The following is a 122,704-nucleotide window of genomic DNA, read 5'->3' as shown; positions in this document are numbered from 1 at the left end:
AGGGGAGAAGCAGGGGAGAGGCCTCAGACTGGGGAAGAAGCAAAACCCGAGAGTGGCAGGACCCAGTGGCCCTTGGACAACTCTGGGAGCCAGCTCCCGGGAAGGTTGATGTCGACTTTCCAGCCAGCCAGCAGGACGAGGGCTGGAAGTGAGACATAACTGATTTAAAGAAGTAGCCGTGACACATTTGGCACTCTCAAGCTTGGAGAGTGAGAATTGCATTCTCAGCACTGGTAAGAACCTAATACACATGTTAGTTCTCAGGCTGTTTTACGTGCCGCTAGCTCCTGACCGCAGCCACCCAGGGACTCAGAAGTGCAGGCACCCCTTCACCATGTCACCCTTCACTCACGCTTGAGCTTGCCAAAGACCTATCACGTCTGCGCCTTTCTCTGTGGCCTCAGCTCAGGTGGGCATCCCCAAGGCTGTGCTGCGCTGCTGACCCACCCACCACACAGGGTTTGACAGCCACCCACGTCGGCCTCACGTGAGGGTCCCGTTACAAGTGCCACTCCTGGGCCCCCTGAGACCCCTATAAATAGATTCTGAGGATGAGTGGAGGGGGTTGGGAATCTACATTTCCATGACGTCCTCTATGAGACCCTGACAGTCAAGGAAGTTTGTCAAGCTTTGCTTACACGTGAAATGAAGGTGACATGATTGGACTCCCCCTGGCAGCTGGGAGGAAAGCTCTGTTGCGGGAGTGGTGGGGGTGGCTGTGACCAAGTGATTGATGATGGCTGTGATATTGTTTCATATTCAGGACTTAGCTGTTCTCGACGAACCTACCCCCGCTTCTGGATATAAACTCAAGGGCTGGGATCAGGCCTCCTGAGAGCCCAGCACTGCGGGCCTTTGACAGGTGCCCGCAGAGCTCCCTGAAGGAACAAGAAGCGGCTACTGCCTGCTCTGTACCAGGCCAGTGGGCTGGGGGTTGCATTATTTCTGATCCCTATGACCAGGGCCTCTGCGGGTTGTGGCACAGATGCCTCCTCGGGCCAGAAGGTGCAGGGTCAGCCTGCTCTCTGACAGATACACATGGCAGCACAAATTCACGACCCACTTACATCCATAGCAAAATTATAATATATTCATAGCAATATCATAGCAGAATCAAGGCTTGGGAGGGCAACCAATCTTCCAGGATCTGAAGGTTGGCATTCACTGGCAGTGCCTTCAGAATTTGCTTAAACTGCAGCAGGAAAGAAAGACCAGGGTTAGTTGCAGGGAGTCATTTTCCAGGCAGGACTGTTTGCAACGCTGAAACTGGCCCCTGAGGTTGCATGGAGCCTTCCTGCCTGAGTGAGGTCTGGAAATAAGGCTGCTGTAACAGCGGCTTCCACAGAGTTCACTTTCTTGGCAGTTTGGCCATTGCCGTACATTTTTGGCTTTTCTGGAGGTGGCTTCTGATACGTCTCTGGAGGAGTCTTCCAGGAGCAGTGGCACTCAAGGGATCCACATGTGGCGACGACCCGTACCCAGCTGCCCCGGAGGACACAGTGCGGCCAGGCCTCTGTCTGGCAAAGGGCAGTCTGAGGGGAGGCATGGGTGGTCAAGGTCCTGCTGACAATCTCTGGGAAGGCAAAGCAGAAGCCCCATTCCCCCACTGCCTGTGGAGCACGCTCTGTCTGGGAGGGGCCCCTAGCGTAGGTGGGGAGAGGTGGGAGCTCCGTGAAGCTCAGTGGAGAACCGTGTACTAGCACTGCTCTGCACAAAGTGCAGTAAATATATTTATTCATAACAGGCCTCCTTTGTTGGCTTCTAACTCTGGACCTCTACCACCCAGCTGCAATGTCTTTCCACTCAGGCCCATAGAGGGCGCCACCTGTGGGGACTGAGAAAACATCCATGAATACCAGTGTGCTTGAAACCTTGAAAGTCAGCCAGCCTCTATTTTGTGGGCTGCAGCTCACCATCCAGCTTGGTAGCATGTGGCCTTCCCTTGGCTTTGTCACTGGCTTTGCTGGCATCCCTGGCTGCTTCTCTTTATTCAGTGGCACCTGAAGTCCAGACAGGGAAGCTGTGTGAAGCTGCCTCCTCAGCTCCCAGGGAGACTTGGAGAGGGTCTTCCCATCCCTTTGAGATGAGGAGTCTGGTCCCCACACTGTGGGGGAGAGGGGTCAGGCACCACGGCAATGTCACAGACTTCTTCAGGTTTCCGTCGTGGTGTGGCTTTCTTAGTTTGAAATGCACCCCAGAAAGACAGAGATAAGCATGCACAGACCCACGTACAGAAGGGTCTAGAATTAATGTGAACAGTGTTTAGATGACTGCCCTTGGGGTGTCTTGGCCCCTGCTCCAGTGCCTGAGTGTGGGTAACTGTAGGGGACTGTAGTTCCCAACATGGCAGCTTCCAAAATAGTCTCTTGGGGCAGGAGGCAAGGATGGGAGAAGAGGGAAGCTGGACCCTGTTGGGTTCTGTGCTGATGCTGAACCCAGATACAAAAAGGGGCTACAGCTAGGCTCCCCCACCCCCTAGCCCACCAAGTCCACTCCCTTCTTTCTCTGGACAGATACCCCTTTTTTCTCTCTGCTCAGGAAACCTCCCCCCCCAGAACCCATCAGGGCAGGGGCTGCCTGAGGGGGTGTCCTCACTGGAGGACCCAGCACTGAGAAGAGAACAGGTGTGTGGGGCTCCCTCCCAAGGAGCCAGGGAAGACCCAGCCCCACAGCTGTGCTCACCTAGCCCAGGAGCACAGCAGCCCTAAGGAACCCTGAGTGGGGGCCTTTGGGAGGAGGCAGGGAAGGCAAATGGTGACTGGGGTTGTTTTCTTATTTAAAAAAACAAAAAGGAAATGACATATTAACATTAGTAAATACAGACAGGTGTGGAAGGGTAGGTCCACACTCTGAAGCCGGAGGGTGCCGGGTCAAGGGTCAAGGGTCAGATGAGGCCTGCAGCCTTCTCTTGCACATTGTACTCCTTGTTCTTCTTCACCCGCCAGCTGATGAAGAGGAGCAGCAGGAAGCCCAGCACCTTGTAGCCCACCTGCAGGCCCAGGTACCTGTGGGGCAGGAGGACACAGAGCTGGTGAGGGACTGTGGAGGCTCTGTAGCCTGTGTCCCAAGGCCTGCAGGAAGAGTAGCATCATTCTCATAGTGGCCCAGGGATTGTGTTGTCACCAGTCAGGGAAGGACCTGTCACCACCCAGGTGGGGACCATTTTCCTCAATCCTTGCCACAGGGATACAAGCCTACCAGTGAGTAGGCAGAACCTAATCCATCTCATCCTTGCATTGCCTCCCCCTACAGGGCCAAAGGCAATACTGCAGCCCCACCAGCCTTAAGGGTCCTGTTGTCCCAGCTAGCCTGCAGAAGAGGGGCACCTTCTCTTTGCCCTCTTGGTCCACCCCTCTCCCAGTCTTCTGTGCCACTTCGACACTGTTCCCAGGCACAACCGGGCCCCTCAACGCACTCTCCCCACTGTTTCTGGTCTGTGTGATGACGGCAGCAGGGGAGGTGGCTAGAAGGGGCGGAGAACTCAGTGGCACTGTAGCTGGGCTCAGGCCCACAGAGGCCTGTCCTTGACCTCTTTTAGGAGCCATGACAGGGCCACCTCTTTCCGAGCAGTGGGAGGTGGGCTTCGCATCATCATTCCACAGCCATGGCCTCTCCCTTGGACTCTAACTGTCCCCTTTCCCTTTGAAACACTTCTTTCTGTTGCTGTCCCTCCCAAGGGCCTGTGGGGATTGAAGATTGGGGGACACCTCAGAGCGGCCTCTGGGTCTTGTTACTTGGAGGACTCTCTGTGAGCCCTGAGATGCCCGTCACCAGAGTGGCTCTTGCTTCCCGTCTATGGCATCACCCCTCTGGTCTTCTGCCTTGGATGCCTGACACCCCCCACAGCAGCCACCACAACAGCTGACTGTCCTTTGCTCAGGTGTGGGGCCTGGCCTATGGGACACGTGGTGTGCTGGGTGCTCACCTGTTTCGGAAAGTGTCATTGTTGTAGTAGGCACAGGCCCCTCGCCGGCCGGAGCACTGCGAGTTCCACCGGATGCAGGAGTAGTCGATGCTGAGGCCATAGAGGGCTGGAGAGGGCAGCCAGGCTGGCACCGGTGGAAAGAGAGTTCAGAGAGCTCAGGTCACACGGAGCTGCAGGCAGAGGCTCCTGGCAGGATGGGGAGCCAGCCCCCCAATGCCTGTGCAGGTCACAGGTGTGAGAACAGCTCTGCCCTACCCCTGGGAATCACGGCGACTTTGGAAAGCAGAATAACTTTCTGTGAAGCCTGAATTCCTCCTTCGCTAGAGCTTAGAAGAGAAGAGGGACCCGAGTGATCCTTTCAGGGCACAGTAAGGCCACCTTGATCCTGCTCACAGACAATGCAGCTCCCATACTTGGGACTGGTCCCACGGGGACATGGCTGACTCTGCTGTGTGGCAGGGGGCTCTTCAGGGTAACAGCTCCTCAGGTTCTTACAACAGTTGGAAGTGGGTGGGTGCCCTCATGTTAAGGAAGAGGAAGGTGGCTTGGTGAGCTCACTATCGCATAGGTCAGAGGATGCAGGGCTGGACTCTGAGCCCTAGTTTATGGGGGGTTGGAATCCCAAGCTTACACAACATCCCCAGAAGAATCCCACACCCTGGCTGGTCAGAGGCTCTGCCCCAGGGACCCCTCAACTTCCTCAAAGCTGAGCAGTGATGTGGTCCAGCAGGGGCTTTGCCTTATCGCTGTTAAATGTTCTGGAATGGCCCCTCTATTACTGGCAGTCCAGGCAGTCCCCAGACTGGGGAGGGGCCGACTGGGGTCCCCACCCAGGCTGGCCGTCCCACTCTCAGAACCACTGTGCCAGGAACAGGCTCCCAGACTCTGTTTAGGGCCCTGTCAGAAGCTGCAGTCTTCTGCTTGGGGCTCCACCCACACATGGGAACCTTCTGAAACCAGCCTCTCTACCCAGGTGAAAAAAGACTGAAACTGGCCACAAGGACTGACTGACCTCCAATGGTGTTCCCTAAATAGAGACAAAGTCCAGAAAATGTCCAACCAAATCCCAGTGGGTGATTTTAAACTTGCTGTGGTTTATGAACACAAAGTCCTTTTCTCATTTTTAAAACCCCGATGTGGAATTGCATTCTTGGGTGATGAATGGAATCCCCCCAGCCCTGGGCGGTCACACGTGGAGCTATCTGAGCTCGAATAAAGAAACAAAGGCAGGGCGGCTGGAAGAGGCAGGGCGGCTGGAAGAGGCAGGGCGGCTGGAGGAGGCAGGGCAGGGCTGCTGCAGCCCATCCCGCTGCTGGCGGGCAGAATGCAAGGTTTCCTTCCCAGTGGAGGTTTATGGGCAAGTCAGGAATGAGTTATAAATGAAAACAGGCATGACCACGGCGCCTTCAGAACAGGGTGGATCCCACTGCCCTGCGTCTTCTGTGCTTGTAATACAGGGTCTGAAGGGGGATGAGAGGAGCAAGTGGCCTGAAGCCAAGAAATGTCACTGAAGTTGATTCATTCTTCATCATCTCAGTGGGTGAGGACCCTGCAAAGGCTCCCATTTAGCAGGCCCAGGAGGTCACATCCCCAACACATCCCAGAATGATAATGGAAGACGCTGCAGGGCCAAGTGCAGACCGGGCTCCTGGAGAGCAATGCACGAGGGGGTCTGTAGAAGTTCGGCGTTCTAGGTCAGAAAGCACACTTGGTAGCAACTGAAGTCCCGCCACTGCAATCATCATCCTCCCCATTGCAGTGCGCTCCCACTAGGTCCTTAATAAACACATCTTCAGTTGGATCCAGTCCCCTTCCTCGGTGTCCCTGTCCCTGCAAGGGTCTCTGTAGTAGTGCCTTGTGTTTCTCTAGTGCCAGGATGTGTTAGGAAGGGACATGTCAGTGAACGCGATCTGGGAATGAGCCTGCAATGTACTAGTGAGACTCACACACGGGTGCCTAGCTCCAGTCCACGCACCGGCAGGGCTGGTGTGCCCTGCTCCCCAAAGGCAGCTCGCCCTGGCGTGGGCACTACTGATCATGTGAGCGCAGCTCTGGGCTGCCTGACGGCAGGCAGGGCTCCCTCGCAAAGGGCCCCATATGCACAGAGGACCATTTGCTGAAGGGCAGTAGGAGTGAATTTTGTAAAACGGGCGGGAAGTCAGGGCTGGGCTCAGCTGCCATTCTGGTTGGGACAGAAATGTAAGGTTTAATTCTGATGGCAAGTTCTTAGAGATTAGAAGATACCTGCCTTCAATTCTCTACCAGGCATTCTCAGCTGTGTCTGCTTTTCTTACATAATTTAGTTTGGAATTAACACCATAGATGAAATCTTTTTAACCACAAGTAACAAGGAAACTGCCCACAGAGGGTCTTGGCATTTGGGGTGGTGTCGATCATGCACACTTTCTCAGTGACAGAGAGGAGAGAGGACCTTCCCCAACCACATGCTGCACCACATCCCCCTCCGATGTCCCAGGGCCACTCCTCAAAAAGGGGGTGTCTCAGACACTTACCCAGCACGCGCATCAGCAAGAACTGTACCCCAATGGCAAATGACTTTTCTTCCTGGTTCACCACACTGAAAAGGAAAACAGGAAATGAGTAGCAGGAGGACTCGGGGCTGTGCCTTCCCTCAGAAGGAGTGGGGGCAGCCAGCCTCAGCAGATTGGCAGATGGGGTTCACCCCAGCCAAGTGCTTCTGTAGTTTGTATCAGTGGTTCTCAATCCTTGATCACTGGACCAGCAGTATCAGCATCCCCGGGGAACCTGTTAGAAATGCAGGTTCTCAGGCTCCACCCTGGACCTAAGAATCAGATACCCTGGAGGCAGGGCCTAGCGATCTGTGTTGTGTGAAGCCCTCCAGGGGATTCCGATGCACCTCAAGTTTGAGAACCACTGGTGTTTCTGATTTTCAGGGCTGCCCTGAGCCCCCTTCGAGGGATAATGGGCAGAAGGGGCTGGAAGAGAGAAGATGCTGAAGTGCATTTTCATAGCAGCCGGTCTGAATGACCTGTTTTGTAGCAATAAAAGGCAGCCCGATGCAAAGTGTAATTAGGGCCCCGGGCTGTTGGCTTCTGTGTGTGACTAAAAGAATCCTCTATCAGGGGGCAGCTCTCTGGGTGTGCAAGCTGTGCAGCCTCAAATGGACACCCCTCAGCAAGGCCCTGTGTTTGGTTTAATGCTCTGCTGTGGCTGTCTCGAATTTCTTAGTAGTTTTGGAACTGGGAGCCTGGCATTTTCATTTTGCACTGGGTCCTGCAAATGAGGCCGCCAGTCCTGCCCCTCCCCCTTCTTCTTACAAGAGGGGAAAAGTGTTTGGCTGAGGAAGGAGATTCAGAGAAAGGAGGCGTATCTGGAGGTGGTCCTGCCAGGCCCTGCCCTCCCAGAGGGTGTGGAACACTTCCAAGTGCACTAGGGATATGTGGCAGGTGGGGCCTCCAGCTGGCCGCCCGCCCCACACACAAGGTGAGGGACCAGGAGCTGGCCAGCAGAGGCACCTGGCTTCTCCGTGCTGGGAGCACATACACTCCTCTGTGGGTGCTTGTTGGGAAAGAGCATGTAGGGCTCGGGGGACAGCAAGGAAGTGGACTAGAAGTAAATGGGAAAGGGACCTTCTTTCAGCATCTGTGAGGGGTGGCCTGGTGAGGGCAGGGCTCACTGGGGTGTAGCAGGGGACCCTCCCCCCAGTGGGAAGGGCCTCACATCTCAATCTCATGTCTGCTCCCCTCGAGCCTGCAGATCCTTCTGATGCCTCGGTCCCCATCCCGGGGCAGACTCCCCGGATGCTCCACTGACCAGGACTCGGCCCCTCACTTGGCTTCTGATGGAGATCTTGAGCCCTTTTTGGTCTCTGCCCCCTTAAGCCCTGATGTAATGCTGGCCTTCTGGCTCCTCCCACGTTTTCAGTGAAACTTCACTCCTGTCAGGTAGCCCCATACCCCCTGGGGACCAGGACTGATACAATGCTGCCCAGGCCGCCTACAAAGTCATCTTTAAACTTCACCTTCTTCACATTCAGTACCACCCATTCTTTTAACCGTCCCAGTGGGATTTAGCTTTAGTCCATTTTGGGGTCCTGGGCCTTCTTCTCCAGTTTCACTCCAGCCCAACTAGACTTGGAAGGGGGAGATTTTTCTGGAAAAGCCTACCCTGTGGTTGAAATGATGCTTTCCCCCATGACTTCCCTGTGCCTAGGGTTTGACAGACGTCCTCTGGGATGTGATCTGACAGGGACTGCCTCCCATCCCCGTGAAATGTCCTTATCCCGTCCCCTCTCCTCATCATGGACACCCACAGATTTTTCTCAGGGTGTCTGCCATGGTCCATCTCACTTGGGGGGCAAGAAGGGATTCCCCTCAAGAGGCTTAGGTGAAAGCACCGGTCCTTGGGATGCATGGGATGCGGAGCGGTGGAGGAGAGGGTGATGGTGCTGTTGGGAGAGGCACTGTGCCGTGGGCTCTGGGCACCCTGCAGGTGCTTGAGGAGCGTGCTGCGAAGGCAGGGTCCCGACTGCCCCTTTCCTGGACCACTTCTCAGGGTTGTGGTTGCAGCGAGCTGCCTGGAAGCAGGAGGTCAAATCTTCCCCTAGACCAAGAGCAGGCTTGGTCTCCAGAAGCGGTGGCTCTGCCAAGCTCAGTGTTCCTCAGCTGCGACACACACCTGCTGCCTAGGAAACACACACCTGGGCACCTCTATGTCAGCCCCTAGGTAGGACTTGAGGGGCAAGGGCAGATGACGCAACATGAGGTCCATGCTGCTTGCTGTGCTCCGAGGAACAAAGTCCTTGGCCTTTGACCCAGGAGTCTCCTGTCTTCTGCTAGCATCCTTGAGACAGTAGCAGAATAGGAGCTTGGGAGTTTGTGAGTCAACTTGTACAGAGGGTAAAATCCCAGACCCTAACAAGTGACTGCTTCTGCTTCTTCCTTATCACCTAGGCTTCTGGGGAAAATAGGTCATTGGCACCTTGCTAGCTCTTAATAATAACAACTATTATTTGGTTAATAGTGATAATTAACCAATAGGTAGAACACCTTGTATTTACAAAGTTATTTACCATACAGTCCTGTCCACCAACCCTTTGAGGTCCACATTATTAACCTACTTTCACAAATGAGGTAACTGAGACTCAGCACGATGGGCAACACCCAAGGACATTCGACCAGTGTGTGGCAGCGCGGGGCCTTTGACCCTGGAACCCAGCACGAAATTCTGTGCTTTTCCCTCTCTGCTTGTGAGGCAGGTGAGGACAGGTGGGAAGCAGGCAGAGGCGGGTTAGGCGAACTTGGCTGAAATGTTGTTTTCTCCTTTGCAGAGAGTGAGGTGAAGGAAGGGTCATTCCCTGTCAAAAGCTCAAGACCTTCAGGTGTCACAGTAATGGGACACCTCTGCACCGCACCCCCTCCACCCCCCTACTGCTCCCCTGCCTTGGCCAGTCTCTCCCTTCTGACCTGAGAACTGAGTCCTGACTCCCAGTCACTTCAGTTTGCTCATTTTCATCCTTTCCCAGAGCTTTCATTCTGTCTCTGGAGCTGTCCCAGTTTTCCACCCCAATTTCATGCGTCCGACTGAACTCTCCTCCCTCCTCTCAATTCTTTTAGGATTTAAAAATAAGTGAATCAACAGGCATTTCCGCATTGTGGAGCCAGGCAGCCTGGCTTTGGCACGTGGCTCAGCTGTTTGCAGCCCTGCCGTCCTGGGCTAGTGGCCTCCCGCCTGCAGAATGGGGATACCACAGGGCTGTGGGAGCAGGAGACACAGTGAGGAGCCTGCACAGAGCCTGGCACGGGTGGGGCCCTGGTGCTGTTGTGTCTCCCCATCTGTCACCCACAGAACATTGTACATCGTGTTCAAAGGGCTCTGCGGACCAGGAAAAGGGGTGGAGATGACAAATGGGCAGCTGGACACAAAGCAAAGGTAAAGGCAGGGAAGGAGGCACACTCACCGCAGAACCATCATGTAGAGGGGGTTGTGGGAGATGCTGGTGATGAAGGCCACGAAGGAGATGAGGAAGATGGCTGGGAGCAGCAAGTGGGCACAGGGGATGGGGCATGATCCTGTCTTCGCTGAAGCAGATCCCCCTGTCACACAGCTGCAGTTCAAGTAGATCTTGAAAAGGGGAGAGAAGAAACGTGTTGTTGTTCCTTTGCCTGCACACACATCCAATGTCTGCACCAGCTCTTGCCAGACAGTCCCTCAGGCTTCAACCTCTGCCCTCTAGGTCCCCTGGGGAACTGGGCAAAGCTGGATTCAGAGGTGGGAGAGGGGGTCAGCTCAGAGTTTCAAGGTATTCCGTGGACCCCACTTCTGGCCACTGTTTGGGCCATATGAACCATCTTCACGGAAACCAGCCGCCTGGCGTGGGCTGGGCTCCTCCAGCAGTTGCACCCACTTCAGTACATGCAGGGTCCTACTGCCAGGCGAGCGACACACACCCAGCTTGGGACCAGGGGCTGGGAGGGCCCTTCTCTCAGCCAGCCACACCCCCATGCCCCCCTCCCCGCACCCCTCCCCACTGCCATGGTTTTGTGAGTTGTTGTTTTTGCTGTTTGTGTGTTTATGCAGGGAAGGTGAGGAAGGTACAAATAGGAGGAGACAACAGAGGAAACAATGGAATCCACTAAGCTCTTCATCTGTCAGGACCTTTGCCTGAGAGGAATCCTCCTATCTGTAAAGGCCTCTAGAGAAGGAGGTGCCCGTCTCAAGTCTGCAAGTCCATAGGATTTAATGCTATTGTACAGCTCAGCCACTCCCTCACAGTATCTGATGGACTAGCCTAAACCCATTTAAGTGTCAAAGCAGATATAAAGCCAGGATTGGGACTAGTGAGCTAGTGCGCTTTCTTCTACCAGACAATAAGAACTATGTACCTTCTTTACTTCGGCTGCTAGGAAGCTCAGAAATAAGTTATATACAATATGGCTGCTACTTCCATAGATTTTTTTTTCTTATAATTTACTATTTTTTCCTTGATAGTATGCTAATGGTGATGACTTGTGCTGCTGTTGGAAACTTGTCAAGATTATTTCTGGAAGTAGATGAGTCAGAGGTAAGTAATAAAGATAAGAAAACCACAGAAGCCACCACAGCCTCCTCTGGCTAGAAGGCAACTAAAAGAACACCTTGTCCAAGCTCCCTGTACTCCCTCTGCCCAAGACTCATGCTCCTCTGCACACAGAGGTGGCTGTGGAAGCAGCCTTCCCTTATCCTCCGAGAGGAAGATGGTAAGTGGGGGCTAGCCTTGCCTATGACCTTCATACAGGCTCAAGGGGATGAGGTGCATTCCACTCCTTAGGGGGACTGCACAGACTTCCCACTGCTCTTAGGAAAAAGAACACTTGACTGACTCCTAAACCTGGCCTGCCTGACTCCAGCTCCTGCCCTCTCCCTGGCCCAGCTGGCTGTGATACTCCTTTCTCAGCACCGGCCTGGGCCTTCTCTCTTTTCTCTTATGCCTGGCTCATCCATACCTGGGGGCTTTGTGCTTGCTGTTCCTTTAGTGGGAATGCTTCACCCCCAGGTCTTTCTAGGGTTTTCTTCTGGCGGTTCAGTTCTAATGTCACCTCCTCAGGGAGGCCCCCCAGGCACACTTTGTCCATTAAGTCTCTTGATGGCATGAGTTACTTCCTAAAACTAAACTGCATTTATTTGATAGAAAGTGAACTCAATGAGAGCAGGAACCTTGTCCGATGGGTTCACCACTAAATCCTCAGCATGTGTGGCTGTGTCAGGTGTTGGTTATTTGTTGAACTGACTCATGTTGGTTTGCTGCTGGCTGATCCTCGAAGGCCAGGAGTCATAGCGCTCAGAGGGCTGATAGGACCTCTCCAAGTGAACTAGTGAATGTGGGCTGCACGTGTGGAAGGCTGGTAGCCAGGAGACACATGACCTTGAACAGATGCGCCCCCAGATGGAGGCAGAGTCCTGGGTTCTAGACTCAGACCTGCCCCTCAATAACTGCATGACGTTGGGCCAGCTGTGTGGCCACACCTGGGAGCTGAGGGGGTGAACACACTGCCCTTGATCACTGCTTCCAGCTCAAACCTTCCAGGTCCACATCCCAGGGGATCCTCTGCCCTTGATTTTTCTGCGCCTGTCCATGTGGCTTTAGCACATGACCAGGAGGCAGGACCCAAAGATGCCCATTAGGACCCATCAGGATGAGACTGGGAGGCCTCGGCTGAAGGAGTGCTTTGGCTGGTTTCTGCCCTGAGCCTCAGGAATGAGCATTTGCTGAATGTTGGCCAATCTTTAATTGACTTTTGGTTGTAGGCATCTGGTCATGACCTCAGGGAAGGGAAGGTAGAGAGAGGGAGCGCATGGCCTGGAGGCCAGGATGGGGGCAATGAGGACAGTGGGTTGGCACCCTGCCCATCCTGGAGCTGAGGAGTCATCTTCAAGGGCACATACTGAGCGCGAGGACCCCTTAGGGCTCCTCCTGTCCTCACCTGCTGCTTGGAGGCTATGGTGCTGAGGTTGACGAGGCTGCAGCCCGCGTGGCATGGGGAGAGGTACTCTACCCCATTGTCTCCGCAGACTGGGTAGAAGATGGAGTCCGGGCACGAACAGTCCCTGCGGCAGGCAGGTGGCTGTGGATATATAGAACTTGATGTGCTGCCAGAAACACAGGAAACAGGGACTCAAACAAAGCAAGACCAAAGGAAAACCTCTCCATGCCGGCCCAGTGTGAGTTCCCGCCTAGTCAGCGTGCCCGTGAGGCTCTGTCTTGGGCTAGCACCACCCTGGGGTCTGAATTATGCCTCCTGGGGCCAATGGTGAACTGGCTGCTGGTCGGTGCTCATGGCACCTCTCCCTTCCTTCTGCCACTGGGAGCCCACACCCACCCACTGCTAGTCACAAGGGTTTGGTTGGCAAATGCCCTACTGCAGAAGTGGTCGAGACAAATAACCATCCAGGACTCTGATGAGAGAGACAGCAGATGCTACACAAAAGTCCCAGGCAATATTTCCCTTCCTTTCTCCACCTGGGCTCGGGCTGGGGGACGGGCTGGGCCCTTGAAGCAATCCTCGGTATAGACGGCTATTGTCTCTAGGGCTATGCAGACATTGCCCAGGGCCCTCTGTTCCTCTCAGCTTCCACCAAGGAGATTTCACTGGCTGATCTCACTATTCCCACCATTCTTCACATCTGATATCCATGATCTTGGAGACACTCGGGATAGGGCTGACAAACAACAGTCCAGAGCTTTGCTAAAAATAGTTACACTGATGATAGTTAGCATTAACGGGGCATCTCTTCTGTGCCAGGCATGGTGCCCAGGGGCCTTTCATGCACGTCATTACAATAATTCTATAATTATAATGCTCTTCTTTGTGGATAAGAACACTAAAGATCAGATAAGTTAAGCAACTTTCCCCAACGAGTAAGGGCAGGGCCAGCACTAGAACCCAGCCTAGGGACAAAGCCCTGTGCTAACTCCTGTAACTCCGAGTGAAAGCCACCAGAGGCCCAGGGCCTGCCCAGCTTCTCTCGACCCACAGTCAACCTGCAGAAGACCAATACAAACAGGGGGTCCCCATCCCCAGCCACCCTCCCCTCCCGCTCACCCCTTCTCTCCTTCCCCACCAAAGACAGAAGAGGTTATTTCAAAGAGAGAGACGGAGAAAACACCAAGGCTGAAAGGTGTGGCATCTCCAAATTTTGTAACCTCATTAGGCGAAGTTTAACAGAAGAGTGGGTTGAAAGGTGGCACCCAGAAAAAATCTAAATGCTCCCTGCTCAGTGTCCTCCCTCCACAAGCCTCTAAAGCTCTTCCTAAACACAAGGCCAGACTTAAAACTTAGGACCTTGGTACTGTATGCTAACCAACAAGTCTCATTTCACTGCCCTCTTTCTTGCCTGCCCATATTTTTAAGCCTGCCATCACTTTCATTGTTCTTTTCCAGATCTTTTCGAGTCTCTTTCTCTCATCTTTCTTCAGCAGCTCAATGAGACTCTAGTTTCTACCTGGCATGGAGCTGATGCTAAACATAGCCTATTTCCTGGTTTCTGAGGCTCACAGCCCTACAGATTCATCCTGAAACCAAGCTAATTAGTTTTGGGTATTTAAAACAAAAACCAAAAAACAAATCAAAACAAAACAGAACCCTAACCCTGACTGCCAGTGGCCCAATAGGACCTTCTGATTTCTTATAACTCATCATTTTATTCAAGACCTAGTTTTCTATGTATTCACATAAGAGACTAGATCGAAAGGTGAGAAGGAGAGAAGAGAGTTGAGGAAGCAGAAAGGAGGAGGTATGGCAGCCAGATCCAGGCTCTGGCCTCAGCAAAGGGTATCTTCTCACCCCTCATTCCCATTACCTGGGTGGGTAGACCTCCGCCACAACCTGGGTGGGGCACCCCATGAAGAAGAGAGGGACACAAAGTGTGATGGAGGTGGCCATGATGATCGCAGCCACGCGGGGAATGGTTTGCAGAGAGAAAACAAAACGCTTCATGAGGATTCCTCCTAACAGTATCCCCAAGGCTGCAGCGGGGAGGTTCACAGCACCTGGGGGTGGGGCGGGGAGAGGCGAGAGAGGAGAGAGAGAGAGACAGAGGCTGGTCTGTGTGCGCAGGCCCGGGAGTGTGGGTGGGCATAGACACTGCGCTGGACCCTTAAGATGGGGCACAGCTTCCTGAAGGGACATTTGATAGGTTCCACTACAAAGTACTACCTGACATTAGTGGAGCATTTACTGTCTGCCAGGCACATCTACAGAGTGATCTTGACCTAGATTACCCTGCCTGTGTAAAGAATAAAGAAGGAAGTGGGGCCCTTGCAGCCAGACGGAGGTGGGTTGAATGCGCATTTATTTAGTGCCCAGTGACATAGTGCCTTTCCTTGCCTGACCCTTCACTGCATCCTTACTGTAACCACATGGGATAAGCAAGGCTCTGGTGGTGCCCTCTGCCTGCTAGTCAGAGGCCTAAGGTAGAGGAGTAAGGTCGCAGTCAAGGGCCACACAGGAGTCAGGGTTCACACTTCACACATATGGTCAAGCTCACCTGTGGATTGGGCCCAGTAATTCACTTGGATACTTGATGGGACCACATCAGTGCTTCTCAACCTCACTGGCAAAACACCCCAAAGCTGGGCCCCACCCAGAACTCTGATTTCATTAATGGGGGGTGGGGCCTGAGCATCTGCATTATTTAAAGCTCTGCAGGGGAGCCTAAAGTGTAGCCAGAGCTGAGAATACCTGGGTCACATACTCCCTCCCCAAGCAAAGGTCTTCAAGTCCTTGAGAAGGAACAAGACCGGGAGCACTTTACCTAACGCCAAGCTGATGCCCTCTTTCCTCTGCTGCCCTGGATGATGGGGGCTGTCAGCCTCCCAGCCCCTCTGACAGGGAAGAAGGCAGCCCCCAGCCTGGAATGACAGGGATCCCAGATATCTGCTAAGGGCACTCTACATTGCCAACCAAGAAACTTGTCCTTAAAATTCTTTCTCCTGGGCAAGTCCTCCTCTGGCTCCTGTGTGTCTGGTCTGGCTGGGACTCACCGATAAGGAAGTTGGCATAGGCTGCGGAGGCACCATATTGCTTCTCCAGGAACTTGTTGAGGAATGTGGAGAGGCCGGCGATGACAGAGGAGAAGGTGCACTGAGTGAGGACCACCAGCATGAAGAGTGGGTTCGTTAGGAGCTTCAGGAAGATGCGGGGAAAGCCTGTGAACAGACTGCCGTCAGGGGCCAGGCCTTCACGGGCCACAGTCGTCACGGAGTACTGGGAGACTGGCCACTGCCTGCCCCCTCCCTCCACACAGTGCTCCTCCTCCTCAGGGCAGAGTCTGGGGCACCAAGGAGTTCAGTGGCCTGTCCAGGGGCACGGAGCCTCTCAGACCCTCACTCAACATGCTCATGGGTTAAATAAAATGAGAATGTGTCTGGAAGAAATCAGGCAGTGGGTGGATAGATAGACTAACAGTGGGGACACTCGCCTCACATATCAGCCACCTCCGTGTGAAGGGAGGAGAGAGATGAACATGGGGTGGGGGTAGCTCTGCTGGAATCTGTCTGCTGACAGAGCCCCTCTGGTGACATGGGCCAGTTACAGACCACCTGCTCTTAACGCCCTTATCACACACAATACTGTGGGGGCTCTGGGACTCCCTGATGCCCTGCCCCCCGCCCCGCCCAAGTCAGCCCACCCAAGGCTTTGCCAGGTCAGTCAGTTACGTTTAATGAAATCCACCAGGGAGCCTCCTGGCTGGACCTTCATCTTGCTCGCCTCGTCCGCTACGGCAGGAGACCTCTGAAGGCAGCAAAGGAAATGGGTGTTAATGGCCCAGGCTCCCTGCAGCCACACTTCCTAGGCCCTTGACACTTCCGGTCTCAGTGGCTCAGGGCTGGGCAGCAATGAGCTGCCCCAGGTGTGAGTTGGGGGGGTGTCCAGAGAACAGTCTCTTAAAGTAAATGCCACCTGCCTGTCAGTGAGCCCAGTGCTTTGGCTGCTGACCAGAATGCTTCCATGCCAATGCCTCTCAACATACCTCTGGGCATATTATTTCATATCTATCTTCCCCACGGCTGATGCCAAAAAGGGTCTGACCGGATCTCACCCCTTGCCTGTCTGTTGTGGCTACATTCCTTCCCTGTCCGCAAAGTTCAGGGGCCGTGGCCTTCTGAGACACTCTAGTCTGCTTCCAGCTCTCTTTTTCTCTCTCCTGTATGGGGGCCCTTCTTCCTTCTGGGCCCAAAGTTGGGTCCTGCTCAGAGCTCCGTCCTGGCCCTGGGCCAGAACCTTCTGTGCGTGTCACCTCACCTCGGTGAGCTCGCCTACCTCTTTGGAACTCGTGGGACACGGCTCTGAACCACCACACAAACGCGAGGCCCCTGAGCTCTGATGCTGTTAGGCTCCTCCCGGGGAACTCAGCAACAGGCACAGGAGCTGTCATTCATCAGCATTTACTCCATGTTGGGTACTGTGCCTAGCATTCCACATGCATGGTCCCACCCCTTACAACCCCCTTCTGAGATACCTACTCCATCTCCAGGACTTTGAAGGAGGGGAACCTTAGGAATGAGGAAGCTTGCCTAAAAGCACTCATCTAGTTCATAAGTAGCAGGGCTGGATTCACACTCAGGTTTGCTTGACCCCAAAACCACCACGATGTGCTGCCAACCTCTGAAGTTTTCCCCCAAGACAGGCCTAGATCCTCCTACCCCTGCCCGTCCTTCCCAAGGCTAGGCCAAGATCTCATACACCTCAGTGCCGAATGCCAAGTTCTGCGTCTGGTTCAAAACCATGTCACTAATTGTAGCCCCTCGCTCCTCCATGTTGCTGCCGAGTCCTTTTCAGCAGCGCCTCCAAGAACATCTATCCCCACTCTGGCCTCAGCTGCCACAGCCACTCCCCTGGCCCTCTGCTGCTTCCCCTATCTCTACACCTGCCTCTTCAGATTTCCAGTCTTCCTTCCTTCCTGACCCCCAACCTCAACCCAACTGCCATGTTGCCACCTGACTGGTAACCCCATCACTGCAGCACCCCAGAACTTCATGGGATCAGAACAGGTTCTAGACCCGTCAGCCTAACATCCAAGTCCCCGCCCACACTTCCCATCCCTGTTTTCCATTCTCATCCTTCCCTGATTTCCTTCTCCAGCAGACAAGACTGAAAGGTGTGTGGAAGGTCAGTCTGCTCAAACTATGCTTCCCTCTCAGCCTACCCTCACACTCCTCAGCATGAGGACTCCCTGCTTACTCAGTCCCTCAGGCTCAGGCACAATGGGCCCTGTACAATACAAATGTATTGTATTGTATTTGTATTGTATTTAGGACTTTATTCCTAAAGTCAGCTGCGCCAGGTCACATACTCAGTTTTTATTGGCTCTTCCCTCTTTATCCCAGTATAGATGAGCTCAGTGTTTCCTGAACCACATCCCTGGATGCTACCATGGGAAAGGCACACTGATGAGATACCATATTTCGTAGATTCGCCCGCACTCTCACTTCCCAAAGCCCCTGAGATGTCCTGCATCATGAGATCCATTTAGATTTCACCCAGAATTTGCTTAACTTGCTGCTGCTTCTCAGACGCTCTCACCTCCCTTTCTTAAACTCCTATAGGTAGAGTTATGGGCTCTCCGAACCTTACCTCTGCTCCTCTGGGCATTGCACGAGGAAAGAAGAAAAAGGGGATGGAGGTGAGAACCAAGAAGCCTGAGGAAATGAGCAGGCCCAGCCACCAGGCTCCAATCCATCGGGGGTCTCCAGGGCTCAAGTTAACTGAGGCTGAAGAGAAAACAAAGGACACAAATGTTCGTTGGATGAATGCATGATCTCACCTTACTGGGAGATCTGATTAGAGGGACTTCTTCTCTCCCTCTGATTAGAGTGACTTTTGCCTCACAATGGAGAAAAGGTAAAGCCATGAACTACAACCTGGGTCAAGTCGACATTCCCTGTCCTGGCCATTCTGGTCTTCCCAGGAAACGGAGGCCGCCCCACTGAGCAAGAAGCACAGCACCAGGGAGTCCCCAGGCTGAAGGGATCAGAGCCTTGGGCTCACCTTAGTTTATTCCCAGTCCTTGGCCATGACTCTCTCTGGGTTCACGGGCCAGGCATGAGACCACATGTCTACGTTTCTTGTCCTGTTGGGTTCTCCCAAGTTTATGAGGCAGAAGCTATGTCCACCCACTTCCAGCCACTCAGGAAACTGAGGCTCAGAGACATTGACCTTGCCCTTATTTAAGGTTAAAGTTATTGATCAGTTTCAAACCTATGTCTTCCGGGTGTCCACACCTGAGCTCTTAACCACCGAAGGTACCACTGACCAGCTGTACTGGATCCCTAAGGAGGCCTCATAGTCTTTGGGAGCCCGAGGAAACAGCCCTCCACAGAGTCAGATGCCTGGCCTCCAAGGAGATGCTTTCTCCTAGCAAGTCTCCTGCCCACATCTAAGAGTGTGCATTGCATTTATCTTTGTAAGACACTCCCTAGGCATGGAGGGAGCAGAAGGAGCAGAATGGCCCTCAGCCGAACAATGGCCGGCATCCCTAGGCACTGTTCCTGGTGGACCAGGAGCTTAGTTCAGAGTCCTTTGGTTAACCAAGAGTCAGGAACCAACGCAGGAAGTGCCAGTGAAAGGTCAAAGATGGCTTGATGCTGAGGCACAAAGCTCCCCCTGGCTTTCCCCTTTTGTTTGAAGTACAAGCAGAGGATACCATGCAGGTGGCATCATGGTCTGGTGGTCCCGGAGACAGGAGTCTGTGGAGAACGGTCGGGTTTAACACCTGCCTGGATTCTTTGTTAGACGGGCAGGTTCAGATCTGTGTGCTGAGCATGGGTAGGGGTATCATGCTGAGGGTCTGGCTCACAGCTACATCTCCTGGCTGGTGGGAGTGATTTTTAACACCACCTCCAAGACAGCCACCTGTGGTGGCAATACCTGAGGCCCTTCCTGTATCTCAAGGTTTCTCTGCAAATAACCTGAGCTGAAAACTTACTGAGGTCAGAAAGTTTTTTTTTTTTTCTCAGCAGTGTGCCCCCCTCGTTCCTAGCAACTGACATGTGCCGTGGTGAGGGGAGTCACACGCCATCTGCTCCTGGCTCTCTGAAGGACAGCAGTAGTGTGACCCTGGAGGTGAGCATTTGCAGTTGAAGCTTCATTCTCTGCCCTGATTGGCTGGGGGGTGGTTTGGGGGGAGGCAGGGAGGTGGTTTCATTAAGCTGGCAATGGGGTGGGCATCATCACACACACTCACCTGGGTCCACCCGGCCGTAGTCCACAAAGATCTGCAGCATGACGGAGCCCAGCAGGTACCCAAAAGCCGGTCCAAATACAGAGATGGCAAATAAGATGGCTGGAAAGGAGAGCAGGGGAAAGGAGGCCGAGGGGGACTGAGCAGGTGTGGCAGCCTCAGGCTCTTTCCCTAGCTGAAGGATGCCTGAGATGTCACCCCACCTGTCCCCCGATGCTAACAAGTCCACGCCTATGGCATTTCCCACAGACAATGCCAGAACCACTCAATACCCGAAGATGGGCGGAACCAAAGCTGTTTCTCCTCCAGGCAGCTTCCTGAGAGATCCAGTTGCCAGGAGGGAAATGCCTCCCTGGCATTTACAGATGCTGCCCCGAGCAGTGCTGGTGAGCAAAGCTCTCTGCAGGGACAACTTTGGAGGCTGTGGCAGGAGCTCATGAGGCCACAGAGCCAGTGGGTGGGGTCTGTCTTGTCTGGGGTATAGGCCCTGAGGACTCGCAGTGTGGCGTGAGCTAGGAGAAGGATTCGAGCACTCTGACAGTCATCTATCTTCTTTGCGTGTGCTTCTTTGAGGCCCACCTGTCCATGAGTGCATGGCTCGGAAAGTCACATGGGCCCTGGCCGAGGCCTGGAGGACTGAACAGCACCAGGAGCTGCTGCTAGACAGAGTGCTCCTGTGCCTGGCATGGGACTAAATGGTTACATACATGACCGCATGTGATTCCACAGCTGCCCAGTGTGCAGATACTGTCAGCCCCACTCTGTAGAGGAGGAACCTGGGGCCCTGTGGTTCAGCCAGCTGCCCCGATCCCATAGCGGGCAGGTGCCAGAACTGCCATTCAAACCTGGTCTCTCGGATCCCCAAGCCTCTGCACTCATTTGCAGCATTGTGGGGCAAATAGGGGCCTAGGTATGGGTCACCGCAGTCCCCGCCCCTCCCGCAGCGCCCCCCATTCCCGCAGCCCTCTTCAAGCCTGTGACTCACAGATGTACAGTGGCGAGTTGTTGGGCTCCGAGAAGTCGTCCACATAGGAGATCCCAAACGGCTGAATGGGCACCGTCCCAATGCCCACCAGCAGCTGGGCGACCACCATGAGGCCCCACATGCTATTGGTCTCCTTCTGGGTGTCCTGGGCGCTGCTGTGGCACTTACTGGGGGACAGGTCCTGCCAGTGCTGTGGGCAGAGCTCGGTTTGGAAGTGGCTGCTGTTCCCTGCAACAAAAGTGCACGCCCATCACTGCCACCCTGGTCTCCTGGTTCCACCGCTTACCTCTGAACCAGGCCTTTTGGGAGTGACCTTGGAGACAAAGGTGAGGGAAAGGTGAGCGTGGGGGCTCCCTGCTCCAGGCACAGCCCTTTCTGGGGATGGGGCAGACTCTTCCTCTCTTGGGTCCGTTCCTCTATGGGTCTGGACAGGAAGCTGAGCATGGAGGGACCAATACCTTCATTGCCAGAGGAGGGGACCCCCAGCTGGAAAAAGGGGAGCCAAGATAAAAACCCAGGCTTGTCAGTGCCTTATGCTCAGCCGCAGGCTCGGGACCACAGGCTGTGCCTCTCTTTAGCAGATCAGAAGTCAGTCTGTCCCACAGAAGGCAGTGCCACCCTGGCTGGGATGTGTCCCTGTGGGGTCATCCAAAGGCCGTGCTCCTGGATGAACACTGCATCACACTGGAGAGCCTACTGCCAAAGGCCCTTAATTCCTTAGGAAACCTGGGCGGCTCCCAAGAATCATGGGGGACTCCTGTGATTCCACATGGGAAGCACATGGGAAGCTGGCAGGGACTTTGAGACCCTTTAGTTCAACCCCTCCTATTACAGATGGACGGCTGAGGCTGCATCCACAGGAGCAGGCTGCACCCTGAGATCCTTCTGTGAGGGTCCCAGAGATCCCCAGCATGGTCTGTGGGCACCGTGATGCCTGCAGCAGTGGGGACATGGCCAGGCTGTTTTTAATTTGGCCCACACCAAACAGTCAGCACTGTCAGCCCTCCAAGATCTTGAAGGTTCCTGAGGGCTCCTTTCCACGAGATGCCTTTTCATCCAGGCCAATGGAAACCACTGGCATTACTGAACTTATTCTGTGGGTTTTCCCATTTAGCACTCGTGGGATTCAGTTTCGTTCTCATGTGTGATGCTCCCAGAGAGGATATAGCCTAGAACTACGTGGGCCTCAAAATCCCACAAAGAGGAACACGGTGGGCTGCGGACCAGATCTACCCCACTCACTGGACTCTGCCCAGTGCTCTTGTGCTCAGGCTGCCCTGGACTGTGGGGCTGGGGAGTGGTCAGTGCTCCCCCTGAAGCATGTGCTGCACCAGGCCTGGCCCCACCATCACCTGTCCTCTCTACTGCTGTTTGTACAGGACCCACTGGAAAACTGCTGGCCTAGGGGGCTCCCCATGGGCCAGAAAGGCCTGTCCCAGGAAGGGCCGAAGGGGACCAAAACACCTGTCTGGTTAAGGTCATCCAAACCTGACCCAGCTGTGGCAGAGAATGGAGCAACCAGGAGAGTGACCAGCCCCTGGACTTGGGTTAGGGTCCCTCCGTACCTTTCTCCTCTCCTGCCATGCCCATTATCCCACCTTTCAACGCAGAATTCAAATAGGGGGTGGTCCAGCCTCATGGGGAAATAGGAGGCAGCCTCTTAGAGTCAGGGTGGAGATATAGCCTTATTAACATGGGAAGACAGCTGTAACATCTTAGAGGTTCAGAAAAATAACTCGTTGTTTGGAGAAGAGTATAATCCCTAATTTAGAAAATTTATGGGGACTAATTGAATATGCGGAGAAAAACTTGGGAAGACTATGGCTCCCTGAGTGATGGGGCTGTGGTGATGTATGTGTGTGCGTGCGCCTCTGTATTTCCTTATATTCCTATAATGAACACGATATTTTAAAAATAAAGCAATAGTAAAAGCTTTTAAATTTAAAATGTTTCATGGATACATACAGCCAAAATTTAACAACGTCTCTCCCAGTTCCTGTGTCTTCCTGCCATAACCATTGCCCTTATTTCTGGCCTTGGCCTTCGACCAGAGCTGTGTTTCTCTGTGCCCCACCCCTCCTCCTCTCCCCAGTGGGGCGTCGAGCATTTCCCCAACTTACAGGCTGTACTGTAGAGACCCAGGTCTGGTGCCAGGAGTGCTAAGCATCTATTTATCGCACAGGCAGACTCTGCCAAGGCAGTGACGTACATGGTCTCCTGCTCACAGCCGCTGCTGGACTCCCTAAGTGGCTGGTTGAAGGCAGAGCTGGCATTCGAACCTGCATGTGTCTGACCCCAAGCCCACAGTAAAGTCAAACCTGAAAGGGTGGCTTTGAAAAGACACAGCCCACACTGTGCAGGGATGGAGGAGCTGGGCCTGGGGGAGCCCCCTTTGCCTGGCTACATGCAAACACATGGACTGTCCAAACTCCGCAGGTGGCTGGGACCCGACGCTTACTTCCTCCCCAGGAGAGGTCTCCTAGAAAGGGGCTGGCTGCTGGGAGTTTGATGAAATCTGAGACAATGAGATGAATCAAACGCACAGTATAAGGAATCAAGAAACTGGTTTTAGTGAAATAAGCCAGACACAGAAAGACAGACTCTGTATAATCTCGCTTAGATGTGGATTCTAAAAAAGTCAAACTCGTAAAAAAGCAGAGTGGTGGTTGCCAGGGGCTGAGGGGAGAGGAATGCGGAGGTGAAGGTCAAAGGGTATAACGTTTCAAGTATGCAAGGTAAGTTCTGGATTTCTACGATACTATAGCTTCGTACTGAGTTATGTACTTAAAATTTGCTAAGAGGGCAGATTTTATGTTAAGCCTTCTTTACTGCTCACCCTGCCACCACACATACACGGTAAAAGAGGAAGTGGGAGGAAATTTTGGGAGGTGATAGATATGTCTACGGCCTTGATGGTGGTGATGGTGTCAGGGGTATGTACATATTCTCAAACTCACTGAGTCATATGCATTCAATACATACAGTTTTTTGCATGCCAACCATACCTCAAAACAGTAGTTTGAAAAGAAGAAATTGGTTTTAACCCCAGTGGCTGTGCGAACTTGAGTGAGTTTCTCAACCCTCCTGAGCTTCAGTTTCCCTCAAGGCAGAGACCATACAGTGGTGGATACAGAAACTCCATATGAGTCACTAAAGAGCTAGAAGGCGGCTGTGGCTCAGTGGATTGAGTGCTGGACTGAGAAGCAAAGGGTCGCTGGTTCGATTCTCAGTCAGGGCACATGCCTGGGTTGTGGGCTGGATCCTCAGTGGAGGGCACTCGAGAGACAACCACACACTGATGTTTCTCTCCCTCTTTCTCCTTCCTTTCCCTCTCTCTAAAAATAAATAATCTTAAAAAATAAAAAAGAGCCAGAAGGCTATGGCTCCAGAAAGGAGTACAGGTAGGTGTGAAGAAAGGAGTACAGGTGTGAAGAGTTGGACCCTGCTGGTCCGCCCACAGGTGTGCTTGCCCTCTTGAAGGAAGGCTGGTGTGGCTCGTCCCGCTGCAAGGATCTGAGTCTTATGGTAGTCACTGGGTCTGGCAGCATGCAGAGACCATGGGGGCTAGGCAGCCCACTCTCCACACCACTAGGGAATCCTACCACCAACACTGACCCACGTCCAACACCTAGAAATGGGGGTGTGGCGCTGCAGACTCATGCTGCTCCCCACAGGAAGGTCCAGGTGGCCATGGACAGGCAAGGCCAACAGATGTTGGAAGGACTGGACTGGGAGCTTGGGACTTGGGTTCTAGTCCTGCATCCAGGATGCCCTATACCAGTGACCTTGACTCTGAGAGACCTCAGAGGATTCTATGGAGGGCCAGGCACTGCAGAGAGTGGGAGGCTCCTGGAGGGCCCAGCAGGCAGTGTGCCAGGCTCACTGCCCACTACTGGCCCCCAGTGCGGCAGCCACGGCACACCCCAGGTGCACAGGCGTTTGCATACTGTGGGCTGTGCTGGCCTTCAGGAAAAGTGACGGCCAAGTCCTGAGACCCCTATGCCCTTCTCAAAACTAAATGGGCATGTTCAGAAATGAGAGCAGAGCAGTCTGCCCAGCCTAGGAAACCACGCTGACCTATACCGCTAACTGACCAAATGTGGTGCAGTCACTCAAACAAATTGGCATACACACTTGCCTACTCATTTCCCTAGGTCGACTCTGTCTGAGTTGATGCATTTCTAAAGGGTCCATAAGCACAAGGGATGCTGCCAAGTTTTCAAATGGCATTTCCTTCCAGAAGGTCCAAACAACTTTGAGTACATATTGTATAAAGAAATGAGAAAAGTTTGAAGTTCCCTAAAACCATGGTCCGCTGTCGCTTGCCAATGTGCGTGATTGAGCCACCTGTCTGCTGTCTAGGTGTGTTACAGCGACAGTCGTTTTGTTGTTTTATATGTTATGAGGTGGCAGGGCCAGGTCTATGTTAGGTACAAGAGTGGTTTAAAGATCACCTGAAGGCAAAGAACTGGCCCTTGCTCCCAGTTCAGCCACCGATGGAGCAGGCTCAGGCCTGCCAGCAGCCATGTGGCTGAGGCCTGCTTCACAGGGGGCGGCTTGGATGCTGAATTCTGAAAAGATGCCTGGATCAAATTCCACTCATGCTCAGTTGTTCAGCTACTTGGCCATATTTCACTGTGGGTAGGCCCTCTGCGGGCGTAAAAGATGTGGAGGTGAACGAGACAGGCGCAGGTGCTGAGATTACAAAGCTTCAGTCTACTGTGGTACACAGATCATCGAAGAAGCAACTGCCTGGTCCACTCAAAACCACAGTGAGATATCACTTCACCCCCATCCGGATGGTTATTACCAATAAACAGAAAACAAGAGTCGGATCAGATGTGCAGAAATTAGAGCCTTTGTACATTGTTGGTAGGAATGAAATATGGTGCAGCCACCATGAAAAACAGCATGGCAGTCCCTCAAATAATTAGAATGACAATCTGATCCAGCATTTACACTCCTGGGCATACAGCCAAGAGAACGGAGAGCAGGGACTTGAACAGGCATTTGTACACCAGTGTTCATGGAGGATTGTTCACAATAGCCAAAAGGAGGAAACGACCCACATGTCCAACAGCGGATGGATGGCTAAACAAAATGTGATATATACATGCAACGAAATATTACAATTCCCTTAAAAACAAGGGAATTCTGATGCGTGCTACGTAAAAAGTAGATGAGCTTTGAAGACATCATGCGAACTGAAATAAGCCAGATACAAAAGTACAAACATGGCATTCTTCCACTCACGGGGAACTTAGAATAGACAATTCATAGAGACTACGTAGAATGGTGGTTGCCAGGAGCTGGGGGGAGGAGGCATGGGGGGTTCGGGTTCAGTGGGTACCGTTTCAGCTGTAAAAGATGAAAAAATCCCAGAGATGGGTAGTAATGATGGTTGTACAACAGGGAGTGTACTTAATGCCATTGAACTGTACACCTACACAGTTAAAATGGTAAATTTTATGTCGTGCATATTTTATCATAAATAACAACCCAGCACGGTACGTACTCACTGAGCTGGGAGAGGACGGGGAGTCAGCAAGGAGTCTGTGGGGGAGGCAGCAAGCCTGGTGTTGTTGGGGAGAGATTCCTGCAGACAGTGACCTTTGAGCTGGGAAGGATCAATGGGAGCAGACAGATTGGTGGTGAGGAGGAGAGAAGAGTGGACTATGAAGGGGCTCGGGGTGCGGGAGGCCCCTCAATAACACAAAATGAAGCTCACTGTGGTCAGCAAGAAATTCAATCACAGTGAGGCATGGCCACTTCTGGAGAGCATGTGTGTCCCCGGGAGGGGGTCTGGACTGTATCCTAAGGAAAACCCCAGAAGGGTGACGACCACGGGGGAAGGGGCAGTGCAGTGAATGCACTGGAAAGATTAAGGCCAGTACTTAATGCCATTGAACTGTACACCTACACAGTTAAAATGGTAAATTTTATGTTGTGCATATTTTATCATAAATAACAACCCAGCACAGTACGTACTCACTGAGCTGGGAGAGGACGGGGAGTCAGCAAGGAGTCAGTGGGAGAGGCAGCAAGCCCGGTGCTGTTGGGGAGAGGGTCTGGGGAGAGATTTTCAAGGTTCGTGAAGTCGAGCGGGAAAATGGCCCAGTCGAGAGACATTTCCATGTAAAACAGGTGATGCTGTGCACTGCATGAGGGGCGGGGAGTGCTGGCCGGCTCCATGGCGGTGTGGATGGCGATGCATAGCCCAGAGCAGGCGTGTGTAAGATGCGCAAGGCCAGGCTGGTCCTAGGAGAGCACGAGGATCAAAGGACCGGAGAATAAGTGTTGCTTTTAAGAATTCTGGTTCTTGCTTTTGCTGATTCTTATTATTTCACTAAATTCTTATTTATTAGAACATCGCTGCTGGCTTAGCAGGCTAAATTATGTTTTTTTGTGGGACATTTAGTGGTCATCAAAGATCATGAAAATGTTGACTGCCTTATTAAGTCTTTCTTTTTTTTTTTTTAAGAGGATTTTTATGAGTTTATTTGAGCCAAATTGATGACACATGCCAGCCAGTAAGCAAGATCTCAAATGCTCCCTCACTAAGTCTTTACACGCACGTCACGTGGTTTGCCAAAGCCACAACCCTCATGTAATTCCACCTAGTGAAGTGTCAGGAGGCCAAACTCTCTGGAGACTGTTTAACTGTTATTAACTTTTTAGAAATTGATTTTAGAGAAAGAGGAAGGGAGAGAGACAAAGAAACATTGATGTGAGACAGAAATATCGATTGGCTGACTCCTGGACCGGGCACAAACCCACAACCTAGGTATGTGCCCTGACTGGGGATCGAACCCATGACCTTTTGGTGCATGGGACGATGCTCCAACCAATGGAGCCACACCAGCCAGGGCTATTATTAACGTTTAAAATGTCAGATTCTATGTCAGAAACTGCCTTTATTAAAAATACATATATTAAAACATGATTGTCCCAATTAAATCCAAGTGTACCGAGTTCCTCTGACTATTCTGTATTTAACATCAGCGTGAGATCTTCTAACAAACTCTCTTTTCATTAGCCAGCCTTGAATGGGGCCAAATCCATCCCAGATCAGGATCTGACACATGTGGTGGGAAATGGCTTTAATCACCTGCAGAGGACAATGCTTCCTTCACCTGGGAGCACTGTCCTCAGGGAACCAGGGAGGCCAGGGGCCCAGGAGCCAGGAAGAGCAGGGCTCGGCAGTGGGTAGGACCTGCTGATCCCCGGCTTGATGTGGTGACAGGAATAGGCATACCTTGGAGATGTTGTGGGTTTGGTGCCAGATCACCGCAATAAAGTGAGTATGGCAACAAACCTAGTTGTAATCTTTTTGCTGGTGGAGGGTCTTGCCTTCAATTTGTAAAAAATGCAACATCTGTGAAGCTCAATAAAGTGAAATGCAATAAAATGAGGTATGCCTGTGTTTATGTCAGAGACAGACAAAGCGTAGGCTTCCCAAGAACGAATGCCTGGGACTCCCCGCAGTGGGTGGCTGCGGCCAGCTCATTCTGGTAAGAGCAAAGTTTTCTAGAATTTAGACCATTAACTAGGCTCTTCTCAAAAAAATAAGGGGACAGGGAGAGGTGAGCCCAACGGCCAGAAATAGGGGGAGAAAAAGACCTGTGTCAAGAGCCTTTCTCAGAACTGGGGGGCTGGGCTTTCTTTGCCTCACTCTACCTGTTTCCTCCCTGGAGTGGAACTAACCTCTTCCCCCTACTTCTCAAGCATTCTAGCAAAAACCTAGTGGCCAGTTATTCTCCGTGGACTTATGGAAGCACATTGCCCTCCTCCCCAGAGGTTGCTAGCTCTGACCTCCCTACCATGCAAACTGAGAGAAATGCCTGACTGTTCCAGCCACCAGATTCTGAAGACTGCTTGCCCACCCAAGGCCACCTGCCCACCCACGGCTGCCTGCCACCATCTTGGAGGGCCCAGGTAAAGGCAGGGAGTGGAATCTACTCATTAGCTGGATATCAGTCTGTTTCTCATGTTCCCTGAGAGGCAGACTTCTGGAAGGATTAAGTTCATCAAAGCACATTCTTTTACCCACAAGACACTAGAGGTCTGGCTGTGCCAGTTTTCACAGGGCTAACTAGAAACAGCCTGGGACCTCTTCCCTCCCACTACCCCAGCTGCACAAAGTCAACCCTGTGACTCATCCCCCCACAACATAAATGTGCAGAATCTCGGTTCTAATTCCTGCACCCTTCCTCGGGCTTGGAATGCTCAGGGACCATTTCCCCACCATGGTCTGCTTCCCTAGAACGGAATCCATGGAGCTGGGGCAGATTCAGGCCAGCCATGGGCTGGCCACACCATTGTTCAAGGGCACACGGTCCCGGTGTGGCCAGGCTGCAGCAGGCTGGACGGCTGTCAGAGTATCATAAGAGGCCTCTGCACAAAGTTCCAGAGGTGGGGCCGAGAGAGAACCCTGGAAGGATCAAGCAACACAGCCAGGCCATGGCAATGGGCTTCCTTTGATCAGGCATTGCCATATCCTGGTAGAGGAGAGAAAGGACTCTGCCAGGAAATAGGAGGGCAGCAGTGACTTCTCCTTCAAGTCGCGCTTCTTGAACACCCCTGTAACCTCTCCCTCAATGAGAAGGGGGCACAGCTCATGCGTGAGCTGGCTCAGATGAGGTGGAGATCAGTAAAACCCACATCTCAGAAGCAATCCATGAGAGAACAATAGGGAAAGGCAGGGGTGCTTCCGGAGAATTTTCTGGAAGCATGACCAAGGTGCCAAGCCTTCGGGCTATCAGCAAACTCATGGAACATCATTCAGAATGTTCCACTCTGAAGGACCTATTTCCTCATCCTTCTAAGTCCAGCCACTGAACAGTTTTACCAGAAACTCTGGCAACCCCCACCAGCAGGCCTGGAACAGGCTGTCCCAGTCTCACTCATGACTTGAGATCGCTAAGTTGTTTGTAAGGAGGGCTGTTTGCACATCAGAAGTGACTGCGTTCCCAGGGGAGTTCACCCAGACTTACTAATCCATAACGTTCCTGTAATGATAATATGTGTTCTATTCCGGCTAGACTAAGCCTCCCCTTATAATTTCTATGGGCATATGCATTCTGAGTTTCATTTTGGGGAAGTAGTATCTCGGTTCTATTGCTCACTGGTTAAGGGCCTCTCAGAACCTCAGTGTCTTCATGTCCAAAACAGATACAATAGCCCTGCCTGGTGTAGCTCAGTGGGTTGGGTGTTGTCCCGCAGACCAAAAGGTGGCTGGTTTGTATCCCTGGTCAGGGCACATGCCTGGGTTGCAGGGCAGGTCCCTGGTTGGGGCCCGTGAGAGGCAACAATGTTTCTCTCCCTTTCTCCTTCCTTCCCTTCCCCTCTCTCTGAAAATAAATAAGTAAAAAATAAATAAATCTTTTTTAAGAAACCAGCTACCTTGCTATATTCTTATTAGGATTAAAAATAATGAGTATATTATAACTTGGAACATAGTGATCATACAATAGGACCAATTTTCATCCACAGAGGCCAGAAATTTTTGAGAAATTTAAATGGATAAGGGAGGTGACAGAACCCTGGAGACAAGCAATATCGCCCAGGTTTTTAAGAACCTGGGGACTGGGTCCAGAAAGTAGAAAAAGGGAGACCGGTGCTGGTCGCCAGCAATGGGTGGACTGTAGTGGAGGAGTGGTGAGGCCCATGGGTTGCTTGGAAGGGGTCATTCACATCTGTGCAGAAAAGAGCAGGTGCAGGGGCGGTGGTGGGAGGACAGAGCTCCCCTGCTCTGCTCTCAAGGCAGAGTTTCCAAGGCTAGTTCTGAGGCTGAGGCTGGACACTCCTTCCCATACTTCCTCCCTGGCACTAGATGGGGCCAGAGGGGAAAATGCTTGTTTGGACTGAGGTGTCCATGTGACCCGTGAGCTGGGTGTCAGAGGGCAGTTCACTGCATAGCCCAACGAGGCTGGGCGTGACTTCTGGCAAGGGGCTTCCCCACCCACACCCTTGTCCCCGCACACACGCCTGCACCCTGAGGAATCACCCCTAGGCCAAAGAAGGAGGCATTCATTGCCTGGCTGAGCGCATCATCAAAACTGTTTAGTGCTTTATTCACATCCCCCAGTTGAGAGTGAGGCAGAACTTACTGTTCACCCATTTATTCACTAGGCTGATGTGGAGCTCTTTGAAGAAGAAAAAAAGCAATTAGCTGAGCCAACATGAGTTCATCAGGAGCCATTCATGCCAAACAGAGCTCATTTCCTTTGTTAATAGGGCGCCCAGACCAGCAGGAAGCCGTAACACGGTGTTACTTGACTGAAGGAAGCCTTTTGACAAAGCTTGTTATGATATCCTGGTAGACAAGTTGCAGACACGTGCCTGGAGAGTCCACTGGGAGAACCCGCTCCAGGTGTGCCCCGTGCTGGGGCTGATGGGCCAGTGTGACCTAGAAGACAGCGGCCAAGCTGTGTGCCTCTCATTGTTGTCATGGGCTTGGGTGAAAGTGGAGAATAGCTGACGAACTTATGAATGACACAAAGCTGGGAGGAATGGCTAATAAGACAGTCCAGAGGCTGAAAAGTCAACATTAGACCCAAGACGGTAAGAAGGGGCTCCAACCAAGGAGGAGGAAGCTAATGGAGTCAGTTTGGGGTGCTGCACCCAAGTATAATAGACTGTGTGGCTGATAAACAACAGGAATCTGTTTCTTTCAGCTCTGGAGGCAAGAAGTCTGAGATCGGGGTGCTTTGTGCCGGGGTTCTGGAGAGAGCCCCTCGAGGGCGGCAGACGGCAGAGGTCTTTTTGTAACCTCACACAGCCAAAGAAGGGTGACCTGGTTTTCTGGTGTCTTCTTACAAGGGCACTAACCCCATTCCTCAGGGCTCTCCCTCATGACCTAATCACCTCCCAAAGGCCCCACCTCCAAATACTGTCACTTTGGTCCTGATTTTTCTTTGCTCTTTTCCCCACGTTTAGATCTCTGGCCTCACAGCTCTCTGATGGTGGCCAGTCCAAACTCTGATTCCTAAAGTCCTTTTGTTCCTGAGAGAGAGAACATGTTCGCACTGGTCTCCTGTCTCCTGGTGGATAGAGAACTGCCCAAATGTGTCTGGTGCTTCCCATTTCAAGCCATCGGCCCACTGGCGGTGTATGGGCACAGCCAACAGCCTCAGCTCCACCGAGTGTGGCAAGAAGAGCAGACAGTTCCTCCCTGTGTCCTCTGGGGAGCCCCAGGCCTCCTGCAGGAGGGAGGGACCAATGGCTTCTTCAAAACCACATTTCTGCCCTGGCAGGTGTGGCTCAGTGGATCGAGTACCGGCCTGTGAACCAAAAGGTCACTGGTTTGATACCTGGTCAGGGCACATGCCTGGGTTACAGGCCAGGTTCCCAGGTCCCCAGCTGGGTGCGTGAGGAGAGGCAACAGATCGATGTTTCTCTCACACAGGTTGTTTTTCTCCCTGTCTTTCTCCCTCCCTTCCCTTCTCTCTAAAAAAAAAAAAAAAAAAACTTTAAAAAAAGACCAAACCAACCACATTCCCCAGAAGGACAGAGATATGCACCCTGTTACTAGGGGCTATTCCCCACTGTCTAACAGTTTTTCTGGGGTGCCCAAAGCCACTGGAATAGGAACCAGCCTTCCTTTTCCACCCTGGGTCCTGACTCCTCCAAGGAGACCCTCCCCACGGCCATAGGTGGGCCCAAGACACACAGTCTGCCAGGGGTCCCAGAGAAGTGACTGTCCGCAGGGGAGCAGGGCACGGATGCAGCTTGCTGCCAAGGCCTGCCTCCCCCCACTACCCCCCAAGCAGGCCTGCTACCTGACCGACCCGCAGCATTCCTGGGCATAAGAAAATGACTAAACAAACTCGGGTGGGGGGGCGTGATGGAGATGGGGAGCCACACTCACATTTCGGCCCAGACCTGAGTGGGAGAGCCAGAACAAGGAGGCATGTTTCTAGGCTGGCCAAGGCGGGGATTGCGACGTGCTCACAAAACAGATGTTTAGAGAGCCTAACAGAGCATCTGCTACTCTCCATCATGACTGCTGGGGCCTTCTGAGAGGCTGAGAGCCATTGCCATAGAGATAACCAGCTGGGCTGCGGAGCCCCAGCCCCTTCCCTGGCTTTCCCCGACGTCCAGCACAGCAGCCTAGTGGTTTCTATCATTTCCCCATGTTGGTTTCTTTTCTTTCCTGCATTATGCATTAAAACACGTTCTACATCAACTCTCATTCATTAGGCTTTGTTGTGCTCATCTGTTTGAGGCTATTTTTCTCAGTTGACTTAATAATACCCATGTGTTCTATAATTTTTTTTTTTATCCCTCTTGTTGTTTTCTTTTTCAGGTTGAATAGATCCAAGGGGCCAGGCGGTGCCGCTCTCACCCTGGCCATCCCCTACCCACTCACCTCCTAACACACGCACACTCCCCTTGACCCCTACATATACCCCTACCTCCACACACGAACCCCAAGTCCCGCCACACACACTTGCCCTCACATACATCCCCGGCTCCGCCTTCCACAGCTCCCCACAGATCCCCACCCACACTACACACCCATTTGCTCTAATTCCTGCCCACTCACCCCTCCCCATCTCTGCATACCCCCAACTCCTCTCCACACCTGTGCACCTCCTCAGGACTCCACTTCATACACATAGAAACGCCTCCCCCTTTCTCTCTCTCTCTCTCTCTCACACGCACACGATTACCCATAAACACACTCACACTTCCCTGCCCACGACCTCTGAGCACATTCACCTTACACCTCGGCTGAGTGTCCACCACTGAGCTCACTGTCCGGGAGCAGTTCCCTCAGTGGACAGACCCTGCGGGGCTCCTGTGGATCGGTGGAGTGGGTTCTGCTCTGGGGCTTGGGGACTGATTCCGGGTCCTGCATGTCCTCCACTGAGGAAGGGACACAGGCACTCAGGAGCCCAGTGCTCCCCCTTTTCACACCCTGCACCACCCTCCTCTCCAGGGACACCTGGGGGATGAATGAGCATGGGGGCGAGGGCCTGGCAGCTTTGTGAATAAAGGACTGGAAAGTGACTCTTCCCTCCCTTTCTTTTCTTGGCTGTTCCAAAAATACAAGCGACGCCCTCTCCTGCTTATTCTGCGGGAAGCTCCCTGCCTGTGCACGTCCACTGTCTGCGTGGGGGCAGACCCCCTGGACTTGGCAGAGGAGCCTTCTTCACAGGTTATACCTAGTCTTCCCAGACACTGGTTTCCGAAGGCTCTTCTCTCATCCCCTGGGAGAGCTGGTCTCGTGTCGGCCTGTTGCCCATGCACCAAAACCTCTCCAAGCCTTTCAGAAGTGGTCTTAGAAGCTTTGGCCGGGCAGCTCGCCTTTTCTCTAAAGATGCCAGCAGGACACATTTCTGGACCCCACTGACATTTGGAAAATCTAAACATTCATAAATGTCTGTGTGGCCTTTTTAAAATTGGCAATCCGCTGTTAAAGGTCTCCACAATTCCCACACTGTCCAGCCCCTCTGTAATTTGTTTTCCTAAAACACATAGTTACTCTTCACTTCCCATGTTCATTTCTGGAGCGTGTCTGCTCCAAGGGGAAGAAATCCTCAATCAACACATGAGAATAGTCTGGGGGTCATTCCTTATGAGTAACAGACTCCAAATACCACAACAAGGGCAGTGGAGGGAAGTGCGCTGGACCGCTGACGTAGGCCAGGCACTTGACCTAAAGTATTTTGTTTTGATTTTCCCCCAGAGCACCCTGAAAGAGAAGGGATATTGTTCCCACTTCACAATGAGGAAACTGAGGTTCAGAAAGGCGAAGCAGTGGCTTGCCCAAGGAGACTTTTGGCAAAGAAATGGTTTGAGCTGGGAACTGAATGAAGTCCATGTTGTTACCCATCATACCAGGCTCATCCAACCTGAGGATCTGGGAATCGAGTGGTCTCAGCTTCCACAGAGCGGAATCCCACGGACTCCCCTGTGAGGACATGGCAGGGCACTTCCTCCTCTGCAACCCTAGTTTACCCAGCGCAATACAGGTTGTCCCTACCACTGCCAGTGACAAGAACCGCCCCTTAAACGGTTGCTGCACGTGCCAGCCACTGGGCTAAATTCCGAATGTGCATCTCCTCAGCCCTCGAAGCCTTGCAAGAGGGGGTCCATCTCACACAGGGAGAAACTGCTACTCAGAGATGCAAAAAAGGACTGAAGGCCGTGCCGTTGGGGAACCTCAGTGTCCAGATTCAGACCCGGACCACCTGGCTCCAGAAGACCGTTCAGATTCATGACACCCTCGGGGGGTGCGTTTAATGAAGTGCGTCTGTTCTTGGTGACCTTGCATACTTCAAAACTCAAGTTCCCAGAGGAATATGTTTGAAGTAGGAGTTGCATTTCAAACTTTTCGCCTGAGGTGAGACTGCGTGAATATTTTTGTTTGTACATATAAGCAGGTCACATACCCATCGCCCCAGCATCCAGCCGGTGCACAGCCCCAGCTAGACCCACAGACAGGGCTCCTGGGCCACAGTCCTCCCCACCCCATCCGCTGGCACCAGGATGTCCTGAAGGTCGCGCAACCCTGAGCACTTCCAGCTGCTGCTCTGAGCCCAGCCAAAGTGAGAAGGACAGTCGTGTCCTGTTGTTGTGAAGAGAATTTACATAAACAAAATGAGCAACACCATGACCAAACTGTCCCCTTTCCCGGCTGGTTCACCTCCCTGCAGGCCTGAGGGGCAAGCTGCGGCCCCCCTCAAAGTCCCTTCAGGTTTCTCTCTTAGTGGAGTTTGGTTCAGAGCACTGAAGGTCAAGGTGAGAACGGCAAAGAGCGGGAGGATCACGGTGGGCTGAACCAAGCTGTGGAGCCGTCCCTAATAAGGAGCAGAATGATGGCTTTCAGAGCCCCCCACCCCTGTCTCTAACCGCCCTCTGTGGTGGCCGCTCCGTGTGGAGCAAATGCCACTGGGATGCGGCCCAGGCTGTGGGCAGCCAACTCATCAGGCTAAGCAGGCCACCATGTGTGGCACTGGGCAGGATGCCCTCCCCTCGGCCCGGCCAAAGCGCCCGAGGCTCCTTGCTGATTTCATTATGCTGGCCTTCATGCTGCCGGAGAGAGGCAGGGCCCTCAGGTCTGGGAAGACAGCAGGGCAGTGGGCCTGACCGCCCCCTCTGAGAGCATGGCCAGCAGTTCCTGACTCTCCTTCAGAGCCGGCCTCACACCCCAACCCGTGTAGACCGAAGGAAAGAAGGAGCATGGCAGAACCTCTAGGTTCAGGTCTGTCTTCCTCCTCTGCCTACGTGAAGCAGGACTCAGCCCTTCGACAGTCGAGAAGGATGCAAGGCCATGGTGCACTTGAGAAATGACTAGTTCACAGGTGGCTTACAGAGAGGTGGGAGCGGATTCCCATGACCACAACCCAGCTGACATTTCATCACTCGGCATCCTGGTTCCTGCTCCATGTTTTTCTAGTCCTGCCGCCAATCTGTCTCCACTGAGGTCTCACAAACCGTAAAGGAATCTCTTCTGTCATTCTAAGTGCTTCATCTCTTGAGCCTGACTTGTGCACATGACTTTAAAAAAAAAAGTCTGGAACTTACACACACAGGAATCAATTATTGCCTCAGCACATCCCTGGGTGGCTCATTTATCCTCAGACATCTTCGACCCCAAGACAGTGGCCTAAGGAAGAGCATTTATGGACCGGGCTTGCAGGGGCTGGAGGCCACTTACCGACGCTGGCCAAGGTGTACCGGTAGGGCTCCGACAGGAAGTGTGGGAGGGTGAGGACGAAGGAGCCCAAAGCTAGCAGGAGACCTCCAATGCCAATCAGCCGTGGACGGTGCACCCGACTGCCAAAGTAGCTGACAAAGATGATGAGGATGGCGTTGCTGATCTGCGGAGAGAACAGAGGGGCCGAGTGGGACCAGAGACTCCTGGAGATGGCACATGTTCCCTCACTGAACTCGCTAAAAACTCAGGCTTGGTAGTCAGAATAACCACCAAACAACATGTGTTATCTCTCTTCATCACGCAACAACGCTCACTTTACAGACAGCAGAATTGTGGCTCCAGGTATTAAGTAACTTGTCCAGGTCCTAAGGTTAGGTGGTGGCTTGAACAGATACTAAGTTTTAAGTAAGCTAGGCTACAGCTGCTTGGAGGAGTGGGTTTTTGTCCCAGCAGCTCTGCTACTAACACACCCTGCCCTCCCTGGGCCTGCGTGCACGTCTGTCAATGAGGGACCAGGACTGGAGCACCCTTAAGTCCCTTCCCAGTTGGACACACCACCAACTCCACATTCCTGGTGCTGGTTGGAAGGTGTGCTCTCCAGGCCCCACCCAGAGCCAGGGAAGGGAACCAAAGGCCCAGCTTGGGGAGCAGGGTCAAAAATGGTAAAAGGGGTACTGGCAGATCTTCCGAGTACAACAGCATCCAAAGACATGACCTTCTGCCCCAGGACATATGTTCACCTGGATTTGAGGAGCCCTGGGTGCCAGCATCCACAGCCCCTGCCCTGCCCACACCACAGTCTCCTCTGGCTGAAAAAGCGGGGCCCCTGTCTCAGGAAATAGGGGCTGTGGCTCTTGCCAAGATCACCAACGACCCCCTCCCTCCCTGAGCTCTCAGCTCTCTGAGCTCTGTCCCTGTGCCTCTGCTCTCATCCTGGTGAACCCGTCCTGTCCCGGGACTTTACCTGTTCTGCGTGTGCTTCTAATTCACATCTTACTCCTCATCTTTGCCCAGAATCCTGGTCCCCCCTGCCCAGACCTCCCCATTTCAGTAAATGGCACCTCCATTCTCAAGCAGAACATCTGAGTATCACCCTTGCCTGCCCTTTCACACCCACCTCCAACCATCAGCAAATCCCACTGACTGGACCTTCAACAGCCACTCCGCAGCCAACCACTTCTCCCCACCTCCCCATCGCTACCACCTCAGCCCCATCATATCCTGTCTGAATTATTGCAGTTGCCTCCCCACTGGCCTCGCTGCAGCCTATTCTCCGCCCAGCAGCAGAGAGGTGCTGTCGAAGAGTCAGACCACGTTCCCTCTGCTCCAACCTGCAAGAGTAACAGGCGAAGTCTGTCCCAGAGCCTGCAAAGCCCTGCGGAGCCTGGCCCCTTTCCCTGCTCTCGCTCTCATCTTCACTCCTAACTCTCCCCCTGCTCCTCCCTTCACTCTGGCCACCCTGTCTCCAGCTGTTCTTTGAACACAGCACAGCCATGCCCTCCTCAGGCCTTTGTACTTGCTGCTCCCTTCTCATTCACTTGCTTTAGGCCTCTGCTCAGATGGAACCTTTTGAAAAGTGGGCGTGGGTGAAATGGGTGAAGGGAGTCAAAGGATACAAACTTCCAGTTGCAATACAAGGAGGTCCTGGTGACGATAACCAATAACACTGTACTGAATATTTGCAAGTTTCTAAGAGAGATCTTAAAAGTTCTCATCATGAGAAAAAACCCTGTAACTATGTGAGTGCTGGATGCAAACTAGACTTGTTGAGGCTATCATTTGGCAAGGTATACAAATACAGACTCATTACGTTGTACATCTGAAACTAATATAATGTAAATGTCAAGTATATTTCAATAAAAAGGAATGGTCGAAATATAACTTGTATTTATAAGAATTAACAATAATTCATTGTTATGTTAATTAATTAGGAGGAGCCGCTGCCTCACAGGGCAAGATGCCCATGTCTTCTCCTTTCAGCCAAGCTCCTCCTCCTGCCACTGGCCTGGAGTACCCAGCCCTCATCTCCCCTTTGCCCGTCGCCCCCACCCCCGCTGGGCCCCACAAGGCTTTGAGATGGGCTGCGGCCTGAGGGCTCACGTGCCCTGGAGGCTGGTCCTACACTCCAGGTGCCCAGATGGCCTCACCTTCCCCTCCACCAGGCCTGGATCTCATCTCACACCCCTCAGACTTCTGACAGGTGTGGTCTGTAATACTTTCAATCTTGCACTCAGGCAGCTGCCAAATCCTGCCCTTTCTCCTTTTGGGGTATCATTGGGGCCCTCTTCTCCCCCAAACTCTCAAGCCTGGCTTAGTGGCACAGCCTCCCAGCCAGCCAACTTCTGGATGCACTGTCCTTCACTGCTAGTGTCTCCCAGTGTCTTCTTCCAGAGGGCTCATGTTCACGAGGCTGCTCTTCCTGCCCCGCTCTGCTCAGGAAGCCATAGCAGCTACTGCCTACCACAAAAGCTGGGAGCTTGGAGCTAGGCTAGGAGGTCCCCCTGATGTAGCTGCCCTCTCTTCTCCTGGCAAGACCCCTACTTTACTACTTGGTCTGTTTCTAAATGCCTGGGGCAGAATCAACAGGAAAATCGGAAGCTCTATGGCTAAATTGCTGCCTTACCTCCTCTACATGCCCCCATAACAGACACACTCAGATGCACACACACAGAGATGCACACACACAGAGAACACAGACACACACACAGTCATGCACAGATACTCAGACAGACAGGCACAGACACGGGACTGTCCGTCTGAGGAAGGAACTTTCTCATGGTATTGGACTCAGAACACACCCACAGGCATGGCTTAACACCACACTGTGGAAAAGCTAATATGAGTTTGGGAAAGAGAAGAGGTAATGAGTGAATTATTTTCAGTTTTTGTTCAACCATAGCCTGGGGAAATATTCTGTCCCTAATCAACATCCTGCTGTAGACTCTGCCACATGCCCCAGCTAGCTATTCCCTGCCCCCCCGGAAAATCCAGTTGTTCCTGGGCCACATGTTTGTTCCAAGCCTAGCAAAATATAAATGAAAAAAATTGAAGCTGGGAAGATCATCGATTTGTCCATGACCTAAGTGACCCTGCAGCTCTGACGCTGACCAGGAGAGGTGCCTGGGCCGCTGTGTTGAGAAGGATTCAGAGTTCTGGGCTCGGCAGGAAAAAGGCTGTGGTGGGCTAGGGGTGCCTTCCAGGGTCATGGATAGGACTGCAGTGACACGAATGTCAGAGACTTGTTTTCCTTGTGTCCTTCACGAGTGAGGACAGCATGTACCAGGGGCATCACTACAGTCACAGGCCAACATTCAGGATTCTGCATCAGGGTGCCAGGCCGGCCCCTGTTCTGTAGGAGAGCACAACCTACATGGAGGGGCAGACCCAGTCACTGGGCCCCCGGAGCTCCAGACCACACTCTGAGAGACAGAGACACATGTGTGCGCACGCACACACACACGCACACACACACACAGAGAATACAGTGAGGGCATGCATGTGGGCCTGGGAGTTCAGAGGAGGGGCCTGAGGCCCATTAGGCCAGGTTTGTTTGGAAGATGAGGTCTGTGGGCCCAGGTTAGGAGTGGTAGCAGGAGAGGCAGGTTAAGGGTCCAGAGGGAGGCCTCAGCACACGGCCGCCAGACAGTCCGTGCTCAGATCCTGGCTGCGCCGTGCACACACATGCGGCCGACCTGGGAGGGGCACTCGGGCTTTCTGAGGCATGCTTCCTCGTCTGGAAAACATGACTGTGAAGAAACCCCTCATCCCAGGACTGCAGGGGATCTGGCACACGGGAGGGATTCCCAAGGGGTGAAGGGCCAAGGAGCGACACCAGCTGGGAGCAGGCGGGGGGTGGGGGTGGGGGTGGGGAATGGGGGCACTGAAAGGTGGTGGTTGGAGGGGGCGTGAGGAGACAGCCCACCTTCTTCATAGCTCCATATCAGAGCCCCAGTCTCTAAATTACTACATCTAAATTACTACCCGAATTCACTAAGTCGAGAGAAGATCTAACTATATTCCAAAGGAACAACTGGGCTCCCGGGGTGAGTAGGCTGCTGCCTCCACCCCAGAACAGCAGGCCTCAAGAAGAGAAGCTGGGCCTTGGAACTCCATCTCCTTACCTGGAGCCACCAGTGTTGCTGCCACGATGGGGAGGGGGCGGGGGGGGGGTGCTCTGCTGCCTCCCAAGTCTCTTTCTCACCAGCTTCCAGTGACTCCTAGAGACCCTGCCCTCTGACCTCCCACCCCCGACCTCTCAACCCACCCTATCTTCTCTAACTTCGATGTGCAGTCACTGAAGGACAGTGTGAAATCCACATTGCTGGGAGGTCAGAGAGATCTGACCTTTCTGGGGTCAAGGCCATTGAACAGCTCTGGCTCTTGCAACACTCATAGGATAGGAGCTGCTGGACTTGGTGCTGCTTCTCCAGCTGCAGGACTGGGGCTCATCTCCTCTTGGACTGGGGACGGGCAGAGGTCACATGCACTCATGGGTGGTCACACAACTCAATTAGGAGCCCAGAGTTTGGAGGCAACAGCCCCACACACTGCCACAGCCCCAGTGCCCTCGTGTGTCAGGAGGGGGACCAAGCAGGGCACCTGCCACAGGGCTGTGGGAAGGAGGCCCAGGTCACAGGTGGGGAGGCCCTGCCTCCAGCCCAGAACAATGGATCTCGTGGGAAAGGAAGAGAGGAGCTGGGCCTGGGAACCCCATCTCCTTACCTGGAGCCACCAGAGGCTCTCAGCTCAGTGCCCAGTGCCAGAAAGCCTCAGGAAATGCAGCTTCTTTCACCATGGCCATTGCATCTGGCTGTCTCCTTTCCCTATGTGTCTATCCCAGACCCTCACTCCTCTGTTCTTCTTGGACACCCCTCCCAGACCCTGTAACTGGGGTGCATGAGTGGGTCAGATGGACTGGAACATCCTGCTTACCTCATTCAAGCTGGAAATGAGACCCGAGGAAGAACTGGAGAGGCCGAAGCGCTTCTCGATGGTGGTGAGGCTGCTCTTGAAGTAGGAGCTGTACAGGAGCTGGCACAGCTGCAGGAGCCCCTGGCAGAGCACGAACACCTGGGGGAGACACCTGGACAGTGAGCCCTGGCTGGCCACCTGGGCCTTCCATTCTGTTTTCTCATCTGTTACTTGGGAACACTGATTTTACCAGGTGGTTCCGAGGGTGAAATGCCATTGTGGTTTCACCGGGAGTCACTCAGTGGGTCATCAGCCATCCATTTCCACCGTTCCCATTGTTCTCAACACACTCTTGCCATAAATGACCCAGGTATCCCACAGGGTTGGAGAAGCACCTCCTGGGAAAGGCCTGACTTATCAGCCACATTCTTGACTTATTTTCTGACAACACCACAGTGCCCTGCGGGCTGCTGCTGTGTCCTCCTTCCTGTCCGAGTCACTCCCAGGGCACTAACATGCCCTGGGCCAGATTGTTCCACTCCTTTTGACCTGCTCTCCATTCCCCAGCCTCCAGAAACACCTACCCACCAAGGCCCACCCATAATACTCACCAGTATTGGGTTCTCAAATCACCTGGTTTTAATGAATGTCCCCAAGTCACCTCTTGTCAGGGATATGTGTGATTGTGCTGGTTCCTGCCCTGGACGAGTGAAAAGGCCTGGGGAAGGCCCAGGCCATTGTCTCTGCATCCCATCCTGCCCCAGATACCCTGTCATATGGTGTGAGTAAATGTGAGTTCTGAGGGCAATGGGGACAGATACACAGCAGGGCGGGAGGAAAGAAGTTTGTGGCATCTGGAATCAGCTCCTCGCTGAGCTCTGGACCCACTGGGTTCTCAGCTGTTGGACTGGGACACAGCAGGTTCAGAGCCAGGAGCTGTACATCCCTGAGCCTCTTGGAAGGTACCCCTTGTAGAGATTGCACTTTTCTTTCAAGAAAGGGTGGAGTGCTGTTACGTTTCATAGTTTGCCAAAGTTCTTGTCTTAACTGAACAGCTGGCGTCTCAGGATAGCAACTGGGCTCCACCTTCATTTCTATTTCCTTGCAAAGCTAATCCTGTGCCTTCTGCAGGGGCCCCGCTCTGGGCTGTGGGATCAGAGCTGACATTCGCTCTTCTACCTTCTAGGGCAGAACCTCTGTGAGGCCAGCCAGGGGCTCCCAACAGATAGTGAGGGGGCGAGTGACGGGCTTTGTCCAGGTCTGATTGTTTTCCATGGTCACTGGGCATCTGAGCATGCTCAAGCCCTGAGTCTCTGGTCCAGGCCAAATCCAATCAGATTGTGGATGTCTCGCCATCCCTTAAAAGCTAATACCAACAGACTCTGTCTGCTGGTTGCACTCATGCGAACACTCTGACCCCTCAGACTAATCACTTCCCAAATAGGGCTCCTCATTCTCCCTCACAAACTTCCTTCCCTCCTGTTTTTCCTTCATTCCCTGTCACCTTCACTCAGTCCCCAAGCCAGAAACTGGGAATCCTAGATGCCCCTATTCCTCAACCCCTGGCATTGCTAAGCCCAGTGATTTCTTCTTGGTGTCTTCCAGTCTTGACTTGCCCTTCATCTCCATGCTATGCCTTAGCCTCAGGCCCTCCTCTCCCGGCTGGTTTACTACAACAGCCTCTTACCTGTCTCCTGTCTGCCCCGCCTTGCCTTCCACCCCCCACCCCCGACAGAGCTTTCTCAGACACAAACTGTGAACAGGTGACACCTAAATTAACACCTCTCACTGGCTCCCACTTCCTACAAAGTAAAAACTAACGCCCTTAGCATGGTATCCAAGACATTACAGGTCCTAGACCTCGCCAGACTCTGGCTCCATACTCTGTTGTGGCTAGTTGCATTTTACAAAGATGGCTACATTATTATCCTCTGGCCCACAGACACCCCTTACAATGTGATAATGACATTCATTCATCAAAAGACGGGGTCTCTGTTCCCTCCCCTTCAATATGGCCAGTCTTAGCTGCTTGCTTCTAATGAAGAAAATGAAGCAGACAAGATGTTGTGTGACCTCTGAGGCTAAGTCCTAAAAACCGATAGAAAATCCACCTGGCTCTTTCTCTCTCAGGACCCTGAGAACACAGACATCACATTGTAAGGAGTCCCAGTCTCTCCTACTCATGGAGGGGCCCAGGGCTGGTGTTCTAGCTGACAACTCCCGCTAGTTTCAGCCTGCAGCCAGTATCATGTTACTGAGCGGGGCCTTGGAGGATTCCAGCCCCAGCCTTCAAAGCCAAGTGCAGCAGACATAAGCTATCCCCACCAAGCCTTACATAGATGGCAGATTAGCGAGCAAACTAAATGCCATCATGTTTTTTAAAACTCCTCACCTGAGGATATGTTTATGAATTTTAGAATAAGAGGAAGCAAGACAGAGAGGGAATAAAAAACATCCACGTGAGAGAAACATCGACTGTTTGCCTCCTGTATGTGCCCTGACTGGGGACCGAACTGCAACCTAGGTATGTTTCCTGACTGGGAATCAAACTCACAACCTTTTGGTGTATGGAATGATGTTCCGACCAACTGAGTCACCTGGCCAGGGCAATGCTGTCATTGTTTTTAAGTTTGGGGTCACTTTGCTACATAGCACTAGACAGCTGCAACACCTGCTGCCACACACCTTGCCCTTCAGACTTCTTCAAGGTCATACTACTCAAGTTCCCCACAGCACACATTCATTGTCTGTGTATTTGCTCACAATCTGCACAGAATCATCTCCCCTTATTTGTCTGGATAACTCTTCCTCTCCCTTCAGGGGCCCTATTGCCCAGCATGGGGCTGTTATGTGTCTAGTTCAAGGTTGCTTCTAAAAATCCAAGCACCCTGATACTGACTTCTGCGCAGAGGCGTCTTGGTGGCTTGGCACATGGCTGGCATTAAGGTAAGCATTCAGCAGAGGAGTGAGGGCTATCATAACAGCCTAGGAGAGACACAGTGAGGGTTGGACCAAAGGATGGGACAGTAGGATTTGGGGAGGGAGCCCACAGGGGCTCTTGCAGAGGGTGAGTTGCCAATGCTGTCCCTGATTCGATTTTATTTGTTTTTAGACAGAGGGAAGGGAAGGAGAAAGAAAAGGAGAGAAACATCAATGAGTGGTTGCTTCTCACGTACCCCCTACTGGGGACCTGGCCCACAACCCAGGCATGTGCCTTGATTGGGAATTGAACTGGCAACCCTTTAGTTTGCAGGTGGGCGCTCAATTCACTGAGCCACACCAGCCAGTGTCACTGATTCAAGGTGGAAGAAAAGGGCCAGTGCTCCAGCCTGAGGGCCAGGAAGGGGACAGGGCCATGCCCAGAGACAGGGGCCCAGGAAGTGGCAGATACATGGAGGGGGAGGACAGTTTTGGGACACCCGGGTTTCTGGGCATGAAGCTCAAGTGAAAAGGCCTGGGGAAGGCCTTTCCTCTAGCTAAATCAGTAATGAATGAACAGGAGTGACTAATCTCTACCAAATTCCCCAGCAGTCTCATGAGAGGAAGGTGAAGACAGTGGAAGGAAAAAAAACACTGTCTCAGATCTTTTCCTGAAAGATATGCCTTTGCTCTTTCCAGTAAACAAAGAAATTCCCTATTTTCTCCCCTGAAATACTAGGTGGAAGACTCCACCTAGAGTCAGCTGGCACCTGTCCACATCCCACACCCCTTCACAGAACCAGCCTTAGCCCCAGCGTTAGCCACCGCAGCCCTGTTAGGTCTGGGTGCCTTTTGGGTGCTCTGGCAGAAGTGCTGGCACGTATCTGGGCCACCTGTTTCCAGTGGATTCAACGGATTGAGGGGAGTGAGATACATGGCTACAAGGGAGGGTGGGCAGGGAGAAAACCGCCAGGAAAACAGAAACAGGTGAATGGATAGTTCCCGCAGAGCTCTTTGGCCAGGGTCCCTCAGGGTCATCAGAGTCACGTGACCCCACCTAGTGGCTATTGAGCTTATGTGGATGGGACCCTGGGACTGTGACCCAGGCTGCTAAAACTTACTGAGTACCTGATCCAGGGCCAGCATGAGGTGAAGGGACAAACTCGTGACACAAAGCAGAAGTAGAAATCCACCCCTGGAGACCATGGGGCTTAAGAGTGTATGCAGATGGAATGGGGGGAGGAAGAAAACATTTGCTGGTTGGGCTGCTCCCCACCATCCACCATCATTTAGACAATATAGCGTTAAGTGTTTCAATGGTTTGGGTTTTGGTGTCAAACAAACCTACTTGGTGGAAATCCTTACTTTCGACTACATATTTGTCCTCTCTGATGGCGGCTTCCCCTGTAAACGAGAGCTATGATAACACCTGTTCTCATTGCTGTTGGGAGGCTTGCAGGAGAGAATGTGTCTATAGCACCTGGCACCCTTCCCGCCCGCATACTGGAAGGCTATTTATTACGTTCTTCCATTGCTTCCTCTTGCCCAAGTAACTGATCCTCTCTGATGTTTTCAAGTCCCCTGTGGCATGAGAATCCTACAACAGAAGTTCCCACAACGTGTACCCAGAACACCACTTGCTTGAGATTCTCCAAGTTGAACGGATTCCCAGGAGAAAAAACTTTGGAAAAGTTTGCATATTATAATCTCCCCACATGAATATTTATACTTCACATTTGCATATTAAAGACTCTGAGGAAACCTCCAGTAAAGATCTGCTTAAATTTGTTTTATCCAAATTTCTCCATACTATGTATATATTAATGTTAACTATGGAACATATACACATTAATATATATATATGTATATAATTCTGCAAAATATACTTTAGGGAAAGATACCATGTCCCTTTTAGAAAGTAGCTTATGGTACAATCTGAGTCTTGCAATTCCTTCACAAAAGAAAAAGAAAGTAAAGATATGTTACATGGGCTGTATTATCTTCTTTAAAATAACACACCATCATTTTCTATCTCCTCACCCTATTTCTATTTTGAAAGCACTATTGCTTACTACAATTACATCATGCTTTGCATTTCTCACTGTTTGACTTCTCCCCCAGGGTGTAGAATTCATGGAGGAAAGACAATGTGTGTTTTAGGATGCCACCTCCCCGCTGGCTGCCTAGTCTGCAATTGGGGCTCGGTCATTATCAGATGAATGACTGTGTCCTTAATACTCAAACTGATGAACCCTTGCTCTAGAATACATGCCCACAGAGTAGCTGTGGGTTCCAGTGATCCATCCTCAGTCACCGATGAATTCCCCCTTCGGCGTGGCCTTCCACGGGTCTACAAGCCACGGAATTTACAAGGCACAAAACAGCTTTCATCAGGTTAGCTGCCCACTTATTGACTTGGCTCCACTCTAACTTATTTTTTTGATATTTCTAAACCCAAACTAAAAAGCTAAAGATTTGTATTATATCTGAAGGGACTTTCTGGAGTGGTAGAAATATTTTATATTTTGATTGTGGTGGTATTTACACAGGTGTATACATTTGTCCAAGCCCATGAATCATTTAAAATCTGTGCACTTTATTATATGTAAACGCTACCTCAATAAAGTCAATCTAAGGAGAAATTAATTTAAAAAAGATTTGCAACCATGAAGGTATTCAACATAATGTTCTGAGGCTTTGAAGGGAATTCCGCAGATCTAACAAAAAAAGAATGTTAGAAGCGTTGGCAATGTCATTGGAATAAATCTGTTTACCCAAAGGGCCCACTTGGAAAGGGTCAGAACCATGTCAATATCTAAGCTTGTATGTGCATGTATGCATATTAGATCTACACGTCTTTAGGCACATGCTGTAGACGGAAGCTGGGAGAGCGCATTCCTGCAAGTCATGGTGGGCGGGGAGCTCTAAGACTTCAAACACTTGGGCCCACACTCCACTCTTTCCCCAAATTTAGGAGCATGAAGAGGAAATCTGGAGAGGAAGGAGGCAGGGACATTGGAGTGGTCATAAAGATCCTTCTTCTAAGACAGAGAAATCTTTTCTCCACCAGTGCCAAAGCGCTAAGAAAGGCTGAGAAGATGCTGAGAGGCCAAGGGAAGGTTCAGAGATGTGAGCAGCATCGTAAAGGGGGAATCGTAGGACAGGAAGGGAAACCGTCCCAGCTCAGGGTGGATGAGAAGTGTCAGAATGAAGACCTGGTTTCCTCTGCTCTAGATGTTCGTGACCCTCTTTCCAAACTAAACATTGGAACCATGACCCGAGGCATGTAACCATGGTGATAGGGACACTGGGAAGAAATTCTGAAATGTAGTCCCCATAGGTGGTCCCCACCTGTCTAACCACTGATTCTGCAGTCAACCGATGCTGATGTGTCCACATGCACCTTGGGAAAGGTAAAACTCTAGAAAAGTCACCTGATGCCTTGTGTCCACTAGGTTGTGAAGTCTGGGATAATTTAACACGCTACAGATCCCAGGAGTCAAGAGAAAACCAGTCACAAGCAAGAGATAGGGCTGGATTGTGACATACCGTATTTTTCGGACCATAAGATGCACCTAGGTTTTAGAGGAGGAAAATAGGAAAAAAAATTTGAAGCAAAAAATGTGGTAAAACATTTAATAACATGAATAACATAATATTTCACCAATGTAAATGTAAGCTACATTTGGACTATAAGACACACCCCCATTTTCCTCCCAAATTTTGGGGGGAAAGGTGCATCTTATAGTCCAAAAAATACGGTAGCCTGTGACCTTTTAGCTTAGAACAACTGCTTCTATCCATAAATGACATCTGTCAGCAATGTAAATGGAACTATTCTTCAGAATGAAGGAAGGAAGAAAAAAATAGGTAGGAAGGGAAAGAGGAAGGGAGGGAGGGAGGGAGGAAAGAAAAGGAAAGAGGGAGGAAGGGAGAGAGATGAGAAAAGAGCACAGTGAAACCTTACTGTCACCTTCCCCAGTAAGGCAGGGTGTGTTGCGTGGGTACTGTGTGCAGAGGGCCACTGCAGTTCTCTGAGTGAGGGAGGAGACTCCAAGTGCCTCTTTCTTGCTTTAGTGTCTCCAACCTCTGGGACTCAAAATCTGGCCCCAGAGTCCTTCGGTTCCTTCTCTCTCTAGGCAGGAGCTGACTGCATCCCAGACAGGAAGGAACATCTCCGAGGCGCGCTTATCTTGTGGGAAACCCCAGAACAGCACAGCTATGCTGACAACTCAATTTGAGCAACACTTGGCATTCAGAAGCTTCTTTTCACAGTCAGCTGGAATCCCTCCTTAGTAATCATAAATCCACTCACATTTATTTTCCCTGCTTCATTTTCTTCCCCACCAATGTATCACATGCATGTGTCTTAAAAATCAAGTCGTAGGAAAGAACTTAGAGTGGCGAGACTCAGCCCTATGCTCAGATCAAGTCCACCAATAGCACTGGATGACCACCTCCGTGTTTAGTGTTTCTGTTGGTTATCTGCTCACATCTCAAACAAAGTGCTTGCTCTGTGATTTCTTGATTGATCCCTTGAGACGGAAGCCATTACAGAGGAGGATTTATGCTACTTGTGTTTGCATCTCCCACTCCTCTCCCTACTGCTCCCAACTTTTAATCATTCCATCAGTATTTGCGTCATGATTGGACAGCTTCACTTGGTGGCAAGCCAGCTGGGAGCCAGAGGAGCGGACTTCCCTCCTGGGCGCACACACCCTCACTAGCTGACTTTTCACCCACTCATACTCTCTCTCCCTTTCTTTTTTTTCTTACTGGTTTTCACCACTTTTTTACTCTGAATACTTTCATTATAATGAGGGTGTTGGAGATAAGGGAAGACAAATATGTGCTAAGCCTGTCACCTTGAATTATAAACCCAATTTATTTCCTGATGCTAAGTCTAGCAAACAAATGAATGATTCTGTCCCCACTTTTTCAGTGGGGGTTGGAGGGACAGTAGCATACACTTTTCAATGGACTAAGTAGTCAAACTAAAAAGTGTACGCAAGCCCTTCTCCACCACCCTCCTTCCTGCCCTGCCCCACCACACTCACGCATCCTGATAACTCATTTATTTGGCTTGACTCTTCCAAAGTGGTTGGTGTGTCTCCACGAGGAAGCGTGTGGCCAGTGGTGCTGGCTCTGGGTGTCTGCCCATCTCCACTTACATTTCTATTTTTCAGTATCTCTACCCCCATGGCCCATTCTCAGTCCTGGTTGAAAGGTCACCAAGTGGGTAAGAACTGGGAGGGGAAGTTTGGGGCTCAAGAGGCCCCAATGTGATGGAGACAAAGGGAACTCAGACGGGGTGACTCCTGGCAGTTTCCCAATGACCTCAGAGAGCCAGGTATGTGAAAGGGGCCGGGGGTGTCTGGGTTGGCTCCTTTAAGGCCCACCAGTGAGGCCCTTCAGAGCTTCAGGGAAGAGGGGGACCCTTTTCCCCTGTCCTGCCAAAAGCAGAAGAAAACAAAGATTCAGATGTGTCCTGGAAGGAAGGCCTCCTCCAACCAGCCAGTCTGCTTACCCTCCAGTACTCTCTGCAGGGTGTGACTTTGGACTGAAATCACGGCCTCGGGTGCCAAAGGAGGACGTCTCTTTTAAGAAGTGATTCAGGAAATCAAATATGTTCCCATACAGGAAGAATGCCTGAGCAAGATAAAGTACAAGATTCAAAATAGCCAGCCTAGGGTCAAAGTTGGTGGTATTCATAGCAACAATAATAATAGGTGTCTCAATATTATTAGTATCATTATAAACTAGTAAAAGCCTTTGATAAGATAGGTCCCTGGATAAGATAGGTTCTGATTTTTATACCTCCCTGGAGGGCCTGGGAGGTATAAAAATCAGAATAACCTAAAAAGAAAAGAAAAACATAGATTTCCATCACAGCTTTATTGTCCCTGAAGAGGGAAGTTGGAGAGTTGGAACTGGGAGGGAGGCCAGTGGAGGCTGACCCCTGGCAATTCTCACTGTCCGGTGTAACTTTTCCCTCCAGGGCTCCCTTGTTAGCCCCTGCTGCTTACAGAGTCATCTTACTGTCTGTCAGGGTTCTGCTAATGTGACTGAGAAAGGCCACTTGCTGAGGCCTGTGACAGCTGCTTCAAGGAGGTCTGGAGTCCATAGGAAGGGAGGCCAGGAGGCCATAGGAAACCACCATAGGCTCCGAGAAGCACCATGCTGAAGTGGGCTCTTTCCCACCTTTCACACAGCCCGGGGGTATTCCCGGCCAAGGGCGTCTTTGGAGCTAGGTCCCAAATAAATTGGATTAAACCAGGATCCTTCAGCCATAGTTTTTTTAGTTTAGTCCATTCAGTGTAGATAAAATATCACCTAAAGCCCTGACTGGTGGCTCAGTTGGGGGGAGCATTGCCCCGTAACCAAAAGGTTATGTGCTTGGTTCCCGTCAGGGCACATACCTAGGTTGTGGGGTTTGATCCCCTGTCCAGCCACATACAATCCCCCGTCTGGGTGTGTACAGGACGCAACCAATAGATCCTTCTCTCTCACATTGATGTTTCTATCTCTCCCTTCCTCTCTCTCTAAAAGCAATGAAAAAAAAATGTCCTCAGGTGAGGATCAAATATATACACACATACGTATATGTATATGTATATATATGTATGTGTATATATATACATATATATATCTCACATGGAGGTCCCAATCTCCAAAATTCAGTAGATTTTATTGTCATTTAGTGCATGCACATTTTGTATTATGAGTTAGAAAAGGCCCTGGATGAGACAGGGTCCTGGGGGCCCTTGGAAGTAGAAAGATCAGAACCATCTATAAAGAAAAACATGGATTTCCACTGCAGAGTCCTTGTTGGAAGGGACACAGGACATATCAAAGGAAGGAGACGAGCTTTCTAGCTCTTGCTCTCAGTGCTCCCCAAGCACCGTCTGCTGGGTTTGTTTCCTATTGCTGTTTCCTCCGCCGTGCCTGTCTGACTTCAGCCCTAGAGATGGCGAAGGCCGATGTCTGGATCAGCCTGAGGATGAAACAGAAGAGCCCAGGGCAGCCGACGGCCTGAGGTGACCAAGACCTGTGGTCTGATGATCTTCAGAAATTGAAGATTAAAAAAAGGTTCTCCCAAGAGATGAAACATGAGCGCATAAGCCTAGACAAGTTTATCTGATTAGCTAGAAGCATAGTGCTCAAGACTTCCCAGAAAAATAAACACTTCAAAACAAACTCATCATTGACATTTTTGTAAGTACGTGTCCAAACCCTTCTTCTGAAAATCCCAAAGCCATTTCTTTCTCTGAAATCAGAGAAGCTTTCCTTCATGGAGGACAAGAGCTACATGTCTTTTTTGGCAGTTGTCACAAGAGTAATTTGTTAGGTTGTATTAAGGCACCATTGGGGAGCTGCTGAGAATCTGTTCATGGCAGGAAAAGAACACTCAGACTGTGTTAATATGGAAACCTCACGTATTTTCTATTCTCCCAAGTCTTTGCAGTTGTGAGATGGAATGTTAATATTTGCCTTCACCTCCCTGAAGGGTTTGAAGATTATGCCCTTTCCTTCCCCCCGACTCCCCTTCAAGGAAGGGGAAGCTAGTTTTTCAGAGAGCGAGAAAGTGGGGATTGGGCACATCCTATCAGAAGAGCCAGGACCCCAGGAGCTAACGCCTGGGAAGTCAGCCAAGAAGGAGGGACCCCATTGTCCGAGAAGGCAGGTTCATGGCCCAGGGAAGTACTGAGGGACTGAGTATTTTCTCCACATATCTTGATTGTTTGCTTGTTTGTTTACTAATTTCTGTTTCCTCATTTGTCAGTCTTGGTCCTCCTGCACCTTCTAAGACATGTAAAATGTTCAGCAAATACTTGTTGCATAAAGTTAATCTGTGTGCCATTCCGAGAGGCAGGTATAGGTAATTCTTTTTGTTTACGGATGAAGAGACTTCAGGGAAGCTTACCAAACTGTCTCACATTACACAGTTGGTAAATGATAGCAGCAACTGACTCCCAATAAGATGCTCACTCTGCTCCATTGTGCTGCCCAATATCAAGGGAGTTTGGGGAAGGAGGCATCATGGAAATTGTCTTCACCAAGATGGCCAGTTACCAAACTGCCTGATCGATGGGCTGTCCCACAATTGCTTTACATAGGGGTGGCAGCATGGGACACTCCGTTCCCCCTCCCCATCTGTGATGTCACTTGCCTTCCCAGTGTTCTTGCTCTCTCTGGCTGTTCCTTCTTAGAAACCCTTGTGGGAGCCCTTTCTTCTGTCCCCACTGGATGCAGATGGTATCCAGGTCTGTCCTTGGGCCTTTCCTGCCCTGGGTGTCCTATTCATCCACACAGGGGGTCATCCTGGGGGACATGCTGGAGCTGTGGCCCATAGCCAAAGTATGGACCACCCTCTTCCACCCCAGGCCTTGCAGTAAACTCTGTCCCACAATTTCAACTCCTGATCAGTTTCTGAAACTCTTGCCCCAAACCATCACTGTTACCCAACACGGTCTCCCCCTCTCAATCCCAGTTCTTGCACTGGTGGGTGCTTCACCCTCCAAACCAAGCCTAGAATCCACCCCATGCTCTCCATCTCTACTGCGCCCAGGTTGCGGTCAGGTCCCACCTGGCCACCATCACAGGTTCCTGCCTTTTCCCTAATTCCACTCCTTCCTCTCTCCAATCTGTTCTGCAACCAGCAGCCAGAGCAATCTTTTAAGAATCTTCAAATATAACTTTCACACAAAAGTCCTACAGACACAGCTCGATAACATTTCACAGACCGGGGCCACCTGAGGGACCAGCACTCACATCAAGAGATAGCACATTCCCAGCTTCCCGGCAGCCCTCTAGTGCCCTTCTCAGTCACTGCCCACTTGCAGGGTAACGACTCTCCTGAATTCTAGCTACGCAGGTTAGTTCGCCTCTTTCGTACTTCTTGGAAGCGCAGAGCAACATGACCTTGTAAAACGCCCTCCAGTGAACTCCCATCACCTCAGATGGAAACCAGGCAGGGCACCCCTGCCTCCAGGGCCCTCCTGCTGCAGCCCGAGCCACTTCGGCTATCCCTGGGCTCCCACCACCATGGCCTCTTCTTGGCTACTAAGTTGCCTGCATTCATCTGTGCTGATAAAACAGCTGGAGCTTGTAGCCGAGGGGAAAATGCAGGGCAGTGTGAGATGATGTGTGGCCTCAGAGCCTTTGGGGGTGGGGCCATCCTCTACACCTTCACTCCTGCCCCCTTCCCTCAGAGAGCTTCTACCCCCCTATCTTTCTGGAGGCGAAGAAAGTCCCTCCTGTTACACGTCCTCTATTGTTCCTTCAGGGCATCGAGCCCAGACTGCAATTATACCATCGTCATGCAGCAATCTTGGCATCCCACAGGTGCTTGTCTAGTCAGCCAGCAGGGTGGAGGAGGGAAATGACCGAGGAAACACGGCTGCTGCTTTATGAGGAAGAGGCAATCCGCTGGGCAAATATTGTTGTTGAACACATCAGTGTGAAAGAAAAAAAGTCAGCGAGCGACACCAACGTTTGCCTAGTCACCCATGAGTAAGCAGATGTAAAGTTACCAAAATGGATTGTAACGTCCTTAAAGAAATAGGTCATTTCCCCCCCTTCTACTGTATTCCTTTATTGTCCCCTCCCCCCACCAAGTTCTAGAGGCTATCAAACTACCCAGCAAAGCCTTGTCAATTCCTTCACTTCCATCGGGATCATGCCCAAGGCCTGCTCCAAATGAGAGCGCCCAAATACCTCCATTTGGAGAAGTGAAACCCTGGACCCGTGTTGGTTCTTTAGCAGAGGAGGCTGGAGGCTCATTCTGAGGCATGAGGAGGCAGGACAGCTGGGCATTCTCCTGGCGCTGCCAGCAAAGAGACTGAGGAGGGAACCGTGGGTGTCCTTCAGGATGAGGAAGAAGGCCTCCCCAGGGCAAGCCCTGACCCAGCAGCCTGTTCCCACCTACTCGCAGCCTGGCCTCAGCAGCAGCGGACCATCCCACCATCCCCTCCTAGGCTCCTCCTGAGTGTCTCATAAACCACAGCACGCCAGCCCGGTCAGAGCCACCGTGGAGGGCTGAGAACAAAGCTGAAAGCACCTACAATGGCGTCAACAGCAGCAGACGCTTGACAGGAGGGTGAGCAGGCAGCTCGCCACGAGAGGCCAGGGCACGGACGTGCATGGACACTTGTCAACCTCGACTTCAGCCACAATGACAGGCCTGCTTATTGTCAGCACTGTCCCCGCTCACAGCTGTGGTGTCAGAGGTCCTCCTGAGGCTACAGCATTCAGAATTGAATACACATGCAACGGACGGGCATGCTCAGCCCGCCATTCCCAGCACGTGTGCTCACGGTGGGGGGTGGGGGTCTCCCCTGTACCACACCTGTCACTGGCAGAGAAAACTTCCCCTGCATGGGAACATTCTCACACACCATCCTAGTCACCTTGGCGTTCCCCTGCCTGCTGAGGGACCTGGGACTCACAACCATAGACTGTTCTCACAGATGCCCGCTCCCTCCCAAGACCCCATCACCCCAAAAGCAATGGCAGCCCCCTAAAGACTCGGTCCCATGTAGAGCAGGCCCTTGGCAGCGAGGATAAGAAGTTCAGGGTGGGGGAGACCCCATCCTGCAATAGAGCAGACTGGCCCTACCTAGAGGTGTACTTTTGTGATTATTCCCTCCCTGTTTTTCCGGTGGTGGGTAGAGGGATGTCACCAGGAAACATTCAAATCTCTTTCTTATCAGATAACTTAAGAGAATGAAATGTCCTCCCCAACTGTAAGCTATGAGCTCATTTCTGGATTCCACCACCTGACCTCCTCCTGCTGGTTGCAGGAGGTGCATGTAACTTGGTCGTCTCTGTTTCCCCACCCACTGACAGCAGTCAAAATAACCAAGAATATGGCCTCAAAGATTACATCACCTTAAATGGCTCTGGGCAGGGAAACCAAGATACGTGTCCCTACCCGGCCCCGTGTACCTCCACTTCACCTCCCACAAGCCCCTCTCCCTTCCAGCCCTGCAGGTGGTCCCCCAGCAGCCTCTGTTATGGTCCCCATGCCTGATCTTCTACTTCTTCCCACCCTCCTCCTGCTGTCCCTGGAACTATGGCAAAAGGCTGAGGACATTCTCTACCACCTACGCTGCCCCAGCCTTTGTGGTGGATATTATGGGTTGAACTGTGTTCCTCCAGAAAGGTAAGTTGAAGGCCTAACCCCTGGCACCTGTGAATATAATTTTATTTGGAAACAGAGCATTTACAGATGTAATCAAGTTGAGGAGAGGTCATACTGGAATAGGGTGGGCCCTAGTCTAATGACAAGTGTCTCTCTCTTTCTCAAACCAATAAACATACCCTTGGGTGAGGATCAAAAAAAAGAAAAGAAGAGGAAATTTGGATACAGAGAAATACTGGACAATGGAGGCAGAGAACGGAGCGAGGTGTCTACAAGCCAAGGAATGCCAAGGATTTCTGGCAATCGCTAGAAGCACAGGGGCATGCTCTGTGATCTGCTTGGTCCTCACCCCCTCGGTTCAGTTAGTGACAGAATCCTGTCCCTCTGGCCCAGACGTCCTCGGCTGATCCCACCAGAAACCTGTTTGTCTTTCCTGGGCCCACTGCATTTCTGCCTCCAGCTCCAGGGAGAGCCTGCTCGCCCCTGCTCTCCGGGTGACTGAGGAAGCAGATTGCTTTATTTTTTTAATTGTTCAAGTCCCAGCGATTTTCCTAATTCCTCTATTACTCATTTATTGTTCACTGCGGACAAACACCGTGACAGCCAAGGCCTCCTGCGGGGGTTACCCACTTCCTGCTCCCACACTGGATCTGTCTGGCCTCTGGGCTCCAATCCCCACCCTGGGGATCCTCTTTTCTCATTCCCAGGCTCTCCTGCCTTCTATCCTCAGCTGGAGGGCCCTGATGCTCAAGTTCATGAGAATTTCCCCCAAATGCACAGACCTCTGCTCCGTGTGAGCCACATAGTTACAGGAAGCCCATGTAAAAGGAAGGGGTCTTCCTTCTTCTCTCCATAAGCCGGGATTGTTTCCCCTCCTGACTTTCAAAGCTTTTGTGCAGAATTCTCTGCCTTCTTGGCTGACAGCAAATTCTCACAAGTATCAGAGTCCATCTGCAGGTATTTCTCAATAAGCCAGAGACTGCATCCTTACCAATTTTTCTAGACTTTATAAAGGACAAGGCTCTAGACCGATTTGCTTTTCTAGACTTTTTCGGATTCACCCTAAGCCTGTGTCCACCAGCACACCTACCTGTAAGAGGCCACCTTATCTTGCATGGCTGCCTCAGGGAGGCAGCTGCAGCCCAGTCACACTGAATTTGGATCTATACCTTGGACACATGTCTCTTCAACCAGGTTCTGACTCCTTGCACTTGCTGCCCTCTGTCCCCTCTCCTGCCCCTCCCCTGCCTCACTGGCCTAACTCTGACTCCTCTGTTGAGCTCTGTTTGAACATGACTTCTCCACTTATTTGCTTCTCGGTCCCTTCTCTAGGCCACTCCCTTGCTGGCACATTCCCACAGGAACCGGTGGGCCTCTGTCTCCAACGCTGTCACACTTGTGATTCCAGGGCAGTCATAGTTATAGGGGGGTCCACTTCTGAAGACATCACTTAGTTCAAACCACACAACTCAAGACTTATTCTTCACTGGATGCTGTGTTTCCCAGTGACAGCTTAAATGACACCCTTCTCTGGCAAAGGCGCAGACACAATTTACAATTCCCTTGGCCTGCCAACTTTAACAGATTTTCTCGGGGACGGGGTGTGTGTGTGGGGGGGGGGGTGATGGGGGTGGTGCATTATTACTAATTTTGCCCAGAAGAAACATTTAAAATAATGTCGTAAGCAAATACTTATTAAATATCATTATGGGCCAAGCACGCTCCGGGGGAGACCAAGGGCCAAACAGGCTAGAGCCCTGTGGAGGCAGTGTGTTATACATGAGGTGCATGTACGTAATAGCAGTGATGGCTCTTGAGGCCACGTGGCAGATGGCAATGAAGCAACACAAGTGACATGCTAGAGGCACTGAGACTACAAGAGGGTGAGGAACAGGGCCCTGGAGAAAGTGAGGCTGGAGCTGGGTTTTTGAGGATGAGGGGAATATCAGAAAGTATAGAGGGAAGAAGGGGCCATCCTTGGCCTAGGAGACAAGAACAGGAATGGAAAAACACAAGTATGATTAGGGCTCAAAAAGTGGTCTGGGAGGTCTAAGAAAGTTCTGGCTAAGTGACAGGAGAAAACCGCCTTGAGAAAGAGGCTTGGTGACCAAGAGGAGTCAGAGAACATTGTCTCTCTCTATCTGCACCGAAGACTTCTGAGCAGCGATAATGCACACCAAACATTTTTGAGAAAGGTCATTCTGTACCAGGGTGAGAGATAGAGGAAAGCAAAGGCAGACCGGAGGCAGAAGGGTCAATGAAAGGTCTTGGAAGAAAGTAGGCGGAGCCTCTGACCTGGGGTTGGACAGACGCTCTGGAGAAGACAAAGATGTGACGGTTAAGGAGAGGTTGGGGATGGTGAGTGAGCATCTGAAGAGCAAGGAAAGGGAAGCATGAGCTCAGTCGACAGAGGGGAGCAGGGCAAGTGGTGGGAGGCAAAAGACTATGCTCTGGAGAAGACCCAAGCGAGTACCCAGGGAGCCACTCCTGTGTTTCAGGCTAAGCAGCAGGTGTCCAGGAAGAAAGGGCCATATAGAATCCAAGGACCAATCCCCAAATTAATATAATAACTCAGAAGCTGCATATGGGGTCTGGAAATAAATCCCCTGTGGACTCCACCCAATGTTGGCACTCTTTGAGCAAGACAGCAGCTGTGAGATGATGGCTTACTACTTCATCTCTGTTCCCTTCTGTTCTTGCTCCCGGAGGCCAGAGCCTCCTGCCTTCTTAGCCTCTGGTACAGCTGCAGGCAGCCTCTCAAAGGGGACACCTGAAATGGAGCCCCAAGGGGACACCAACAGAACTTCACCTGCTAAGTCTGCAGAAGTATCAGGGGGACAAAGGGGACTCTGACAAGGTTCTCTGAGATGTCTGACACTGATGTGAAAGATGAAGGATCTGAAGCCTATTTGATTTCAAATGACAGACACGACTTGGTCCATGTGGAATCTTCTGTCTAGTCTTTCGATAGGTAGCAGCAGTCTGCCCATGGAGCCCACCCCGCCCTTGCCCCAGCAGGTGGTCAGGACACATGCTTCGTCTTCTCTAGTCATCCTTGGCCAGCCTCTATTTCAGATCTACTCTCTCCATCATTGCAACTCATTTCTGGACTTTTCTGGACAAAGGGCTGTGCCTTCTATAGCCTCACATCTTTGCCTTTCCTGTGCATCTTCCAAGTTGGTTGCTCTCTCCTCCCCTCTCTCTGCCTTCCTCCTCCTTCCATTCCTCAGGTGAGCAAGGAGGAGGGGAGAGAGAGGAACATTTGCAGGGCCTGGATGGGGAAAGGTAAGGAAACTGAGTGGGACCCAGTCTTCAGGCAGAGAAGAGAGAGGGCTTCAGTTGGAAATGTCCATGGAAAATGCCCAAATCCTTCCTTGGAAACAGTTCAAATCCCAGGCTGGCATGACCAAGGAAAGGACACCAAGAGGTCAAGGCAGGAGGTCAGGCAAGCCATGCTAGCCTCTTTCCCACGAGAAATCTATGTTGAGATAAAAGCAACTGGGACATCCTTCCCTGGCACCCAGACCTTCCAGCACTCCCTACAGCCAAGGACCCCAGAGAGCGACAAGGGGAGTGGGCCACAGTGATTTCCCCATTGCTGGGAGGGCTAATTCAGGATGCCAAGGTCTTCTCTGGGCATGACATGTTCAGTCTAGACACAGGAAATGAGGGGAGGAGTGGGGGCATGGGGGGAAGCAAGCCGACTTCTGAAATCCCCTGTTTACCTACACTATTTCACCTTCAGCTATAAATATCAGTAGCAAGAACACCACTGACTTTACCCCCTGAGCACATCTGCCATCACCAGGCTACCTGGGGAAAAATGACCGACGGGGAACTCAGCCTAGCCCAGCAAGCCTGTGTGCCCAGAGAACCCCGGAAATTCCCTGAATTCCAACATGTGGCCCTCAGGGCTCCTCCTGGCTGAGAGGGTCCTGCCCTCTGCATCCTCCTAATCCCCCTTCCTCCAGGCCAGACACAGGTCTTGGGGCCTGAGATTCACAGCCCTTGGCTTGGCCCCAAGCCACACACAGCAGGCTCCACTGTTGGGGTTGGCTGAGAGGCCCCCCAACTAGCCCTGCTGTGCGCCTCCATCCACCTTCCAACTCCTCTGAGCACTCCACACCGCCCCACCTAGAGCTCTTGAAGGCAAGTGCAAGGGGATGTGGTTTCATCATTCATACCTGGCTGGTTTTGACTGGAATTTGTACCTGCAGGGTTCCAGACTCCCACATGAAATCATCAATAAGATGACTTAGATGAGGAAAGATTAGCTAAACAAGTACTTACCGACTACCAGCTGCAGCTCTGGGAGCAGCAGACGTGAGCTCACTCATCTTCCCAACACCACTGTAAATTCATGTCTGCAGCCCAGGGGCATGTGCCCTGTCAGCAGCAGGTCACAGAACGAGTACTAGAGACAACATAAGGAAGGGGCACCTGGACACTGATAACAGGCTGGGCACCTGAGCCACGTACAGGAGGGCAGGAGACCCTTGCCATGGGATCTTCAGACTCTGGGAAGGGTTAGAGGGAATGTCCTATTCCAGGCCTCCTAGCAGGAGCTCACCTCTAAACACACCTTCCTCTCATCAGTGACTTCAGCAAAGCCCCTCTGATCCCTGCACCCATTCTTTTGGGGTTTCCTATTGCCCATTGGTGCACACCCCTCTTGGAGCTCTCCATCCGCTGCTGCCCCTTTTTGTCCCATACTTGTTCTGAATGTCACTATCCTTTGAACCTGGGCCAGTGCTCTTGATGAGTCAGTTTGGTTAGACTGCAGCCACCAATTATTCAGCCAAAGACTCATTGAGGTGTTGCTGGGGAAGGAGTTCACAGATGTAATTTAAAAATATGTATAATAACTTGACTTTAAGTAAGGAACATTATCCTAGAAAATCTGCGTGGGCCACATTCAATCAATCAGAAGACCTTAGAAGCAGGACAGAGAGAGGAGAGAGAGCAAGAGATACTGTGCACAGCAGCTTCAGCCTGTGCCTGTGATCATCCTTTCCTGACCACCTCTCTGAGAAACTTGGTTTTGCTTATCCAGCCCCCACGATTCTGTGTTAATTCCTTGTAATGAATCTCTTAATGTCTACACATATACATACAAGCTGTGTGTGTGTGTGTGTGTGTGTGTTTCTACTGGCTCCGGTTTGAATGGCCCCTAAAGTTGACACAATAATGACCTCCCAACATCCACGTCCTAATACTCAGGATGTGTAAATACATCACCTTAAGTGGCTACAAAGACTTTGCAGGTGTGATTAAATTAAGGCTCTAGAATAGGAAGATTATCCTGGGTCAGCTGAGTGTGCCCAATGTAATTACAAAGGTCCTTATAAGACAGAGACAGGAGTGTCGTGCAGGAAAAAAAGGTGAGAGGAAGAGATTTCAGGATGGTAAGCTGCTGACTTTGAGGATGGAGAAGGGCCATGAGCCAAGGAATGTGGGGGGCTCTAGCAGTTAGGAAAGGCAGGGTCCGGTACAAATAATGCCCCTTTCTTTAATTACAAAATCTTTTATTACAAAATCATAAGCATGTAATTCTGCAACATAATATCACACTCAAGCACACCATATGGCATTTTAGGTGAAATATTCAAATGAAAACTCTAAATTACTACACCCATATCACGTACCCTACCAACCACACTCAAGCAGGCCTTACTTCTGCCAGACCCTGTATTTCAATGCAGTGGGACCATGATGGGCGCTGCAGGAATGGCCCTTCTAGACAACCCCATCCCGGCTGCCGTCCTGGCTGTGTCCTTGCCCATCATCCTCAGGGACCTGGAGACCAGCCACCTCCTGCTTTACATGGCATTTCATTTACCACAATGAGCTAGCTCATTGCACCCTGAAAAGAGGGGTGCGGGGGTGGCCATGGACATTAACTGGTAGGTTTTTCTAATTATAAATACAGGATATGTTTATGGTAGAAAGATGGAAAACATAGAAAGTCACAAAGAGGAAAACCAAAACTATAGGCTTCCAAAACAGAGAACTATCTCTGTTTAGGTATACCTTCTTTAATCCTTCTTAAGAATTTGGATCATCTTGCCCTGGCCAGGTAGCTCAGTTGGTCAGAGTGCTGTCCTGATACACCAAGGTTGTGTGTTCGACCTCTGGTCAGGGCACATACAAGGAGCAAGCAACAAATGCACAAATAAGTGGAACAACAAATTGATGTCTCTCTCTTTCTCTCTCTCTCAAATCAATAAATTAGAAAAAAATGGATCATCTCTACATATGTTGTCCATCCTGCTACCTCTAATTAATATTATAGAATAAATCCTGCCCGCAAGGTTAAACATTTCTCAATAAAACTTTTAAAAATGATTTGTAAATATTCCACTGATGGATGTCCCAGGATCTATTTATTGACTTTCCAACAGCTAGATACAAGTCATGTCTTCATTCTAAGTTTCTGAGTGAGAGAGTTACACGATAAAGCATTGCTCAGCTGACTGGGTTTCCATTTATTCTTCCAGGAAGTGTTTCTAAGCCACTTGATTGCAGCCCTCACCCCATACTGGTCACTGGTCCCAATGCTTGTGTGCCGTACATCTGGAGCATTGGTCCAGGCTCATGACCATGGGTGAGGGAACACACAGCAAGCGAGGAAACCCAAGGAACAAAGACTTTCGGGGCCACCATGGCCAAAATCTGGCTGGGGAAAATAAAATGGTAAATATAAAGAAACAGCCCACCCGTGTATGTTGGGCTGAAGTAGCAAAGCTCTGGCTCAGCTAGTTGGGGTTTGTGCTGGGATGTAGGCAGCAGTCATAGAGGAATCTTAAGACCGAGACCCTAAACCCTCGCTGTGTCACTGTGCAATGTGGCAATTCCCATGGGCTGCCTCCCAGTTTCCTCGGCTATAAAACGTGGACAGTACACACCTTGTAGCACTGGAGGTAGGGTTTAGTCAGACAGCGTTTCTGAAAGGACCTACTCTTGTCCACTTATTATTTCACTAAATTTGGCACATAATGGGTATCCCCAAATGCATTTACATTCATAACTAAATATCCATATGCCCCCATATATTTACCATACATGTATCCATCTTTGTGCTGATAGCTCAGAAAATCCTAATTGCTGCTAAACATGTATTGATGCTGAGGGTGGGGTTTCAGAATGTGTGTAACTTTACGGCAATCAAACAGGCTTGGTGAATGCCTGCCTCTGCTCCTTGTTAATTTTACATGTGTATATGTTAAATTCCCAGGTTGATCGGGGGCCCAGGCTTTCTTGGGACACGATATTAAGAAAGAGGCCTGAAGCACAGCAGGGCCGGGAGGACCGCCTCCCAATAGCAAGGGCAGTGTGCTAGTGAGATGGGGAGGACAAGTCCCTACAGGCTCTCTTCACAAGTCAGTGACAAGGTCCAGGGGTGAAGGTGGTCCCACTGACAAGACTGGTTCTACACCATTTGGCCCCTCCAGTGTGAGGGTGAGTGGGATGTGCGGGGTGCAGTGCTGGAGCTCAGGCTGGAATCCACATGTATGTTCTAGCATTAGCCAGATCCCTCTGTAAGGGTCTCTGTTGGGCCCTCTGCTGATGAAGTCCAGGCACATGGTCTCCCCAGTGAGCCCCTTTACGTCCTCCATAGAGACGTCATCTAGCTGGAGGGTGGATTCAATGGCCCGTCTGGGGCTCCTCTCCTCAGGCTTGGCCGGGACACTCCATGAAGCTACCCAAGTCAGGGAAAAGTGAAGCTGGGCAGTGAGAACAGAGAGAGATGGGGGCGAGGAGGAAGGGTGTGAGAGGTGGGGTAGGAGCCGGCCTTGGAGCCCATGAAGACTTGAAGGGTGGTCTCTGCTGTTCCAGGAAACCCTGAGCCTGAGGTCTCCTCATGAGTGACAACCAAGCTCCTCGCAGTGACCAGAACCAGCCAAGAAAGCTCTGTGCTCTGGGACAATAGGAGTCCGGGGCCACACCTGTCCCTCAGTAACACCCACCTTCAGGGCTTGTTCGACTTTTAGAGAAGGGTGCCTTTTCGTTTCAATCTTGCTGAGCAGCTCCTTGGTTACAGGGGCGTGTAGGAGCGGGGAGACTGCTTTCTACAGGAAAACAGTGAGGACAGTGACCAGAGAGGGGGGTTCTGCCGGCTTCACTCCGGGGGATTTCCATGCAAGACCAAGGGCAGATTTCAGCTCAGCCCAGGGAAGACTTAAAGCCTGTGGTGCTACCAGTTAGTTGCTGGGCCTGCCTTGGCATGTGGTGAGTTCCCCATCACAGGGGCTATGTAGGCGGAGGATTCCTGCTTCTTTGAGCAGGTGTGCTTTCTAGTCACTTTCACTTTTAAAATTCAACAGTTCTATAAGCCAGGGAGTGCCATCTTCCTACATCTCACTTTTATCATCATTTGCATAGATTCTAGATCATGAAAAGTTTAGACTGTCATAAAAATCATGATGGGCAGTGAGGGAGGGCTTGCCCGCACAAACAAGAGGGAGAAACAGGCCCTGCTGCTCTGTCGCTGTCTGCTCTCGGGAAGCCACCCCGTTTCTTCCTGGCACAGATCCTTGGGGTTTGTTTCCATTCCTGGGCACTATCCTGACCCTCCTTGGGGGCATCCCCTGTCCCAGGGTTGGAGGGTGGCATTCCATTCTGGTAAAATGTCACAGGAAAGGAGGCAGTAGGGTGACCCACACATCCCAATCTGCCCAGAACTTTCCCAGTTCTCAAACTCAAAGTCCTGGGTCCCAGGAACCCTTCCTTCAGTCCTGGACAAATCTCGGCAGTTGGTCACACTGAGGAGCAGGGGACTTAGAGGCAATTATTTCTTGGAAGCTTGGAAGCCTCTCAGGGAGCCAGGTGCTAACAGTGACACCTGGTAAAGAGCCTCACAGGGGAAACACTCAGTAAAGGCTTATGCATGAGGGAGGCCGGGGCTGCTGCACCTGCGGCACCAACACTCAGCTGCCAGCCACTTCTAAGGCACTGTGACTCAGAGGCAAAGCAGAAAGATTTCAAAAAGGCCTGAGGCAGCAGGCAGGAATGACTTGTAAAACAGATTAAGAAAGTGGTCAGTTTAATCCTGCCTTGCAATCTTGCAATCTCTTTAGCAGGTGGTAGGAAAATTTATGACTCTAGATACCTATTGTCCCTTCTACCCCTCCCTTTTGACACTATCCCCATTCCCCAGGCCCACAGGGGTTTCACTGCATTCACTAAGGTGCTCCAGACCTGGGGTGTCCCAAAGGGCCCAGCCCAGGACTCATCTGACATCCACACCCTACATCTGTCCCATTTAAACTTTCTAGGTACCAGTTCCCTCTGCACCCAACAAGCTGGCTGAGAGAACTAACCGGATAAACTAGTTCTGACTTGAGTCTGCCCGTGCTGTGTTTCCCAAAATGGGTATGTTGCATCTGGGAGCCACATCTGGGAGCCACAAGCTACGCACCACGGCCTCCTGGAGCATTTGTGTCACACCAAGACTTGAGGGGAAAGACAACATACTACTTGGAAGCACATAGATATTGTGGGAAAACTATAACACTCACTTACTTTTAAGATAAAACATAAATTATCAAGAACTGAACTAACAATCAAAATAGAGACAGACTCATAGATAGAGAGCAGGCTGACAGCAGTGGAGTGGGGGTGTTGGGGGCGGAGGGCATCAAGCAAGAAAGAAAAAAGAAAGAGCTCATGAACATGGACGGCAGTGTGGTGATTGCAGGCGGGAAGGGGTGGAGGTAGAAGAGAGTACGGGGGGATAAATGGTAATGGTAAAAATACAATAAAAATAGAAACAAAATAAAATAAAATAATTGGAAAGCAAAAATAGAACATAAACTATCACAGAAATGTAATATTCGTGGTTTGTCAGGCCACACCTGCAGACACCCACTTTGTTCCCTTGCCCTGCCCCTGTGTGGACACTGGTTCACCCCTTCCAGGATTCAGGGCATCGTGTGGGCCATGTGACAGCACCGGATCGCCCCAGACACAGGTCACCGAGGCTGTGTGCTTTCGGCCACAGCTCCCGAGGGTGTGGGGTGGAGCCCTGCTCAGCACATAACTAAATAGGTGTTCCTGATGTTTGGGTAAACACAATGAGGCTTGTCATCAGGACTCAGGTGCATGCTGAGTCTGTAAGAAAGGGTTAGTTTGCCCATATTTCTAGAGGTGGAGGGGACAGCCCTGTGGGGCTCAGAGCCAGTGCTGACCAGACTGAGTGTCCCAAAGGTCAAGTCTTGGGCTGGTGCTGTGTCAGAGCCTTCAGGGTTTCCCCCAGGCATCCCTCACATTTCCGTCCAACAGGGGGAAGAGGGCAGGAAGACAGCTCAGCTCAGAAAGAAGGCTGCCCCCTGGGTGACATCATCCCACCCCTCAGCCCTGCAGGGGAGTCTGATGTGCCCTGCCCAGTTTCTTCCCCCACCCCTGGTCAACTTTAGTCCATCCCAAACAGTGAGACACACCCAGGGAATCAAGGTCCTCAAACCGAGAGCGAGAGCTGGGGACTAATCAAAAACAACCTGGCAGCCAGAACCTTCTGCTTTCGCCAGGTTTCGTAGCAGGCAGATCTCCCAGCTAAGCCCAGACCAAGATGGCCCTGCTCCTATTCTCATCTCAATCAGCAACAGAACAGCAATGAGACGAGAATCTGAGAACTTGAAAGGACGTAGAGATCATTGAGCTCAGGCCCCAAGGTTCCCGGACTAGAGATTACAGAACTGACTGGCATTCCGCGCCCATTGGAAGAAGAGATCTGGGGAGTAATAAGGCCTCTGATGGAGAATCCTGCTTTAAATGGAGATGCTGATACCTCCTTTGTGGGCTGTTATATAGTAGTTTAGGAACATAAAAATCAAGATAGGAACTTAAAAATCAAGTTCAGCTCTGGCTGGTGTGGCCCAGTGGATTGAGTTCCAGCCTGCAAACCAAAGGGTCATTGGTTTGATTCCCAGTCAGGGCACATGCCTGGGTTTTGGGCCAGGTCCCCAGTAGGGGGAGCATGAGGGGCAACCACACACTGATGTTTCTCTCCCTCTCTGTCTCCCTCCCTTTCCTCTCTCTAAAAATAAATAAATAAAATCTTTATAAAAAAATCAAGTTCAAAGGAAAAGACAACCATTAAGCAAAATTCAGAAGAAAAGCCGGAACACATTAGGTGTAAAATCCCACCCAATTACTAAAAGCGAGCTTTAAATCTGTCCTTAAATCTTCCTAAAAGGCAAAGTACAGTAGAAGGGAAATGGAATGGCTCATAAAACTTGGCACCTACAAGATAAACACATACCATTGCAGAATAAAAATCAAGCTTTTATCTGATTTCAAGACTTGCCATATAGCTACAGTAATCAGCACAGCGTGGCCTTGGCAGAGATACACACGTACATCAGTGTGACAGAGTGGGAAACCCGGAGCAGACCACATCAGTAAGGCCGACTGATTTTCAACCAAGTTGCAAAGGCAATTCAATAGAGCATGGTTAGTCTTTGCAACAAGTGGTGCAGGAGTAATTGGATAACAAGAGGCCTAAATAAATAAATAAATAAACAAACTAACTAACTAACTAACTAACTTTGACCTAAACCTCACACTTCTATGAAAATTAACTCAAAGTGAATCACAGATTTAAATGCAAAATTAGAAAACTTTCAGGGGGCTAGGGTTCAGTGAAGAGTTATACATCACACCAAAAGCAGGCTTCAGAATATTTAAAAATGGTAACTTTATCAGCATCAAAACCTTTTTCTCTTTGAAAGATCTTGTTAAGAGAATGAAAAGCTACCTGGGAGAAAATATTTGTCAACCACATGCCCAACAAAGGATTCATATCTTATAAGTATAAAGAACTCTAAAAATAATAGTAAAAAACATCCAATTAAAAAACGAATAAAATAATATGAGCAGACATTTCAATGAAAGGAAATATACATGGCAAATAAATACACGAAAAGATGTTCCACATCACTAGCCATTAGGGAAATACAAATTAAGACCACGATAAGTTACTACATACCTATTAGAATAACTAAAATAAAAAGTAGTGACACCACCAGATGCTGGTGAGCATAGAGAGAAACTGCATCTCTTGTACATTGCTGGGGAAACGTACAATGGTACGGCCACTCTGGAAATCGTCCGCCAGCGTCTTTAGAAAGAAATCCACATGCAGCTACCTCAGAGCCAGCAAACGCACTCCCGGACATTCACACCAAAGACATGAAAACGTATGTCCCCACAAAAACCTGTCACAACTGTTCCTAGCAGTCTTATTTGTAACAGCCCCCAAGTGGAAGCAACCCGGATGTCCTTCCACAGGTGACTGGCGAGACAAATCACGCATGGCTGTGCCGTGGGATACTACTCAGCAGCAAAAAGGAACAAATGGTGGATGCATGCAACAGCCTGGGTGGATCTCAGGGTCTTGTGCCGAATTAAAAAAACCAACCCCAAAAGGTCGTACACTGTGTGATTCCATTTATATAACCTTCTCCAAATGACAGACTTACGGCCATGGAGAACAGATGAGTGGCTGCCTGGCACTGGGAATAGCAGCCAAAAGGGGACAGGTGTGGTTATAAAGGAGATCTGGGAGGCGATGGAATAGCTCTGCATCTTGAAGTGGTGGGCTGGTGGGTCCATGAAGCTACACATTCGATAAAATGGCATGGAACTCTACACACACATTATAGCAAAGTCTATTCCTGCTTTCGGCCTTGTCCTGTAGTTTTATAAGATGGAACCATTGGGAGGAACTGGGTGAAGGGTACACAGGACCTCTCAATACGATTTTCCCTGTGAATCTCTAATTGTTTCAAAATAAATTTTTTAAAAACTCAGAAATAAATTCAGCTTTGTCTGGTACTAAGAACCCAGCTTTCTCCCATGGTCCCTTATAAGGAGACCAAGTACCTCAGCGACAACATACCTGCCCTGGTCCTGTGGGGTAAAGACACATGTAAATGCACACAGCTACTGCTCCACATCCTTCTTCAACAGAAACAGAGAGGGCAATGCCCAGGGACAGGTCAGTGAACTTATAAAGCAGAATGAGGGCCAAACTAGCCCAGCCCCACACCAGGTGCTGTGATGGGCCCATTGGCCCAGGCGCACTCCTGGCTTCTCAGCTCCGCCATTGCTATCTCTCGGGCTTTGGCACATAAGTGGGTCTCCCTGCAGGCCAGTGCCTCCACAGACAGAAAGGGGGTAAAATATGGGCAGGAGGTGGTCAAAACCATGGGACAGGATAAAACCAAGCAGGGCTGTGAAGACAGAGAACAAGGAGGGGGTGAGGCCTGCCCTGGGGGGGCCACCCGTCTTCCTCTGCGTGGACCAGGACCTATTCCCCAAGCAGAACAGAAGAAGGTGAGGGGAAGCCACACCCTATCCCAATATCCTGACATCTGGGCCTCCCAGAGGGGAAAGAAAAGTAGTCCCTGTCACCCAAGAGGGAATGATCAGAGATGAAATGTGCTACTTGTGCTATTTGTTCTGCGGCAGCACAGGCCGCAAATTCATCACCAGGAGGGAAATTAAAGCTAAGAAAGGCCTGGAGCATTGACAGGAAGAAGGGGTCTGAGTGACTTGTGACCCCCACCCTACCCATTCCCATTGTTCTCCCATTGTATCCCCTCAAATGGGGCAAGGCTGGGACACATGCCAGGAAAACAGAATAAATGTCGTCCTCAGAGTCATAGAAACCACCCCTGAGGGGGGAGAGGGCATGTCTTCCCCCATGGGGTCACTTAAGAAATTCTTTGGCCCTGGGCATTCTATTGAGTCCGTTTTCCTGAGTGCAAATTACAGGTTGTTGGGATAGAGCACTTTCCTCTGGAAGCTGGGAGGTTAAGCCCCTGGCTGGGCCTCGGGGACCTCAGGAAGCTAAGGACACAGACCAGGACAAGTACCTCTCCCTCATTTTTAGTCCTCCCTCCCAGGTCAGAGGTCACCAGGGCCGCTCAGGTCAGATTCCTTTCTCCTTTTCTTCCCACTGCGGTTCCCTGTCCCTCCCCTTGCCCCCACAGGATGTTCCCTCACTCACGGGCTACACACTGTTTCACTCCACTGGGGCCCTGGGTGTGTCAGTGCCTGAAATTTGGGCAGCAGTCACCAGTCAGCCACTCCTTTCACAAGATAACCTCAGTTTGGCCCCAGAAGTTTCATGTTAAGGAGAAACAGATCTTTGTGAGGCTGCCAGGATGAATTAGCCACAAAGGCTCCCTCCTACCTCGCCCCCTCCCCTGCCCCGGTAATCCTTGAATGAACCCGATTTTGATTTAAGAGTTTTAGAGTTCTGGATGCTGAACGCTCTCTCTGACAGTGACTGGTGAGCAGGCCTCCTACTTTTTAGGAATCCTGCAAAGCCAGAGCCAGCAGACGGTCTCTAAATGAACTGCTGTTGTGTTTACTCCTGCAGAAGGAGGCAGAAAAACTCACCCCTAGAGCGAGAGGAGCGGGGCTCCTTAGATGAGGAGTTATGAAGAGTGAGAGGCAGGAGCCTGTTAGCAACTGGGAGTGGCCACGCCACAGCCCCTGCGGTGCCCAGTCATGCCTGGGATGTCTGGGTCACCTGGCCTGGAGAAAGTGCTGACCACTGGGGACAGGTGCGCCCCATGGTGTCCCCACGTGCCAACCCAGAGCTGAGAGCGCTGTGTGGTGGTGAGAGCCGGGATGCACAGCCTTAGGGCACAGGTGGCAAACACAAGGCACTGGAGGGCCAAATTCAGCCCTCCACCTTGTTTCTACCCAGCGGCAATGCCGAGCTCCTTGCCCCTAGTTAAGGAATAGTTATATTTACACAGTCCTAACATCACATTCGGCCCTTTGAAGGCAACCGTGAGGCTGATGTGGCCCCCGTGAAAATGAGTTTGACACCCCTGCTTTAGGGTCTCTGACTCTTCATTACCAGCCGACCTCCCCCCTTTCTGGCTGTGTCTCCACACAGGAGGGGCCGGCCTCACTGATCCTTGTTTTCCTCCTCATTAATGGGGACAGTAATAGTATCCACTTGGGAGTGTTACTATGAGGATTAAATATGGGTAAAATACTTGCATAGTTCCTGGTACATTCAGGCAGCTCTGTTACTGTTAGCTATTACTATTATTTTGGACATTATTAACTATAGTTTCTCTTAACTATTAACTATAATTAGTAGAACAATAGATCCTAAATGATGTTTGCATGTGTAGTCCTATTCGTTGAGGCCAGAACTAGCCTCACATGGGTGCTGACCCCAGTGAGCCCAGCATGGCTCACAAAGCCTTTCCCTGTGCCTAATCCCACACCATCCTTATGGAGCTCCATGAGGTAGAACTGGTCATATTACCCTGTGTTTTCATGTTAAGGACTCCAAAGTCCAGGGAAGGTGAGAAACACTTCCCGGTGTCACTTCGTCTGTTAAAAGGCTAGACTGGGTCGTCGATCTGTGTCCCCTGACTTCCTCCCCTTCCCCTAAACCAGAAATGTCAAACTCATTTTCACCGGGGGCCACATCAGCCTCGCAGTTGCCTTCAAAGGGCCAAAATAAATTGAGGACTGTATAAATGTAACTACTCCTTAACTGTTAAGGAGTTGAAATTACATTCAGCCCTTTCAAGGCAACTGTGAGGCTGGTGTGGGCCCCTGTGAAAATGAGTTTGACACCCCTGCCCTAAACCATACAGTGTGTGTGTGTGGGGGGGGGGGGGTTGCAGGAATGTCACAAAGTGAATGGTTCACCTGTCCCAGCAACAAGGAACCTAGAAAATGGATGGGTTCCCCTGTTCTCCCTGCCCCATGCCATATACATCACATGTCACACATACCCCCCTGGAAGGGTACAGGGAGGCCACCCAACCTCTCACAGAGAGGAGGAAATCTCCCATCAAACAGCAAAGCCTCTAGATGGCCGGTAACACCCCCTGGAAGAAAAGGTTTCCAGTAAGTTTAACCAACGAAATTCCAGGCCCTATATTTGCCTTAAGATTAGCCAACCTTGTACCTTGTCTAAGGCTGTTAAGGGAAGCCAAGTGAAGTCTTGTCAAACTCTTAGAATTACCATGGATCAGCAGAGGCAATAATTTAAAAAATCTGGGTTTTAGAGTTAAGAAAAACTCTCAACTGGTATGAGACTTTAGGAGGCCAATTGGCCTGAGCCCAGGCCTCAGGCACGTGTGGCTAAAGCATCAGCACGTGAGAAACCCTCTTATTCTTACAGGTCTTCAAAGAAACTGCTGCCATGCATGCATTCATTTTAGGGACCCAGGGAGGGTCTAAGCGGATCAGCCTCTTTGGGGGTTGCTGTCACGGTCAGCAATCTGTTCTGGAATGAGTTGTCCTTCCGGCCCTTCTTGGTGGAAATAGCGGAAGTTGCCCCCACCCTCGCTCCCTCCTGAGACCCTCTCTTTTCAGACCACCCAACCATTTCCCCCACCATTTCCTCCCGTCTCCTAAGTTATAAACACCAAAATTTCCGCCCCTCTCTGTTGAAACTTCTCCAAGACTCTTTGAAATGGTGGGATCAAAACCGCACACAGTGCTCTCCAGATCGCTGGTCTGGCCAAAGCTGAGGAGATCTGAGGACTATCTTAAATTATCTCAAAATGTGTGTGTCTTATTTATATCCAACCATGGCATCAGTTCAGCCTGCATAGACTGTGGTGTGGGGAGCGAGCAGAAGCAGGAGTGAGGGTCCCGGGTCCAGTGCCAACAATATAAGCGTATACCGTATTTTGCCATCTATAATGCGCACCCACATTTCTGTGTGCATTATACACAGGAATATGAATTTATTATACCCATGTATAACGCACATCCTTATTTTCCCTCAAAATTCAGGCAAAAAGTGTGTAGTATATACAGCAAAATATGGTAGGTGAGATCCACTGTGACCTCCAGATCCCTTTCTACTGGACACTCACATCTGGGTTCCCCCATAGTTGCCCCATTAGAGGCTCTACTTAGCCCCCTCTGATTGTATGGTTGTCCGAAACCACTGCTCTGTCCCATAACCCCCACCCTGACGCCGAGGAGCCCTGATGTGGGCTCTGCAACCTCCCACACTCTCACCAGCTTTGCCCCCTCAGCAGGTGCATTCTCACGTGCTTTGACCAGCCAGAACAGGCAAAAGGCCCTGAGCACGAATTCAACCATTTCGAGTCCTCCTAGACAAGTGAGGGAGTGGAAAGCCTTCCCGACCCCTGGAGAAGAAACTGTCCTCACCAAGCAGCTGCTCCACCTCAGCCTTCACCCACTCCCCGGAACTCGTCCAGCCCTACTGAACAGACTGCCCGCACCCCACTGCTTGCCTGGGGCCCTGTCGGCACCTGGAATGCACAGGATTGAGAGCCATCCTGGGGGGAATTCTGAACATTGCAAGCAGGGAGGTGCAGAGCCCCCATGCTGCTGCTCTTGGGGAGAGAAAAGCCCGAGGAAGGAAAACATCCCTTCTAACGCCCACCACAGATGAGCTGGGCCCTCACCTCTTCCCCCTGGGAGGGACCCCAGCCTTCCCCGGCAAGGCGTGCACCTCCAGGCGCACCCCCTGTAGGAAGTAACTGCCTGCAGATCTCGAAAAGTGCCCCACGAGATGTTCTTTTTCAATCAAAGAACAGAACGACTCCCTGGGCTGGTGCCAAGACTATCCGAATAGAGATATCCCGACAAGCAGGGACTTTACTGTCCTGTACAACACACACACACACACACAGCCTGCACGCGTTCGCCCGTCCAGGCGTCCCCTCGCCCGCCGCGCCAGATCCGGAGGATGCGTCCCGGAGCGCTGCACCCAGGTCGGAGCAGGGAGTATTGGACGCACCCACAGCCTCCTGGGCTCCGAGAAAGGTGCGCCCGGCGCTGCTCCCGGCCGGACGCTGGCCGGTTCTCCGCTCACCTTAATGTTGCAGAAGATAGAGCAGGGACAGCGGCCGGCTGGGCCCGAGGAGGCGCCGCTGCCCTGTCGCGCACCAAGCTTGGGCAAGAGCCCCATGGTGGGGGGCAACGGCGGGGCGGGCGCGGGGTCGAAAGCCAGCGGCGGCGCGGGGCGGCGTTCGGTTCGGTCCGGCGCGGTCGGGGCGTTGGCGGCAGGACCCGGAGCGGGGAGCCGGTAGCGCAAGGGCCGGGAGTCGGGCTGGGGCGGCCCGGCGGAGGGGTGGCGTGAGTGGCGGCGGTGGCCGGCGGAGGTCCGCAGAGCGGGGACTGAGCGAGAGGGTGCGCGCCCAGAAGTTTTATAAGTGGCCGCCGCGGCCGCGGGCGCCGCCCACGCTGAGACGCGCTCTCCCTCCCCCTGCTCCCAGCCTGTCAAAGGCGTGCGAGCCCCCGGCCCCACCCCGCCGCCGCCACCGCCGAGGACAGGTGTGACGCGGCGGACCGCCCGGCGTGACTTCGCTCGGGGCCCGGGATTGCGTCTGTGCTCCCGGAGCTCGAAGGGGCCCCGCGAGGCTCGACCGCCTCTGGTGAAGGTCCCGCCTGCGGGAGGAGGTTGGGGGTGTGGCGGGCCGGGGGGAAGGGAGGTAGTGGCTGGAGGGGCTGGAGGCTGCAGGAGGGTGGGGTCGCCGGGTGGGACTGGCGGGGCGGGGGTGGGTGCAGGGGGAACTCACTGGCGGGAGACAGAGGGGACCAGAGAAGGGGTCCGCAGGGCTCTGGGGGCAGGAGGAAGCCAGAGAAGGACTGAGGGATTCTGGAGGGGCCAACGGGAGCCAGGAGTGTTGGAGGGGAGCCCCCGCGCCCCTCCCGATGCACTCGGGGAGATTTACTGAGCCAGTCTCTGCTTGTTTGCACTCGCCGAAAGAGAACCTGGACTCTCACTCAGTTCCGGTGATGGCTCTGAGACTCGCCGAGGTTCTGTTTGTGTCAAGGACTGATTTATATTTAAACTGTTCTTTGCGCTGGAGAGGGGGGCCGGTAACAAGGTGGAGAAGTGGGGGCCGCCCCGGGCTGGGCCGAACTCTGTGGACCGGAGCCAAGGTAAACTGCAGACGCTGTCGAGTGTCAGCTCCGCTGGGCTGGCCTGAAGCGCTGTGGGGAAGATGGGGAGAGGGGGTGGCTGAGCAAACGCACGCACCCCACTGACCTCCTTTTCAGGGCTGGCACACAGCAGCAGCTTGATTTTTTTCCCCCCCCAATATTTTTTCCCCACCAGGATACTCAGTTTGGCAAAGAGACAGGTGAGGCTTTTCAAGAGAAAAATAAGAAAGTTCTATTAAAAGCAGCTGCAGTAAGGAAGCCAGTGGCAGAGGTATTTTTCCAGCTCCCTAACGCCCGCAGTCCCCTGCAAAGCCAGCCTCGGCAAGCCCACCCTACCCGCAGGAAAAGCATGAGCCCACGGTCAATACCAGGAAGTGTTGGTTACAACAAAGGCCACAGGACGGATGGACCACATAGGTTTCTTATTTCTACCAAACACCTGTGTCTTGGGGCTGCTCCTATCTCCCATCCACCATGCTGTTGTGTCTTGTGGTCCTAGGGCCCTGGACACAACTGCATGCAGTGCTGAAGGAAAAGCCATTAGCTAGTGGGCAGCCTCTGGCCACTTCATCCACCACAGAGTGCGGGGCATCCAGAGAGGCTTTCCTGAGCCCGGCACCAGGGCAGGCGTGAAACTCCAGGTTACCACTCTGCACTCTTAGAAAACTTGGAACACAAGGACAACTGCCACCAGGGAGCTCTCAAAGTGTGCTGAGCACTGGGCTGTGACACCCTCCCCAGTGGATTGTGCCAGGCATTCTGCTGGGCACCCACGTGTGAGTCCACAGAACCCAACACTCGCCCCACAATTACAGGTGCTATTGCCGTCTGGATTTCACAGGCGATGGTGCTATGTAGGTCAAGTTTAAAAAGTGCCTGGAAGACTGCACAGCTACTAAGTGATGGAGCTGGAACTTGAACCCAGCTCTGTCTGACTCTGAAGCCCAGATTTGAGCCCTGTGCCCTTTGAAAAGTTATCTATTCCAGCAGCCTCATTTCACAAGTGAAACCAAGCAGAGAAGAGAGAAGGCCAAGGTCACAGGCACATTAGGGCTGCCATGGCCAAAGCCTCTTCCTCAAACCCTGAAGCCTTGCCAAGGCCCTCTGATAGGATTCCAGGCAGGGGCATCTTCTCCAGCCTTTGACTCATTCTTGCCCTCTTCCCACTGTCAGGACCAGTATCCTCTTCAAAGGAAGGGCCAATGCAGAAATGCTTGCAGGTGGTTATCTGCCTTCACCTGCCTTTATTTTACTAGGTGGAGTTCAGCTAAATGTAATGGAAACCTAATCAAAGTGGCTTCAGTAGACTTATTTGTCTCTCATAAGAAGAAGGCTGACAGTAGCTAGTCCAGAGTGGCCATGACCGAGGCCCCTTCAGGGTTCCTTGGTGTGTGGCTTTCATCCTCAAGGCTGGCTCGTCATCACGAGATGGCTGTTCCACCTCCAGCCTCCTCTTCTCACTCCAGGAAGGAAATGAAAGACAGGAAATATAGGAAAGGCCTGTGCTTACATCAGGGAAGCAACTCTCTCCCAAACATGCTTAGCTACTTTTCACTAAGTCTTGTTGGCCCAGGCTGGGTCACGTGGCTACCCTGTGCGAAGCAGGCTAAGGAATGCAGTTGACACTATAGCTGCCTCCGGGACAAAACTGAGTCTCTGTTAGGAGAAAGGGAAGAAAGTACATTGTGTTTTTGACTTTCAGTGTCTGCACATGGAGTAACCCATTTCCCTAAAGGCACCTCAGGGTCTGCTTCCAAAACCCTTCCCAGATCCTTTGATTTCAGCAAGTATTTCTTAGCACTGTAGAAAAACAAACCACAAGGACAATCCCTGACTTCAAAGACTGCATGGCCTTATGTGGGGAGTGAGAAGGGAGAGCATCAGTGCAGTGTAGGAAGAGAGCTGTTGTGCACAGAGCAGCCCTAACTCATCCTGGGGCAGCAGGAAGGCTTCCTGGAGGAGGTGACTCTCACACTGAGCCCAAAGGACTAGAGGATTAGGAGCAATGTGGTGAAGGAAGGCAAGTCTGCTCCATGGTTTCAGTCTGGCTGGAGCATGAGACCCTGGGACAGTGGGAAGGTATGCGATGAAGGGGCTTGAATACCAAGTGTCATGCTATGAAGTGTAGGTCTTATTTCAAAAACCAAGGAGAGCCTTTAAAGGCTTCCAAATGGGGGTGATCTGGGGAGATTTGCATTTCACAGAGACCTCTCTGGCATTTGGGTAAGAGTGCAAAGGGGAGGTCTGTGGAAGGAAACCCAGGAGCTAGGATGAGGCCTGTTGTAGAGCAGGGAAGGAGAGAAAGGTGCTGAGATACTGAAAGGAGAGGACATCCAGGTGTTAGCGAGGGTGACATTAGGGATGATTCCCAGGATCCGACTTGGGCAAGCTGCAGTGGTGAGGCCAGCCCCTGGCAGAAGCGGCCTAGAAGGAGTAGCAGCTACAGGGGGAATGCACTGAGTCCCCCTGGACTTGCTTTGAGTTCAGACTGCCTGGGGTACATGCAAGTCAAGATGTCTAGCTGGCAGGTGTGTGGGGGTCCAGGGCTCAGGGGGACACTGGGCTAGAGGTGGCAACTCGGACATCCCCCACAGAGGCAATGGGTAAGCCTTGAGAATGGGTGGGTCTGCCAGTAAGAATGTGTTGACAAGAAATAGGTCCAGGACCAGCCACAGCAACATCCGGGGTGGCACAGGGGATGGGGCTAGCAAAGGAGACAGTGGGAGCGACCACCATGGAGGGAAGTATAGCAGTCCAGGGGTGGTGTTTCAAAGAGAAGGAGGTCAAGAGCACAGGTAGGTTGCTGAGAAGGGAAGATGAGACCTAAGGATGACCCCTGGGCTGGTCACAGGCTGGCACTGAGGACCTTGGCAAGAGTTTCCTGCAGGTGATGTGTGCAGAGGCCCAAAATAGGGGGGTGGAGGAGGAACTGGAAAGGGGAAAGCCGTGGGCCACTTTCCAGGTGCTGTAGGGGAGGGAGGATGAGAGGGAGGAGCTGGGTAGCTTCAGGCTGTCCTCTTGGCCAAATTGTCTCCAGCTTTCTCAGGTCCCTGCACATTCACACCTCCAGGCTTGCGCTCCTGCTAGCCCTGCCTGTGCTGCCTGCCTCATAGTGCTTAGCGTCTGCTCTTCCAGAGCAGCTCCTGTAACTACCTGTTTTGGGGCCCTTAACAAGTGTTGAAACATGTCTTGCACTGGTACAGACCTGTTACATACATATCCCTTGTCGCTCAGGACACTGGAGGTCATTATTTCCATTTTATGGGTGAATGAACAGGCTCGGGGCTCTTCCCTTTATTATCACAGGTCACAGTGGAGACACTACGTGAGGTGGCTGCGTGCACAGACCTTCCAGTCAGACAGGGCTGCGGGTCACTCTTCACGTCAGCGGTGTCGCCTGAGGTGGCTTGCTTAACCTCTCGGATCCTCAGTCCTTCTCTCTAAGGTGGAGATGTTAATGTCCGGGAGGGCTGGCCGCTGTGGTGATGGTGGGTGGAACCGACCCTTTCTCTCTCCTTCAGCTCAGAGGGGAGCTCCTTGGGACCAAGTTCTGTGTTAATCCTTTTTGTGTCTGTCATTTGTCCCAGCATATCCTGTGGATTAAAAATGCTTATGAAAGTGGAAATGAGCTGAAATGAATTCCAGAAAGACCCAGGGACTGGGAGAGGCCTTTTTGTCCTGAGGCCTCCAGGCCATTGCTGTCTCCGTCACCCTCCGCCCCGCCCACTGCCTGTGTTCCCTGCTCATCCCTCTGACCACCCCCCACCCCGCCTCTCTTCATCAGCCTGTCCTCACTGGTGACTGGCCATGGCCCTTGGGTGTGTTTGGCAGTCAGTCCACAGGCCACACTCTCCAGTCCTGAGGCAGCTGATGCAGGTCCGTTGGCACTTCGGATACTCGAATGTCGTCATGGATTAACTCTGGCCTCCTGGGTCCTTGTGCACCAGCAGGTATGAGGGGGTCCCGCAGTGACTGTTACTGCTGCCAGGTGGAGGGCCCCTCGGTGCCACTGTCACTGGGGGGGCAGCCTGCTCTCCTAGTGGGCTGCCCTGGTCACTTGTTTATGTTTAACAAACACACAATGTTGGTGGCCTGTGCCTGGGACTGCTGCGATGTCTATGTGTTTAATCCTCAGCGCAACCCAAGGAAAAGGGTGGCTTTCATTAGTGCCATTTTCTATTTGGAGAAACTGAGGCACACAGAGGTTAAAATAACTTGCTGAAGGCCACATTGGTAGTAAGTGGCAGAGCCAGGATTCAAACCCCCTGCAGCCAGGTGCAGAGCCTAGCGCCTGGGGCTCATTTCCCAGAGCCTGAGCCGCAGCCTCAGGCAGGTCCACTTCAACCCTATCCACAGGATGAGCCTTCGGGGGTCTGAGGCCCACCTTGGTGCCCACCCCTGCACCCTGGGAACCTCTGCTGCCAGCACCACACCCAACCCTAAATGAGCATCCGAGCTCAGGCCACTGGGCCCTCCTGGAGCCAACTCCCAAACTGCCCTCCATCCTGCTCTTCTGTATTGTGCACATTCCATTCCTGCAGCATCCACCACATGCCTTTCTCTCTTCCACTGTGATCCTGGGCCCCACCCCACACCCTTATCCCCTCCACACCTCCCTCTCAGGGCCTGAGGTTGACTTTGCCCCTTCTGCCCTGAGAGAATGCAGTGAGGGGAGGGAGGGGCACCAGGGCGTCCTGCCTCCTGGGACTCCAGCCCCCCTGCATGTTACCTGGGGTCCCCCAATGCTTGGCACAGGGCAGGGCCCACAGCGATGAGGTTTCCATTTTCCTCCAGGAAAGACTGCTCAGGGCCCAGCTGTCCTGCCCCAGCTTCACGCCCCACCCAGTGGAGGTCACTCACGGCTTTGGCCCTTGGTGAGCAGGGGTAGGAAAAGGAGAACCCCCAGCAGGCCTGGCCCTGCATCTCTCCCACATCTACTCTCTCATCGGGCTCCTCCCTGTGGGCGAGGGGCCCCAGCCTTGCCCTGTCCTCTGAACTCTGCCTTCCCCGTTCAGGTCATCTCCAGCTCATCACCAACCCTGCTCAATAATCAGCCACTGCTAGAGAGCTCGGACTTCACCTCTGCCTCCGGGTCCTGCTGGGGTCACGCGACACACACTCAGAGAGCAGCTGCGCTGTTGTCCTTGGCCACGTGCAGGCCTGGGTCCCTCTCGATCCTGTCATCTGGATGCTGCCGAGTAAACGGAAAATCAGCACTTGGTCTCTTTGCCATGTTGTTTGTTTTTCAACTTTGTTAATCTTTATACTCTTTTTTAAAAAGATTTTATTTATTTTTAGAGAGGGGAAGGGAGAGAAAGAGGAGAGAAACATCAATGTGTGGTTGCCACTGGGGACCTGACCCGCAACCCACGCATATGCCCTTAACTGGGAATTGAACCAGTGACCCTCTGGCTCGCAGGCCGGCACTCAATCCACTGAGCCACACCAGCCAGGGCAATCTTTATACTCTTTCAAAAATACTTAAACTGTATTTTAACTCTCCTGAGAGAGAGAAAATATTCAGTTCACTCATTACTCCAGATCACTATTTACATTTTCTCTTTTTTTCTAATTCTTTCCTATAAGCACATCTTTACTCTAAAAACCAATCATAGCATACCCCTCATCTCCTACGTTTTTACAGTAAGTGTTGTTCATGTTGAGGCAGGCACATCCATCTCTCTCTGAATGGCTACACGGGCAACCAGGAGTTATTCACACCGCTGCTCATATTGCACATTGGAGATGTCTCTCATTCCTGCATGGAACAAATGGTGGTCTGTAGGTAACTTTTTGCACAAAGTTCTTTGCCTCACAACCGGTCGCCAGCCGTGTAATCTGAATGCCTCTAGAAAGTGTCCTCTGTGATAGTCAAAGTTATTCCTTATGCTGAATTTGCATTACTTTGGGCTCTTCTTCCTCATCAGTGACACCCCTCCAGGTGCCTATAGAGGGAGACCGGCACCCCAGGGGAAACGGCATGACTTCCAGCTGTAGAGTCCACCCAGGCACTGGAGTCTCCCTTGTCCCCAGTAACCCGGACAAAGCCTTGGCACTCAGTCAGCCAACTAGGGGCTGACCCAAGGATGCCATGGGGTGTGGCTGCCTTGGTCCAAACTCCTGTCCTCTACCCCTAGTTCTGGAGAAGGAACTCAGCCCCCAGGACTGGAAGTTGGTGGGCCCCTTCCTGGAGAGAGCTGGATTCCTCACTTGCATAATCAAGGCATTGGACTTTGGTCCAGTGGGGGTTCTCCTCTTTTCCTCTCCCTGCTCTAAGTTATTAGCTGTGTGACCTAGGGCAAGTCACTTAACCTCTCTGGGCAGCAGTTGCCTCTTAGAACTGTATGAGGAGCGAATTGGACTCACAAGTCCTTAGTAACGGTCACCATTGTTACTGTTGTTTTCTTCCACTTCAGCAGTGCTTCCTTGTGGTCCCCTGTCCCCTCCTCAGCTGTGCCTGCTTTTCTCCGTAGGAGTCCCTGCTTTCTTCATAAGGGCATCTCCCCAGATGCTTCCCCTTAGTGGGTCTGGGGAGACACTTAATCCAAGCCCCATCTATGGAAGCTGAATCTGGGGGCAGGGGGGCTGTCACCTGTCATTCCAGGCCAGAGGTCTTTGAAGGCATAAAGGGTGCAACAGAGTGGCAGAAGGCAGGAACGAGTCTGCACCCATCCCCAAGCAAGTTTCACCGGAGCCCCACCCTCCCCTAATGTTGGGGGTGGAGCTGGGGATCCAGAGGACAACTCCAGGATCCCTTCAGCCTCCTCTCATGCCCTGCTGTCCTCTCTCCTGCTCTCTGTGCACAGCCCTGAAATGCTGCCCCTGTTCCCTGGGAGCCCAAGTCCATGGCGTAGCATGCACACGCATGCACACATGTGCACCCCCCCGCCCCCACAGACAGGCTCCCTTAAAGCCCTCTTGGCATTTCCTGCTCTGAGGGGCCCCCCCTCCTGCCTTCACCTCTCCCTTTCCTGGTCCATAGCAGGGTCTGCTGGGGAAACCCTAGTGAGGGAGGTTCCTGAGCATCTCTTCTGTTTTCTAAAGCTCCCAGTGGCCTGTGTCAGGCTGATAATCACTCGGGGGCACCTGTATCCTGCCCTGTGCCCTCTCCCCAGTCCTGAATCTAGGTCTGGGCTCCCGTTCCCACCTGACACAGCCCCTCACTTCTGGAAGAATCTCCTCTTTCCTTTGTCTTGTGTCTCACACCTTCATGTGCCCAGGTCTGCAGCTTTCTCACCAGAAAGAGAACACCCCCGCTCTCTGTTTTCATCCCTTGCACCCTCAGCACCCACTCCTCGGCTCCCAAGGGGATTCTGAGGCCTGTTTCTCCCTAACTCAGGAGGAGGAGTGGACGTTCTGCCCTGCTGTGTACACGCCCTCCCTGCGTTGTACTGACTGACTCCATATCAGGTGGACTGTGAGCCTTCAGGGCAGGGACCAAGTGCAAACACAGGTGAGTGAGCAGGATGCTGCCTGCAGGGTTCAAAGCAGGGGCCCAGCTGTCAGAGGAGCCTGCCTCTCCCCAGCTCAGGCATGAGGGGCTGGTGGGGACGTGCTTATGACTTTCATACCTTATTTCCCAACTGAACAAAGGTTGCAGGGAGGATGCCGGGACCTCCCCAGCTGCCAGGCCAGCCCAGAAGCCAGTGAGGACTCTGACAGTCACCTGTTCTGCAGCTCTGTCCTCTCCCTGTGCCCACCCCCAGGTAGCTGTATCAGCTCTGCTTTCTCAGCTGTAAAGTTTGGGGCCTATAAAAGATCTGTGGGGCCCTGGGCCTGGGGTCCCTAACACACCCTGGGATGTGTTCATCATGTGCTGAGTCGCTTGATGAGGTCGCTGGGAGTCAGGCCTCCTCCCAGTTCATGGGTTACAGGGAGGGGGCTCCTGGGGGTGTGGCCCCACTGCTGGGGATTTGGGTAGAGAATGTTCATGGCTTCCCCGCACAGCCAGCAGGAGAGGAGGCTGAGGAAGGTGCTTAGGGAGCATTCCTACCTGAGGCTGGGGAGACCAAAGCTCTCACACCAGTGTGCAGAGACGAAAACTCCCAGGGGCGCAGCCTCACCGGCTCTGAGAACCTCCCTCCGGCCCCAGTATTAGGAATGATGGTCCATGAAGTGGACATCTGCTATTGGCCCCTCCCTGAGTCTGCACCATTTCTGGGTCCTTTGCAGTATCATGCCCACCCCCCCTCTCAGGTGTTGATGCTGGGTGTGCCGACCTCACCGGGGTGGGAGGGCACGGGGCCAGGCCTGGCCCCGCGGGCCCTTTGCTGAAGCAGTCAGATCAGCGTGCGGCAGTGGGGGCACCTCCCTCAGTGTTGGGGTCTGAAGCTTTCGGGGAGAATCTGCCCCAGGACGTGGCCACTGAACGAACAGGAATGTGGGGCAGAGACCCGTGCCTATGTCCTTCAGGCTCTGGGTCCCCTCGGACCTCTGCATCTGGACTTGGCAATTCTGTGAGCCACTAGATCCTCTTTATGGTTTAAGTTTCATTGAGCTGGATTTCCTCCCCTTGCTGGCATCTAAAGAATTCCGATGCATCCAGTAAACCAAGGTTTGCACAACACCAGGCAATTCCCAGAGTGGCCTCGGAGCCAGGATCTCACCGAACCTCGCAGCTGCCATACAAGGTGGGCCTGGTTGTTATTTACCCCTGTTCTGAGGAAGGGAAACTAAGGCTGGGAGGTCAGGGGCTCACCCATCCTGTGAGAGGTTAGTGCGGACTGGCACCCAGGTCTTTGGAACACAGACCTTGTCCCTCTGCTGGGCCCCACGTGTGGAGGAGGCACTTCCCCCCTGCTGCCGGGGTCAGGCCCTGAAGGTACAAGGGCACAGGCAGGACCGCCCAGTGCTGTAGGGAGACGGCCGAGTGGCAGAGGGCTCTGAGAACATGTGGAGAAACAGCTTTGTGCATGTAAACAGCCACTGGAGATTATGCTTGTGAAGAATTTGTGATGATGAGGAAAATGCTTGTCATGAAGTCAAATTAAAAAATCAGAAAAATGTATAGATTATACTTACACACACAAAATACTCATGATTATGTTTTTCAAAAAGCTGATATGTAGACTTTTTTTAAAAAAGATTTTATTTATTTACTTTTAAAGAGAGGGAAGGAAGGAAGAAAGAGAGGGAGAGAAATATCAGTGTGTGAGAGATATTTATTGCATCTCACAAGGCCCCCAACCAGAAACCTGGCCTGCAACCCAGGCATGTGCCCTGACTGGGAATTGAACCAGCAACCTTTCAATTCATAGGCCGGGGATCAGTCCACTGAGCCACACCAGCCAGGGTGAATTTTTTAAAACTGAAAGAAAATAGCCCTGGCTGGGTGGCTCAGTTGCTTGGAGTGTTGTCCCGTTCACCAAAATGTTGCAGTTCCAGACAGAGCACATACCTAGGTTGCGGGTTTGATCTCTGGTCAGGGTTTCTCTCTTGCATTGATCTCTCTCTCTCTCTCTCTCTCTCTCAAATCAGTAAGCATATTCTTGGGTGAGTATTAAAAAAAAAAAGACTAAAAGAGAATATACCAAAATGTTAATAAAGATGATCTTTCCATGGTAGGAATATGAAGGGTTTTTTAAATCTTATTTTTCAACATCTTTCTAATTTTTATGATATTGCTTTATAATGAATCAAATATTATAAACTTGGTGAAAAACAAAAGAAGAAAGTAGTCAGTTGTGTAGCAATTTTCCATAAGCACCATTTTCAGATTTGAAACCAAATCAATCCCTTGTCTGGATGGGCAGCAGGGAAGCCACTCCTGGTCCAGCCCGGACTTAAACTCTGTCGAAACTCGCATTCACGCTGTACCTTCGTGTGGGCACTCGGCTACTTGGGGCGCTCACATCAGACAGGCAGACACGCTGCTGCTCCACGGTGGTCCCTCACTGAGAACACAGTCCCTGTGCTGCATGCTCCATCCTCACAACAGCCTACAGGGGCTCCAGTCATTGTGCCCCTTTTGCTGGGGGGAAACCTGAGGTTCAGGGAGCCTAAGAACTTGCCCTCTGTCACCGGGCTAGTGAGGGGCAGAGTTGGAACTAAACAACAACCCATCGGATTCCAAAGACCTCTCCACTGGACACGCTGGGACACTGCCTGCACTCCCAAACATTCCTGGGTGGCTTGTTTATCTATCCCTTTCACAAATATTTACCGAGCACCTGCTGTGCCCATGACTTGATTCTTGTGCACAAAGCAGACACGGAGGAAGCGTGAGACAGCGGCATACCACAGCAGCTCATAACCCAGCTCGGCAGCCTCCAAGGGGAGCTGGCGTGCCCTGGTCAGCGTCCAGGACCATCCCGAGGGCAGTGGGCAGGATTCATCACCATTTCTATTTAGAGCTATTTTCTGTCTCATAATTTTAATTTCTCTTTTTATGTATTTATAATATGCATGATATATTGTTATAGTAACATCCACATAAAACATATGTGATAAATCTTTGATTGGTGTATAATCAGAAAAGACCCACAAAATTTGTCTGAGTCTATATATACGAAACTATGTATCGGGATGATCAGGAAATGCTTGTAGAGAGGGTGTGGCCTGCATTAAGATGGGTGGGCCTTATCCAGGCCGAAAGAGGGAAGAGGGCATTGAGGGCACCGAGAGAATGTGGCCATCCAAGGCTTCATCGGGGGATGTACCCAGCATAACTCAGGAAATGGGGTAGGGCCCCTCTGCGCCTGCCTCCTCCCCAGCCTTGGAGCCTGCAGAGCATCGGCTAGCCCTGCCAAGCCTGTGGGCCCTGTGGTTCCAGCCTGTGCCCACCCAGTCCAGCAGCCAGGCCCCACCCTGGTCTGGAATGTGGCTCAAGCTCCTCAACCCCCAGACCTACCACTGAGCTTCCTTCCAGACCTACCACTCCCACTGCCCTGTGCCTTCCAGCCCCTCCCAGCCCACCTGGAGCTCTGGGTTTTATTTTCTTTGTTAATTTTTATTTATTAATTTTAGAGAGAGAAACATCATCTTGCTCTTCCACCCATTCATGCATCCATTGGTTGATTCTTGTATGTGCCCTGATCAGGGATCAAACACACAACCTTGGAGTACAGAGACACCCTGGGTCTTGTCCCCATCCCCCGGCTCCTCAGCCTCTGTCCCCTCTGCTCCTTCCACCTGCCTCTCCGTTGGAGTGGCAGCACTCAAGGGCCCAGTCCCTGTGCCCTCCTCAGCCGCGCTCCTCCTTCTCCAACACCCAGGATGGAGCAGTAGGTGGGGTGGATGAGGGGTGCCTGTCTGGAGGGTTTCTCCTGGGCTCTTGAGGATACTTCCATGCCTCTTCTCATTGCACCCTGCCTCTTGTGAGGCTCAGACACGCAGCTCAGCCCCCCTCAGCATCTCCCCCATTTCCACCATCCATCCCTCTCTGGATCCCTCTGCTCATCCTTCAGTGCTGCTGCTCTGACCCAGAGTTCCTCCTCTCAGCCTCCACACACACCAGGTGATCACTCTCCTGTCCCCACACCCTCGGTCCTTGACCTCCACCGCTTTGGAGGCCTTTACCTCCCGGCCACATTGGTCACTGGTGCCCACACTGGGCCACCTCCTCCAGACGCCGATCCACCTCTGGAACGCACGCATGCTACTCTGGGCTCATTAGAACCTTGCCCTTCATGGAGGAGACACACAGCGCTTTATGCCTTGGCTTCTGCCACCCATCTGTCCCCACCTGCTTCCTCTTCCTTTCAGCCTGGAACCCAGAGAATTCCTTGGAAGAGCTGTCCCCCTTCTTGTCTGAGAGTGACCAACCCCCTGGCCTGTCTCTGGGTCCATCTCCTTTCGCTTTCTGGGGCAGTCAATCGCTCCTTCACATTTCCTCCCTCTCCCCGGCACCTTCCACTCTTTTTCTTTCTATTTCAAACTTCTTCCTGCGGCAAATTTGCTTATGTTTCCACGTTTCCCCACAGCAGTACAGAGCGAGTCTTCACCCCTTGGCTGCCGCTTGCCACTGCTCTGTTCTTTGTCCTCTTTCATGGTCAAGCTTCCTCAGATCATCTCTGTTTTTCTCCCTTCCCACTCGCGGCTCAAACCACAGCGCCCTGGCTTCGAGGTTTCATCGTCTCGGCGGAATTGCCCTAGACAAGCTCCGTGTGTGCCCGGGACAGCTGGGTTCGGCTCACGGTGGTGCCCCCCCACAGCCTGGCTGCTTCTCCCACGCCTACACACCGCCCTCCTGCTTCTTCCGCCCCTACGCTGCCCGCTTCTCAGCGGTGGCGCTGCGTCCCTGCCGCACTCTCCAACCAGCACAGCAGCCGCGCAGCCGCAGCCGGCCCTGAGACACCCGTGCTCCCGTGCTCCCCAGACCCAACGCCTCACTCCACCATCTCAGCTCCCTAACACCTGCGGCTGCTGGGGACCCACACCAACGCTCTCTAACCTAGGTCCTCTCTGCCCTCCAAGCTCTGCACCCAGGGGCCTCTGCACCCCTCACCCGGGCAGCCCCCAGATGCCTAGAACTGAGCTGAGTGCATCCACCCTTCTCCCCAACCTCCTCGCCCTTCCGCTCCCCAGCAACTCCAAGGCAGAGATCTCCCAGTCTTGCCCAACATCCCGCCCACCCCTCACCTCCAAGCAGCTGCAATAACGCTCAGGGCACCGTGCCTCCCAGACTAAGGTAACTCCTCCCCCGGAGCCAGGCGGCAGTGTCAAGAGTGGGGCCTCACTGCCCACACTGCGAGGCCCCCACTATGGGCCTTACGTGACCACCCAACCCCCTCTCTGCACCTCATGCTACCCTCAAACACTCCCTTCACTTTTGTCTTCTTAAAACTCCTTCTGTCTCCCTCAGGTTCCCACTTCCCCCCAAAGTTAGCGAGGCCCATGTGTTCATGCCCTTGTAAACTTCCACAGATCCTGTGGGCGGTGAGTCTGGGCCGTTCTCTCTTCCTACAACAGCTTCACTACAGTGGAGGGGGAGCCATTTAGACGCCATTGATGGAAAAGGGTGGAAAGCTGTCAGAACATCCTCTGCTCCATCTGTTTCTCCCCACTTGGGTGTGTCTGAGACCTCAGGTATATCCTGTGTAGCTCTTGTGGCAATTATGCAAGATTCAGACCCCTAGCAAACAGGCCATCTGTCTCTTCCCTGAGCTTGGTATAGCTTGCGAAACCCTCCTTCTTCCACCAGTCCCTGAGAGACAGCGTGCTGGGTCATGCGGAAGGTCTCCCTGGAAGCACCTCTCAGGGTCTAGTCACCTCTGCTGCTCGGCTTCTCTCACCACCGAGGAGCTTCTGTGAACATTGGTAAAGAGAGAGGCCAGTGGGCAGCAGCAGCAGCAGCATCCTGAGGAGTCCAGAGCTTCAGGTCACTCCCTGAACCTTGGGATCTGGTGTCCTCACCTGTAGCTGACACAAGGTGTCCTTGTAGAACAGTGGCTCTAACAGGTGAGGGTGCACTGGAAACAGGTCCCTGGGCCTCTGGGGTGGGGCTGAAAATTTGCATTTCTAGCAATTCCCAGGTGATGCCACTGCTGGCCTGGTGACCAGACTTAGAAAAACAATGTTTTAGAGGGAAGTGCCTCAGTGGGCTCCTACAGACATGCGCTGCTCCCCCCGAGCTGGAGGGATGGTTTGGCCCTCCACTGTGGCTCAGGGACAATGGCGAGTCCTGTTCCATTGGCCTGCTCATGTGCCTGGACTCACTCTTGGCTCGTTGTCCAACTTACTATTTCTGTGGCTGAAGAGCGGAAAAGGTACTGAAGATCACCGGTGGGGTGTGCGGCGCAGGGCAGTGGCATGGAGGCCATCGGAGGGGCTTCCGCCTGCTCCCAGGTTGGACAGAGACCTTCCTTCCTTTCTTTTCCTTTATTAAAACCTTAGCTTATTTACTTATATATTTTTAAAATTCTCACCTGAAGATATGTTTATGGATTTTAGAGAGGGAGGAAGGGAGAGAGAAAGAGGGAGAGTTTGAGAGTGGGAAACATTGATTGGTTGCCTTCGTATGTGCCCCAGCGGAGGATTGAACCCTCGGCCTAGGTATGTGCCCTGACCAGGGATTGAACCCGCAACATTTTGGTATTCAGGATGATGCTCTGACCAACGGAGCCAGCGTTTTCTCTGTGCCCCATCCATGTGTGTTTTAAAAGGACACAAAGCCATGCTTCCGCAAAGGCCTAGGAATGTTACCAGTTCCATTGGAGTTACATTTCTCAGTTTCCTCTAGCAGCCCTGAGCTCCCTCCCCAGCACCCCCATTCAGGGCTGAGAGTCGAAAGGACTGTCCACACAGAGCAGATGCCGGCCCTGGAGAGGAAATGGTGTGAAACCATTTGCTGAGCTAGGAGCATGAGGACAGTCTCAGTGGTGAGGCCAGCGTGGCTCCCCAGGCGCGGAGCCTCAGAACCACCCGGCTCCTTCCTCTCTGCCCTGCATCTGCTTGAGGGACTAAATAAAGGGCCTTTACCTTGAGCCCCCTGCCAGATGTCGGCCCTGTTTCCCACAGTCTACTAGGGCTGATCATATCTGCACAGGAAGAAGGGGGCTCGTTCTCAGAGGACTGACGCATGTGTGTTCACGAACGTTTGAAGCTGCTGGGGCAGGGGTTGAATTTCTTTGGATGGAGGCTAAAAATATGTGATTTTGTTTTTTTGGTAAATACTGTGATAAAATGGTACTGACTTCCTTACCAAGACCCTGTCTGATTCAATCATTCAAAACAGCCACACATTCATAAAGCCCATGGAGCAGTTCTGGATCATTGCTTGGCACTCAAAAGATGCTCAATAAATATTTGTTGAATAAATGAATGCATTTATTCCAGGATAAGCTGTGCATTCCAGAAGATCTTACGCGATCCTAGCTACTCTTATCTAAACTGAGTTTTTCCTGTTTCTTTTAACCCTTCCCTTTTTAAAGTTCTCGGATGGGGCAAAAAACAAACCGTCTTCCATCCTGTACTTGACAATAGAGCATTCACTCAGCAAGGCACAAGTGAAATTCCCCAGCCACGGGCTCCCTGTCCACCTAGCCAACCCAACCGTCCCTCCACTGGCCCCACCTCACCTTCTGATGGCCCCCCAGTTGGATGTAAGGGCTGCCTCCCCTTCCTCTGGAGATTTAAGGCTCCAGGAGCCACAAGGGCAGGTGTCCCTCCCCTTGTAGATGTCCTGTTAAGTGATGCCCTCAGTCCCCAAGCCTCAGGAGATTTGGGGCCTCAAAGGAGGCCTAAAGGACAAAGTAGGGCAATGAGTGGGGGCCAGGGGTCAATAAAAGGCAGATTAAAGATTTTTTTAAAGAACTGGTTTAGTTGCCAATATGTAAAACAAGCCTGCCTTGTAGAGCCAAGAGTGGGGAAGATCCACGCACTGTTCTGCTTCTGTTTGGGTTGGTTTGCCTCATTGGCCAGGCTCTCAAGGCCAGGTTCCCACCGACACGGCACAGGCCCTTGACTTAAGGAAGTCACAGGCTCTCTGGGTAGATGGATCACCTGCTTAGAGTGGCTAAGCAATGTGATGATGTGGCCGAAGTTAAAGAAACCACTCTACAGCGCACCATGGTATAAGTGATTGTTGTCGAGTTCAGTGTCACATTTCTCTAGTCTTGAATAAGGTTGAAAAAATTTCATAACCATTTACAAAAATGCTAAGTCTGTATACCTAAAATCATGCCAACTGTCCTTCCTTTCTTTGGGCAATGTTGTCCCAGGTCCTGGGCCATGGAAGTGATGGGGACTGAAATATTGGGAAAAGCGTAGTTTCAGGTAATAGCTAAAAGCTTAGTAATCAATGCATGTAAAAAGCTATTGTTCCAGGAACTGAAGGCATGACCCACCCTGACTCCAGGGGACTATAAGCAGTTCCACCTTTGTGCCCCAGGAGGACTGCAAACCATCAAGATGGCGTCTGAGCCATTGTACTCCAGGGTGAGATGCCCACCACCCAGGGCAAGATAAAGACCACCGCCCAAGGCACAGAGGAAAGAATGTTGCAGCTTTTTATCTGATTAACTTTTCCCCTGAATTCCAATCCCCTTACCTGCACTTTTCTTCTCTTTATGAAAAGGGCCAGGTCAAAGTGGAATTTAAGACCATCTATTAGGGTACAAACATGCCATCTTCTCAGATCGCCAACCATCAGAATAAACTGCCTGTAAAGACCCATAAAGATTCAATCCCTGTCTCTGCTTATTGGGTCTGGTAGTGACAGGCAGCATGAATGCCAGCTTTTCTGGTTTCAGAAGGATCCCCATGTGGTGCTTCAGAAGATGAGAGTTGCCCCTGCTGCCTCCCCCTCATCCAGCCAGGTGGGGCACACACAGCTCATGCTACAAGGGGCTGGGCAGTGCTGCCCAACCAGGCCACGTGTCCCAAAGTCACAGACCGAGGTTCTCCTCTCTGGGCTCAGATGTCAATGACTTCTTGGAGCGGAGCTCCTAAGCGCAGAGCCGGCAGGAAGTCTGTTCATCCAGCCTGCCGAGGCTGGGTCTGCCTGCTGCCCTCCCATCTTGGCCTTTCGCCTGCACAAATAAAAGGCAGTGTGGCTCCAATCTTTCCCACAAGCATTTGCAACATGGGATCCACCTTGTGACCTGGCACCTTAGGAAACCGTGACAAGGAGAGGCACAAGGTTCTGGCAGGTTTGTGAGCCAGTGATTTCAGCCAAGGCTGATGTCGAGGGAAATGTGGATGCAGGCCACGCCCCAAGCGGGAGAGCAGGCAGGAATGCAATCTGTGACCCCTCCCAGGGCAGAGCGAGGTGTTGACATCCCCCAGACACTGAGCGGGGTGGCAGGGTAGAGCGTGCCCCAGGCATCATGTTTGGAATGATCGTCCCCAAGCATTTCACAAGCAGATGAGTAAACAAATCAGCCCAAAATGCGACCCTTTGCAGGATAAATGAACAAGATTAATAATTTAAGTTTTCAAATACTGAATATTTTGCAATACACATTGATTTTGTTTGTGTATCTCCAAACCACAAGTTATTAATGGGGCTTCGAAGTGCCATTGAGGGCTAAGAATAAAGAAACCTTATTTATTACTTAATTTACAGATGTGTGTGAGGATGTCACTAACTTGGATATTATCAGACCAAAGTCCAGCTCTGCTCTTATGTGGGAATCACTCACAAAGATGTTCACAGAATCATCCTCACCCATGTTCAATGTCAAGGTGGGTGCTCTTGCCAAACTGTCGTCATCCAGCTTACCTCGTCCTTTCTAAAAGTGTATTCATGAGTGTGTCAGTCCACGTGGACTGACACAACAACATACCGTAGCCCACATGGCTTATAAACAACAGAAATGTCTTCCTCACAGTTCTGGAGGTGAAAAATCCAAGATCAGGGCACCGGCAAATCGGGTGTCTGGTGAGAACCTGCTTCCTGGTTCCCAGTCAGCTGTCTCCTTGCTGTGTCCTCATTGGTGGAAGGGGTGCAAGCGGTCTCCGGAGTCCCTTCTCAAGGGCACTAATCCCATTCACGTGGGCTCCACCCTCATGACCACTTCCAAAACACATCCTAACCCTTTGGGGTTAGGTTTTAACATGTACATTTGGGGCAGACACACACATTCAGCCCATAGCAATAAGCACAGAAGAGAAAGGAGGGCAAAAGTGATGACGGAAGTAGAAAGCCTGGAGCGCTATGCAGGTGGTAAGTGCCACATAAGCTAATGCACCAAAGTGACCTCCAGGACACTGCGGATCTGAGCAGCAGTACGATTGGTCAGACACTGCGCGCGCTTTGTATTGCAGAACCCGAGAGAGATGCACGATTCCAGGAGAGGCCGAGTCGGTCCTCACGTGTGGGTCCTCACGTGTTGGTCAGTTACAGTCCTCAGTTCTTTACTACTAGTTGCAGGTTCCGTGCAGAGCCTCTGACACTGGACAGCACACACCTGGTGATGGTTGCCAGATAAATGCTGGATGCCCACCCAGGTCAACGTGAATTTCCAATAAACAGCAAGTATTTTTTAGTAATAGGTATATTCAAAATGTCACATGGGTAGACAAAGGTGTTGGGAGACACACTGTCTGGCACAGACTGTTAGTTCCCACCTTTACCTGCTGTCGGCCAATCGGCCAGATGTTCTCCACCAACACCAGGCCTGACAGCTGGCTCTGGTCCCAGCTCCTGCACCGCTCTCCGTGATACTTTGGACAAACCCCGCCTCTTGGGCGCTGTTTCCTCAGCAGCACAAGGGAGAGGGCCCAGAGAGCCTCAGTTTGGTGTGCCCAGGGAAGTCACAGCCTCCCTCACAGGGTCGGCCGGGCAGGCCCTCATAGTCATTGGCTGGTGTGCACCCAAGGCCGTCTCCTGAGCCCACGGTCTCCGTGCAGGATGGCCCTCAGCCAAGGCTTCGCTAAGGCACCTGTTCACGCACATCCCGCTGCCGCTGCCTCACCTTTCTCAGTGTTTAATCAAGGGAATTTGAAAGTAAAACAACTCAAATTAAAATGAGACTGACCTCTCCCCCTCCCCGAGGGAGGGACAAAGAAGCAGTAGCGAGTCCAAGTGAGAGGCAAAGGTTACTTTGTGTCCTTTGAAACGAAAACACACAGAAACCTTTGGGACTTCCTCATTCCTCGTTTTCTCTCAGCAGTCCCTGCACGGCTCTGGGATGCAGCAGGCCCCAGAAAGGCCGTCACTGCAGTCCTGTCAGCAGGTGGCCAGTGGGCCTGCCGCACCCATTCAGCACTGGGGCCAGCTGAGGCCCTGAAGGCAAAGGGTTGTTTCCTCACACATTTGCCACACGCACATGTGCAGTCACACACATGTCCCTCTGCACACAGGACCGCACTCACTCATGTGCACATTACCTATCCTCAGGTACACACACTCGGGGCTCCCTGCCCAGCTCTCCCAGGTACAAGGCAGCCCACACACCTGCATCTGTCCAGCCCCGCCCTTACACACATCCATCCTGGCACAAGCACACCTGTCCATCCCTGTCCACTCTCATGCCGAGTTCACTCATACACACACACACAGATTCATGGCTTCACTGCTGATAGACATGAGGCCCCTGGGGTGCTGCTGTTCCTTCTCTGGACGGACTGGGACATTGGTGCCCTCTCTCCACCAGCTGGGCAGCATGCATAACTGCACTTCACTGTTGGCACTGACCCAGCGGGCACTGAGACCCACTGCCTGCCAAGCCACCCCCTGCCCGCTGCTTCTCCCATGTGTCTGACACAGGGGGCTGGGGGAGCCAGGCATCCTGGCCACCTGGGCTTTGGTAAATTGATACAGTTCTTTGTATTTCCACATTAAAGGGCTCTTCCAAGCTGCAAGAAACACAGACACACTCATGTTAGTAGAGTGATGGTTTATTGGAGAGGGAGAAAGGACAGACAGACAGAGATACATCGGCAGGACCCCAGCAGTGCCCTGCAGTCAGGGCTCAGGTTTAGGTTTAATACTAAGGCAGCCTTAACAATGATGACAGTGAGTGTTTATTGAGTGCTTGCCCTGTCTGGGTCCCAGGCATGGTGCTAGGTGTGAGGCAGGAGACAGTCAGGAAGGAGGAAACTCTGGAGGTGCCCCAGGGCTGAGATAAAGGACATCGATACAGGACAGAGACCCTGTTCTAAAACCAGTTGCCCCCACTTTCTGGAAAAGTGCTGAATTATGGTGAATCGTGAATGCACCTGCGCAGAAGATGCTACATGACCCCTGCTTCATTATAATACCATTATAATACATTAACATTGTGCAACCCCCTTCTCCGGTGGCCAATCAAGGAAAATCATAGGAGACCACATGCACAGTAGCTTTAAAGTAATATAACTACTTGTACATGTGCAATAAAACCCTGCCTACACTAGCCAGGAAATACCCGCCCTATAAGAATAGAATCCCTCCAGCCCCTGAGGTCAGTCTCTGCTTGGAGTTGGCCTGCTCCCGTGTTCTGTGGAGTGTGCTATCGCTTAATAAATCTGCTCTCTTTCTGCTATAAACTCTGTGTGTTCAGTTCAATTCTTTGCTGTGATCACCAAGAACCTGGTTGCCTGGGCCCACCTGTGACAGGTGCTCTGTGTGCATTATCATGAGATGCTCAAAGCCTCATGGAATAGGCTCTCACCACTGTCCATTGGAGGGGAGGGAGGATGTTGAGGCTTAGAGAGGTTTGTGCCTTGCCCAAAGCCCCACAGCTAGTAGTGCAGAGCCCGCCGGTGTAAATGTAGCCCACGAGAACTGCTCTACCCAGGTGAAGCCAACTGCTCTACCCTGTTGCTCCTTGAGTTTGGCATCGGGGGGTACTCTGGATCTGCCATTCTCTCACGGCGACTCCCCCACACCTTTGCAGCACCTCTCCCTCCCTTCCAGCCGGTGCAGATCCACTCTGAGAGCACAGCACTGGCCAGACTGTGCGCCTGGCTCCTTTCTTTCTCACCAGTGAGCAGCTGCCTTGGGTGGGACAGACAGCTGCAGCCGGGCAGGCAGCCACAGTAGGTCAATATAGGAGCCCCTCTGGGTGGGGCAGACACTCTACTGACTACAGATTGTCCAGTGTGGTTTCAAATGCTGTTATTGGAAAGCTTTACTGAACATATTTTTCATTTTCTGACTTTGTAAGATTCATCTGGTAAGCACAATTGAATTTTTAAAAAATTAGTCAGGATTTTCTGATTCCTGGGACATCATTCTGAAATCCCACTGGAACAGGCAATAAAAACAGGAGGCGAAGAGAGCTGATATGTGGTGTCAATGAGGAAACTCCCTAAAGAGCTATTAAAATATATTCCTGATTGGTTTTATGCCTTCCCTTTAATGGGAAGCAGAAGGAAACTCCCTGGCAGTGGGTTCCAGTGAACTCGGGCATCCTTATGGGATTAGCCACAAATGCGGGCAGACCTGGGGGACATGTGGTTTCCTTCTCCTGGGACTTCCCAGCTCGGGGTGCCGAGGGTTGTCTGCACTAAGGGGCCTTCGGGGACTCCTCAGACATGCGGGGGTGGGGAGGCCCTTCCGGCTGCCAGAGAAACAGAAGATGGGGTCTCAAGGTCACTCAGCCCCATAACACCCACAAGCACAGGCTGCTAACCCACACTTGGAACTGTCAGGAAAAGTCCATTTTCATTGGATCCTTTGCACAAACAGATTAGAGGCCACAGACCTTGACATCTGCATGTTGTCCAGCTTCTGTTAGAAAATAACCCTGTTTATTGAGAAGCACGAAGGAAGGAGCGAAAGTCCAAATCCCTTCACTGAACGAGCTTCATCAAGACCAAATATTCACACCCAAAGCTAGGGTCTGAATTCTGAGCACTGGTCCAAGGTCAAACAGGTTGCCTGTGGATTGGAAACCCCACGTGCCAGCAGCTACCGTGGGGCCTGGGCTTTGACAGGACAGTTAGTTCCTTGGGGGCTTGTCCCCCAAGTTGCCCAAGGGCACTGACCTTCAGTCATCTTCAATGCGGCAGGCAATTGGGAGCAAGGAATTCAGACCCCTCTGCTCACGGGCCCGGGTGTGCTGGCACGGGGAGTGTGCCAGGGCTGGGGGACTGTTGGCCTGGACCCCGAGCTCCTCCTTCCTAAGTGGGCCGTGAGTCAAAGGAGGGGATCGCCTCCAACACTATACTGCAGGGCGACACTTGCAGGAGAGTGGCCAACTTTCGGTTAGCCAAGCAGGCCTAGATTTGGAAGGGGAGCGTCTGTGGGTGGGCTTGTTTTGCCGAGAAAAACCTTGTTTTGTTTATTTTCTCCTTCTTTCTCTTCAGAAGAAAGAAATGAGGTTTTCTACCATGGTTTCACAGGATTTCTGCCCCAGTACCCGACGTGGAAGTTCTTCAGGGAGGGTCAGTAATCACAGCGTGATATGTGGGTCTCATTTCCCTGAAGACCTGGGGAGGTAGGGGTGGGCGCAGGGCACTGGAGGACTGATATCCGGGGCCACTGTGTGCGTGTGAGTGCACATGTGTGCATGCGTGTGTGGGCAGGGGCTCTGAGAGCGGAGCAGCTCAGCTCTCGGGGCTTGCTAATGCTCGCTGAATCCCATCCAGACCTACTGCATTCGTTGCCAGGGGCTGCTGTCACAGAGCACCACCAGCTGGGCTTAAGCAACTGCAATTTATATTCTCACAATTCTGGAGGCTGGAAGTCTGAGATCAAGGTGTTAGCAGGGTTGGATTCTTCTGTGGCCTCTCTCCTTGACGTGTCATCGTCCCTCTATCTGTGTCTACGTCCCAAATTCCTTGCACTGTAGTCATATGGAATTAGAGCCCGAACTAGTGATGTCGTTTTGTTTGGTTGGTTGATTGGTTGTTGTTGTTGTTTTTTTAAGATTTTATTTATTTATTTTTAGAGAGAGGGGAAGGGAGGGAGAAAGAGAGAGAGAAACATTGATCAGTTGCCTCCCATACACATCCTGACTGGGGACTGAACCCACAACCTGGGCACGTGTCCTGACCAGGAATCGAACTGGTGGCCTTTCATTTTGTGGAATGACGCCCAACCAACTGAGCCACACTGGTGGGTCAAGGCAGTGATGTCACTTGATTTCATTACCTCTTTAAAGACTCTGTCTCCAAGTATGGTCACACTGTGTGGTGTGATGGGCATATGAATTTCAGGGGACACAGTTCACCCCCAAATACCTGCCATGTGAGCAAGGTCTTATGCAGGACCAGCAGCTCCAAATCCCAGCCACCAGCAAGAGCTGACCAACCTACAAAGGCAGCCCCACATTCCCACAAGGCATGTTTGCACGTGTGTTCTCCCTCAACCCTCCAACTCCCTGAAGTCTACAGTATTCTTGTCTCATTTCATAGGTGAGAAGCCAGAAGTCTGAGAGGTGACGATGGTAGCCCTTGACCTCCTTGCTAGGAAGGGAGCAAGCTGGGCTGAGGCCAGGCCCCCTCACTCCTCTGCAATGTTATTCCAAACTCAGGCTGTTTGGGACCAAGCATTTCCCTCTGAGGAGGGAAGAAAAGATTTCCTTGGTCCACTGTACACCCGTATCACTCATCCTGTTATTGGCAGGAGTTGCATCTCATAATGTACATTAAACTGCACACAATGTGTACAATTTGATGAGTTTTGACATACATATACACCCAGCAAGTCCTCTCCACAGTAGAAATACTGAGCACTTCCTTCACCTCCAGAAGTGTCCTGGTGTCCCTTTGTCATCTCTCTCCACCCGACACTCCAGGCAGCCACAGGTCTGCTTTCCGCTGCTGTCAATTAGTTTCTGCATCTATTTAAGGTAGAGCAGACTTGACCGGTGGACAGATTGGATGTATGAGCTCTCAAGTGGTCCCCATGTGGGAAAGGATGGGGGGCAGCTGGCTGTGGCAGTCTGGAGTTTCAGAGAGTTTGGGCTGGAGACATGCAGGCCTGAAAGCCAGGGAGTGGCTGGAGCAGCAAGTGGAAGTGGTGACAGGGCCCTGGCTCTCCCACACTAAGAGGTCATTAGGGTCAACTGTTGAGAAAATACACCCTCACTCCCAAGTCTGTGTCCCTTCAGGGCTGGGCTTCTCTGGGCCCTAGAAAGTGAGCCCGTGGAAGGCAGAGCTGTGTTGTGCATCTGCACGCATTTGCTCAGGGCCGGTGCCTGCTGAGAGCTTGGTGTATGCTTGTGAACGACAGGGCTGGGAGGACAAGAGAAACTCTCCCCACCTCTGCGCAGTTCGCAGGAACCTGCTCCTGCTTTCTTCCCAGAGCCATGAGTCATAGGAACAGAGTTTGCAGCCTTTTACTGTCAGCTGAATGACAGTTGCCCAGTCACTGATGACCACTCTCCATGGGTCAGGAGGGCTCCATTCCCCTCTGGGCCTCACCTCTGGCCTGCAACTCCGCGGGGAAGGAAAAAGCACAATGATGTGTGATTCACTTTTCCAAGGCATTTCTCTCAACTGTCCTCCCAGTAACACCAACAGTTAAGTCTTGTCCCCACGTTACAGATGAGGAAAGTGGGTCCTCCAGAGAGAAGGTGGGGAGTGGACTTGAACCCACTGTCATCTCCCCACAAGAAGGAAGTTCTGTGTATGGCTGACACTGCCCAGAGGCTTGGAATCTGTCTTTGGCTGTTCCCTGCTGGGCACTGTCCCCTCCACAGCCCTCTCCTCTCCTGTCAAACCTATTGGAAGACATTTCCTACCATTTGGACCAGCTGCCCCTCTGAGCTCCTCAACCAGCACCTCCCTTGACACCCCACCCCAGCCTGTACTCTCAGTGTGGGCACCACATGCCCCCCTGCCCTGACCTGTCCCATATGACCTCTTTTGGGCCCTACATGCCTCTTCCCACCCCTGGTGTGTGCAGGGTCTCTCTGCAGTACCTTCTGGAAACCCCAATCTTGCTCAAACATTCAACTTCCCAGTAACATGGTCGGGTGGCTCCTACTGCATCTGGCCTGGCGCTGCCCTAGCCTCCCTGCGGTTGGAGAGGGGAGGTCAATGGATCAACCTCAGGTCATTGACCCTGACCAGGAGGAACATCAGGAGGAAAAGGGACCAGTACGTGTGATGGAGGGACAGCCATCCAGGGTCCATGAAGGCATCTCAGGGAAATGAGGAAAGAGTGGGGCAGAGGCTGTGAGGGATGGAGATAGATAGCCTGTGTGTCTCGAGGGAGACCAAGCAGGATGACCTGAGATGTCCAGAGAGGGATGCGGGACCAGGACGTGTGTCCTGTCCACTAGCAGAGAAGCAAGCCCTTCCCCCAGCCAGTTCAATGGCTGGGGTCCAGGCACTGGGAGCAGGCAGTGGTCGGGGGCCAAGTCATACCCTTGGGGAGGGGGGCTCCCAGGTCAGTTCCTGCTCAGCTGAGGCCAGCAGCTCCAAGAACTTTGCCTGGTAGAGAGGAGGCTGCTGGTCCCCACACCTGTCCACTGCCAGCTCCCGGCACAGCTCAGGGGGAGACGGAGGCCTTCTGTCTGCTCTGGGGCAGAAAGGCTGAGCCCTGGAATGTGCTGACCTTTGCCTCCTGCAAGACTCAGGAGATAAGTAAGATGCATTCTTTCCAGAGCCAATGCCCTGCTGGAGGCAAAGGGGGATGGGGCCCGGCACTGGGCAGGGCACATAGGAGTGTCCACTTCTCTTAGGAAGATTCCCAAAGGGTGTGGGCTCTCCCCAGAGCCTCCTTCACCCTCCCCAGCATCCTCCCCTAATTGGGAGAGGAAGGCCCCTGAGGTCAGAGTCAGCCCTTGGGTCGTCCTGGGGAAGTGTGGGCTCAGTGCTTCCTGGGCAGGGCCCTGTGCAGCCTTTGAAGTCACAGGCCCTGGAGCACCTTCCAGGAAACTTTACAGTTGGTTTCGGAAACCACTCCTGTCACAAAGGAGCAGGGCACACGTGTCCTCTGAAAGATGTCCCCCTCCCCGGCTGGAAAAGGCGAGGCTATGAGGAAAGGGGCAAAGCAGGGCCTCAGCCTGTGAGGGCACCCGCCTCAGAGGGAGCCCACACTCAAGCACCAACCACACTTGCCCTCTCTGAGCCTCAGTGGCCTCCTCTGTGCAGTGGAAACCATAGCTTCTCTGCCAACACCAGAGGAGAGGTTTGAGGTGGGAACATGTAAGGTGCTTTCTAACTGGGAGGCAAGACTCTTGTCAGTCTCCAGTCACCAGTAGGGACGTGGGGGAGATCCTGAGGTTCGCTGCTGACAGCCTCCAACGTGGAGCAGCAAGTTGCTAAGCTGGGGCTCTTCTGCCCTGAGGCACAGCGGGACCCCTGGAATGAGCCAGGCAAGGTCTGGAGAACTCCTGTGTACCCCTGAGGGTGAGATGCGGCTGCCCTGGATCCTTGCCTCTAGGCAGGCTGAGCTTTGAACTTTCTCCTGTCAGACCAAGGCTTGGGCTTGCACAAGGGCTGGCAGCTTTTAAGGAGTCCTCTGAGAAACTTCCATGGGCACAGTGAATCCACACGCATGTGCTGGGAATTCAGGCGGATTTAGAATGAGGCAAATGCCCTCCCAGGCAGCCGGCACAGCCCTCTGCACACCCGTTTGTGTCTGTCTGAGGTCAGTGAGTTCTCCAGGGCCTGGGCCATGCCTTACCCTCTCAGAACCCAGGGTGCACCACAGAGCAGGGCTTCTGCAAGTCTGCTGGGAAAGGAAGGGAAGCTACGCTTGGAAAACTCTCAAGACTCCTCTGCCTTTGTCTTCAGTGCCTAGCGCAGCCCCTGCACACAGCCGATGCTCAATAAATGCCTGGCAGCTGACTTTTCACTCCCCAAATAAACCCTACCCCACAGTCAATGTGGACCATTCAACCTTCACCAAGTTTTTTTCTTTTCTCACCTCCCATCCCTTGTTCCTCCTGTGGTGTGTGTGTCCCGGGGAGGGGTCTTCCCTGGCCCCTCATTAGCAACTGACATTCTGAGCATCCTTTGAGGACCTCCTTTCCTGGGTCACCTTCTCTGACCAGCCAGCCCCCACCCCACACCACTCCAGCCACAGAGCACCGGGGACTCTCTGGGATCCCACGTGAGGCTGCCTGACTCTCAGTGTTCACTCTGACCCGCAGCCCTTCTCCAGTCCGTACCTGGTCCCAGCACTTCACACAGTGTCTGTCCACACAGTTGGTAGTCAGCCGTTTACAGACATGTAGGCACCGTATTCACTCTCTTGGTCACACCAGGGCACACACACTCACACGTGTGGAGCCACTGTGTCTCCGGAGACAGCGGGTGGAAGGTAAAGCTGGGACGCTCTGGCCCAGTCGCCCTGCCCCAGCAGTAAGCAGGCAGGGGTTTCAGAGAGCACTGAGCTGGAGGTCAGGACACTGGGCTGTGACCTTGGAAAGACGAGGTGCTGGGGCTCGAGTCTCCATGTGTTAAATGAGGAGTTGGACTGCAATATCGCTGTGGTCTCTCTTGGCACCCAAAGCTGACCCGTGGAATGTGGTCAGTTGTGTGACAAGAACGAGATTTCTCAACGTGACTCCAGTGACAGAGGCGAGAAAGGGGCCCAGGGTGCCCTGTGAACCAGGTCCCTGTGCTCAGGGGGCGTGTCCCAGCTCCCTCCAGAACTGCCCCAGGAGCTGAGACCATGGTCATGGGTAGTTGTCGTCCCCCGTAGGGCCTCCGCCATGTTTGCTGTGTCTATTTCTAATCCCTCGGGTGTGGTGAGTGCTGGCCTGTGGTCGGCTGTCCCACTGCATTTACCCCAGCTTCCCAGGAACAAGCCTTGGGATTGGCTCCTGATTTCAGAGAAGGGAAAACAATTTGATTCCAGTGGAGAATGATTTTTTCTGGAACATTAAAGCCAGCTGTTGTCTCTGTAGCCTTCAGGCCTCCCACCCCACCGCCCCCAGGGTTGCTGGCGCCCCCCGCCCAGGGCGGGGGTTGGGAAAGGTGCCCCCCTTTTCCCCTTCATCCGCCACCACCCTCTCCGTTCCAACCAGCAGCACTTCTGCTGGGATTCTCCGCCTTGGACTTGCTCCCGGGAATTTCTGGAAGCATCAGATAGTGCAAACAGATTGTTTTCATATGATTATTCTGGATTTAACCTCCTGGCCCTGCGCCACCAAGATTATGGGGCCCTTTCTTAAAACTGCATGGGCAACGGGCCCTTTTTCCTTCTGCTCGCCCCCCAAGTCCATCTTCTCTGTCTTCTCTCCAATTCGGGGTCCTGTCTTGCGAGGCCCCCGGTCCTCCATGTGCCCTCCCTGCCTCCTATGGGCTTTGTCTGATGAAACCTCGGCGTCTTTGGGGCGAAAGAAGTTGCAGTGACCCTGTCCTCCTGTCCAGCCTGCACCATCAGCAGCTCCCGGCCTCTCTACCGCTGCTGAACCCGGAATCGGCGGACCTGCCTCCCAAACGGCTTGCAGGGGCGTCTCTGCGCCACACCAGAAAAGGCAGAGTCGTTTGGGGTCATGCATTAAATACATTGCAATATGTGATCACAAAAAAATCTCATAATGTTTTGAGTAATTTTACGACTTTGTGTTGGGCTGCATTCACAGCCATCCTGGGCCGCACTGGGCCCATGGGCCACGGGTTGGACACCCCTGGTTAGGGGGTCTGCCAACATTTGGTTTGAATGCTTTTAATATGAAGATCTGTTGTTCAAAATTGTTAACAAAAACAGCACACCCACACAAATGGAACACATACAAATTTAGTACATTGAGAACTGCCAACAACACATTAAGTTGGGCCATTTCATTAACATGCTTTTTGTGCAGACCTTACAGTGAAATTTGTATTTAATTAAAGGTGGTCCTAGAGGCATCAAGAGAGCTGATCTCTTGATCAAACAAACAAACAAACAAACTCCTCTTGCCAATTGCAGGTACTTTTGCAATCAAAACAGATGGCCGTGGTTCTCAGCTGGAGGGACACCTGGCAATGTCTGGAGACGTTTTTGGTTCTCACTACTGAGGGGATTGTTACTACTTGTCATTAGTGGCTAGAGACCAAAGATGTTGCCAGACGTCCTAAAATGCACAGGAAAGGCCTCCATGACAACGCACTATCTGGCCCCCAATGTTAACAGCGCTGAGAGGAAGAAACCCTGAAACACGGGAAGTCATAGGGTACCTAGGTCACATAAGACTCTGGTTGATTTCCCTAACCCTGGATTTTAAGTGGGTGTATTGATCAAAACCACCTTATTGATCTCACCATTTGGCTTAGTAAGTAAATACCACAATCGGGAAGGCATCAAATAAAGTTTATAATACAACACTGTTTACATAGGGTTCCAGGTAAGATTCTTTAAAAACAAAAATCTGTAGCTAAGAGAGTCCATGACCAGCTGGCTGGGTTGCACCTCACCATGCTGCTGACAGCCTGCCTCTCCAGTTCCCATCTGTCTCCGCAGCGGCCCTTGCCCTCTGGGCTACAGCAGAGACACAGCCCCCTCCGGCGAGCCTTCCCTGTGTATGGGGAAAGGGGATTTATCATGCTCTGGTGTGTGGCCTCCATGGGAGCAGAGGCTTGATCCCCTTCTTGCCTGGACAAAGTAGGTGCTCACTAAATATTCATGGAATGAAAGCAGGACTTATTCCCAAAGTCTCCCAGGGCCTGCAGTTCTCCCTGACCCCTTCAGAGGGCAGGAAGGTGGCCAGGCTGTCCTGAGAGCCCTAGCCCTGCCTGCCCTGCTGTTCCTGGCCCAGTTGGGCACATCACACCTGAGAAAGTCCTGAACACCTATTCACAGGAGATTGGCTGCTTTGAAAGAGCCTCTGGACATCACAGGCACACTCCTCTCTCTGGCTGGTCTGTATGCTGCCTGCAGTGGGCCTCAAGCCTTCCTGTCCATCTTTGGAGGCTCCTTTAAGAGCCTCATCAGGTGGGCTCTGGGCTGGTGCTCAGAGGCACATTTGTCCATGACTTCTAACACTGAGGGTTATTTCCAAAGTGCCGTCCCTTCCCAGGACACAGGACAGGCCTCGGTGAGTCATCAACAGAACCCACCTGTGTGCTCTGCAGCCTCACCTAGGTGATCCAGGTGCAGGGTGGCCATGCCGATGGTACAGCAGCCCCCTGCCCCCTGACCTCAATGATCTACGTTATTTGTTCACTTGAGTCTTACCAGACACCTATAATGTGCCAGGCCCCATGCTTGGCCTGAGCAAAACAGTCAAAGGCGCTCATGGTTCACCCACACTCAAGTTCACGGTTAACCAAGGTAGGGAAGGATTTTATAGTGTCTAAGCCCCAAAAGGCAGGTAACTCAGCCCATACTGTTAGCATCCCAGCGGAAGTCATTTCTTCACTCTTGCCCATGGCAGGGACATTATGGAACAATGATTGGGCCAGGGCACTGGTCAGGGTGGTGGGCTTAGCCCATGGTTTTGGATCTGCTAGGCCATGAGCTCCCCGAGTGCAGGGACTGTCCCCATTCACCCTTAAACCTGGAGCTGGCTCTTGTGTGTTTGCAAGGCCTCTATGCTGTGGTGCCAGGACGGCTGATGCCCCCCTTGCTGGCACTCTCCTGCCTGGCCCAGGGCAGCCATCCCCACAAAGTCTGTCCCGTTGGGTTGCACGGGCTTCCACCCTGGCCCCACCAGTCCCAGACTGTGTGACCTCAGGCACAGTGCCCAATTTCAGTAAGCCTAGATTTCCTCAACTGTAAAATGGCAACGACATCGTCACCTACCTCAGCGACAGCTGTAAGAATTAGGTGATATCGTCCATGCCAAGTGTTTAGAACAGAGTCAGGTGCGTGGTGAGCCCTCAGTAAATGGTAGCCACCATGTCATTATATTCCTGCAGAGTCCAGCTGCCTGCTGATCAGAACTGGCCACAGGAGGATGCCTGTCAGCTTCAGATTACTAGGTCCTTGTCTTCCTTCACAGTTCACAGCTCTGACATGACTCTTCGAGGAGGAGGGCAGAAGCACTCGCCAGGCAGTGGTCAGCCTCTTGGGAGGCACGGCTAAGTGGCCAGAGCAAAGCCTCAAGCAACTGTGTCTAGAGACTTGGACACTTGAGGATCTCTCTCTTCCCCAAGCTTGCAGAGAGACCCGCAAAGGCCCTCCCACTTCCTCACCAAAAGCCAGAGTCCTGTCTGGGAGCTGGAAAAGCTCTGGGCTCGGCCCTGACCTCTGACTTCAGGGGAGGAGCCACCCCTTAAAGAAGATATTCAATGTGCAGAGACCTAATGGGAGGGGTGAGGGATGTCCCAGCCAGGACACCCAAGAGGAAAGGGTGCTGTTTGCGTTTTAGCGGGCTCTGTTGTTTCAAAGGACACAGCGTGGCCATTTCCCCCAACAATGGCAGGGTGTCAGAATTCCTCCTGTCTTTCAGTTGAGGATGGTGGGCTGGGCTGTCTCTTTATAACCAAAGTGATCACTTACCAAAGTAGCTAACTAGCAGAGTCTAAAAACTACCTTTAGTACCAACCTGGAGAATTTTGGTCTAACTATGACAACTGGGTTGACTTGCTGTGGATGATGTTATTGCCAAGACAGGACAGGCTTTGTCAGGCTGCTGGGGGGCCAACAGCAGCCCTGCAAGGTGCCCTACACCAGTGGGGGCCCTACTGCACTGTGGGTCCCGGATGGGAGCCAGACTTTGGGTTTTCCTCAAGCCTGTGACTCTAAACACAACCAATGTATGGCTGTTAACCTAGGGTCTGACCTTGACATCTCAGCAGCTGCTTTTCCCACAGCCTTCCCTGCCTCTACCTTCCAGGTGCCAAAGACAAAAATCTTGGGGTTCCATGGGCGCCTCTCTCCTTTTCGTGCTCCCCACACCTCATCCATCAACACCTCCTACTGGCTCTTCCTTCAGTAGCGATCCAGAATCAGTCAACCTCCATCGCCTCCCTGGCTGTTCCTCCAGCCCAAGCATCATCTTCTCCTATCTGGGTCATTGCTGTTGGCTCCCAGCTTCTGCCCTTGCCCCATCTACAACCTGTTCTCTACACAGCTGCAGAACAGTCATTTTAAAATGTAAGTCTGATGTTGTCACTCTTCTAGAATGTTCCAGAGTCCAGAGGACCCTTCCCAGCACAGAGTAAAATCCAAAGTCCTTTCTGTGGCCTCAACAATTTGCTGCCTGCTCCACCCCAACCCCAGCACCCTTACCTTGGACCTCATCTCTTACCACTGCCCCTCACTCTGCCCTCTCAAGCACATGGGGCCCTTCATCTCCCCTGAAGGCCCCCAGCATAGCCCAGCTGTTCCCTTGGCCCCCCGGCTCTGCTCCCAAACAGTCCTCCTCACTTGGACCCCTTCACCAGAGAGGCCTTCCCTGGCCATTCTGACAAACCACCAGTGTCCACCCCACTGCACGCCCTCGCAGCCTCTGCTTGCTTCACAGCATCACTGACACATTGCTGTATGTTTATTGCTTATCTGTTTATCGTTGGTCTCCCTCCCTAGAACATCAGCTCCTCAAGCCTGGACATGGTGTTGTTCACAGCTCTATCCCCAACGCCCAGCAGCCCACTGGAGAAGCCCCATCAATAAGCTGAGTAAGTGGTGGTTAAATGAGTGAACACCGTGAGGGCAGCTCCAGACAGCCGTGATTCCTCTCCTCTGCGCACAGCTTATGGGGTCAGGCCACGTGTGTGCATGGTGGGGATTTGAGGGCCAATTTCATAACCATCTCCAGCTCCTTCTTTCTCATGATTTTAGAGAAGAAGCTAAAGAGGAGATAGCAAGAAAAAGAAATTACCTGCTAAAGGTTCCCAGCTCAGAGAGAGCGGCTCACAGGGAAAGACCACAGATGTAGGGATGAGGGTCCAGGCTTGTCCCAGCCCTCTGGCTCCAGGGGCCATTGGGAGCCATCAGGACCAGGCAGGACAGTGCCACCTGCATAATGTTGTGTCTCTGGCATCAACGTCAGGATTGGGATTAGGGTCAGGGTAAGGTCGCTGTGTGTAAGTGCTGGGGTCCGGTTGTCCTGTGTGAGACAGAGGAAGGCCTTCAGTGGCCTCTGGCCAGTCCGGCTGGTATGGGAAAGCATTCCAGAGAAGGAGGGCCGGAAAGCATGCTCATGACTTCAACAGGCGATAATGAACTAGGAAAGGAATTCCAGGTAGAAGAAATGAAATCCAACAAGAAACCACAAACTGTTGAGAAACCGCTGATAATCTGGGAAACAATGGCTGAGCTTGGCGACAGTGTAGGATTCATGCTGGGGGACCAGGAACAGATGATAAGATGCTCTGGAGCAGCTGCCGTCAGTCTGCTGGCCCTGTGCTCAATGCTAGAAGGCCAACGAGGCCTGATTTTCTGCACCCTCTCACACTGTGCCCAAGGCGAGGGTATCAGAAATACATGTGCAGCCAGCATCACACACATGTGGGCATTTTTGCACTTACACACACACGCACTCTCACACTCATAGAGAAGACACTTGAATGAGACATAGTGCAATGGACTTTGAAACTATTTCTCCCAACAGAAGGCAGGCAGTGGTGCTAGGAGATCCGCAGGGCGACTCACAGCTGCCCCAGCTCCTGGCTGGCAGAGCCCTGGAGGTCACCCTCCCACCTTAAAACAAGTTCCTTTGAGTGCGTCCTTGTTCCTTCCAACAAAACACCCAACTGCTTCCTCCCGTCAGAACCACAGAGACTCTAAGATATGTCCATAGGGGGAATAGCGTGTAAGTAGGTGGAGTCGGTTTGTGATGTTACGTCACCATAATAATGGATGTGTAGATTCCCTCTGGAAGGAAACAAAGGCACAGCTAGCGTGGGGTGGGGGATCAGAGTGGGACACAGCCTTCATTTTCACGGGGTTTAATACACATTTTGAATTTTGTTCCAGGTTTATATACACGTATGTTAATTAATGAAAATAAGAAATTAATACAACATTTTTTTAGATTCCTAGACTTGGAGGAACCAGACTGCTTCATGAACAAGTCCCCAAGATTGGGGGCCCACAGACCTCCCTCACCACTGAGGCATTTTTGCCTCACTAAGTGCTGTGGGCCCAGGCACACTACCGGCTCCTCTGGCTGGAAGGCACATGGGGAGCCCCAGGAGGTAGGGGGCCTGGAGAGCCAGGTCACATCTGAGCCTCTCCTGGAGTCACAGGTGGAGTGGGCTGAAGCCCAAACATTTGCTCACTGCTCGAATGGCTCTGTTGGGGAATCAAAATCCCAGGAGAGGAAGTACCCTTGAAGGGAGTGGTGCCCACCTCAGCTCCATCTGGGTGATACTGGGAAGGGAGTGGGCATCCTGCCCAGGCCTGGGGCAAGCCCTATTAGGACTACCCAAGGTGGGAAAGCTTCACCCACTTTACTGGGCACTGTTGGGTGGCAGGCCACCATAAGTGGCCAAACATCTCCCACAGAGATGATGGGACACAGTGCACTTGGAACTGGGTGGTGGAGGAAGGGGCGGGGAATGGAATGGTGGATGGTCAGATCAGAGGAAGCAGGGCACTGAGTGACCGGCCATAAGCGACTGCTAGCACTTCCGAGGACAGAGTGCCCTTGAAGAACTGGTGAACTACGATGAATATGAAATTACAACTTCAGAGGCAATGAATGAGATTTGGTTGCATAACTCACATTATAAGCCTATCAGGGCTAAGATTGCTGAGTGTCTTGAGTGCCCCACCCTGAGACTGTGCCACCCTGAGACTCTTGGCCCTCAGCAAGAGTGAGAGAGCCAAGGCAGGCCGTGCTCCTGGGGAGATTCAGCAGCCAGAACGGCAGAGGCGGGTCGACGGGCCCTGGCACACTCCTTCACCTTCAGGCTGAGTGGGCCTACTTCTTGGCAATCTCGGGGCATCCAGCACTTTGGGAGGACATTTTTCTTTTATGAAAATGTTGAAATAATTGGAGCCAAATGACACAAATCTGGCATGAAAATTCCTGCAGGGAGTCCTGAATCCCAGGCTGCCAGTTACCAACATTCTCACTTGTTTGGTCAATATTAAACAATGACTTACCCCAGTGAATAGCGATGACTAAATATGGTTTCACAGGATTGCTATCTATAACAGTGAGTAGGTTAACTATACATCTCATTATTGTTAGCAAAAAAGTATTAACCTCAACCATTCTGGGACAAGCAAGGGGGTTTTTAGTCACGGTCAATACCCAAAAGCTGAAGGCCTTATGAAAAAACTATTCCCAGCCCCAGACTAGAAGAAAGGAGCCAGGCACCCTTGCTTTTCCCCTGGTGGTTCAGCTTTTCAAGGTGAGGGCCCCCTTTTAACTTCATTTCTGGTCCCCCTGTGACTGTGGCTGTTTGTTCTGCCATGTGACTGTCTGAGAACAGTCGGGTGGAGCTCTCTCTAACTTCTGTCAGATGTTCCTGTGGCCCTCATCCCATGCCTATCTTTCCAGGAGGGTGACCAACTGTCCCAGTTTGCCTGGGACCAAGGGGCTTCCCAGGGCATGGGACTTTCAGAGCTAAAACCAGAAAGGCTCGGGGCAAACCAGGACAAGTTGCTCAACCTACTGCTTGGTCATTCAGCCCCAACATAACTGCCTCTTCCACTCAGAACCATGAGGACAGGGAGGGGCAGTGAGGTTCTGGCAAGAACAAGTCAATTATAACTTCTCCCACATGGTGGTCCACCTGCTCCAGACTGTGTGCCAGGAGCTCTTCATGTCTTAGCTCACTCACACTGTCCGAAAGTGCCTTCCCCATGAGTTGCAGAGACAAAGACATATGCAGGGTCACTCAGCCAGTAGACGGGGGCAGGGGACACAGGTCTTCCTGACAGCAAAACCTCACCTTTCATGCCGGTGCAACATGAATATAAACCAATTTTTCTGCACTCTCTTACACCACCTGTCTTAAAATTTTATTCAAGAAACCCTAAAGTGTTTTTGAAAAGCTTTGTACTTTCTCAAAATTAAACTCTAAAGTATTTTATCATATGCTTAAATTGCTCTCTCTCTCTCTGTCTCTCTCTCTATATATACACACATGTGTATATATGTGTGTGTATGCATGTATATGAATTAATGTGTGTGTATGTGTGTGCGTGTATATGTGTGTGTGTGTATATATAAAATCTGATATTAAATAAAACTACCACATCACTCTTTAAATGTATTCAATGATAATGATTTGGTCATATCTAGCAAAATTACATGTTTATGCCTTCACTCAGCAATCCTACTTCTAGGAATCTACCTCTAAGATACTAACAAAAATTACAAAATGATATATTGTAAGACTATTTACTGAGGCACTGTTATAATGGCAAAAGACAGGAAATCCACATTTTCAGCAACTGGGGACTGGTTTAATAAGCCACAGTGTGTCAGGGTAATGGAGTGCTATGTATCGATAAAAGGAATAAGGAGAGTTTCTACATACAGTATAATCTACAGGTACAACATATAGTGTTAAATGAAAAAAGGCAAGGTGAGGATCATGTGTATAATATAATATTTTATGTTGATATGTATGACTTGAGAAATATTCATATTTCATATTTGTCTCTATTTTTAAGACAAAAGCAGGAACAGCTGAAGAGAAAATGCAAATGGTGTCCTGTATGGGGAAGGAGTGTAAAGGGTTTAGGGGAAGAGAATGGATGCTGAATTTCTCTGAACTTACCTGACTTTATAGCTTTGACTTTGAATCATGTAGATGTTTTACAGAATACTTACACAAAATTAATTCAGGAGAAATGCACACAGAAAAAAATAAAACATAAAATTTTAAAAAATAAACCTAACTGGATATCAAATTGGTGGCTTAGCCATACAGACAATTATCAAAGTGGCTTTAAAAGACAGCAATCTGACTTCTGATCAAGATGGAGGCATAGAGAGATACGCTTCTCCTCCTCACACAACCACAGGAAGAATCACGACAAACTTCAAAACAAAACAAACACCCAGAACTGCCAGAAAATTGAACTGTATGGAAGTCTAACAACCAAGGATTTAAAGAAGCCAAATTTGTCCAGACAGGCAGGAGGGGCAGAGATGGGGAGTCAGGGTGTAGGGGACAAGGTGTGGCATGGAGTGGTGGTAGTGGTGGTGGCAGAATGGTCAGTCCCACATTCAGGTGTGGTGGATAAAATCGTAAGGGACACCTTGGGAATGAGCAATCCCAGCCTTACATCAGGCCACACAACCCAGGATTTCAGCACTGGGATGATAAAGCCTCACAATTTCTGGCTGGAAAAACCAATGGGGCTTATGGTGGTGGGAGAAACTGCTGGTTTTGCAGGAGAGTTTGATTAAGGGGCCTGCACAGACTTAGAATGTATGCAAACCCACCCACTCTGGGAATCACCACCAGGGCAACAGCTGAGGGGTGCCATGGCCCATACAATGTAACAGGTGTGCTAAGACAGGGAGTCAAAGCAGCTCTACCTAATACACAGAAACAAACACAGGGAGGCTGCCAAATTGAGGAGACAAAGAAAGATCGCCCAAATGAAAGAACAGAACAAAAGCCCAGAAAAAGAACTAAATGAAATGGAGATAGACAACTTATCAGATGCAGAGTTCAAAACACTGGTGATTAGGAAGCTCAGAGATCTCACTGAGTACAGCAACAACATAAAGGAAGAAATCAAAGCTACACTAAGTGAAATAAAGAAAAAATCCACAGCGAACCAACACTGAAGGGAAGGAAGCTGGGGTTCAAATCAGTGATTTGGACCAGAAGGAAGAAATAAACATTCAAGCAGAACAGAATGGAGAAACAAGAATTCAAAAAAAACAAAGAGAGTATAAGATGACTCTGGGACATCTCCAAAAGTGCTAATATCCAAATCACAGGGATGCCAGAAGGAGAAGAGGAAGAGCAAGAAATTGAAAATTTATTCAGAAAAATAATGAAAGAAAACTTTCCTAACTTCATGAAGGAAATAAACATAGAAGTCCAGGAAACACAGAGAGTCCCAAACAAGGTGGACCCAAAGAGGAGCACACCAAGACACATCATAATTAAAATGCCAATGGTTAAAGATAAAGAGCGAATCTTAAAAGCAGCAAGAGAAAAGGAGACAGTTACCTACAAAGAAGTTCCTGTAAGACTATCAGCTGATTTCTCAAAAGAAAGTGCAGGCAAGAAGAGACTGGCAAGAAGTATTCCAAGTGATGAAAAGCAAGCACCTACAACCAAGATTACTCTATCCAGCAAAGCTATCACTTAGAATGAAATTGCAGATAAAGGAATTCATTGTTACCAAGCCATTATTATATGAAATGTTAAAGGGACTTATTTAAGAAAAGGAAGAAGATCAAAACTGTGAACATTAAAATGACATCAAACTCACAACTGTCAACAACTGAATCTAAACAAAAAACAAAAACAAACTAAGCAAAGAACTAGAACAGAAACAGATACACAGAAATAGAGACCACATGGAGTGTTATCAGTGGGGAGGGAGAGGGAAAATGGGGGAAAAGGTACAGGGAATAAGAAGAATGAATGGTAGGTACAAAATAGACAGGAGAATGGTAGGAAGAGTATAGGAAATGGAGAAGCCAAAGAACTTATATGCACGACCCATAGACATGAACTAAGGAGGGGACTGCTGGAGGGAAGGAGGGTACCTGGTGGAGGGAGGCAAAAGGGGAAAATTGGGAAAACTGAAATAGCATAACCAATAAACTATACTTAATAAAATAAAATAAAATATAGCAACCTGGTTGAATATTCTAAATAAGACATAACTGCAAAGAAATTTTAAATTGATCACTTCATTAATCATATTGTGGTAATGATATTAGTAATATTATTTTGAAATGATTATATATTAGGATAAAATAAATAATTATATTAGTGTTAATAGGAATCAAAATTTTCAGCACAAAAGAGATACAAATACAAAATTCAAAGAGTTAAGTCAAATTTTGTAATCCCTGTCCTCTGAAGAGACCTACACTCAATGACCCACCCAGTAGCAATGAGCATTCCTAGCACCCAGATGTTGTTTCCTAAATATCACCCTCCAGTAAAGGGCTTTTGGAGTAATGTCTGTAGGTCTGAAGCAGGAATTCACAAGGTGAGCCTACAATACCTGTCAAGCCAGAAAGCAAGGGCAGCACCCAAGGCTACTTGAGTCATATCAAAAGTCACAGGAGTCAAGTCCTAGTGGCCAGAGATGGGACAATTGGAGCATTAAAAACAGTAATCACTGCACTTGAATAAAATATGTAAAATATATTAAAAATAACTGAGTCCAGGCCCTGGCTGGTATGGCTCTGTGAATTGAGCACCGGCCTGCGAAACAAAGGGTTACCGGTTTGATTCCCAGTCAGAGAACATGCCTGCGTTGTGGGCCAGGTCCCCAGAAGGGGGCATGTGATAGGCAACCATACATTGATGTTTCTCTCCCTCTCTTTCTACCTCCCTTCTCCTCTGTTAAAAATAAATAAAATCTTAAAAAATAAATAAATAAAAATGACTGAGTCCATACATAATACAAAGATAAAAACAATCGAATTCAGGCCGTGGTCCTCAGCGCCTTTACGTGTTCTTGTTGGGAGTATAAAGAACACAAGGCCCTGACCTCTCTTTGCCCAGGCCCTTTATCAGTGTTCTGTTAGCAGAGAACAAACTTGCCCCCAAGTCTGAGTAATGTCTCCCTCCAGGACAAACGTGACTCCTCATCCTCAAAGCTCAGTGTTTCTCAGCTCTGATGCAACCCACCACATGTAGGGCATCCGCCCAGGGACTGGGAAAACAAGGGGAGCTGACTTGAACATGAAGTTCATGCTGCTGGATGAGTGAATGTCTTTTGTCTCCAGCCCAGGAGTTGCCTGTCTTCTGCTGACCTCCCAGGCTAACGTGGTAGCTCTTAGTAAGCCAAGGTCCCAGACACCTACCATCTCCCCAGTCCCCTTGGGCAGGGCAGTTATTAGAATACCAGCTCATTATTATGGAAATTGGTAAAAAAAAATTTTTAAAGGATTTATTGCAGTTTCTGTACACACTGTATTTCAGGGTAACTCAATAGTTGATGTAGAAAAGTTCTTTAGAGAAAAATTTGAATAAATTCAGAAGGGGTGGGTAGAATTTGAAAATAATCATTTTGCATAATTTAATGTAATAGTGATTCTGGACAATGTTCATTAATGACTGTCTTTTAAAACCACCAGCTAAAACATTGATGGCAAATTTGATGATGCATCACTCTATCTGGAATGTTTCCCAAAGACAGAGACGACAGATTTGTGACAACAATTATACGACTCCTGCTGGGATAGGAATTAAATTACACCATCTATGAAATGTCCTCATAGAAAATTGCCTGTGAATTTGATTAAACCTCCAGCTCTAATGCCATTCACAGGAAAGACGGGGAATGGGGACATATGTTGATGATACCAAGAGGGCACAGCCAGCCCAGTCCAGAACATGGGGACTCTGCAGGACAGACGGCTTGGTGTCTTCAGTAAAGAAATGACCAGGAAAAAAACGAGTGGGAGGCGGGACTGCTCGATAGGACAGGAGCACTAGAGCCACGTTAACCAGAGGCAATCGATGTGTGAGCTTTGTTTGCATCCTGATTTAAATAAACCATCTGTAAAAGCCATTAATGAGGCAACTGGGGAATTTAAGCATGATGGGATATTTGGCGATACTAAGGAACACTTGTCAACTTTTAGGTGTTACAATAGCACGCAGTTATGTTTTTGAAGAAAAAAGACTGAGTATTCACGGATGAGATGATATGAGTCAGGAGAGGGAGTGGGAGTGGGGGCTGGAGATGAAATCAGATTGGTCACATGTTAGTAATTATTAAAGCTGCTCATGGACACATGGGGGTTTGTTTTACTATTTTCTTTACTTGTGTGATTGAAATTTTCCACAGTAAAAAAAAAAAAAGGATTTTTAAGCAACATGGTACTATTCCTGGGCTTCCTAGATATGTGGCTGAGGAAATCCAAACACATAACCATTATGTATTTGACAGGATTAGAACCGTCTACCAAACGTGAGAAGGAGTTAAACCTGTGGAAATGAGGCTGATTTTGTAAAGGCTGTGGAATTTCATCCCAAAGTGTGGGACCCATTTTGTCCCATGCCCAAACCTAAGTAGACAATCTGCTTTTAATTTACTTTCTGGAAGTCATTAGCAAAAAGAGAAGGTAAAAGGCCTGTGAATCATGTGAAAGATATCAGGTTTTTGAGTATCGAAAGGGAGTCAACATACCTGAGAAGCCTGGAACCCACTGGGCTGTGAGTGAGCAGAAGGGTGCCCCTCAGGCGCTGCCCCAGCTTCCGCCACCCCAGCCTCCCATCCCTCTCTGAATCCACTATGTACCCTCACTGTGCCTGTCAGCCTGCACCAGAACCCTGCCCTCCTGGGCCCAGCTTGCTCGTGTCGATCCTCCCTTCTCCTCTCTCTTTGCCCGTCTCTCTCCAGCTCCTGTGTCCTGGCCGGCAGCCACTGGCATATGACACAGTGTGGGAAGGGGCCAGACTCCTGACCCTGCTGTGCATTTGCCCAAAAGGAAGGGGACCCAGTCCTCCCAGACCACAGGGAAGGGCTGTGATCTTTGAGCCCCTCACCTCCATGGGTCTGGCCCTCCACCCTCACTTCTCCTCTGGGTCTCCAGATAGGCCTTCCCTAGCCACCCCTAGTGGGAAATGTGGCCTCCCGTGTGTTCCCAAGGACCCAGCAGCAAACCCACATCAGCTCCTGCAATGTGCTGGCCTCTTGGGTGAGCTGGCCAGGCTGGAACCACCTGAGTGCCCCTCGTCCTTTGGAGGCCACTGCCCTTGAAGGAAGGATGAGGAGGTACATGTGGAATGGGAGGGGACAGAGTAGAGGGTGACAGCTTGTGGCAGAAGGAAAAGCACAGGCTCAGATGTTCCCCAAGAGGGCACAGTCTACAAGGACTCGCAGAAGTAAAAGTTGAGTCCAGCAGGTGGCCAGCGGGCCCCCATTCAGAGGCCACCTGTGTGCTGGGGCAAGCAGCTCCAGCAGGAGGGAGAGGGGCCAGGCAGTTCCTGATTCACTCATTCCGAAATCACCCTGCAGTGCCTGTGACACTGTCCTACTGCCAACGGCTTCTATTTAAATGTGACAGAACTAGACGCGTGAGGGGCCAGAACCAGAGCACAGGCCTGGACACCCACATCAGGGCTTGGCTCTGTGACTGGCAGGAAGCTCCCTGTCGGTGTCCCAGCATTTCCAGAGCTTCCTGATTATATGAGCCCTCTTCCAGCAGCCAAGCTCCTGCCCAGGAAGGTCTGCTGGTGGCACAGGGGGAGCAGGAGGGGTGAGAAAAACAAAGGGTCTCCCCAGGACTCTTGCCTGTGCAAGCAGTGTGCCAACAGGCCCCTGCAAAGGGGAGGGGCCACCAAACAGGAAATCTGCCCCACAGGAGGGCCCATGAGTGAGAAAGCTGGGGGAACTCTGCCCTGGAGAAGCTCTGCCACCCTCGACCCCTGTCTGCTGTCCCCACCCCCACTCCCAATGTGGTAGTACAGACAGCAGAGATGAGGTCTGCAGGGTCACCATGTCCCCAGGACAGCCCCTGTGAGTCCAGCAACCCCAACGCCTCTCCCTCAGAGTCACGTAGAGCCCCACACACTCCTAGCCTTTCTCTGATACTCCCCTTGCCTCCAGCTCTGGTCTCTGTAGGACAGAGGTGGGGATGGCAGCTGGGAGTCAGAACCAAGAAGGGCCAGCCAAAGGCAGGGACGCTGGGTCAGACTGGCCAACACGCACACTCGCACCCCACGCTGGCCCCATCATGTCCCGATGCACCATCAGAGCCACTCAGCTGTCTGTGTCCACGAGGGCCTGTCACTTGCACCGCCCCATCCCTGAGTTCTGTGATGCAGCAGCAGAGGGCCTGCCACAGAGGCCTGAGTGCCAGAAGGTCAATGAATAGAGGGAGAAAGGCAAGGGGTGGGACCTGGGTCAGGGGATTACTTTGTGCAGCCAGGGAACCCTGGCCCAGCTCTAATGGCCCCTCCCAACTCCTCTTGAGCAGAAATGTGGAAAGGTGGTAAGAAGGCTGGCAGGCGGGCCTGTGGCCATGAGACATCCTGGCCACCTGACTTAACACAGTGTCCTGCTAACTGTCCTTGTCTCCAAGATTACACACAGATTCCTTAGCCTGGCACAGGGCAGAGGGCCCACTGCCCAGAGGACACCCTGAGTGGGGCTGTGTTTGTTCTGGATCACCTGCGTCCCCCGCCCCGGATGGTGTCACAGGACGGGAGAGGGGGAGGGGGGGACCGGGCTGCAGGGTAAGAACATGGACTTGGGGTCAATTTGGTCTCAAATCAGACACTGAGCCCTTGAAAAATTAACCTCTCTGAGCCTCCTTTTCTTCTATAAAACAAGATGGGAATTCTGCCTCAGAACTTTGAGGTGAGGGATTTAATAAGAGCCCCTGACTGCCAGTATCAGGGAAGGGCTCATCGAGACAAGGAAACTGCCCTTAATGGGGCCTGAGTGTATTACCAGCAGCGAGGGCAGCCTCTTTGGGGTGGGGGCTTCGGGTGGGTCTGGCTGTCTCCCTGTGACTGGCCAACGACAGTGCTAGGCAGGCGGTGAGGGGCCTAGGCCTTGCCCAGTTTTGTCTTTCATGGGAATTGGCCCACCCAAATCTCCCTTGAGGCGGAGTAAGAATCTACCTGCGTCAGCTCTCTGAGTCACAGCCCTGGCTTCTCAGACTTTGATGCCGGGGGCTGTGCCTGTGCGAGGGAAACAGCCAGTGTCACTGTTCCCGTGCTTGGGAGTGTCAGAGGGCATGAAGAAAGATCCCGAGTTCTGTGGGAAGGGCTCACCTTTCGGAGGCTGACAGATCTTTGTGCAAATACAGGCTTGGCCTCTCTCTAGCTGCACGGCCTGGGACAAAATGCGGGGACAAACGCAACCCCTCTGAGCCTCAGTTTGCTCATCTCTGAAATGGCAGTAATCATACTGCAGAGCAGTGCTGCTGACAAGCAATGAGTGATCACACATCCGTGGGCCAGCCCGCCATGGGCACATAGTGGACGCCCAGTGCCCCTCGGGACCCCGTTCCTTTCTGCTGCGCTGAGGGTGGGAGCGCCACAACTCTGGGCCAGTCTGCCAGCCAGCCAGCCATGCTGACTCACACAGAATGGCCAGGTGACATCTGTGCAGGGGTGGCAAGAAGTAGGTCACAGCGCTAGTCTTATCAGAACTGTAGGAAAGGAAATCCTCTGTGTTTCCAGCCCTAACGACATCAGTGAAGACTGGTGCAACTTTTATTCCTAAGAAACTAGGCGTGGCCTTGCCCAGCAGGCTTCCCTGATTGCCTGCTGCATCCCCAGGGTCAGGTGGGGCCCCTCCCCCGAGTTCTTGCTGCTCCAGTCCTTGCCCACTGTCCATTTATGTGTCTGTCTCCCCACTAAACGCTCTCCCACTAAACGCAGAGGGCCGTGACAGCAGACTGTGTCTTATTCATCACTGTGTCCCTGGCACCCAGCACAAGGGTCCTTCCAGTGCAGCCACTGGGGCCCCGGCCGTAGCGGGAGAACATTCAAGCACCAGGCTAGACCCTGACCCACAGATGGCACAGACAGGTAGACATCTCTCTCTCTCCAAAGCAAAGCGACCTGCTGCTGCACTGCTCTAGCCCTGCCACTCTCACAGAGGAATTGGCCAGCTTGGCTCCCAGACAGGCTGAGCTCTCTGGCCTCTTCCCAGCTTGCTGGTCTGGCCTTTGGAAATGGGCTTTGTGCCCATTTGCTCCTTGGAGACTGGCCTGTGGCAATGGCAAGACCCTGTTACCTCAAGGGGAAACCAGGAGCTCCAGCTGGGATAGAACACACTTTCTGGAGGGCAGGGCAACTCCACAATGGGAAAGGGCAGCCACTTTTGCCTGCCCCCGAAACAGCACACAGCTCTCTGGAGCTACGACTGCCCTGCAGTCTGAGCAGCAAGGTGGGGGCTTCCATGGAACCTCCGCCACCTGGATTAACAGCGATAGGAAGGCCTTTGACTTTTACTCTGAATGAAATGGGAACCTCTGTGGGTGGGGGAAGGTGTTGAACTGGAGAGTGATAAGTTCTGACTTAGCTTTTAATGGGATCCATCTGGATGCTGGGAATAGGCCGAAGGGCTGAAAGTATGACACCACTTAGGGGCCACTCGATATAGAAATTCGATGTGCACTTCCCAGGAGCCAGGGCTTGGTCCTCATCAACACCAACAAACAATGAGGGAGGTGTGACTATAACCATGCTCTTTTTATAAGTCAGAAAACTGAGTCAAAGAGGTTAGCGGACTGCCCACGTACACATTGCCAGTAACTGGAGAAGAAGTCAAGATTTGAGGCCGGCTTTCTGGCTCTAGCAGACACATTCAACCAGCCCACTGTGGGGAGTGCATGAGAGGTCATCGGACTGCTGGTGTATTTCTAAGGAAGAATAAATGTGACCTAATAACCGCATGATGTAGGGAAGCAAGAAAGAAGTCAATAATTACTGTAAGATGTATTTCTCACCACTTCTTTTCAACATGATACTGGAAGTACTACCCGAGGCAATAAGGCAAAAAAAGAAAAGTAAAAAGGTAAAGATTAGAAAGGAAAAAGTGAAACTGCATTTATTTGCAGACAACATGCTCAGCTCACCTCACCTCTCAAACCCACCTTTCCATGAAGGAGGGAAGGTTGTCAGTGCTGACTTGAGGGGTTGACAGGGGGCCCAGGTGAGATCACTCACAGGCCTGAGCACATCCCAGGCCTCGGCTGACGTCAGATGCTATTATACTAGCAGCAAAAAAAAGCCCCACATAGCTCTGTGGGCCCCCTCTCTGCGCAGGACACAACCCAATGCATGCGTTCATGTCCCTGGCTTCTGCCTTCCTGTCCTGCTCCTGATGTAATCTCAGCTGCTATGCTCATGGGATGTCTGAGGTTCTTCGGGTGGGACTTCATATATTGTTTGTCCCAACATCAGAGGCCCCTCTGGATGCAGCAGCCCCAGATTTCTGCCCCTCACCCTGGAAAACCACAAGGATGATGTGCTGGTTCACAGCAAACAGCGGGGCAATGAGTAGTGATGATGGGGTGAGCTCCCCATCTGGGCCACACTCCTGGTTAGCAGGTTTCTTCTTAATAGGTCTTTAATTGGCTTTTAAAGAAGAGTGTTAAGCAAATAATTCTTAGAGGCAAATGCAGAGGCACTCTGGGGCCCTGATCACAGAGGCAGTAGGAGAAGTGGTCACAGGAGGCAGGGCTGAGCTGATCAGAATTATAGGAGGGGCGCAGGCCCAGCTGGACACTGCCAATTTCAGGGCTCCCTCCAAGACCCCCAGAGCATCTCCTAGGGTTATGACACTTGGCACCCCCCCCCCCACACACACACGCTATTCTCAGGGAGCAGGCTTTAGCCACAAAGGAAAAAGCCCCTCACCCTCCTGCTTCTCTCTCTTCAGTCACCGACCCTGACATTGCTGAGCGGAGCCCTAGGCTGGCAGGAGCAAGGACAGGAGCTCCCTGTGCTGCATGCCAGCAGCCTGCCCCTCGCCTGGCATCAGGTGCGTTAGTGCGCCAGCACCAGCTTGGGAGCACTTGTGTCCCCAGCTCCAGGCCCGGACAGACACCTGCTCCTGGAACCCCTTTGCAGTGGGCCTATGCCCATTCCCCTTCAGAGGTGAGCCATTCCCCTTCAGAGGTGAGGAAACAGTCTCAGAAATGTTCAAAACTTGTACAAAGTGCAGGTACAGCCAGTAGGTTGGTGGCAGAGCAGGAAACTGAGCCCTGTGCTGTCTGAGGATAAGGGTTGCCCCCTCCAAGCTCCCCGCACTGCACCTTGGAGCCCTGAGTTCAGGGCAACCAGGGCAGCCATCCTCCCCAGCCTCTCCTAGGGCCAGTCCAGCTTGTGGAATGTTTGCTGCACCTGCTCACCCAAGGGCTAGGAACTATATTTGCCTTTTACCAACAAGGAAACTGAGGCTCAGCATGCTGAATGCACCCTGGCTGGGTAGCTGCTGTCTAGGGCATCGTCATGATATGCCAAGGTTGCAGGTTTGATCTCTGCTCAGCCAATGGATTCATAAGTGGAACAAGAAATCAGTGTTTCTCTCTCTCCCTCTTCCTCTCTCTCTTTAAATCAATCAATAAATATTAAAAAAGAAAGGATGCTGAATGGACTAGTCCAGAGTTGTAGAATTGGTGAGACCTGGGACTCACAGCTAATGCTCTCCCCCAATTTCCAGAGACCTCAAAAGGAGAGGTGTCCTCAGCTCAGAGGACGTGATCACAGGCTGGAGAGAGAAGCAGTGTCCCCTTGCCGGTACCCACTCTGTTGTGTGAGGGTCTGAGGACTAGCACCCCCAGGGACCACCCCAGGCCAATCCCACTGTTCTGGGCATACCTTCTAAAGGATCACAAATCCTGAGGCATGGGGGGGGAAAGGATCCCCAGGCAGGGTGCCTTGAAGACAGTAAGATCTCCCAAACCACACAGTGGTCTGCCCAGCGGGAAGGTTGTTTCCATGAGGCAGCAAAGAAGGTCAGCTGGGGGTCACCCTGACCTGGGTTTGAAGTCCAGCTGAGACATTCCCCCTCTGTGTGTGCACAGCCATTTTAACTGATGTCTCTTTGCCAGTCTACCCAATGCAATACTGGGACAATACCAACTTCAGAGCGTAGCTACAAAACATGTTACTCCTCTAGCATAGCCCCTTGAACGTAGTATGTGCTCAATAAACAGTAACAGCAGTCATTTCAATCATTGTACAAGGGTACATCATTCAACTTTGCTTTTGCTTTCATAGCTTCCCGATCCTGCATCTCCCTTCAGTCGTGACTGGCATCCAAGCTGTCTCTGAACAATTCTTTTGGCTCTATATCTTTGCTTATGTTTTATCTTTTTCTGAAACACCACCCCTTCCCCTTTCTATGGGTCTAAATTTTATCCATCCTTCATGACACAGCTCTTTCCAGATCTTTCTCAGGGAAGAAACTGAGCTGGAATAAAGCAGTTGTTAGTCCGGCAAAGTACGAGGGACCAAGAACCAGGGCTCCAAGCTCTGGAAGAATCTGAGACCTAGGGATAAGGGTACCTGCTCAACTACCTTCAAGTCATCACCTACCCATCTGCCCACCTCCCACCCACCGAGCCACCTACACCTGCCTACTTACTCACCTGTATTATTCAGGACAGGCTCTCTCCACCCTAACAGGGCCAGAGCTCATCTGGCCATTGCTCTCTTTTTTCTCTCTGGACTTCTATTGGATCAATTTAGCATTTTTTATCTCCTCCTTGGCTGACTTATCAGTGATAACTCTATGCTGTTTTACTTTTGCTTAGAGTGTGTGGCACACATATTTGTCATAGTCTACTTTTAAGTGATGCCATACCACATCATTCTTGAAGGAGATTTTCCCTAGGTAAAAGGTTCTAGGGTGACAATTCTTGTCTTTCAGTACTTTAAAGATGTTGTGAGACTATTTCTGGTTTACATGAAAATCACTGTCTCTTTTTCCCCTAGCCTTTTAAAAGATTTTTCTCTTTATCTCTTGATTTGAGCAGTTTGATTATGGAGAATCCTGGTGTATTTATCTTCATGTTTCTTGTGCCTGGGGTTCATTGAGTTTATTGAATATCTGGGTTTGTCATTTTTATATAATTTAGAAAATAACTGTCCATTAGTTCTTTAAAATTTTTTAAAATAAAACTATCTTAATATCCAGAAATCCCACTTCTGGGTACATATACAAAGGCAATGAAAACAGGATCTCAAAGAGATACAGCCTCAGTGTCTGCCAACAATAAATGGATAAGATGTCATATCTTTATTGTGTGCATGTGGTTACAATGGAATATTACTCAGCCATGACAAAGAAGGAAATCCTGCCACTGAGAATGACATGGATGGACTTTGAAGGCATTATGTGAAGTGAGATACATCAGACAGAGAAACACAAATACTGTATGATCTCGCTTACATGTGGAATCTGAAAAGAAAAAGGCAAACCCGTAAAACACAGTGGAATGACAGTTACCCGAGGCTGGGGAGGGGCGGGATGAGATGTTGGTCAAAGGGTCCAAACTCTCAGTTTTGAGACGAGTAAGTTCTGGGGATCTAATGTGCAACATGGTGGTTATTGTTAGTAATATTGTATTATACTAACAATATATTGTATTATATACTTGAAAGTCGCTAAGAGAGACCTTAAATGTTCCAGCCACGAAAGGGTAACTGCATCATGGGATGAAGCTGTTGGCTATGGTCACATAGCTATGATCAGTTACGGCGGTAGTCATGCTGCAACACATATGCCTGTCAGCTCAACACACTGTGCTCCTTCCA

General features: G+C 51.5%; 1 protein-coding gene and 1 long non-coding RNA gene across 4 annotated transcripts; one reads left to right on the top strand and one right to left on the bottom strand.

Moving 5' to 3' along the window:
- Positions 1 to 1,068: 1,068 nt before the first annotated feature.
- SLCO2A1 (solute carrier organic anion transporter family member 2A1) lies at positions 1,069 to 73,434 on the bottom strand. Of its 2 annotated transcripts, none has more exons than XM_024566197.4 (14): positions 73,092 to 73,422; positions 41,212 to 41,349; positions 36,280 to 36,442; positions 20,613 to 20,840; positions 19,631 to 19,729; positions 18,022 to 18,158; positions 16,104 to 16,179; positions 15,429 to 15,593; positions 14,246 to 14,435; positions 12,370 to 12,535; positions 9,867 to 10,030; positions 6,439 to 6,503; positions 3,926 to 4,049; positions 1,069 to 3,005 (listed from the first exon to the last, which is right to left on the bottom strand). In XM_024566197.4, exons 1-14 carry the CDS (start codon positions 73,185 to 73,187, stop codon positions 2,885 to 2,887), a joined length of 1,932 nt encoding a protein of 643 aa, XP_024421965.1. In that variant the 5' UTR covers positions 73,188 to 73,422; the 3' UTR covers positions 1,069 to 2,884. The 2 variants fall into 2 exon arrangements, with proteins under 2 accessions (XP_024421965.1, XP_053786301.1); XM_053930326.2 differs by having other exon boundaries at positions 2,869 to 3,005; positions 14,246 to 14,271; positions 73,092 to 73,434.
- A 99-nt stretch (positions 73,435 to 73,533) lies between these two features.
- Positions 73,534 to 79,373, top strand: LOC123480332 (uncharacterized). 2 transcript variants are annotated; one of them, XR_008427540.1, is made up of 5 exons: positions 73,534 to 73,659; positions 77,471 to 77,609; positions 77,949 to 78,114; positions 78,959 to 79,038; positions 79,180 to 79,373. It is a non-coding gene; the product is annotated as an uncharacterized lncRNA (long non-coding RNA). The 2 variants fall into 2 exon arrangements; XR_008427539.1 differs by having other exon boundaries at positions 73,542 to 73,678.
- The last annotated feature ends 43,331 nt before the right edge of the window (positions 79,374 to 122,704 follow it).

Source organism: Desmodus rotundus, chromosome 8 (genome assembly GCF_022682495.2).
Source record: "Desmodus rotundus isolate HL8 chromosome 8, HLdesRot8A.1, whole genome shotgun sequence".
Taxonomy (NCBI): domain Eukaryota; kingdom Metazoa; phylum Chordata; class Mammalia; order Chiroptera; family Phyllostomidae; genus Desmodus; species Desmodus rotundus.
Note: the sequence above shows the minus strand (reverse complement) of the source record. Positions and strands in the feature narration are given on the sequence as shown.

What these genes read in the sequence shown, in the direction of transcription:
- SLCO2A1 (XM_024566197.4), bottom strand. Translation starts at nt 73,187, where the DNA reads ATGGGGCTCTTGCCCAAGCTTGGTGCGCGACAGGGCAGCGGCGCCTCC. An exon ending in CTATCTTCTGCAACATTAAG is followed by an intron (nt 41,350 to 73,091) that starts GTGAGCGGAGAA and finishes TGTCTCCCCCAG; the next exon opens with GTGTTCGTGCTCTGCCAGGG. An exon ending in CAACTCGCCACTGTACATCT is followed by an intron (nt 19,730 to 20,612) that starts GTGAGTCACAGG and finishes TCTCCTTTCCAG; the next exon opens with CCATCTTATTTGCCATCTCT.